The 127,500-nt window shown below is 44.8% G+C and overlaps 1 protein-coding gene and 1 long non-coding RNA gene across 2 annotated transcripts in view; one reads left to right on the forward strand and one right to left on the reverse strand.

The window, feature by feature from the left end:
- The window catches only part of LOC139764390 (uncharacterized), a 32,136-nt gene extending 12,610 nt beyond the window's left edge, over positions 1 to 19,526 (forward strand). The window contains exons 2-6 of the mRNA XM_071690951.1: positions 3,394 to 5,585; positions 10,621 to 10,778; positions 11,098 to 11,277; positions 15,213 to 15,441; positions 16,480 to 19,526. Coding sequence (XP_071547052.1) covers positions 3,409 to 5,585; positions 10,621 to 10,778; positions 11,098 to 11,277; positions 15,213 to 15,441; positions 16,480 to 17,479 — 3,744 coding nt within the window. The 5' untranslated portion in view covers positions 3,394 to 3,408 and the 3' untranslated portion in view covers positions 17,480 to 19,526. The remainder of the gene's footprint in view (positions 1 to 3,393; positions 5,586 to 10,620; positions 10,779 to 11,097; positions 11,278 to 15,212; positions 15,442 to 16,479) is intronic.
- A 6,420-nt stretch (positions 19,527 to 25,946) lies between these two features.
- Positions 25,947 to 112,451, reverse strand: LOC139764270 (uncharacterized). Its single transcript, XR_011716338.1, has 5 exons — positions 112,379 to 112,451; positions 111,999 to 112,197; positions 55,893 to 56,152; positions 36,746 to 36,890; positions 25,947 to 26,447 (listed from the first exon to the last, which is right to left on the reverse strand). It is a non-coding gene; the product is annotated as an uncharacterized lncRNA (long non-coding RNA).
- Between the last annotated feature and the right edge of the window lie 15,049 nt (positions 112,452 to 127,500).

Consider the following 127,500-nt stretch of genomic DNA (forward strand, 5'->3'; position numbering starts at 1 on the left):
TGGTTGGTTGCAAAAACAGCAACACATGAGTCTCCTTAGCGTCAGCATCATAGCAAGTTGTTAAGCCAGCAATACACAGGCCTCGCTAACGTCAGCGTTATTCACTGACACATTAAACTGTTTAAGTCAGCATACACATGGGTGTCACCCGTGTCAGCATCGCAGATTGGCTCACACTCTCTGCCAATCAGGAGAATAAATGACGTCCAGGCAATAGTGCTGACTACGAGCTGTGCCTTCAACTACAAGATCAGCTGACGAGGACGCTGGAGGCAGCCCTCCACACCAGTTCTTTTGAAGGCGTCTAAATAGTAATTTGCGTCGAGTGCCGAGCGTACTGAGAGGCCAGAATGTCCCATGATATTACATGTTTCCGGATATAATGCCATGCTATTTTCCCCCTATAGTTGATTGTTCGAGAATTTCTATAAGATGAAATTACTCTGGGTTCAGATAAGAATAGTGTGTTCCACGAGGAAATAATTTCTTGAAGATTTTTTCTTACTAGTTTACATACGCGTCATGACTTTTCCTTTATTTCTTGCTTGTTCGCCTTTTCCCGCGTTAGCGCGGTGGCGCCAGGAACAGACGTGAAAAAAGGTCTCATTCCCAGACATCCAGTCCCTACCTGTCATGTGTAAGGCACTGAAACCACAGCCTCCCTGTATACAGCCAGGTCCCACAGAGCTTTGTTTCCCTCGGCTGCTTCATACACCCTAGTTCAGTCCACTGACAGTCCGTCGCCCCTTGTATACCACATACACCAACTCATTCTATCCCGTTCATGTTTTATATGAAATGCATAGCTTATAACACTAAAAACAGGGCTTATTGCTCTCGCGTCTATTAATAAGCACAGGAGGTCTGTCTGCGTATGCATGCTGATGCATTCTCATCCCACCAGCACCTCGATCCCAGAAACACCAGCAATTCGAACTCTAAGAGCAAAGTCATAAGGTCGCTCAGGAGGATCTGCGAACCAGAGTTGTGGCATGTTCTTGACAGAGGTGATGTCTGACCAATCATATGGCCTCATTAGCTATTCCTTTTCGAGATTAAGCGACCACAGTCCTCCGTGGATGTGGCGGTTAGCGTTGCTGAACTCGACGATTTCACAGACCGCCTGGGGTCAAGCGTATAGGTTCGAATCCTGGTTGCGGCACTCGGTCCATAGTCAACCCAGTTTCTTATTGTTCCTTATAGAGTTGGTCGATACAGTGGGTAGCCGGCTTAGACTAAGATGCATTACACGCACACACACACACACAAACACACCTAAAAAGAATATATATATATATATATATATATATATATATATATCACTGGTAACACAAAGGAACTTGGTGTTCCAAGCACTCCGAAATTGTGGTAATACACGCATACGCTCAAGATTCCCGTGTTTCCTTTCCCTAGTGGTGTTTCCACACACACACACACACACACACACACACACACGCATATGGCGCCCTAGCTAAGTCTCTTCGTTGTATATCAACTGACCATTATATTTCTTTCTTGTATCTCCTGTGATGGTGTGATTATTACACGAAAGTGCACTTGGGAACTTATTGTGTTACATTTCCCCATGGACTCATAGGAGTATATATATATATATATATATATATATATATATATATATATATATATATATATATATAGATAGATATATAGATAGATAGATAGATAGATAGATAGATAGATTAAGATCTCTGGTGTTTGTTGAGGCTGCTGTGTGTCAAGTGAACCAAACAATCATTTCTGGTGTTGAATGACCATCTCTCCTCTCCTCGCGAAAAATATCAATCCCAACCCCATTCATTACTTGAATTGCCCACACGACCAATCACCCAACAACCAATCAACTTCCCATTTACCACCAATCAGTGCGACGCACGAGATGGGGGACTTAACCACCCGGGTCAGCCCAAAGTTCACAACTAACTCCGTCCTTGTCACGTCTTCTGGTCATGGACCTCAGTGGGAAGCTTATCATGGTGCAAACTTTCTCCACCTCTGTGACACGACCATGTAACATCGGTCTACATATATATATATATATATATATATATATATATATATATATATATATATATATATATATATATATATGTTGAAATGTTTCGGTATGTGTACGTGCGTGTGTGGACGTGTGTGTATATACATGTGTATGTGGGTGGGTTGGGCTATTCTTTCGTCTGTTTCCTTGAGCTACCTCGCTAACGCGGGAGACAGCGACAAAGTATAATAAATCAATAAAATGATATATATATATATATATATATATATATATATATATATATATATATATATATATATATATATATATATATTTCTTTCTTTTCTTTCAAACTATTCGCCATTTCCCGCATTAGCGAGGTAGCGTTAAGAACAGAGGACTGGGCCTTTGAGGGAATACCCTCACCTGGCCCTCTTCTCTGTTCCTTCTTTTGAAAAAAAAAAAAAAAAAAAAAAAAAAAAAAAACGAGAGGGGAGGATTTCCAGCCCCCCGCTCCCTCCCCTTTTAGTCGCCTTCTACGACACGCAGGGAATACATGGGAAGTATTCTTAATCCCCTATCCCCAGGGGATATATATATATTTATTCTTTTATTTTGCTTTGTCGCTGTCTCCTGCGTTTGAGAGGTCACAAATATTCAGGTTTGTACGTTGATAACATTGTCTTGTTATCTTATGAGTTTGTGGTCAGTATTCTCAATATGCTTTATCTCAGATGCAACATTCGTGACATCACTTTGTCACTATGTTACTGTGGCATACACAGATTAGCCTGGTCCTCATCCACTAACTTTCCCACCGTATGGTCTTTGACTGTCATTAACTATTACGGGTCTTATCATCCTTATTTCAAAACCCAGTTTTGAAACCAATTTATTTTGTAACTCACAGGCATCCTCAGGCACACACACACACACACACACATGCTACTGAAGGTGAATCGGCTAGGGCCCGCCTGGGGTCGGACCCACACGGGTTCCAATCGTGAGCACGGTGGTCGGTCCGTAGCCAAACCCAGGTGTTCATCCTTCCCTTCGAAGCTGGTCGATAAATGGTTCCCTGGCTTAGGATGGTGTGTGGTTATGTTAGATGTGTGTGTGTGTGTGTGTGTGTGTATGTGTGTGTGTGTGTGTGTGTGTGTGTGTGTGTGTGTGTGTGTGTGTACACAAAAGAGGAAGAAGACATGGCACACAAATATACAATGTTATAAGATGGGGCAACACGAGTGTACAACTCTCTCATCGTAACACACAGATATCAGTCACACGTGTCACACATTCTGCAATGTACAGGTGGATCAGCGTAACGCTGTTTCTCTACGGAACCTGGAGAACTCCGAGGTCACTGACATCCTGTGCGTCTCCTCTGTCATAAACAGGAGTTCCTGAGACGGATGGAGAAGGAGCAGTGCAGCGAGGTGACGTCCGCCCCGTCTCTCATCAGCGCCTCACAAGTGGGGGTGGGTAGGAGGCGGAGGAGTGTGGCTCTTGAGCCACACCTCGCTGGGCCACAACCGTCACCTCGACCCCCAGTGCCACAACCATCACCTCTACCATCAGCTGTCTTAGTGCAACATCCACTTGGGTCACAGTCTTCACGTCAACCACCTGTGGCCCTAGAGTCAGATTCAGTTAGGTCATATTCCTCACCTCAACCACCTGTGGCCTTAGAGTCACATCCACTTGGGTCATATTCCTCACCTCAACCACCTGTGGCCTTAGAGTCACATCCAGTTGTGTCATATTCCTCACCTCAACCACCTGTGGCCTTAGAGTCACATCCAGTTGTGTCATATTCCTCACCTCAACCACCTGTGGCCCTCGAGTCACATCCACTTGGGTCATATTCCTCACCTCAACCACCTGTGGCCCTCGAGTCACATCCACTTGGGTCATATTCCTCACCTCAACCACCTGTGGCCCTCGAGTCACATCCACTTGGGTCATATTCCTCACCTCAACCACCTGTGGCCCTCGAGTCACATCCACTTGGGTCATATTACTCACCTCAACCACCTGTGCCCCTTGAGTCACATCCAGTTGTGTCATATTCCTCACTTCAACCACCTGTGGCCCTCGAGTCACATCCAGCTGTGTCATATTCCTCACCTCAACCACCTGTGGCCCTCGAGTCACATCCAGCTGGGTCACAGTCCTCACTTCAACCATCTGTGGACCTGGAGCCACACCTCTTTGGGCCATACCCTTCACCGCAGCTGACGGCCACAAGAGGAGGTACATCACCGGATAATACGAAGACTGTTGCAGGGTCCTCCATCTCCTTCCTTCCCTCTGACATCCAAGTTGATTCCATACCATCCCGTCCTCCATCATCTCTCCGTCGGCGTCCCCTCCCCACATTCTCGACACCTCCCACACCCTCGTCGTCTCCTTCGACCCCCTCATCTCCACCATTACGTCCCACGACTTCCAAGCAGCCAGGAGATGTGTCTAGTCAGGGTCTCCTTGTGTCAAGTCAGACTAACGAGGCGCAAAAGTTCTCAGGAGAGAAAAGACTGGCCACTCTAGGGGTCTGGGGAGCATCGCCAGGGGTTAAGGAACAGCCTAGGCTATATGATTTCCAGGCACCACAAGGCCATCAAGATGATAGCACTATACTTCACACTGACGATAGCGCCGTGAGGCGCGGAGATTCTCGTGCTCTGGAAACTGGAACACAGGAGCCACCTCTCACTGTGTGCCGCAATGGTCGCTGTGCAAAAGGCCGACAACCTGGTCTCCTCCAGCAGCAGAAAGGCGATGGGGCAACAACATTCATTTCAAGGGCGACTAGGACGCCAGAGCGCGGGGCTCTGGAAGGCTTCTCTGGTCACGGCAATGATGATTCCAGGACGGGAAGAGACAGACCAATAGGACCCGTGAAACTCCAGATGGGACTGGATGTCTTCATTGACGTCCACCGTGGAGACTCTGGCGGTAGAGTGACGTCGGGCGTCGACGACCGTGGGGTTGGTAGAGACGGGTGGGTAAAGGCGAGGACCAGAGGCGTTCCTGTACATCACTGGCAATTAGAAGCTAGCGACAAGAAGTATCCACCAGTCAGGGATCGTAAAGAAAGAGTAGCTTCGACAAAGAGTCCTAGTGCCGTCGAGAAGAATCCTAGTGATGCTAAAGACACTATCAGTGGTTTCAGCGAACACGAGGGAAGCTTCTCAAACGCTGGGTTCAGTGAACTCGACAATTTCGGCTTTCAAGAAGAGCATGACTTCGATATCGACGACAGGTTTGGAACTCACCTGCCGTTCTACCCCGGGGGAGATGGCGGCGTAGGAGTCTTCAACCTCGACGCCGATCATGGTTTCCCCGAAGACTACGACCCCGACGAGTGCGTCAACGGCCTCTGTCCCAAGACCGCCAGACTCCCCCACAATGGTCCAGGTTTCCCCTTCGATCCCAATAAACAGTTTGAGGCCAAGTTTCCCTTCGAACAAGTCGAGGTATACAACGCCAACGACGGTTTCCGGCCGGTGCTGGAAACTTCAGTGGAGGGCACTGCTGATGGTCATTCTGGAAGTCCTCATGGGCAATTCCACAACAAAGTCTCCCTAAAGTAAGTGCACTTGGTATCATGTATTGATAGACTACTGAGTAGTAATAGATGATGAAGAGATAACTTCCCCCTATATCATCTCTCTTACTCTTTCTTCTTCTCTTCTTCCTCTCATCATCTAGAGATTCTTCGAAGAAACGGCGTTATTTCCAGCAGAGAGCTGTAGCTAGATGTCTCAACGTGAGCCTGTGTTACGAAGTAATGTTGCAATATATATATGACCGAGAGGAGTTAATTTGCTGTGGTTTAATGTGTTTCTCTCCTATCTAGGGACACATCCTGGATGTTGTCGCCGGGGTCACCCAACTCGCTAAATTGGTTCTAAATCGATACAGACGAGATACGAGTCATGAGTGACGCGTTAGCGGCTTAGTGGCCACTCGTTACCTATGTAGAGCCGCAAGTGGTCGAAACCCGTGACAGTTGCAAAATTAATGGCCTCGCCTCTGCCCTGCTGGAGACCACTAGCCATTGTTAGCTGAACTCTCCTTGACGTTTCAAGTCAGGATTCGACTCAGCTTTAAGCGTAGATCTCTAAAGCTTCGAATCCGGATCTGAAAGAATGAGAACCCAGGTCTTAGAGGCATCGAATCCAGATCTTAAAGAATGAGAACCCAGGTTTTAGAGGTATCGATCCCGGATCTTAAAGAATGAGAACCCAGGCTTTAGAGGTATCGATCCCGGATCTTTCACTCTTCAAACTTAGACTTCTGACGCTTCAAACCTAGATTTTTGACGGTTCGAACCTAGATCTTTGACGGTTCGAACCTAGATCTTTGACGGTTCGAATCTAGATTTTTGACGGTTCAAACCTAGATTTTTGACGGTTCAAACCTAGATTTTTGACGGTTCAAACCTAGATTTTTGACGGTTCGAGCCTAGATCTTTGACGGTTCGAACCTAGATCTTTGACGGTTCCAACCTAGATTTTTGACGGTTCGAACCTAGATCTTTGACTTGAATGTTACGTTTGAATCTTTTGATGTCTCACACCCGGATCTCCGAAGCTTCGCTGAGCCCTACCTTTGGCGAATAGAGAACTATTTACTTCACACAGTTTATGACGCCTCAGGACCAACCCTGACCTGAGGCTTCCGCTCACACTAAGTGTGAGAGTATCCTTGAATGGACACAAGCATCCCAACTTTAACGTGGAATTTAATTTCACTGTACTGAAGAAGGTGGCGTGACCTCGCATAATTAAAACACGGTCAACTTTTTAATTTGTCTTTAGCTACAAATTCCCTGTTTTAAATTTCACGTAACATTCAAGTTGTAAATTTGTAATTTTAAAACCAAACGAATTACATTTCTATCAACACAATCTCTATCTTACGTCTGACAAACTTTCAGAATTTACGAAAGAAAATATAACGAAAAGTATTTAAAGCAATGTAAATCATCTCACGAGTTCTGTTAACTTTTTCCGAAAAAAAATCTGAATATTTTATAATTCTTTGAGCGAAGGTTTAAGAATTAATTAACACGCACGAAGCGAAGGTCTGAAATTCCAACCATGTAACCAAAGTAATAATCCAGTCCAGGGCCCGAAACTGTGGCCAGGGCCCGAAACTGTGGCCAGGGCCCGAAACTGGCCGGGGGATTTTCTTACGAAAATCCGGAGATTACAGGAAGAGGATTTATCCCTTAGTGTTAGGTGAAAATAATTGTCAAAACACTGGTTGACAACTATGATAACTTGAATTACTTTTAGCATTTAGTGAAGATTTAGTTAAAATAATTTACTGGATGACCACAATGATAGCTCACTGAATGATGAGCAAGATAACGTAATCATAAATTGCCTTTTGATTATCAAAATAACGTAATTATAACTTGGCATTTTATTAGCAAGATAACCATTACCGGATGATTATCAACATAACTGAGAATGATTACCGAGAGGAATTAGATAGTAACCTCGTCCACCCTAGCCGTTTCCACACCTCATCTTACGCAAGGCATTTACCACCTCCTCTCTTTTCACCAAACAACTTGCCATGAATTTTCTCGCTTCGCACACATCCAAGTCCCTGACACCGTACATCCACCAACCTATTATATAACACATTCAACAGTCTTTCGGAATATTCACTCCTTATCATCCTCACATCTTATTTTGCCTATTACCACATATGCTTCTGCTTCTTTCAAAAATGAATCCATTTGTCTCCTGCTTTCCTCACGCTTTCCTTATTTTTCTTAAAGGTTACCAATATATTTTTTTTCAGCCTAACTCTCATGTGCCATCTTTCCCAGCCCCTGCGCCTTGTTCTTGACCTCTTACCTCTCCCTCTTATGCGTCTTCCAATCACCCGCACTCCCTCCGTGCAGGAAAGCCCATACAACTTCCTTTTCTCATTCATTTAACTTCCTTATTCCACCTTTCATTACCCTTTCCCATATGCCTACATCTTCCACACTCATCGCAACGCTTCCCGAAAAACTTCCCATTCCTCACCCACTCTCCTAGTGTCGCTCACTCGCAGATTTTTGTCATTCTTCATGCAACATCTCCTCGTATCTCCTCGCATCAGCTTCTTTTCTAAACTCGCCCACTTCAACAAACTTCCTCCTATCCATGTAATTTCCTCCCTTCCTAAAGCCTGTACAAAACTTACACCCTTGCCTCCAAACACACACACACACACACACACACACACACAAACACATATACATATATATAAAGCTGTCTCCCGCGTTAGCGAGGTAGCGCAAGGAAACAGTCGAAAGAATGGCCTAACCCACCCACATACACATGTATACACATGAATGCCCACACACGCACATATACATACTTATACATTTCAGCATATACATATATATATGTATATACACAGGCATGTACATATATACACGTGTACTTATTCATACATGTTACTTTCATCCATTCCGCCACCGCCCCGCCACACATGAAATGGCACTCCCTCCCCCCGCATGCGCGCGAGTTAGAGCTAGAAAAAGACAACAAAGGACACATTCGTTCACACTCACTCTCCAGCTGTCATGTGTGATATATATATATACATATATATATATATATATATATATATATATATATATATATATATATATATATATGCATAAATGCCCATATACTCACATATACATACACAGACAGGATTCAAATAAACATATATACATTTTCTTGGCATCTTCCGTTTGTTTATACCAGCCTAAGTACAAATCATCCCTCTGATTTGAGAGGTCTGGCAAATTTACCTTATATCTCGATTTCCTGCGCGATATTACCTAATCTGGAGCCCATTACGGTAATTAACGGGGAATTTGCATCTAGTGATGGGGAGGGCAGGAGGGTAGGGTATTATGACGATGGTAGATGGTGGCTGAGTCTCCAGCCATAACTCGCTCACTGGGTCCACTGATAGACCACCCCACGGGAACCTCTAACGTCAAGGACAGATCACTGATCCTTAGAGGGGATATCCTCACTTGGCTCCTCTCTCTGTTCCTTCTTTTAGAAAAGTGAAACGGGAGGGGAGGATTTTCAGCCTCACGCTCCCTCCCCTTTTAGTCGCTTTCTACGACACGTGGGAAGCTGAGAGTAAATGTGAATAAGAGCAAGGTTATTAGGTACAGTAAGGTTGAGGGACAAGTCAGTTGGGAGGTAAGTTTGAATGGAGGAAGTGAAGTGTTTTGGATATCTGGGAGTGGATTTTGGCAGCAGGAGGAACCATGGAAGCGGAAGTGAAGCATAGGGTGGGGGAGGGGGCGAAAATTCTGTGAGTGTTGAAGAATGTGTGGAAGGCGAGAACATTGTCTCGGAAAGCAAAAAGGGTATGTTTGAAGGGATTGTGGTTCCAACAATGTTATATGGTTGCGAGGCGTGAGCTATGGATAGAGTTGTGCGGAGGAGGGTGGATGTGCTGGAAATGAGATGTTTGAGGACAATATGTGGTATGAGGTGGTTTGATCGAGTAAGTAATGAAAGGGTAAGAGAGATGTGTGGTAATAAAAAGAGTGTGGTTGAGAGAGCTGAAGAGGGTGTTTTGAAATGGTTTGGTCACATAGAGAGAATGAGTGAGGAAAGATTGACCAAGAGGATATATGTGTCAGAGGTGGAGGGAACGAGAAGCGGGAGACCAAATTGGAGGTGGGAGAATGGAGTGAAAAAAATGTATATATCTAAACCTGAGCAAGGTATCCATTTCATCGACAAGTCCTTATAAGAAGATGAACAGCTGGGTTGACAGTGGGCCGGGTTCTGCAACAAAGAATCGAACGAATGCAGACTTGAATCAGGGCTGTGCGTGAATGCGTCCATCACATGTCGGCAGCGTCAACGCTTATACCACAAAAGGTCCATATAATATTTTCCAACCCCATTCAATTTTCCGACCACCTATCTACCATATCTACTGTCTACCTCTGTCTACCACCCCTTACACGGCTTTCAATTTAGTCAGCATCATAAAATGAACGTTTGGGAAATGATTCTTTAGTGGTGTGGCCTGTTGTACGTTCTCTCTATATCTGGCTACAAACCGCCACAAACTGTGTGGAAACTGTTGACCATCAACTCTTGTAAACTCTAATGAACTTAGATAAAAAAAAGAATATTGCCATCACAATTGATGGAAACTATTGTAAACTGTTAACAGCTCGGGGGAGAACTGCCTCCCCCCCCCCCCCCGGGTAAACTAGGAAAGCCTTGCCCCCCTACCAACCTAACCTAACCAGATCCATCAATCACTGGTCTCTCTCTCTCTCTCTCTCTCTCTCTCTCTCTCTCTCTCTCTCTCTCTCTCTGTTCACTGACATCCTTCTTATCAAAATATCTCTCATCTTTTCCCCTGAAGTTCATAGAAATGAGGATGTACCTCTCACACACACACACACACACACACACACATACACACACACACACACACACACACCAATACACCTACGCACACTCACACACACATACACACACAAGCACAAACACAACGCCCACCCACCCACCCACCCACACACACAAACACACACGCACACACACACACCCATCTGATCCACCCCCCTGTTCGTGCCACAGTCAGGGGATACGAACGGTGTGCCGGGGGAACCTGTCCAAGAACTACCGGGATGTGCAGTGTATGCCTGAGCCTGACGCCTTCAACCCGTGTGAGGACATCATGGGAAACCTGGGCCTCCGTGTGGCCGTGTGGGTAGTCGTGGTCACCGCTGTCTTTGGTAAGTTGGAGAGAGAGAGAGAGAGAGGAGTGTGGGGGATGGGATGTGAGAGGGGAGGAGAGAGTGAGGGAGAAGTGTGTGTAGACGAAGGTGGATGAGAGACAGAGAGAGATCCCATCCTCACACTGTGACGCTCCTCGCTGCTCCTATGTAACAGGAGAGAGAGAGAGAGAGAGAGAGAGAGAGAGAGAGAGAGAGAGAGAGAGAGAGAGAGAGAGAGAGAGAGAGAGATGATCCCCCTCCTCCTCCTCCTCCCTCAAGTTCCTCCCGTTAGCTGACCAGGTTCTTCCTCCACCTCTTCCTTGTGGTGCGTGGCCAGGTAACCTGGCTGTGATGGTGGTGTTGATGAGCACCAGGTTCAAGATGACGGTGTCCAAGTTCCTCATGTGCAACCTGGCCGGGGCTGATCTGTGCATGGGTCTGTACCTGCTCATCATCGCGGCCATGGACCTCCGCACCATCGGGGTCTACTTCAACTACGCTATCGACTGGCAGAACGGTGAGGGTCGCCTCCACCAGCTGTGGTGATGGTGGTGGTGCATGTAGGTGTGGTAGTGGTGGTGCATGCAGATGTGGTGGTGGTGCATGTAGCTGTGGTGGTGGTGGTGCATGTAGGTTTGGTGGTGGTGCATGTAGGTGTGGTAGTGGTGGTGCATGTAGCTGTGGTGGTGGTGGTGCATGTAGCTGTGGTGGTGGTGCATGTAGGTGTGGTAGTGGTGGTGCATGTAGTTGTGGTGGTGGTGGTGCATGCAGATGTGGTGGTGGTGGTGCATGCAGGTGTGGGGGTGTTGCTGCATGCAGATGTGGTGGTGATGGTCCATGTAGGTGTGGGGGTGTTGGTGCATGCAGGTGTTGTAGTAGTGCATGCAGGTGTGGTGGTGGTCACATGCAGGTGTATTAACCATATGGTGCAGGAATGGTGCAGGTGTAATAGATATATTCTTAACATTTTGTGTAGTCTTAATGAAATGTTTTAAAAGTGTATTTAAAGTGTTGTAGAATTATGGACTAATCGTGCAGATTAAGTGTAGCATAAACACATATGTACAATTGAAAACTATGATGCCAGAATACACACACACACACACATATATATAATATATATATATATATATATATATATATATATATATATATATATATATATATATATATATAAGAGAAGTAGTGAAAACTTTGCGGAAGATGAAAGCCGGCAAGGCGGCGGGATTAGATGGTATTGCAGTGGAATTTATTAAAAAAGGGGGTAACTATGTTGTTGACTGGTTGGTAAGGTTATCTAATGTATGTATGACTCATGGTGAGGTGCCTGAGGATTGGCGGAATGCTTGCATAGTGCCATTGTACAAAGGCAAAGGGGATAAAAGTGAGTGCTCAAATTACAGAGGTAAAAGTTTGTTGAGTATTCCTGGGAAATTATATGGGAGGGTATTGATTGAGAGGGTAAAGGCATGTACAGAGCATCAGATTGGGGAAGAGCAGTGTGGTTTCAGAAGTGGTAGAGGATGTGTGGATCAGGTGTCTGCTGTGAAGAATATATGTGAGAAATACTTAGAAAAAAATATATTTGTATGTAGCATTTATGGATCTGGGGAAGGTATATGATAGAGTTGATAGAGATGCTGTATGGAAGGTATTAAGTGTATATGGAGTGGGAGGCAAGTTGTTAGAAGCAGTGAAAAGTTTATATCAAGGATGTGAGGCTTGTGTACAAGTAGGAAGACAGAAAAGTGATTGGTTTCCATTGAATGTCGGTTTGCGGCAGGGGTGCGTGATGTCACCATGGTTGTTTAATTTGTCTATGGATTGGGTTGTTAGGGAGGTGAATTCAAGAGTTTTGAAGAGAGGGGCACGTATTCAGTCTGTTGTGGATGAGAGAGCTTGGGAAGTGAGTCAGTTGCTGTTCGCTGATGATACAGCGCTGGTGGCTGATTCGGGTGAGAAACTGCAGAAGCTGGTGACTGAGTTTGGTAAAGTGTGTGAAAGAAGAAAGCTGAGAGTAAATGTGAATAAGAGCAAGGTTATTAGGTACAGTGGGGTTGAGGGACAAATCAATTGGGAGGTAAGTTTGAATGGAGAAAAACTGGAGGAAGTGAAGTGTTTTGGATATCTGGGAGTGGATTTGGCAGCTGATGGAACCATGGAAGCGGAAGTGAATCACAGGGTGCGGGAGGGGGCGAAGGTTCTGGGAACGTTGAAGAATGTTTGGAAGGCGAGAACATTATCTCGGAAAGCAAAAATGAGTATGTTTGAAGGAATAGTGGTTCCAACAATGTTATATGGTTGTGAGGCGTGGGTTATAGATAGGGTTGGTCGGAGGAGGGTGGATGTGTTGGAAATGAGATGTTTAAGGGCATTATGTGGTGTGAGGTGGTTTGATCGAGTAAGTAATGAAAGGGTAAGAGAGATGTGGTAATAAAAAGTTTGGTTGAGAGAGTAGAAGAGGGTGTATTGAAATGGCTTGGTCACATGGAGAGAATGAGTGAGGAAAGATTGACAAAGAGGATATATGTGTCAGAGGTGGAGGGAACAAGGAGAAGTGGGAGACCAAATTGGAGGTGGAAGGATAGAGTGAGAAAGATTTTGAGCGATCGGGGCCTGAACATACAGGAGGGTGAATGGCGTGCAAGGAATAGAGTGAATTGGAACGATGTGGTATACAGGAGTCGACGTGCTTGTCAATGGATTAAACCAGGGCATGTGAAGCGTCTGGGGTAAACCATGGAAAGTTTTATGGGGCCTGGATGTGGAAAGGGAGCTGTGGTTTCAGTGCATTATACATGACAGATAGAGACTGAGTGTGAACGAATGTGACCTTTGTTGTCTTTTCCTAGCGCTACCTCGCGCGCGTGCGGGGGGAAGGGGGGGTGTCATATCATGTGTGGCGGGGTGGCGACGGGAATGAATAAAGGCAGCAAGTAAGAATTATGTACATGTGTATATATGTATATGTCTGTGTATGTATATATATGTATACGTTGAAATGTATAGGTATGTATATGTGCATGTGTGGACGTGTATGTATATACATGTGCATGTTGGTGGTTTGGGCCATTCTTTCGTCTGCTTACTTGCGCCACCTCGCTAACGCGGGAGACAGGGACAAAGTATAATGAAATAATATATATATATATATATATATATATATATATATATATATATATATATACATATATATATATATATATATATATATATATATATATATATATATATATACATATATATATATATATATATATATATATATATATATATTTATATATATATATATATATATATATATATATATATATATATATATATATACACACATATATAATCTTCCATCAGTGGAAGCTTTAGAGCATGGAAATATAGGAGATTTGATTCCTCAGCTGATTAAATCGGCCAGCCGTGACGAACATTAAGATCCCATTTCGTATCAGCAAAAGGGTTCGAATTAAGATTTTTCCCCCGAGTTTCGCCGATGCCATTAGGCTGGTCCCCCTCCATCGAGGGAACACGGTCCAAGATTAGGCCATCTTGGCCCTTTGGCTGTCTCTCTTATTACGCTAATTGTGCCTCATCAAGTTGTGAAATTACAGTCAGCTTAGTCAGCAGAGTAATTATGAGGATTTCTCCTTTGTTTTCTTTTTACTGTGAGAAGGATTGTTGTTTGTTAGTCCAGTCACTGTCAGCAGTGACGGTTAGATCACTGTCGACGGGATCATCGTTTGTCGAGATACGGTCAGAGTCATCACCCAGTGTGCGATCCAGGTACAGGTGGCGAGTCTTGCCTGCTGAGGGAAGGTGGGGAAGATGATTTGCTCCAATCGTAGGCAAGTCTACGGCAGGTTACATCCATGCGTAGGTACACACACACCACAAAGACCCAAGGTCCAAGTGAGGAGGTCTGTTCTATACGTTGTGTGTGTGTGATGTCATCATGGCTTCTTAATGTCTTCATGGACGAAGTAGTGAGACAGAAACTCGAGGGTCTTGGAGAGTCTCACCGTTGTGTATGTGATGTCATCATGGCTGTTTGATGTGTTCATGGACGAAGTGGTGAGGCAGAGAAACGCGAGGGTCTTGGAGAGTCTCACCATTGTGTATGTGATGTCACCGTGGCTGTTTGATGTGTTCATGGACGAAGTGGTAAGGCGAGGCAGAGAAACGCGAGGGTCTTGGAGGGTGAGAGGGTGGCTGGTTTGTGGTCTGTTGGGAGTGAGTGGGTCCTTCTTTCGGTATATTAAACCGGTATTAGCTATCACATCTAGAGATTTTGACCTTCCTCATAAGCAGATGCTGACCGTCTCTCAGCATAAGTATTGACTCTCCATCAACAGCTGTTGACTCTCGCAATTTACGTGCGCTAACCTCCTCCTCCCACAGGTGTTCCCTTCCCATGCTCACACCATCTCTATGTGCTGATATATTGTCTCCCTCTCCCAGGTCCCGGCTGCAAGGTGGCCGGGTTCCTGACGGTGTTTGCCTCTGAGCTGTCGATCCTAACGCTGACGGTGATCACGCTGGAGCGATGGTACGCCATCACCTACGCCATCCACCTCAACAAGCGTCTGCGGTTGTCTGTGGCTATGAGGGTGATGATGCTGGCCTGGCTCTACGCAGTCACCATGGCCACCCTTCCCCTTCTGGGTGTTTCCGGCTATTCTAAGACCAGGTAAGGAGCCTTCCAGCTATCCCAGGTGAAGATTTCTCTTGCTCTGTATCAGTCGAGTGTCCTGCAGCTGGTACAGGTTAAGGGTTCTTTTACTGACTCAAGCAACGAGACCATTAGGTTCAGGGTTCTTTAACTGACTCAAGCAACGAGACCATTAGGTTCAGGGTTCTTTAGCTGACTCAGGCAATGAGACCATTAGGTTCAGGGTTCTTTAACTGACTTAAGCAACAAGACCATTAGGTTCAGGGTTCTTTAACTGACTTAAGCAACGAGACCATTACGTTCAGGGTCCTTTAACTGATTAAGCAACGAGACCATTACGTTCAGGGTTCTTTAACTGACTCAAGCAACGAGACCATTAGGTTCAGGGTTCTTTAGCTAACTCAAGCAACGAGACTTAGCTGTTTTAGTCGAAGGTCCGCAGTTGTTCCAGATCAAGGTCTTTACAGCCGTCCTAAATAGTAGTAAACTTCAGCTGTTTTAGGTGAAGGGGTTTCCAGCAGTTGCAGGAGGCATGCGGGGAGTTTACTCTAAATATTCCAGCAACTAATTTTGGTGGGGATCCTGTGGCTGTGTCACATGTTGACTGAGAGGTTCTTTTGATTTCTGTGAGAGTCCATCCAAGTATTTCCATGTAGGCCTTGCGAGAAGCTTCCTGACTGCTTTAATGACACCAGCCTTTCAAGGTGTATTCTTTTTTTGTGGACTTCCATGACTCAGTTTCAGGGCACATCCTCTCTTTTCTCTAGGTATTCCAGGGGTCTTTTGCAAAGCCTTTCCATCCAAAGTGGTTTAGGTGCAGATGGTCACTCAGGTTTTCCAGGAGTTACATGGTGATCCTTCCAGATTCTTTGGGATTGGAGTCGAGGCAGACATCAAGAACAGAGATGAGATGATAAAAAGCTTTCAGTGACCATTTGATGCTGTTTAGTTTTGTAGTGATAGCATTATCCTCCGATAGATGACAGTTTAGAACCTTCCAGTCCATGATCTGGATGGTATTTTCCGGAGATTTTATAATGACCTGTTTCGTTGCAGTATATGTCTACCTATGGAGACTGTGGACGGAGCCGACCAGGCCTATCTGCTCATCTTACTCATCACGAATGGCCTCGCCTTCATCCTCATCTGTGTCTGCTACGCCAAGATGTATTGTTCCATCGCTGGAAACAACCTGGCAGCCAACACCTCCGACACCACGGTGGCTAAGCGCATGGCTCTTCTGGTCTTCACGGACTTCGCCTGCTGGGCGCCCATTGCCTTCTTTGGGCTGACGGCGGTCTCCGGTTACCCTCTGATCAGTGTAACTCACGCTAAGTTCTTGCTGGTCTTCTTCTACCCTCTCAACTCCTGCGCCAACCCCTACCTGTATGCCATCCTCACCAAACAGTACCGCCGCGACCTCTTCATCTTGCTAGCCCGCCACGGCTTCTGCACCAAGCGTGCGATGAAGTACAAGGGCGGCTACTCCACCAACACCTGGCTCAACCACCACAACGTCTGCGTCAGCGGTGGCACGGGTGGTGGCAGCGGGGGGCCTAGCCGACGAATCTCCACGCTGACGCAGATCACCACCTGTGGAGACTGGCGAAGCCGCGTCAGGGACGGTTCTGAGGAATCTCTCGGTCGCCAGTGTTCGCCCAGCCGAGCCAGAAGCATCTCAGCTGAGCTGACAGTCCCAAGTCCCATGACGATGGGTCTGGCTGACCGTCGCCTGTCAGACGTGGGCCGTCGGCTCCAGCCTGTGGCCGAGGTGAGGGACGGAAGGGCTTCCCCAAAGCCTGGCTTGCTAGCGCCAACCTCTGGTTCCCCACACCCCATCAAGAACTGCTATGCCCGCATGAGCTTCACGCCCGAACAAGAGGCGCTGCTCCTACGCTACGCGTCGGACCGACAGCCCAGCGTGACCCCTTCCAACGCCCGACGGCGAATGTCTCCATCCGAGAGAGACGAGACAGTACCCTTGTCCATCTACACGCCCACCACACCCGACACCATCACCACGCCCATTTCGCCCCAGCTCGATCACTCGGTATAGAGATCCTCAGGTCTGTCTGCCTCTCATCTCGCCCGCCGCCCTGCAATATTGTGAACTCGAACCGACTCCTGATTGAACGTGTTATACATATATATATATACATTATGTCACTGGCTAGCCCGAGAGCTGGACTATACCGTGCCAATTTGCAGCCGTGTGTTGTGTAGGTGTGTGATCAAGACTACCCAGTGTGATGAAGCAGGAACATTGGTGCTTTATATTATTCAGCCGTACTAGGAATCTACGTCACATGTGGTTGTCAGTATTTAACCCATAGCTGATGGTGTCTAGTAGGTCGTCATTCAAACTCACGAACCACTTGTATAGTAATGTCTCAGAGTCGAAGCAGTTGTGTATATGAGACTTTCTTTTTACTGTGTGTGCCAAAATGTAAAAGTTGTAGACGTCGTGTGATATAATAGTGGTCGAGGTCTCCCCCTTTTTATATATATATATATATATATATATATATATATATATATATATATATATATATATTCAGTAGCGAACGAGTTAGTTTCAAAACTGGTTACTCTCAAACGGGACTAATGTGTGCATTTGTGAGCTCAATTGTCATGACACTGAGAGATCACGGTCATACTGAGCAATACCAGTCTTGGCCAGTATTTGCCGTGCACTTCATCTAGTACTGTGCCTAGTACTATGAGTAGAGAGAGAGAGAGAGAGAGAGAGAGAGAGAGAGAGAGAGAGAGAGAGAGAGATACTGCAGTTATACTATGCTCAGTGCCATCAGGAAATAGTATACCGTAGCTGGTATTATACCTAGTACTGACAAGGAATGGTATACTGTACTAGTACTGTACCTAGTCATATCTGGAGATACTACAATGAAGTAAATGGTGATGGTATACTGCAGCTAGAACTGTACCTGGTATTATGTGGTGATGGTTTACTGCAGTTAGAACTGTACCTGGTATTATATGGTGATGGTTTACTGCAGTTAGAACTGTACCTGGTATTATATGGTGATGGTATACTGCAGTTAGAACTGTACCTAGTATTATATGGTGATGGTATACTGCAGCTAGAACTGTACCTGGTATTATATGGTGATGGTATACTGCAGCTAGAACTGTACCTTGTATTATGTGGTGATGGTTTACTGCAGTTAGAACTGTACCTAGTATAATATGGTGATGGTATACTGCAGCTAGAACTGTACCTAGTATTATCTAGTGATGGTTTACTGCAGTTAGAACTGTACCTAGTATTACCAAGGGTATGCTGTAACTAGTATTGTACATAGTAACAAACCACAATATACTACTGCTAGCACTGTGACTATCAGGTCACAGTGTACTAGAACTAGTCATTGCCTAGTACTGTCAGTGTACGGTGAACTACAGCTAGTACCTACCTAGTACTGTCAGTTTCCACTGAATTACAGCAAGTACTGAGCCTAGTACTATCAGCTTACAGTGTACTGCTGCTAGTATTGTGCCTTGCAGTGCCAAGTTACAGTGAACTGCTCCTAACACTGTACTTAGTACTGTCGGGTTACAGTGAACTGCTCCTAACACTGTACTTAGTACTGTCGGGTTACAGTGAACTGCTCCTAACACTGTACTTAGTACTGTCGGGTTACAGTGAACTGCTCCTAACACTGTGTCCAGTACTGTCAGGTTACAGTGTATTACATCCTGTACAGTGCCTAGTACCGTCATCTTACAGTGAATTAAAGCTAGCACTGTGCCTAGTACTGTACCTAGTACTGTCAACGTACAGTGACCTACAGCAGGCACTGCACCAACTCCTATAAAGATATCATACAAGAAAGACATCTTTAAGGGCCAGTGTACGATGTAGCGCCAGTGCTAACTGAGGGCTTGGTCCGTCTCCATCCTTGCTATCCTTCCCACTATCCTCTATCCCTAACCTGGCATCTGTCCATCCCTGTGGTGCACAGTGGTATGGACCCATCCTCATTCCAGCCTTCTGCTATGCAAGCGGGGCTCCATCCCGTGAGTCGCTCTCTCTCTCTCTCTCTCTCTCTCTGATAAGAGTAAAAGTGGTTATCATAACATGTTATATATATATATATATATATATATATATATATATATATATATATATATATATATATATATTCCTATGAGTCCACGAATAAAGTGCATATGAACGCGCACCTTCATTGTACATACAAACCTCTAACAGCCAGGATCGAACCAGGGACCCCTATGGTCCCATAGCCTAGCGGTAGCATTCCTGCCTGTGGCACAGGGGTCCCGGGTTCGATCCCCTCTGTTGGAGGTTTGTATGATATATATATATATATATATATATATATTATATATATATATATATATATAATATATATATATATATTATATATATATATATATATATATATATATATATATATATATATATATATATATATATATATATATATATATATATATGTTTATATATATATATATGGAAAAGATGGAGTATTCGCTCGTTCCAGCCACCTCTCCTACTTCGATTTTTCGTCCTGGATCTCTGAGTTCCCTGATCATAGCCAGACATCCGTCCCCACCTCACATCTTGCAACTTCCTTGCGCCACTAACCATACGTCTCCAGCACAGCCCAGACCCAGTCCTACCCATCTTCACCACAGCCCAAATGAGGTCTCCCCGCCTCTCCAACATCCCAGATGTACTCCCATCTACTACCATCACCCCAGAACCTGCCCCACCACCTCCAACACACACCTAGAACCAGTCCCACCCACCTCTAACACACACCCAGAACCTGCCCCACTACCTCCAACACACACCCAGAACCCGCCCCACTACCTCCAACACACACCCAGAACCAGTCCTACCTACCTCTAACACACCAGATCCCGTCCCTACCTATATCCCTAACCTCTACATCCAACCTTCACATGCCCGGCCACACCGACCCCTTCCCTACACCACAGACTACCACAAACTAGCTACCACCCACTCCCTCCGTCGTCCAATTGTTCCACAGCTACCTCCCCGTACCATTGCAACCATGTATAGTCTGTCTGTCTGACCTAAGGGTTGGTATGTACTTAGATTTTATGATTCGTATTAATGTGTTAAGACATGTGTTTGTACATATTATGTATCTTTGGGTGTATAACGTGTGTACTGCCACTGTACACTTTGTACTAATCTCCTGTACATGTACAGGGGTGCCAGATTGTACCGACTGTGTGCATGTGTGTGAACAGTCGCCTCAGTTAAGTGGTAGAATAAAGGAACGCGAAGTTCGCGTTGATGTACATTTTATTTTGCTTTTTGTGTCCCTTCTGATGGTGGGTCTTGTGTGGTGTTGATGATGTGGGTCTTGTGTAGTGATGATGATGTGGGTCTTGTGTTGTGTTGATGATGTGGGTCTTGTGTGGTGTTGATGAAGTGGGTCTTGTGTAGTGATGATGATGTGGGTCTTGTGTGGTGTTGATGATGTGGGTCTTGTGTTGTGTTGATGATGTGGGTCTTGTGTGGTGTTGATGATGTGGGCCTTGTGTGGTGTTGATGATGTGGGTCTTGTGTAGTGATGATGATGTGGGTCTTGTGTGGTGTTGATGATGTGGGTCTTGTGTGGTGTTGATGATGTGGGTCTTGTGTGGTGTTGATGATGTGGGTCTTGTGTAGTGATGATGATGTGGGTCTTGTGTGGTGTTGATGATGTGGGTCTTGTGTGGTGTTGATGATGTGGGTCTTGTGTGGTGTTGATGATGTGGGTCTTGTGTGGTGATGATGATGTGGGTCTTGTGTGGTGTTGATGATGTGGGTCTTGTGTGGTGTTGATGATGTGGGTCTTGTGTGGTGTTGATGATGTGGGTCTTGTGTGGTGATGATGATGTGGGTCTTGTGTGGTGTTGATGATGTGGGTCTTGTGTGGTGTTGATGATGTGGGTCTTGTGTGGTGTTGATGATGTGGGTCTTGTGTGGTGATGATGATGTGGGTCTTGTGTGGTGTTGATGATGTGGGTCTTGTGTGGTGTTGATGATGTGGGTCTTGTGTGGTGTTGATGATGTGGGTCTTGTGTAGTGATGATGATGTGGGTCTTGTGTGGTGATGATGATGTGGGTCTTGTGTGGTGTTGATGATGTGGGTCTTGTGTAGTGATGATGACGTGGGTCTTGTGTGGTGTTGATGATGTGGGTCTTGTGTAGTGATGATGATGTGGGTCTTGTGTGGTGTTGATGATGTGGGTCTTGTGTAGTGATGATGATGTGGGTCTTGTGTGGTGTTGATGATGTGGGTCTTGTGTGGTGCTGATGATATGGGTCTTGTGTGGTGCTGATGATATGGGTCTCCTATGTTGCTGTTGACGTGGGTTTTGTGTGGTGCTGTTGACGTGGGCCTCTCTGTCGTACCGATCAATATTCCTATATATATATAAATACATGTCTCAGAGGCTTGGTTAAGTGTCATTAGTGCTTTAAGATAATAATGTTGGCTTGCAAATGGTGCCAACACCTAACTACACTGGCTGGTGCCAACATCTAACCACACAGGCTGGTGCCAACACCTAACTACACTGGCTGGTGCCAACATCTAACTACACTGGCTGGTGCTATCACTGACTGGTGCCAACATCTAACTACACTTCCTGGTGCCAACACCTAATTACATTGGACACTATAGTTCCTTGTCGTTAGGTCCTTAAAAAGAAAATCCAAATTATCACTTAAACTCGAAGATCACATTGATATCATATACACATCCACAGCTATAAAATCTGAATAGTCTTGTGACAAACCTGGGCCACACGTGGCCACATCTGCGTGCTGGAGAAACGAATGAGGAACCTCAAACATCTATCTGGTGTGAGTAAGGCTCTTTTGATTCGTTACTCTATCCATATATATATATATATATATATATATATATATATATATATATATATATATATATATATATATATCGTGAGTGTATGCTAGATATGGATATCAAAGTCATTTTGAACCAGTGAAGACGTCCTGGAGTAGCTAATTGACCTTCAAAGATTCGATCACCGATCTCACACCCCCCTGCGTCTGGCCTCCTTATGCATAAGCTCTCGTAAATGTTGTCCTCCTACAGTAATTAACTGGGAAAAACAAGTCTGGTTGACTGAGCTGGACATGGTGGCCATGTCATGCCCTCCCTCCACACCCCCTGCAGGAAGGGGGCGGGGAACCCAAGGCGTTGTCGTGGCAGTTGTAATTAGTTGTAAGAGGTAGTTCTCAAAGGTTATAGAGGCGAGGAGTCGAGAGCTGTGCTGTGGGGGGGAAGTTATTAATGGCTTTGGCGTTTCCTTCTGAACAGCACCAGGGATATGGGTTTCCCAAGCCTCGTGTGTGTCTCTTCCTGGAGTGAAAGACACGTCAAGAATCGGAGCGAAAAAGAAAAAAGAAAAAGATGGCTGATTCTCTCTCTCTCTCTCTCTCTCTCTCTCTCTCTCTCTCTCTCTCTCTCTCTCTCTCGACCACAGCCCCCTGCCACTGTCCATTACGGCGTCTCTGTCTCTCCCTCGTATATTATGTGTCCTAACCCCAGACCATTGCAGTATGTGATCTCTCTTACTTATGTAGTGTAACACACACATGGCCAGGATGAACACCTAGGTCATGCAAGTGTGTTGGAGTGGCATCACCAACACACTGACCAGCAAATCGTCCCCAAACCCGCCCGGAACAATCGCTCTCAAAATGGAAACAAGCTGTTGACAATATCCACAATGCCCACACACACACACTCTCTTCTGTTAACAACCTTCAACAAATTATGACATGGCCAGAGATACTCCCTCTGCAGGAGGAAGTGCTACTCTCTCCTGCAGGAGGAAATGCTACTCTCTCCTGCAGGAGGAAATGCTACTCTCCCCTGCGGGAGGAAATGCTACTCTCCCCTGCGGGAGGAAGTGCTACTCTCTCCTGCAGGAGGAAATGCTACTCTCTCCTGCAGGAGGAAATGCCACTCTCTCCTGCAGGAGGAAATGCTACTCTCCCCTGCGGGAGGAAATGCTACTCTCTCCTGCAGGAGGAAATGCTACTCTCCCCTGCGGGAGGAAATGCTACTCTCTCCTGCAGGAGGAAATGCTACTCTCTCCTGCAGGAGGAAGTGCTACTCTCTCCTGCAGGAGGAAGTGCTACTCTCTCCTGCAGGAGGAAGTGCTACTCTCTCCTGCAGGAGGAAGTGCTACTCTCTCCTGCAGGAAGAAATGCTACTCTCTCCTGCAGGAGGAAGTGCTACTCTCTCCTGCAGGAGGAAATGCTACTCTCTCCTGCAGGAGGAAGTGCTACTCTCTCCTGCAGGAGGAAATGCTACTCTCTCCTGCAGGAGGAAGTGCTACTCTCCCCTGCGGGAAGAAATGCTACTCTCTCCTGCAGGAGGAAATGCTACTCTCCCCTACGGGAGGAAATGCTACTCTCCCCTGCAGGACGAAATGCTACTCTCTCCTGCCGGAGGAAATGCTTCTCTCTCATGCCACAGAAATGCAATTTATGAAATTCCTGGCGGCTTCCTCCGCCAATAACGAGACAAGACACTGCGCCACATCGTTTAAATAACGGGGACGGCTCGAGCGTTAACCATCTCCCCAATATTACCCACAGTAAATAGGCTCGACACTTAAATAAAGGATTGAAATGCTATCATTACTTTAATTCCAATTCAAGCTAAAAAGATTTTGAGTGATCGGGGCCTGAACATAAGGGAGGATGAGAGGCGTGCAAGGAAAAGAGTGAATTGGAACGATGCGGTATACTGGGGTCGACGTGCTGTCATTGATCTGAACCAGGGCATGTGAAACGCCTGGGGTAAACCATGGAAAGGTCTATGAGGACTGGATGTGGATAAGAAGTTGTGGTTTCGGTGCATTACACATGACAGCTAGAGACTGAGTGTGAACAAATGTGGCCTTATTTTGTCTGTTATCCTAGCGCTACCTCGCTGAAGCAGGGGGTAGCAATGTTGTTTCCTATGCGGCGGGGTAGTGCCAGGAACGGATGAAGGCAAGCAAGTATGAACATGTACATGTGTATTTATGCATGTCTGTATATGTGTGTTTATATGTATGCATATGTGTATATGTTGACATGTATATTTACATATATGTATGTGCGTATATGTGCGTTTATGTATATATACGTGTATATGAGTGGATAGGTCATTCTTTGTTCTGCTTCCTGGCGCTACATCGCTGAAGTGGGAAACTGTGATCAAGTATAATAAATGATTAAGATACACACACACACACACACATATATATATATATATATATATATATATATATATATATATATATATATATATATATATATATATATATATATTATTTTTTTTATTTTGCTTTGTCGCTGTCTCCCGCGTTTGCGAGGTAGGTCAAGGAAACAGACGAAAGAATGGCCTAACCCACCCACATACACATATATATACATACACGTCCACACACGCAAATATACATACCTATACATCTCAATGTATGCATATATATACACACACAGACATATACATATATACACATGTACATAATTCATACTGTCTGCCTTTATTCATCCCCATCGCCACCCCGCCACACATGGAATAACAACCCCCTCCCCCCTCATGTGTGCGAGGTAGCGCCAGGAAAAGACAACAAAGGCCCCATTCGTTCACACTCAGTCTCTAGCTGTCATGTAATAATGCACCGAAACCACAGCTCCCTTTCCTCATCCAGGCCACACAGAACTTTCCATGATTTACCCCAGACGCTTCACATGCCCTGGTTCAATCCATTGACAGCACGTCGACCCCGGTATACCACATCGTTCCAATTCACTCTATTCCTTGCACACCTTTCACCCTCCTGCATGTTCAGGCCCCGATCACTCAGTATCTGTTTCACTCCATCTTTCCACCTCCAATTTGGTCTCCCACTTCTCCTCGTTCCTTCCACTTCTGACACATATATCCTCTTGGTCAGTCTTTCCTTACTCATTCTCTCCATGTGGCCAAACCATTTCAAAACACCCTCTTCTGCTCTCTCAGCCACGCTCTTTTTATTACCACACATCTCTCTTACCCTATCATTACTTACTCGATCAAACCACCTCACACCCCATATAGTCCTCAAATATATATATATATATATATATATATATATATATATATATATATATATATATGTATATATATATATATATATATATATATATATATATATATATATATCGAAAGATCATAAGATGTAGACTGTTTATAGATAACTTGCTTTGATTTAGAGAAGAACAGATTCATCTGAGACACAACATTCATCTGTTACACCTTCTTCGCCAGACTCTGAAGGCCTCTGGCCAGTACCCATCAGCTAGGCTAAGGGGGCCAGCTCCTCCGAGGATTCTCGTTCGATCTCATGCAACATTTAATCGTTAGACAAACAGCGACTTCTCAATAGCTGACGACTTGCACAGGAGGGGAAAAAAAAGTTGATAGATTTGCTCTGTTTCAATGGAAGAAGGTCTGAGATAAGAATTGCTGGAGTCGGTAAAATGAACTATGTTTGGCTTGTGTATAAAGGTCACGTTCATTACCAGTGACCATATTGACTGGCGACCATGTTGACTGACGAACGCGTCACCGAAGACCATCTCGTCTGGGAGACCCCGTTGACTTCAAGATTGCCTTCGGCCGATGAGAAATCTCACCCAAGTGAACAAGTTTCTTACAGAAACCATTTTGAAACAGACGCTTCAATCTCCACGCTCGTCTCGCTCCCGCTCGTAACGTGGAGGCAAAGAAATATATCAAATTTCCGTCTCGAATCTATTCTCCCTCGACAGCCATCAAGATAGATAGATGGGTCTTCAAACCTCGATGGCAATAGTTCGATTACTATCGGGTAGGAGGACGTAGAACACTGGGCTGTGGAGGACTAGATGTGTAAGACTGGTGAAGACTTGGCTGAATATTCTTGACCTCAGACGCAGTTAGATGTATGGGTGGCGAACTAGAGTGAACCTACGGGCAAGACGTGGCTTTAAAGAACCGTTCTCCAGGAAGAGGACTTCTTTTGCTCTCTCTCTCTCTCTCTCTCTCTCTCTCTCTCCTGAAGGCCAAGACCATCACCTCGCTCGGCCATTGGGTCCTCTCTCTCTCTCTCTCTCTCTCTCTCTCTCTCTCTCTCTCTCTCTCCTCGAGCTTCCCACAGTTGGCAGGCAAGAACAGCCTCGTCCAACTCGGTGTGACCATTGACCAATCGGCGAGGCGAGAGGTCATTAGAAAAAAGAAAATAAGATACGAATTGAAAATATATTTTTCGTGTACATTGTGAGTAATCGAGTGACAGGTGATTAATGTCGACGATTATAACAGTTGTTACATACATTATACGTAAATAGTGACTAATTGAGTATATTATACATGAGTGATTTCGCTAATCATAGAAACTGTTAGATAGATATATGTAAATAGTGAGTAGTAGATACACTGATTACAATAATCGGTCAATCGATTATGTGACCAAGAAAAACAGTAACATGATTAATTACACTGATTATCACAACTATTAAATCGATTATATAAGCGAGTGTCAGTGATAAATGAGTAACTTCACTGATCATAGACAGTCTTAGATTGATCATAAGAGTAATTTCGCTGAACATAGGTACTGTCAAGTCGATGAGTCAATGACAGAGTAATACATGAGTAAGTTCGCTATAAACGCAACTTGAAATCGAGTATATGAGCGAGTGAAAGACTAACAGATGAGTCATCTCGCTGATTATCGAAACTGGTAAACATGAATGACATATAACTACTATAAGTCAATTGGGATTAATGGTTGCCATAAATACCGGGATGCGAACCCTGGCAAGGTCGTGGTTCGCCTCCATCGCCTTTAAGAGCCATTGAGCTATAAAAACTTACCTCATCTTTACATGGGTCGTCTTATCTTTACTCCCTCTGCTTTAAGTCTCGGCCATATCTACAGATACGTTAGCTTTAGTCTCTATCTACAGATACATTAGCTTTAATCTGGGCAACCTTTAACTTGCAGTCTTAGCTTTAATAAGCTTTGCCTCTGTTCGCTCGGCTTTAGCTTTCCAAGTCACCTCTTTGGTACTTGTTCGTTTATGTATTTGTGTAACTGATAGCTTTGCTCTATAGCTGTTAGCTGAGGTTAGGTTAGGGTTAGTCCCTCTGATAGCTGAGGCTCTGTTAGCTTTCTCGACGTTAGCTTTGGCTCTTGTACAATTACCTTGCGTATTACTGGTATGGCGTAATTATTTTTACGCCGTTGCCTTTAGGGAGCCCCCCCTCTCTCTCTCTCTCTCTCTCTCTCTCTCTCTCTCTCTCTCTCTCTCGAACACAGACGCACACACACGCACACAAATAGGTAGAGGGCGCCCCACGAGTGTAAAACTCCATCCCCGGACAGAACAAATAGTCATTTGTTGGCACATTATGTCATCAACTTTTAGGTACTTGTGTACTTGTAGAGATGGAAGGATGGAGCGAAAAAGATTTTGAACGATCGGGGTCTGAACATACAGGAGGGTGGAAGGGGTGCAAGAGATGGAGTAAACTGGAACGATGTGGTATACCGGGGTCGACGTGCTGTCACTGGATTGAAACAGGGCATTTGAAGCGTCTGGGTTAACCGTGGAAAGTTTTGTAGGGCCTGGATGTGGAAAGGGAGCTGTGGTTTCGGTGCATTATACATGACAGATAGAGACTGAATGTGAACGAATGTGGCATTTGTTGTCTTTTCCTAGCGCTACCTAGGAATGGCTGACGGCAGCAAGTATGAATATGTATATGTGTAAAAGTGTATTTCTCTGTGTATATATATGCATGTATATGTTGAAATGTAGAGGTATGTATATGTGCGAGTATGTATGTACATGTGTATGTGAGTGGGTTGGGCCATTCTTTCTTGTTCCTTTGCGCTACCTCGCTAATAATGATATATATATATATATATATATATATATATATATATATATATATATATATATATATATATATATATATATATATATGTGTGTGTGTGTGCATTATTCTTATTTGTTATACATAATCGTTGTTTTCGGCGTGAGCTAGGTAGCGCCAAGAAACAGATGAAAAATGGCCCATCCACTCATATACATATTACGCCCATATACGCACATATACATACATGTACATACATATACAGACATATACACAGACCTATACATATGCACACATGTACATATTCATACTTGCTTGCCTTCATCCATTTCTGTCGCTACCCCGCCCAACAGAGTGCCCCCGAAAAAATTATATAGACATCCAATATTCATCAACTGCGACGAAAAATGAATCTATAGTCAATCAGACGTTACATAATCAATTCTATTTCGTCGCTCCATTTTCCTTTGAATACACTAGTCATACGCCTGGCAGTACTTCTGTAATCAAGGGCTATTCTTCCTCTTCGGGGAAAAAACCTTCCCAGGTCCAATCTATGTCAATACACTGCAGCAGTTCCTGGTAACCCAGCGTGAATAGAGCAACGACCTAACTTTCTCCTCCTCCCCCTCAACGGAGTGAGGGACACCCCACCTTCAGGAGGCTAGAAGCAAGGCGTCTTTTTCTAGTCGAGTGACGGAATGTGATCGATGTGTGCGCAGACGAGGTCCAATCAAGCGAGCCCCCTTCGGTTCACGAGACTCACCTAACCCACGACTTAATCTTCTTTTTTTTCTTTCCTTTCTTATTTAAGGTTTGCCTTAGCCATAGTGTTTAGTAGGCATGTAAGGTGGAAGATCTCGATGATATACGACCCCGCCTTCGACCTGTTGTGGGGATATTATTTTCCCCATCACGAATGCTAGAGGGGGAGCGGTTGAAGCTGATGTTACCTCATACCAGCTACGCCTGGATCATATATATATATATATATATATATATATATATATATATATATATATATACATAATTCATACTGTCTGCCTTTATTTATTCCCATCACCACCTCGCCACACATGGAATAACAACCCCCTCCCCCCTCATGTGTGCGAGGTAGCGCTAGGAAAAGACAACAAAGGCCCCATTCGTTCACACTCAGTCTCTAGCTGTCATGTAATAATGCACCGAAACCACTGCTCCCTTTCCACATCCAGGCCCCACAGAACTTTCCATGATTTACCCCAGACGCTTCACATGCCCTGGTTCGATCCATTAACAGCACGTCAATATATGTATATATATATATATATATATATATATATATATATATATATATATATATATATATATATATATATATATATATATATATTCCTTGCTTTCAGAACACGAGGGCTGAATGATGATAAAGTGACGGTGTGGAGTTTTGTCCTTATGAAACGGAAGGGTCCTTATCTCTCCAGTGGCAGGGAAAGCCTCACTCTGTCCAGTGGGAGGGAGAACCTTATTCTCTCCAGTGGTAGGGAGAGCTTTACTCTCTCTAGTAGCAGGGAGTGCCTTACTTTCTCTAGTGGCAGGGAGAGCCTCACTTTCTCTAGTGGCAGGGAGAGCCTCACTTTCTCTAATGGCAGGGAGAGCCTCACTCTCACTAGTGGCAGGGAAAGCTTCACTCTCTCTAGTGGCAGAGAGAGCCTTACTCTCTTCAGTGGCAGGGAAAGCCTCACTCTCTTCAGTGGCAGGGAGAGTCTCACTCTCTCCAGTGGCAAGGAGATCCTCACTCTCTCCAATGGCAGGGAGAGCTGTACTTTCTTCAGTGGCAGGGAGAAAAGAAGGCATCCTAAAACTACAGGAGTGACACTTGACAGCCACTGATGTGCTGACTCACGGCGTGCGCAGCCCTGATACTCATGAGTGAAGAATGGTGAGTAAGTCTTACGTATGTATGAATGAGTAGGATAGGAGATATGAATGATAAGCAAGTCATGAGTTCAGGATAAGAGGATGTGGCATGAGACGAAATACAGGAGGTAGAGAGCAGAGGTGGTGGAGGATATAATCATTCACTTCGTCACACAAACATCGCTCAGGGAATCTAGTGTTCTCGCTTGAGAACGGATGCCAACTGGACCATACACGCCTTGCTGGTGTCCAGAGAGAGAGAGAGAGAGAGAGAGAGAGAGAGAGAGAGAGAGAGAGGCGGTTTCCGGACTGGTCGGAAAAGAGATTACGACATTAGTGAGGGGAGCATCCATGAGGTGAAGGCTGTTGTTAGAGTCAGGTGAGAAACCAGATCCAAAGAGAGTCGCTTTGTCTACGGGAGAGATAGCTATATAGCACCGTCAGGACGGGAAAGTAAGGGAAAGGTAGAGGGACAGAAGCTGTTAAGAGTTGCTCTTCGCTGAAGACTTAGAGTAACTTACCAGTGGATGGCGAGGAGAGGTTATCGCACTTCCATGGAATAAATGAACGCTTTGCCTAACGTATAACGCGCTTGCAGCGATGACAGTGATACATGTTGAATGGGAGTCGGAGGGAGGAGAGTATGTCCAAGCCCGATACGCCTGAATCATTTGCCTGAATGGCGACAGATCTGGAACGGTAACCATGGACTGGATGAAGAGATCGACCGTAAGGAAGAGAAGATAGATACCTCCATTGCCCCAGCGATAACCTGTGCTATGTGTCTGCCCGAGATAGAAATATCACCACATAAGAAACGGGCAATTTTCTCAGCGAGGCAGAAAAGAATTTGAGTAAGTTATTCCAGTAAGCTTTGTTTGAGGTGCCATCTGGAAGGTGCTTCCTGAGGAGGGAAATGCCGTTAACATAGATACAACTGTGAGGGTGTGGTCAGATGAACCAACTGGGAGGGGGTTGATTGTCTAGTTACAGCATTGTGAGGGTGTGGTCAAGTGAACCAACTGGGGGGAAGAGATTGTCTAGTTAGAAGACGAAGGATTAGAGGTGAAAAGCAGAACAACAATATTAGGAAGGTGGTCACAGCGGTCAGCAATATGGATGGGGTGGGTGATGATTCGCTCTTTATTACTGAGAATGAAGATCGCGACGGCTTTGATCGTCCCCACCATCCGTATGGGAGATATTCAACCATTCCCTATGGTGAACGATGAAATACCCGAGGTGGACGACCTCAGTTTTTGGATGAGAGGATGTCATGACCTCACTAGACAGTTTGCTGAGAGATGTAGCGATAGAGCAACCAGAAGATATGACATGAAATCAAGAAACTTGTAAACAAGAGTGTAATAAACACTTTTAAGGCATAAAACGGGTGATCAAATATAACAGATTGACTAAGAACGGGGTTAATGCCGACAACATACATAAATCTAACAGACTATATGATGATAGATAGGGTCTCAAGAGTGTAGAAATCCCTCCCTGTTCAGTACACATACGTAATTACGAATAGGTTTTTACCCGTTTACAAGACAACCTTCTTATATAATTCTGGGTAAACACTTGTCAGCCAGATAGGAGAGTCAAACCCGTGAATTATTAAACGTTAAAACTTGTCGGGTTATACAGTAGATGAATGTGAAGCGGAACTCACACAACGGTGGAGCAGACAAGTTATTCATTGTTAAGAAGAGGAAGTAATTTATTCATGATGCTCGTATGTTCCCTGGAGGCTGGAGGTGAACTGCTCTGCCTCCGCTGGGAGCATCAGCCCCGACAGCTGAACATGTTCACTGCAGGAGTTCGGGCGTCCTCTGGAGGAGTCTCGGGACTTTGACCCGACAGGTGAGTTTAGAACAGTGTTGAGGGCGTCCACAGGGAGTGGCTCCTAGACCATCCCGTAGATCTACAGCAGTGAGAAGCATAAGAGTGGGCCATAGGAGCACCCAGGGCTACAGTGAGGCCTATCCCAGGGCTATAGGAAGGCTAGACCCAAAGCTAAAGGAAGGCTAGACCCAAAGCTAAAGGAAGGCTAGACCCAAAGCTAAAGGAATGCTAAACTCAAAGCTAAAGGAAAGCTAGACTCAAAGCTAAAGGAAAGCTAGACCCAAGGCTACAGTAAAGCTAGACCAAGGGCTACAGAAAGGCTAGACCCAAAGCTAAATGAAGGCTAGACCCAGGGCTACAGGAAAGCTAGACTAACCCACACACACACACACATCATCCTTACCAAAACTTGAGTTGGATCGATGCTCTAGCCACACACCCACGCGGCACCACCCACGCCAACACATACGAGGATCAACGCTCACCATCTCTTGAAATCCATTGTACTTAACCATATAAAAAGAATATATATTCTTACTTTTTTTTTGGGGGGGGGGTGTGCAACATATGAAGAAATACATTGAATTACTATACGTTTATCTTTCTGATCTAGATAAATCAAAAGATACTCGAAATGTTGGTAACAATGATGATTCGTATAAAAATCTCCATTAATACAAATATTTTCATTTTTATTTATTTATTTCATTTTGCTTTGTCGCTGTCTCCCGCGTTTGCGAGGTAGCGCAAGGAAACAGACGAAAGAAATGGCCAAACCCACCCCCATACACATGTATATACGCACACGTCCACATACGCAAATATACATACCTATACATCTCAATGTACCCATATGTATACACACACAGACACATATATACCCATGCACACAATTCACACTGTCTGCCTTTATTCATTCCCATCGCCACCTCGCTACACATTTTCATTTCTATGTACACAAAACGACTTACGTGGACACGGTCACACATATATGGGGAACCTCAAGGCTGGCCTTCGAATCCCGCTCTCAGGTAATCGGGGTCTAGTCAGCTCCTACGTAATAAATGACCTTCCTTTTGGTCTTCTGATAGACCTGTCACCCACCTCTGCTGCCCAGGAACAAGTGATTTGATGTCAAATCCCCTCCAATCCCTGAGGCAAGGTCACATCCACCTTCCTCAATCCATGCGAAAATTAACAACGTTGGATTTTTTTTTTTTCAAGTTCATCCTTACGGGCGTTCTTAAGCGTGGGAGAAAAGCGTCTGTCTTCTACACCGAACCATCTGAAAGGTCTTTGTGTATCAGCTGATCATAATGGGACTGGAATCTGTTCTGTCAAACTTTGAATAACAGTCGAGGTAGAGTGAGTGGCCACTTGGCTCGGGCGGATACGTCTCACCATCATGACTCATGGGGTGATGACGGCGCAGGGGAAAGAGAGAGAGAGAGGGAGAGAGAGAGAGAGAGAGAGAGAGAGAGAGAAATGGGGGAGAAGGATGAAGTGTGTACAGGTGTATGCTTTGTATAAGGTAGGGGTTATTCAATTGGCGGCCCGCGGGCCAAATTTGGCCCCCGAGTGGTTTTTCATTGGCCCTTTGACACACTCAGAAGAATCAAATCAAATTAATGAAATCTAATCTTTTGTTTAGATACTTATGAAATTTTACGTAAATAGATTTTTATCCTATTTCGTTTCTTTTTATGTACAAGAGTTTAGAGAAAAAGGAAAAAAATGGAGGTAGAATAATTGTATGGCCCTTCCATCAATTTGAGTTTCATGATCCAACCCTACTCCAGAAGTAATTGAATAGCCTTTTTGTAAGATTCTGGAGGCATTTGGGGGATTATTTAGGAGCGACGACAGACTCCGGTGTGTGTATGTATCTTTGTTCCATGATTTTAGTCTTCTCGAAGGCGATTCAGTAAGCTGAGCTAAACACTGTTCTTTGTATACACTGATGGACGAATGCAGTCTCCTTTTGGGCTTTGAGACTCTCTCTCTCTCTCTCTCTCTCTCTCTCTCTCTCTCTCTCTCTATCTATCTATCTATCTATCTCCATCTATCTCTGTCTGGCATCTCACATGAAGACAGGTTTGGCTGGAGTGGCATCCAACCAACCACTTTCTATGACCTTCCTCTTTTCGGGAGGTTGGGGGGGGGGTCATGCTTGTCAGCCCCCGACACCGAGGTAATGAGGGCTCCGTTAGATCCTACGATAAAAAAAAAAAAGAAGAAAGAAAAAGAAATTCATTTACTTGACTAATTGCCCAATTAGACCTCAATTAAGAAAAGACCGGAAGGAACTTCCCAAAGGGCACGTTAATCCGTTTACCGTGGTTTATTGGCTATAGTGGATCATTAGCATTGTCAGAAGATACGACAACTATCCCTCTCTCCTGCTGGAGGAGTACTGTGTTCCGCTATCCCTCTCTCCTGCTGGAGGAGTACTGTGTTCCGCTATCCCTCTCTCCTGCTGGAGGAGTACTGTGTTCCGCTATCACTCTCTCCTGCTGGAGGAGTACTGTGTTCCGCTATCCCTCTCTCCTGCTGGAGGAGTACTGTGTTCCGCTATCCCTCTCTCCTGCTGGAGGAGTACTGTCTTCCGCTATCCCTCTCTCCTGCTGGAGGAGTACTGTGTTCCGCTATCACTCTCTCCTGCTGGAGGAGTACTGTGTTCCGCTATCCCTCTCTCCTGCTGGAGGAGTACTGTGTTCCGCTATCCCTCTCTCCTGCTGGAGGAGTACTGTCTTCCGCTATCCCTCTCTCCTGCTGGAGGAGTACTGTCTTCCGCTATCCCTCTCTCCTGCTGGAGGAGTACTGTGTTTCAGGGGAATGTAAAGCAGTATCCTTAGAGGGGTGTGTCCGCGCTGAGGATACGACTGCCACGTATTTTGAAAAGCTTAAGCTGGTAATTGAGAGCTTGAATTCAGCAGCTTATCTAAAGATTAAAGCTCACAAAATGTTAACTCATGATGTAGCTCGAAGTATTGTGGGACAAGGCCAGAGAAGGAGAAGTTGAGTAATATTCATTGACGATAAGGTTCAAAGATGATTACAGAATGACTGATTATGGCGTCCATATGTGGCTTAGAATGTAGATCAGCCATTGACGAGTCAGCTGAGGAGGGGTGAACCCCTTTTTCTAAAGGGCAATAGGCGTTCGAAACGTTTCTTTAAATCCCTTAATATTTTAAGGCACCAAATACAACGGGACTATGAAGGGATTAGGTGCTTGTCAAGCGTAAGCAACAACCCCTCCTTGGAATCCCTAAATTTAAGGGATCCAAAGTCGGTAACGACGGAGTCTTAAAGGGAACCAAGTGCTTGTCCTCACCCGGACTGTAAGACGGGACCCATTGTGTACGGGAGTCAAATATCGAAAGAGGAGACGCATCAGCTACTGGAGTTAAGAGATGCCGGCATTTTCCAGACCACGACTTACGGTCACCTGGATCGTGTGTACACAAATCGCTACCCAGTGATCGAGTGGCTCAGAGACTGGCCCCACGAGTGCTAACTTGACTCGCTGGTAATTTTCCTCGCTGGTAATTTTGCAGACCAGAGATTTAACCTCCTCCTGTGAGCGCTTGAAGGAAACAATCTAATCGAGCAGGAGATGTATTCTCTGGGTACGAGGCTATAGCCTGGCCAACCAATGACTCTCTCAATGCAGGTTACACCACAAGTGGAAAAAAAAGTCTCCTTTGCCAAGGCTGTACCAATGGAAGTACAGTCTCGCCATAGAACATCTCATTCCAAAGGAGTCTGCATTTCCCAGCTACTGGAAGTAGTGCAGCACTGGGTTGCAGGGCCCTTTACAAAGGTCCTGGAGATCCACCAGGAATCCTTCACGGTAATTGGTCCTTGGGTGGGTTATGAAGGAGGACCAAGCAGCTCATTCACAGCTGCGGGATCCTCATTACGGGATCAATGCGAGCTTGTCGAATCGTGAATCGTAGGAATTGACTCAGAGTACGATCATCCCGTCGAAAAACATGCGATTTTGGGCTTAAGAGGACGCTGTCCAAGGGATTTCTTGCAGTTAAACAGTCCCCTCGAAGACATGGTAGGCATAGGCAGCAACCACTGAGGGAAAATGTACGTCCTTAAGTGTGTTTAAGTGAGGTCAATAAGACTAAAACACCACGAGAGACCACTCAGTCTCTAGCTGTCATGTGTAACGCACCGATACCACAGCTCCCTATCCACATCCAGACCCTACGGAGCTTTCCTTAGTTTCTCTTGGCTGCTTCCTATTTCCTGATTTAGCCCACTGATATTACGTCCCTCCCTATATACCACATAGCTCTAGTTCACTCTATCCCGTGAACGCCTTCCACCCTCCAGCATATATATATATATATATATATATATATGTATATATATATATATATATATATATATTCCTATGAGTCCGTGGACTTATAGGAATATCTTGATCACGCGCAAAATTGTGATCCTTTCCAATATATATATATATATATATATATATATATATATATATATATATATATTCTGTTGACTTTCCTTCCTTTTCCTCGTCTTTCATTCAAGACTCTGACCTTGAGAAGAGACAACTTGAGACTTCGACTTTAAAAATGGACAACTGTGTAACGCCTCAGTGATCCACTTACCCATGCAGGAGATGCCTCTAACCGCACCCGCTCCCTGAGGGTCCACACAAGCTTCCAGCAGATACAAGACGAGGTGAAGAAATCACACGGATGTCCAGGGTAGGGCAAGGGTCTGTTGTCTGGGGCAGGCTCACCCCACACGTTCCTGGAAGCCAGACATAACTATGATGCAGAAGGCTGAGTGATCGTTCTTTTAAGATTACGTACAACAACTTTGCTTTATGTATGACAACTCTGCTTGGTTGTAAAAGAGTCTCATTTATCCTTAACGAGTGATTATAATTGCTTAGTTGTAAAAAAGAATTTATTTTACCATTAATAGTGATTATTTACAGTTCTGTTCTTAGGGAAAAATCTGAATAAACACCATTCCATGCTAAACAGAAAATGTTATAATTATCTCTGAGTAGCTAGATAGCTATGTTAAGTTGTATTTATATATATATTTCATATTTGTAAGAGTCCACGGGGAAATGGAACACATCATCAGAGATTATTACACGAAAGTGCACTTGGGAACTTAACGTGTTTCATTTCCCCGTGGACTCATAGGAATATACTTGATCACAGGTTCAACTGTGATATTTTTTAACATACAGATACACATGTATACACCCACACACAGAGACAGCGCTGGTGGCTGACTCGGGTAAGAAACCACAGAAACTGGTGACTGAGTTTGGTAAAGTGTGTGAAAGAAGAAAGCTGAGAGTAAATGTGAATAAGAGCAAGGTTATTAGGTACAGCAGGGTTGAGGAACAAGTCAACTGGGAGGTAAGTTTGAATGGAGAGAAACTGGAGGAAGTGAAGTGTTTTAGATATCTGGGAGTGGATTTGGCAGCGGATGGAACCATGGAAGCGGAAGTGATTCACAGGATGGGGAAGGGGCAAAGGTTCTGGGAGCGTTGAAAAATGTGTGGAGGGCGAGAACATTATGTTGGAAAGCAAAAATGGGTATGTTTGAAGGAATATCGGTTCCAACAATAGTATATTGTTGCGAGGCTTAGGCTATAGAGAGGGTTGTGTGGAGGAGGGTGTATGTATTGGAAATGATATGTTTGAGGACAATATGTGGTGTGAGGTGGTTTGATCGAGTAAGTAATGAAAGGATAAGAGAGATGTGTGGTAATAAAAAGAGTGTGGTTGAGAGAGCGGAAGAGGGTGTTTTGAAATGGTTTGGTCACATGGAGAGAATGAGTGAGGAAAGATTGACAAAGAGGATATATGTGTCAGAGGTGGAAGGAACGAGGAAAAGTGGAAGACCAAATCGGAAGTGGAAGGACGGAGAGAAAAAGATTTTGAGCGATTGGGGCCTGAATATGCAGGAGGGTGAAAGGTGTGCAAGGAACAGAGTGAATTGGAACGATGTGGTATACCGGGGTCGACGTACTGTCAATGGATTGAACCAGGGCATGTGAAGCGTCTGGAGTAAACCATGGAAAGTTTTGTAGGGCCTGGATGTGGAAAGGGAGCTGTGGCTTCAGTGCATTATATATGACAGCTAGAGACTGAGTGTGAACGAATGTAGCCTTTGTTGTCTTTTCTCAGCGCTACCTCGCGCGCGTGCGGGGGTGAGGGGTTTGTCATTTCATGTGTGGCGGGTTGGCGACGGGAATGAATAAAGTCAGACAGTATGAATTATGTACATGTGCATATATGTATATGTCTGTGTGTATATATATGTCATGTCTGTGTATGTATGTATATGTATACGTTAGAATGTATAGGTATGTATATGTGCGTGTGTGGACGTGTATGTATATACATGTGTATGGGGGTGAGTTGGGCCATTCTTTCGTCTGTTTCCTTGCGCTACCTCGCTAACGCGGGAGACAGCGACAAAGTATGATAAAAGTAAAAAAAAAGATTTATATATATATATATATATATATATATATATATATATATATATATATATATATATATATATATAACTAGGACAATTTAGCCCTGGGGATAGGGGACAAAGAATACTTCCAACGTATTCCCTGCGTGTCGTAAAAGGCGACTAAAAGGGGAGGGAGCGGGGGGCTGGAAATCCTCCCCTCTCGTTTTTTTTTTTTTTTTTCCAAAAGAAGGAACAGAGAATTGGGCCAGGTGAGGGTATTCCCTCAAAGGCCCAGTCCTCTGTTCTTAACGCTACCTCGCTAATGCGGGAAATGGCGAACAGTTTGAAAAAAAAAAAAAAATAACTAGGACAAATATGAAAAAGGACAAAACAAAATCAAGCCGCTGGAAAAGTCAGATACCTGGATGCGTCAGTAACCCCGAGAGAAAAATATGTGGACGATTAGCGATATCTCCAGCGCAGGGCTGGAAATATCCGAAGGCAAGAATGCTGACGCCGCTGAGGGGAAAAAACATATGTGTCCTTATTCACTTGGCCCGAAAGTAATGGTTTCAAATTCCCTTCCACCCCAGAAAAAAAACAAGTCTAAATGCTGACAATGAGAAACCGAATGATATGTGACGTCTGACCTTGTGAGACAGAAGGGGGAGAGCAGGAGGCCAAGACTTAAGAGACTGACGTAGTGAGCTCCGTCTCTCTTTGGGTACATTCGTAGTGAACGATTGGGAGAGGAAAATGTATCGTGAACTCTGAGAATAATGTGGCGATTTGCGTTCCTTACTGTGACCCATTCATCGGCCGCCCAGGGTCAAGGGCATAGGTTCGAATCTTGGTTACGGCAGTCGGTGCACAGTTAATCTACCAACAAGGCTGAAGGAGAGACGAAAGGTCTTTTATCTCTTAAAGCTGAAGTGGGGAGCACGAGATGTCTCTCGAACCGAGACTGGGTGATGTCTCTTGGGGCAGGGATTGGGAGATGTCTATGGGGAAGAGACTGGGGGGATATATCCCTTGGAGGAGAGACTGGGAGATATCCCCCGGGGGAGAGACTGGGATATATCCCTTGGAGGAGAGACTGGGAGATATCCCCCGGGGGAGAGACTGGGGGAAATATCCCTTGGAGAAGAAACTGGGAGATATCCCCCGGGGAAGAGACTGGGATATGTCTATTGGGGGGAAACTAGATGTCTCTAGGGGGAAACTAGATGATGTCCCCGTGAAAAGGGGGCTGGTACATGTCCCTAAAGTGGGGACTGGGATATGTCCTAGGGGGGAAGGGGCTGATAAATGCCCCTGAGGTAGGGAATGAGAGAGGTTCCTTTGACAGGAACTGAGAGACAGATCCCTGAGGCATGACACTGAGGCCCTATATCTCTCAAGAGAGTTAAGGCAAGAGACAATGGATTATTTATCTCCACACTTTATCTCTCATTCTCTTAACACGTCTGAGAGAGAGAGAGAGAGAGAGAGAGAGAGAGAGAGAGAGAGAGAGAGAGAGAGAGACTTGAGTCTTCATCTCTCACCATGGCTGAGGCACAGAGACAGCTGAGAGGGGGGCGAGGGGGTTCCTTATCTTATCACTACAGCTGAGGAAAAAGACAGAAAGAGAGAGAGAGAGAGAGAGAGAGAGAGAGAGAGAGAGAGAGAGAGAGAGAGAGAGAGAGAGAGAGAGAGAGAGGGTTTCTTATCTCTTCACAGGCGAGAAGTGAACATAGGGGTCCTTATCTCCCTCACCCGTGGCTGACTCAGGAGGCACTGGGAAAGAGACTGTCTCTCACTCTGGCTGAGGCTAGAGACAAAGAGACGTCTCTTAGTGTCCCGCGACTCGTCCCTAAACCATGAAGACACGGATCCCAGGTCGGTCTTGTGAGCCACCAGCGACCTGACAATACAAGGAAGTCTGGGATGGTTTACCAAAGGAACACACAGTAATGGAACTGGTCCAGCTGCCATATATGATATTGAAGAAGATAAGTTCGGTGATTGATATTAATCATTTGTATAATCTAGAGAAGCCTACCATTCTATTCAGCTTGATAGAGTTCTCTAATGAGTGATTAATATTAATCGTTCATGTAATCCAGAGAAGGCTACATAGAATTCTCTATTGGGATATGAAGAGGATAAGTTAGGTGATTAGTATTAATCATTCATATAATCTAGAGAAGATTACCATTTTCTTCGGCTAGACAGAGTTCTCTAATGTGTGATCAATATTAATCATTACTCTGATCCTGAGAAACTCACTATTCTCTTCATCTAGATAGAGTTCTCTAATGAGTGATTAATATTAATCTTTCATGTAATCCAGAGAAGGCTACATAGAATTCTCTATTGGGATATGAAGAGGATAAGTTAGGTGATTAGTATTAATCATTCATATAATCTAGAGAAGATTACCATTTTCTTCGGCTAGACAGAGTTCTCTAATGTGTGATCAATATTAATCATTACTCTGATCCTGAGAAACTCACTATTCTCTTCATCTAGATAGAGTTCTCTAATGTGTGATTAATATTAATCATTCTTTATAATCTTGAGAAGATTACCATTCTATTTAGCTAGACAGAGTTCTCTATAATGGGTGATTAATATTAATCTCTCGTCCCTCGCGCTGTGTCATCTCGCAAACGTCTCGCTCGACAGTGGTGGTACAAGGAGGCCCAAGACACACATGGGCTGATGATCCTACACACACAACAACACATCAGAGTCAATAATAGTGGCTAACACACTCATTCTTTACCTCCTGACTCTCTGCTTTCTCACTCCCTTGACAACCCATCTCTTCATAACCTACCCCTTCACAACCCTCCCCTTCGTAACCTACCCCCTCACAACCCGTTCCTTCATAACCTACCCCTTCATAACCCATCTCTTTACAACCTGTTCCATCATAGCTTACCCCTCCATTGCCTGTCACCTTCACAACCCTCTCCTTCATAGCCTACCCTCCACAGCCTGTCCCTTCACAACCCGTCCATCCATAACCTACCCCTCCACAGCCTGTACCTTTACAACCCTTCTTCCCACAACCTGTCCCTTCACAACTTGTCTCTCGGAAACCTGTCCCTTCACAACTTGTCTCTCGGAAACCTGACCCTCCGCAATCTTTCTTTCTACAACATCTCCATCAAAAACCTCCCTTTACATGACCTGTCCCTCCACAACCCGATTCTCCACAACCTCTTCCCTCAACTTTTCCCTCCAAAGCCTGACCCTCCATGATGTAACCCTCCACATTTTCTTCCTCCACAGCCTATCCTCCCATAGACTCTCTCTCCAAAGTCTGTCCCTCCAAAGCCTATCCCTCCACAGTCTGTCCCTTCACAACCTATCCCTCCATATTTTATCCCTTCACAACCCATCCTTCTATAACTACCCATCCACAACCTGTCCCTCCACACCTATCCTTTCATACCTATCCCTCCACAGCCTATTCCTCCACAGTCGGTTCCTACACAACCCATCCTTCTATAACTACCCATCCGCTGCTTGTCCCTTCACAACCTATCCCTCCACAACTTGCCCCTTCACACACATCTCCCCCCCCCCTCACGTTTTCATTTCCTGTGGCGAGTCTACGGTCACCCGGAAGCCAATAATAAAACCTAATTAACCACTGGAACATGAGTCAGGTGGTGCACCCACTGACGTACCATCTACAGGGACAACGAGTCAGGTGGTGATGCCAGATGGTGCACCCACTGACATACCATCTACAGGGACCACGAGTCAGGTGGTGATGCCAGATGGTGCACCCACTGACATACCATCTACAGGGACCACGAGTCAGGTGATGATGCCAGATGGTGCACCCACTGACATACCATCTACAGGGACCACGAGTCAGGTGGTGATGCCAGATGGTGCACCCACTGACATACCATCTACAGGGACCACGAGTCAGGTGGTGATGCCAGGTGGTGCACCCACTGACATACCATCTACAGGGACCACGATTCAGGTGGTGATGCCAGATGGTGCACCTACTGACATACCATCTACAGGGACCACGAGTCAGGTGGTGATGCCAGGTGGTGCACCCACTGACATACCATCTACAGGGACCACGAGTCAGGTGGTGATGCCAGGTGGTGCACCCACTGACATACCATCTACAGGGACCACGAGTCAGGTGGTGATGCCAGGTGGTGCACCCACTGACATACCATCTACAGGGACCACGAGTCAGGTGGTGATGCCAGATGGTGCACCCACTGACGTACCATCTACAGGGACCACGATTCAGGTGGTGATGCCAGATGGTGCACCCACTGACATACCATCTACAGGGACCACGAGTCAGGTGGTGATGCCAGATGGTGCACCCACTGACATACCATCTACAGGGACCACGATTCAGGTGGTGATGCCAGATGGTGCACCCACTGACATACCATCTACAGGGACCACGATTCAGGTGGTGATGCCAGATGGTGCACCCACTGACATACCATCTACAGGGACCACGATTCAGGTGGTGATGCCAGATGGTGCACCCACTGACATACCATCTACAGGGACCACGATTCAGGTGGTGATGCCAGATGGTGCACCCACTGACATACCATCTACAGGGACCACGAGTCAGGTGGTGATGCCAGATGGTGCACCCACTGACGTACCATCTACAGGGACCACGATTCAGGTGGTGATGCCAGATGGTGCACCCACTGACATACCATCTACAGGGACCACGAGTCAGGTGGTGATGCCAGATGGTGCACCCACTGACGTACCATCTATTGGGACCACGAGTCAGGTGGTGATGCCAGATGGTGCACCCACTGACGTACCATCTACAGGGACCACGAGTCAGGTGGTGATGCCAGGTGGTGCACCCACTGACATACCATCTACAGGGACCACGATTCAGGTGGTGATGCCAGATGGTGCACCCACTGACATACCATCTACAGGGACCACGAGTCAGGTGGTGATGCCAGGTGGTGCACCCACTGACATACCATCTACAGGGACCACGAGTCAGGTGGTGATGCCAGGTGGTGCACCCACTGACATACCATCTGCAGGGACCACGAGTCAGGTGGTGATGCCAGATGGTGCACCCACTGACATACCATCTACAGGGACCACGAGTCAGGTGATGATGCCAGATGGTGCACCCACTGACATACCATCTACAGGGACCACGAGTCAGGTGATGATGCCAGATGGTGCACCCACTGACATACCATCTACAGGGACCACGATTCAGGTGGTGATGCCAGATGGTGCACCCACTGACATACCATCTACAGGGACCACGATTCAGGTGGTGATGCCAGATGGTGCACCCACTGACATACCATCTACAGGGACCACGAGTCAGGTGATGATGCCAGATGGTGCACCCACTGACATACCATCTACAGGGACCACGAGTCAGGTGGTGATGCCAGATGGTGCACCCACTGACATACCATTTACAGTGACCACGATTCAGGTGGTGATGCTAGGTGGTGCATCCACTGACACACCACCTGTAGGGACCATGATTCAGGTGGTGTACCCACTGACACACCACCTGCAGGGACCACGAACCAGGTGGTGATATCAGTCAGATAGAACACCCACTGAACACACCACTTAGAAAGACAAAGACTCACTAACCCACTGATAACCTATTTCGATGAACCAAGGTTCCATTGGTGACTGTAGGTGGTAAACCCACTGACAAAACCACCTACATGAAATCAAAGCAAAGAAAATTATCATAAATACGACAATTTATGGAAGTCTTTGGTGTAGCTGTTAGCTTTCCCGACCACGACGCATTCACAGGCCACCTAGGGTCGAGGGCATAGGTTCGAATCCTAGATACGACAGTCGACCCACAGTCAACCCAGCTGCTCATCTACCTTTAGGTGTTGGTCGATAAAATGGATACCTGGCTCAGGCTAGGGTATATAGGCCTTTGACTAAGGCCTCAGATACCCGTGGCATCTCAGCTAACATAAAAAAGAAAATGAATGTATTAGTCTTATTAGAGTAGTGGATCAATGGAACGTACTTACACACACGAAAATATATGAAGGACAAAAATTTCAGTAGATGGTGTGCCCCATACTGCACGAAACAGGTAATTTCAAATAGGTAGTCACACAGAATACGAGTTAGACACACACACACACACACACACACACACACACACACACCATCTCATCTTCGAAAGAGTTCGACTCGCTTAATTTGCCACTTCTTACCCATCTTCGTGCGCTGGGCGATTCCCCTGTTCTCCCTTTGCTATTTTCATCACTATCTCTCCTTTCTCCCTCCCTCCCTGGCCTTACGAGACTCCCTTGGCCCAGCGAGACTCTCCCTAGATGATAACGCCTCTTGGCTGGGGCCAACAGACCTTCCCCAGCCTCTCATCACGGGCGGATAGCCACCCAGCTGATGGCACAAGAGTTGGGGTGATCATCGAGGGAGGATGGAAGATAAAATCTGGAGGATGGGAGAAGTGGGTGACCAGGGGAGCAGTGGGTGACCAGGGGAGCAGTGGGTGACCAGGGGAGCAGTGGGTGGCCAGGGGAGCAAGGGGCTACCAGGGGAGCAGTGGGTGACCAGGGGAGCAGTGGGTGACCAAGGGAGCAGCGGGTGACCAAGGGAGCAGCGGGTGACCAGGGGAGCAGTGGGTGACCAGGGGAGCAGTGGGTGACCAGGGGAGCAGTGGGTGAGCAGGGGAGCAGTGGGCGACCAGGGGAGCAAGGGAGGTCAGAGAGACGCAGGAGAGGTGAGGCTCTGGCAGGCAGGAACCAAACCTTATTTTTCTTACGTCAGCCGAGACGCCGTGAGCGGCTGAATGCCCGCGTCAAAGCCATCACGTTAACGCCATTTTTCCATATATATATTCGCCGTTCCCCGCGATAGAGAGGGAGCGTCAAGAACAGATGACTGAGCCTTTGAGGGGGAAATCCCCATTTGACCCCCTTCTTTGCCCCTTCTTTTGGAAACTTAAATAGAAGGGGGAGAGGGGGGGGGGGATTTCCAGCCCCTCCCCACACTCCCAACCATTTTAGTCACCTTCTACGACACGCAGGGAATATGTGGGACGTATTCTTTCTCCCTTATCCCCAGGGGAGATGTCCTTACCCGTCTGTTCCATTTCTTTTATAAAACCAAAACTTTTCCTTCTCCTTGGAAGGACACATTGACACATCCCAACCCTAAGAAAGGGTGACGGTTCTGCCACCTCTAACTGTCTTCCTAATACCTTGACATCTACTATTTCCAAAGTCTCTGAGTCCCTCCTCAACTCCCATATCCTTCAACACCTCGAAAATCACAGTCCTCTCTCTGATCACCGGTATGGTTTCTGTAAAGCGAGATCCACTGGTGATATTATTTCCTATCTTACTAATGTCTGGGAAAGACATGAGAAGGTAGAGATTTCCAAAAGCTACAACGTGTAAGGAAAGAACTAGGTGTCAAAACGGCCCACCCTTAAGTTGCTGATGGCCACGCAATAATCATGTAACGCCGCAGCTTGCCGACTATTGCGTGGTCTAGCAAGTGGCATGGGGACACAAGCAGCCAGCTCTCGGGAGCAAAAACCAAAGTAATACCTATAGAAGAGGGAAAGTGAACAACATTGCAGCGTAGTTCAAGCGGGTCAAGTTTGGAAGTTAGCCTGGGGCAGTTTATATGTCTGACCGCTCTCGACTAAACTCTATCAAGTAAGTATACAGAGCTAGAACCCCCCCCCAGATGTGAGAGTAGTACTCCATACAAGGACAAATCAATTCCTTATACAGACGGAGCAACTGTTCATAGGAAGAGAAGTTTCGACATCTAAACAGAACACCCAGCTTCATAGAGGCAGACTTAGCTATTCCTGTTATTTTGGAGTGCCCAAGAAAGAGCAAATGTTACAGTAATATCAAGTATGTTTATTGAGTCACGAGGTGGAATTACAGAATCGTCAAAGGAGACACGAGAGTTGTAAGAAGTTTTCGATACAGAGATGCGTAGAAACTGGGTCTTGGAACATTAAATTTAACGTACCCCACTGAGATATCTTGTCCAAGTCTGAATTTATTTTTGAGGAAGCTGTGTCAAGACGAAATGTAAATCGAGTGAGAGAAGAGGAAGCAGAGTTGAAGGATGAGGATGAATGCAGTGTTGAGTCGTCAGCGTATGAGTGCAACGGATTATTTGTGGAGGAGAGGAAACTGTTGAAAAAATAAGAAAAAGTGTAGGGGACAGGACAGAACCTCAAGGGACACCGCTGTTGATGGAGACTAGGGGGAGGCTTGATCCGTCAACAACCACAAAGATAGATCAGCCGGAGAGAAAGCTAGATATGAAGGACCAACGTAAGGGACGGCAGCCAAAAGAGGGGATCTAAGAGATGAGACCCCTATGCCACACCCTGTTAAAAGTCTTAGATATATCAAGGGCAATTACATATGACACCGCAAAACCTTTCAGGGATGATGACCAGACATTCAAAAGATAGGAAAGTGATTCTCGCTTTACAGAAGCCATACTGATCAGGAAGAAGTCTGATATTCGAAGTGCTTAAGGATATTGGAGTTGAGGAGGGAATCAAACCCAAGCTACGTACCCAGCTTATTAGCAAACCCTTGAGGAAGGATGAACAACTAGGTTGACTGTGAACATGCTGCTGTGATTAGGATTCGAATCTACGCGGATTCGAACCCAGCCGGCCCGTGAATGCGTCACAGGATTCTCGCTAACCGCTACACCATGGAGGTCCGGGCTTCGACAGATCTGCTCAGCGGTATAGAAAATGTGTCGCTGGTCAGACGGCCTTGTGATAACTGTGACTAGAAGACGAAGAGGATGTAAGGGATCAGCTTTGATCATAGGCACCTCTCACGGCCTATGGGGACAACAGGCATATGAAGAAACTATGAGATAAAAGAGAGATACAAGGCAATGCGAAGGTCTCCATAGAAAGGGCTTTTGGAGAAAGTCGTGAGTGTCTTTTGCTCGCAGCCAGCCATCATTCTGTTAGTTTTACATGCGAGAGGAGCGAGACTGATGGAGAGACTTTTAGGGTGAGGGGGCCTGGGGCGAATTAATTGAATGGAATGGAGAGCGCATTGACGAGGTCAGTCGGGCTGGTCTGAGTGTGAACCAGAGATAGTCTACTGGAGGGAGAGAGGTCAGGGTGATGGGACAGTGGCTACTCTTGGGACATTCACTGTCTAGTGGACCGAGGGAGAGTTACAGAGGTGGGACAGTGGACCACTAATCAGCGACAGTCTACTGGACAGAGAGAGAGAGAGAGAAGGTTGGTGAGGCCGGTGTAGGTAATACGTTAGCAGACAGCGGATCAGCGATAGTCCAGTGAAGTGGAAGTGGAGTCAGGCAGGGTTGTGGTACGGCGAGGAGTGAGTTAGCGATTAGACAGCGGACTGAAGAAATGTTGGGCAGGTTGATAAAGAACATGAGACATTGAACAACGGACCAGCGAAAGTTTAGTATTACAAATAACAGTTTGTTAAACGTGACAAACTAATCTCCATTTCCTCACGCCCCACAACTAAACGTTTAACCAAACTCTGGTCACTGTTTCTTTCCTTACACTTCTTAGCTTTAGAACTCTCTACCCTCTTATGTCTTCCCCCAAACAACTATGAACTGTCACATCGTAAAAGACAGGTTTCTTTTACGCTTCCTACAAAATTTGCAAATGCTTTTCCTTGTCTTAGCTTCTTCCTCTTTCATAATCCTCTTTATACTTTAATTAAGGCCCGGCACTGATGTAGACTTTTGTCCCCGACTGAAGCCTTGAACATAAAGGAAAAACACTAAAAGCATCATTTCTCACCCTACCACTGACTCAAACTCCCCACACCTCTTAAAAGGGTATTGCATCATTCTAATGAATTACCATCCAAACCCATTACACAGAAATGCCTTTTTCCTCTATCACTTTTTAACACTTTTAAACACCGGCAAGATAAGAGTGCTCAAATTATCCTGCTTTATCTTATGGATATATCGACTCGCAAATCCATCTCCGACCTGGCTAACATATCAGTCTTGTTGCACTTGGGGGACGCAATCACCCACGACACATCTTGACAAGGACCTACCGAGAGAGGATCTGATTGAGACAAGCGACTCCACCACCTGGCAACGTTGTCCAGTGGACCTGGGAACACTGTCAGCGCGGGGACTAAGTCGCCGTGGCTCGGGGACCTAGGAACGTTGTCCAGTGGACCTGGGAACACTATCAGCGCGGGGACTAAGTCGCCGTGGCTCGGGGACCTGGGAACGTTGACCAGTGGACCTGGGAACACTATCAGCATGGGGACTAAGTCGCCGTGGCTCGGGGACCTAGGAACGTTGACCAGTGGACCTGGGAACCTGGTGACATCGATTATGAACACAGGAACACTGGATCAGGGATCTGGGGAGCCACGTTAACACGGGGATGCTGGAATGCTGTCTCGTGGACCTAGAAACGTTGATCTGGGGGAATTTTTGAACACCGTTAGCATCAGGACGTGAAAACGTTGTTAGGGGACTTGGAACGTTGGAAACGTTTGTGGTGGGGGAGGGGCACGAACGTCAACGTAAGGACCTGGGAACGTTGGCTTGGTGTCCTGGATACGCTGGAACACAGACCTGATAATATTCGGTCCTCAGAGACCTTGATATATTGACGAAGTGCTCTTGGAACCTATGAACAGAGACCTGGAAGATGGCGGCTTAGGGAAATATGAACTTTAAATCAGGGGCCTAGAAACGTTGTTTTAGGGACCTGGAAACGTTAGGAACGTTATAATCCTCCGAAGTCAGTAGAGTCACAGTGCTGGAACTGCCTTTCGGAGCCCAAGACTATGTAGGTGCTCGACTCCAGTATGTGGTGCTGGAATATGAAGATGGGCATAATATATATATATATATATATATATATATATATATATATATATATATATATATATATATATATATATTTATATACATATATATCAAAACCTTCTAAGCAGTACGATCCATCCTTCTCTGTCATTTGCTAAAGCTAGGTAGCGAGCCTTGTCGTCAGTGGAGTGCGTGTGTGGAATTCATCCCTTGGTCAGCACGTAATTTAATCTCCCTCGTGTGTGTGTGTGTGTGGCACAGCGTAGCACAGCCAAGGGGCCGGTGAGGGCGCACGTTTTGGCTTCCTGACACTTGTTTACAGAGAGAGAGAGAGAGAGAGAGAGAGAGAGAGAGAGAGAGAGAGAGAGAGAGAACAAAAACGAGAGTGGAAATCTTCAAGGGAAAATGTCTCTCACACTGGCCCACCCACCCACCCTCCCACACACCCAGCGTCCAGAAGGGACGTGTTTGGCATACGGGAAATGCCTTAATGTTGTCCCACATCTTCCCTTGCGCTCCTGCCTTTCTCCTCCTGTGGCATGTGTGTGTGGGCGGGAATCAGTTTAGTCTGTGGGTGGAGAAAGGTGTATCGTGTGGGTGGAGGTCAGTATATTGTGTGGGTGGAGAACGGCGTATCATATGGGTGGAGATCAGTTTATTGTACGGGTGGAGAACGGTTGTATCGTGTGGGTGGAGGCGAGTTTATTGTGTGGGTGGAGAACGGTATATCATGTGGGTGGAGGTCAATTAATCTTGTGGGTGGAGAACGATGTATCGTGTGGGTGGAGGTCAGTTTAGTCTTCAGGTGGAGAACAGTGCATAATGTAGGTGGAGGTGAGGTCAGTTTTCTTTGTGGGTGGAGGTCAAGTAATTTTGCGGGTGGAGAACGGTATAGCGTGTAGGTGGAGGACAGCATATTGTGTGGGTAGGAAATAATGTGTTGTGTGGGTGGAGGACAGTGTATTATGTGAAGAGATGACAAGGCAATTTATGGGCGGAGATGTGTGAGTGGAGGTCAGAGAACTGTGTGGGTGGAAGACAGTACAATTTGTGGGTAGACAGTACACTATGTGGGTGGATACACTATGTGGGTGTAGGAGAGTATCTTGTCTGAGTGGACGGAAGCACACTGGGTGGAAGACAGTGTGCTTCATGAGTGGAGGACAGTACACTGTCTAGTGGAGGACATTACCCTGGGTACAGAGAGGACAGTACCCTGTGTGGGTGGAGGACAGCACCCTGTGTGGTTGAGGGACAGTACCCTGTGCGGGTGAGGGACAGTACCCTACTTCGGTGGAAGACAGTACCCTGTGCTGGTGAGGGACAGTACCCTGTGTGGGTGGAAGACAGTACCCTGTACGGGTGGAGGACAGTACCCGGTCTGGGTGGAAGAGAATGCACTGCCTGGATGGAGGACAGATGTAGGTTTAGAGTCCATTATCTGAGCGGAGAAGAGTGTGTACCTCCTCGTGAGTCAGGACTGATAACATAACATTCAGCCACTGATATCTTCACAATTGCTGATATCTGGAAGCAACATTGCACCCACTCCGTGGTGCTCAAGTTGCTATTACTTCTCATTCCTTCAAGTTGTTCACTGTGGTGCTCGTCACTGATTCTCTATATTGAAAAAGGAAATAAAATCGTATATCTTGTCAAGCTGTACACTGTGGTGCTCGTCAATGATTCTCTATATTGAAAAAGGAAATAAAATCATATATCTTGTCAAGTTGTACACTGTGGTGCTCGTCAATGATTCTCTATATTGAATAAAGAAATAGAATCATATATCTTGTCAAGTTCTCATTCTATTCATTAAATTTTTTATAGGGAAGTAAAGCAATCGTTGGTAGGGGTCACAGGATGATTTAGTGAGGGCCATTTGCCCCTGATATGGACGCCTCCTGGGTTAACTCGAACCCAGGTACAAGCTGTCGCCTGTCGTGGCTGTGTTGTGTTCTAACCCCCGTCTATCTACGAACCAGAGGAAGGTGGATGAACAGCTCTGGGTGTGTGTGTTGCCTGCATGCGATGGAGGTCGAACCCGCGCTAACAGATTAGCAGTCACTATTGCTAACCACTTCACCACACAGACGCGTAAAGGCTTCGTATATTCAGGTCTAGATATACGACATGGATCATTTCTCCTTTATTCTCTTTCATGTCTGTGCTTGATTGATCTCCACTCGCTCGCCTTTCTGGGCTGAGTATGCTGTATCTCTAGATCTGTTGTTGGGCGTCTTACAAGTTCCGTCAGGATCGCTGATGCACAAGATGGGTTTCTTACGTCTCCCTTTCACTCCGTACTTGACTCGACACTTTCCGTTCCCTCACTTACTGCCGTTCTCGTCTTGCTATTTCTGTGGTCGCTCTGGCTTCCCAGACCTGATGGTTCTATTGTCTAGGTCCTCTTCAATCTCTCGTTTTCGAATCTTATGCATTTTTCCTTTGCGTCTCTGCTGTAATCCCCCCCCCCCAACCCGGTGGCTCTTTCCTTGTATATCTGGGAGGGAGAGAGAGAGAGAGAGAGAGAGAGAGAGAGAGAGAGAGAGAGAGAGAGAGAGAGAGAGATGGGAGGGAGGGAGGAAACACATTTTAGCCTTGTAACCAAAGAATCTGGTCAGGGGAGAAAAGATTTTGCAAAGGGGGGGATGACCCCTCCACCTTCCACTAAGGGGCATCCTCCCCGGGGGGGGGGGGGGGCAGCAGCGAGGCACTGATGGCGGAGGAAATCCTGGAAGCATTCCAGAACGTGGGTCGCGGGAATCGACCACGAGAAACCAGTTCCGGGAACAAAGCGAATGGCCTGGAACAAAAGTAAAGGAGAGAGAGAGAGAGAGAGAGAGAGAGAGAGAGAGAGAGAGCCAGGACCCGAAGGGAAACAAAATCCAGTGGCTAGAACAAGACCCATGTAGATACAAGAGTCTCAGAACGGAACAAAAGGTACGCGGGTGGAGCTGGAATGGAGGGTCATGGGATGGAGGAGGAAGGATCATATTCTGGAACAGAGATGATCAGAGGATGTGGACCTCACCCTCCACGAAGTGGAGCGGGAGGTTATCATGGGATGGAGGGAAGGGGAGGGGGTATAGGAGACGTGTGTGTCCCTCCCTCCCGTCTCATCACGCTTAATCAGCGTCATAACTTCAGCAGGTCACGTCTCCCCTTGGCGTCTGCTTGCCTTACATAACTTCTGCTTTAAGCAGGACCCGCAAGCAGACGATTATTAAGACAAGGGAGAGAAAATATGAAAAGAGGTTGAGAGAGAGAGAAAAAAAAAAAGATCGACTCCATCATTTTCTGAGGGACATCCACCTTAGGCAAAGAGACGAAACCCACCCTCAGGCCTCAGGCCAACTTGAGCACCTCAGATCCAACCTCTCTGACCTCCTGAGCAGCCCCACCACCGTACCCTCCAAGTCTCATCAGCACCTGGAAGAGGTGCCATCCTGTTCCCCCTGACCTCTGGGGAGGGGATTAAATCCTCTCGTCAAACTAGCTCCTCGGTAAAGAGATCCGATCCTTTGCTGAAGAAAACCGAAATACTTCAGATCTCTATTAGTAACCCGTGCGGAAACGCAGAACCTCCTGATAAAAAGGATTTGATTCTTTTATAGGACGACAGTTATAAGGGAAGTAATCCGATCCTTACGTGAGACTACAGTACCTCAAAGGGGATTCGATCATTCTAAGGAACCACAGCCCTTCAGAGAAAGAGTAATCCGATCCTTACGTGAGACTACAGTACCTCAAAAGGGGACTCGATCATTCTATGGAACCACAGCCCTTCAGAGAAGGAGTCAGACCCAGTGGGGGAAAAATGACATCCCCTCACACGAAAGGATCGAATATCAACGTAAGAAAAACTATTGTCATAAGGCACAATGTTGAGGTGAAGCCATCTTCCACTGAGGAGGGAGGGAAGTTGGCCCTCACTCCCTCTGGGAAAATCCTGATCGGGCATCTCGCCACTGACTGACACTGAATTATCATCCGGGTGTTTTGGGCTTCGTTGAGAACGGCGTTGACGATGATCGGGCAAACCAAGACCCCGAGATGACAGCGACTGTCAGGATCATTTCAACGACATTCCGCTCCGCCATTCCCCGTGGAGAACGATGCACGGAGGCCGGAGGTGTGGCAATTAATAGAGTTAGTGAGATCATCCCAGGAGTCCTCAGGACACGGGGTTGAAAGTCCAGGACTGCGAAGCGAGAGAGTCCACGCATTTTCATCCGTGGAATCTGATCAGTAAGCTTTAGTGACCCTGTGTTAGTGGCTGGTATTTCTTCTGTCTTGAAGCTGTGTCTGTGGATGTGGCTCTGGCTGTGTCTGTGTCTGTGACTGTGGCTGTGTCTGTGGATCTGTCTGTGGCTGTGGCTGTCTGTAGCTGTTGCTGTGCCTGTGGCTGTGTCTGTGGCTGACCCATACTGCTTTCAGGGACGTTGTCAATGTAATGCTTGTAGGAAGTTCCAGTACCTGTGACCTGGATGGTGTCCAGTGACCTGTCCCTAGAACCTGTGACCAGGATGGTGTCCAGTGACCTGTTCCTGGTTATGGAGAGAGAATAGCTTCTTTTTGCCTAGGAATAATAGCCATCTGAACCTCAATTCTCGCCTCAAAGTTCCTAGCTACTGTAGAGGGTCATGACCCACCCATAGCTATCGAATTAACCTCCTTAGTGAGCTAAGTCTTTCACAAAACAGACTGAAATGGTGAGAGCCTACAACGCCCTGTTGCTGCCGTTTGCTCCCCGTTATCTGTTGTATAATGATAGTAGTAGTTGTATGACAGTCGAAGTAGTTGTAATGAAAATGATGAATACCATAATGATTAATGAATTTAAAATGCCGAAGCTTAAAGCAAACTTTCACCTCAGTTTTCAGCGATCAGTCCAGGTCCCCGGAAGGACAGGTCCTGGAATTCTGGAAGAATTCACCGTTCAATACACACCAGACGAGTTTCTTAACAATGCCTCACAGAAGTTCAGATGGAGATGGACCCGCGTCCTGGACGTATGAGGTCATTTCATGTTACCCCACTTCGGTCCTCTATCACTCTCCCCCTCATTGTCCCTCTGGGTAGTTTATCTTTTTTTAGTCTCTCTCTCTCTCTCTCTCTCTCTCTCTCTCTCTCTCTGACCCCATTTTAACTCCGTCCTCGTACTTCACTCTCCGTCTGCTCCCGCTTCTTACCCCCACCCTCCTCCTACATCAACTCCAAGCGTCGCTTTTGTTTCATGCGTCGAATCAACCACTCTCTCATCTGTCCCTTCATTTTTTTCCTCCCTTTCTCTTCTTCCCCCTAAGCCCAACGCATCATTCCTGCCACCCCCAAGACCTCAGCTTTATGAATTCCCTCCTTTCTCACCACCTCGCATCGCGCCTCTGTTTGTCTTTTTACTTATTCCGTATCTCCCGCTTGGTGTCGCCTGTGTGTTTCCACAGCCACCACGATAAAGTATCTCGCTCCAAAACCCCTTGTTAATGATTCGCTCGAGAGCTCCGTGAGGAGAAGGGAATAAGACACATAAAGAGATGGAAGACCTCTGGCAGGAGCTCCTCTTACCATACCGCTGAGGTGGAAAAAAAACACACAACAAAAACAAGACGGATAAAGACGTCGAAGTAAGTCGACGTCTTTTAGTCGTTCGTATCGATTTGCTTGGCTTCGCCAGAGGGAGCGCGAGAGAGAACTCGAGGCATTACGATTGGTTAATCGTTTTAAGTCGCCTCCCGAGTAGCTCTGGGGACACAAAGGCAGCAGCAGACCCCGATGGAGAGAGAGAGAGAGAGAGAGACTTCATTGTCCCACAGAAGTAGAACGAGCGAGCGAGCGGGCGGGCGGGCAGAGGAAGGGGGCGAAAACAAGACGAAAAAAAAGAAAAAGAAAGTAACTGTGATCATCAGTCGCCACAAACAGAGGAGAAGCGAAAGCAATAACACATCCGGGCAAAACACCGAAGGCAATCAACATCAAAGAACGACCCACACTTGGGATACATAAAATCCCGGAAGTTTTGGATGAAAGCAACAGATGGAAGTCTTACAACATCGGACCTCACGGATGGAAAATGGGGGACATCGTAACACAATTGGTTCCTCTGTTCTGGAGCCAAGGCATCATTGTTCCAGTGTTCAGAAAACCTCCTCCCACGATGCAAATGACGCCTTCCACTGCCATAGAGAACCTTGATGTTAATGGCAGGACGCAGGAGAGAGAGAGAGAGAGAGAGAGAGAGAGAGAGAGAGAGAGAGAGTCCGAACTGACTAGTACAAAATCCTGGGAGAGGCGTTGGACAGATCCACGCCAGCGCCTCGGGAAACGTGTTAAGCCAAGGGCGTCTAGTTCATCGCAGAGAACCGCTCCAGTCACTCATGACCTTCGCTAGGGGCTCGGGTAAATCGGTTCCCCGTCACCCAGCCACCACGACAGTTTTAAACATTTACGTACCTGACGATATGCCACAGCCTCCTCCCTCAGACGGGTGCAACTCGAAGTCGAGAAGACTCGCCACTACTGAAGGTCAGAGATCCGTTGAGACGATTGCATAAGTTATACTTCGAAAATTTCGCCCCTCTGACTGATGGATCTACTACCCCACGCGTGACTCCTGTGAGGGTTCCTGCCGTCGTCTGGAGCTTCGCTTAGTGACAACTGGTGATCTGATTTGTGCCCGTAACTAAGACTTAGTGTATACCCCAAAGCTCCTCCTGTGAACGGTAGAGCAAAAGAATTACAGAAGTTACTAATTGTCTAAGTCAAACTCCAGTGAGTCAGTATTACATAGGTTGTTACAAAGCTCAATTCACTGTAGATGTTGTATTACATACATCATACATGACACAATCGCAAAGAGTGGATGTCAACTTGAAATTTCAGGTATTGTGTTATTAACAGCAAGGAGTTGTGACATTTCTTGCAGGGTTTGATTTGACCTTGCCTCCTTGTGACCCATTGGCCCATCGTCTCATAAATGAGCTCACCTATAAACTTTATTTATGTCGGCTGAAACGGCACCGAGAAGCCCTATTTTCATTAACATATCTTCGTTGTATATCAACTGACTGTTATATTTCTTTCTTGTATCTCCCCTGATGATGTAATTAATACACGAAAGTGCACTTGGGAACTTATCGTGTTTCATTTCTCCGTGGACTCAAAGGAGTATATATATATATATATATATATATATATATATATATATATATATAATTGGAGGTGGAAAGATGGAGTGAAAAAGATTTTGAGTGATCGGGGCTTGAACATGCAGGAGGGTGAAAGGTGTGCAAGGAATAGAGTGAATTGGAACGAAGTGGTATGCCTGGGTCAACGTGCTGTCAATGGATTGAATCAGGGCATGTGAAGCGTCTGGGGTAAACCATGGAAAGTTCTGTGGGGCCTGGATGTAAAGGGAACTGTGGTTTCGGTGCATTATTACATGACAGCTAGAGACTAAGTGTGAACGAATGGGGCCTTTGTTGTCTTTTCCTAGCGCTACCGCGCACACATGAGGGGGGAGGGTGTTGTTATTTCATGTGTGGCGGGGTGGCGATGGAAATGAATAAAGGCAGACAGTATGAATTATGTGCATGTGTATATATGTATATGTCTGTGTGTGTATATATATGTATACGTTGAGATGTATAGGTATGTATATTAGCGTGTGTGGACGTGTATGTATATACATGTGTATGAGGGCGAGTTAGGCCATTCTTTAGTCTGTTTCCTTGCGCTACCTCACTAACGCGGGAGACAGCAACAAAGCAAAATAAATGAAATAAATATATATATATATATATATATATATATATATATATATATATATATATCGTAGCCTGAGCCAGGTACCCATATTATCAACCAACCCATAGGAGTAGATGAACAGCTGAATCAACTGTGAACCGAATGCCGCAACCAGGATTCGAGCCTATATGCTCGAGCCTGGCCATATCCTTTGAACATTCAATTCAATGACAAGTCACAACCAGATGGGTCACTGCTATTCTTCCAGTCTCATACATCCACATTTATATCATAAGATAAACAGCGAGGGTAAATAAAGTAAATGGCAAATACATAATTTACAGACATTCATTCCATGCGTCGGGAAAGCAATCCAGTTAGGAAATATTCTATATTTTCTTCGTGTAAAATATTTGAACATCTGAGTGAAATGTTTACGTTATGACAAGAGATATTGAGGCCTCCGTGGTGTAGTGGTCAGCGTCGCTCGCTGCGATCGTGTTCAAGTCCTTATTCGTGCAACTGGTAGGTTGATATTCACTTAAGCTTTGCATGCTCCCAGCAGAAGTGGGCCGATGAAATAGAACTTGCTGTAGGCTTGGGAAAGTCAATGGCTGACCTAACACTCGACAGCATCTATAAACAAAGCGGGGACGTCCGTAGTGTATCGGTTAGCGTTCCTGACCATGACGCATTCACGGGCCGCCCAGGGTAGACCGCATAGGTTCGATCCCTGGTTGCCACAGTCAAACCAGCTGTTAATCTACCCCTAAGGGTTGGTCAATAAAATGGGTACCGGGTTCAGGCTAAGGTTTGTGTGTATATATATATATATATATATATATATATATATATATATATTCCTGAGTCCACGGGGAAAATGAAACACGAGAAGTTCCCAAGTGCACTTTCGTGTAATAATCACATCATCAGGGGAGACACAAGAGAGAAATATAACATTCAATTGATATACAACGAAGAAACGTAGCTACGACCCCATTTGGTAAACATGCGATTGTCCAAGACAGACAACGAGCGTATCATAATCTATTATATGAACAAGAAGGTGAACTTTTACAAATTTTATCGATCAAAAAGCTATCCAATTTATATAGACCATCACTAACAGTAAGATTATAATTCTTTGTGCATTTAATGATAGAAGATTCAATGATGTTTCTCATGGTACTGGAGTTAAAGTTAATAACAAAGGTGGCATTACTCGAGTCATTACAATGATCATGGTTTTTAACATGATCAAACAAGGCATTTGATTCTTGTCCCGTTCTTATATGATATTTAGGTTGCTTAAGTCTAACAGAAAGATCCTTACCAGTCTGACCAACATAAAATTTATCACAATTTCTACATGGCACTTTATAGATGCGCCCGGGAGAATTTTCTGGCGAGTTCCTGATTATGATCCTAAAGTTTTATGTTGGTCAGACTGGTAAGGATCTTTCTGTTATATATATATATATATATATATATATATATATATATATATATATATATGCATATACATTTATATATATATATATATATATATATATATATATATATATATATATATGCATATACATTTATATATATTTTTTTTTTTTCAAACTATTCGCCATTTCCCGCGTTAGCGAGGTAGCGTTAAGAACAGAGGACTGGGCCATTGAGGGAATATCCTCACCTGGCCCCCTTCTCTGTTCCTTCTTTTGGAAAATTAAAAAAAATTGAGAGGGGAGGATTTCCAGCCCCCCGCTCCCTCCCCTTTTAGTCGCCTTCTACGACACGCAAGGAATACGTGGGAAGTATTCTTTCTCCCCTATCCCCAGGGATGATTTATATATATATATATATATATATATATATATATATATATATATATATATATATATTATCCCTGGGGATAGGGGAGAAAGAATACTTCCCACGTATTCCCTGCGTGTCGTAGAAGGCGACTAAAAGGGGAGGGAGCGGGGGCTGGAAATCCTCCCCTCTCTCTTTTTTTTTTTTTTAAATTTTCCAAAAGAATTAACAGAGAAGGGGGCCAGGTGAGGGTATTCCCTCAAAGGCCCAGTCCTCTGTTCTTAACGCTACCTCGCTAATGCGGGAAATGGCGAATCGTTTGAAAGAAAGATATATATATAATGAAATGGTCTTGATCAGAGCCTCGGTTGCCCGTGCCGTCTCAGCTAAAAAAGGAATTCAAAAATGGAGTTTTCTGTTTCTTGCTCGATGCATCTGGGAGAGAGGTGTCCCTCGCCACCTTTGATCACACTCAAGGTAATCCATTCTACATATTGCAGTCGCATCAAATGTATTGCATGTGATATCAGCTGTGAGGTGTTTTCTCCACACCTCTACAACGTAGAAGGTGTATGGGGAACTCTATGTTACAAAGACAAAATAGAACTTCATTTTCTTACCAGTTGATAAAAGCAACATGGATCCGTTCTCCATCAACTGCCTCATCATCTTAATCTTTTCCCCGATATGAAAAAAAAGACGAAAAAAAGAGAAAGAGAAACAAACTCTTGAAAAAAAAAAAAAAGAACCACTATTGTTGTGGGAGCGCGCTGGGTCATCCCTGCCAGACGTCGAAGGGAGCTGTCGAGGTGGGGGAAAAACTTGTTGTCTCCCCGCTTGACCCGCCCTCTTGTCACCCCAGTGGCCTGCCTTCTGACATTCCAGGAAGAAAAAGAGAGTTGCTGTCACGGAAAACGTATCGCACAGCTGCTAATGTGCTGGTGCTGGCCCTCGTCTTCTCTGGCATTGTTTACTAGTGATATTTTGATTTTGTTTTTGTTGTTCTGTCGCCCGTATATTGATGACCTACACATAAAACCTATTGAAGGAGGAGAGACATAAGTGACGTCCCAAAAGGACGGGTCTAGGTGGATGTATGTGGCGATGATGCCAAGGTCGTGAGAAAGATAGAAGACGGGAATTGCATCCATTTACAAGGGGACCTCAACAAGATAAGAATTAACCTGAAACTTGTTTGATGAAATTCCACCTGAATAAGTTGAAAGTAATGAAAGTGGAATACCTATGAAAGGACACCTCAATGTGATTCTCACCCAGCAGCATATAAGCAGCAGGAATCTGTGCTTGAAGAAAGGCTTTGGAGAAGAGCAAAGAAAACGTACAAGAAGAGCAAGGCTTTGAAGACTGGACAAAGCAGTTCGAAGAATACCAAGAAACAATAGAGGAGATCCAGAGGAGCGCGACAGAGACGGTGCCAGAATCATGTGAGCTGACTCACACGAATATGTTAACAGGCGTTAATCTTGCCCCACATGGAAGAGAGAAAAGTAAGGAAGTGATCTGAGCACAGGTTCTTATAAGAGATGGAAGAAACTTGTTAAAAGAAATATAAGGAAATACTTCCGCTTTACATAAGAATGGTGGACGCATGGAATATACTGAACAACATGCGTAAGTTCAGATATATGACAGTGAAATTTCAAGAGACGGGACCCCACGGGTGTAAAACTCCCTCCCATACAGTCAAATGGGTCAATACAACTACACCTACGGAGTGTACTAGTTAGCGTTCCTGACCTTGGATCAGCATGGGCCAGCTTGGGGTCGAACCTGTATGGGTTCGAATCCTAGACGTGGCACAGAGCAAACAATCTACTTAGATTTGCATCCTACCCTCGGGATTGGTCGATAAATGGGTTCTTGGCTTAGGCAGAGGTGTGTGCGTATGTATACATACATACATACGTAGGGGTGAAGATATATGATACATATATATATATATATATATACAAGGTTAAGAGACAGGGCAATACGAGCGTAAAACTCCCCTCGTAACACACAATAAATGATTGCAAGAAAAACTGGGCATTTCCAGATAAGCAATTACACACACGAAAAAAAAAAGGTTATTACTCACAAAAAGGTAATTTTAGTTAGATACTTAATCCAGACACACACACACACACACACACACACACACACACACACACACACACACCGTGGGTCAGCCAGCTATGTGTGGTGCAGGATATGTACCAGGTTATGACAGGTATATACGGCCCGAGTGTTGGCTGCACCATCCACTTCACCTTTGATGTTGGTCACACCACAAAACTTATCCTTTCATCGTCACTCGTCGCGAAACAACCAAACCTAGCGTAGCAAAATGAAATTAAAAAGCAAATGCAATTATATATATATATATATATATATATATATATATATATATATCATCCCTGGGGATAGGGGAGAAAGAACGCTTCCTACGTATTCCCTGCGTGTCGTAGAAGGCGACTAAAAGGGGAGGGAGCAGGGGGCTGGAAATCCTCCCCGATCACTCAAAATCCTTTTCACTCCATCTTTCCACCTCCAATTTAGTTTCCCACTTCTCCTCATTCCCTCCACCTCTGACACATATATCCACTTGGTCAATCTTTCCTCACTCATTCTCTCCATGTGACCAAACCATTTCAGAACACCCTCTTCTGCTCTCTCAACCACACTCTTCTTATTACCACACATCTCTCTTACCCTATTATTACTTACACGATCAAATCACCTCACACCACATATTGTCCTTAAACATCTCATTTCCAGCACATCCACCCTCCTCCGCACAACTCTATCCATTGCCCACGCCTCGCAACCATATAACATTGTTGGAACCACTATTCCTTCAAACATACCCATTTTTGCTTTCCGAGATAATGTTCTCGACTTCCACACATTCTTCAAGGCTCCCAGAATTCTCGCCCCCTTCCCCACCCTATGATTCACTTCCGCTTCCATGGTTCCATCCGCTGCCAGATCCACTCCCAGATATCTAAAACACTTTACTTCCTCCAGTTTTTCTCCATTCAAACTTACCTCCCAATTGACTTGACCCTCAACCCTACTGTACCTAATAAACTTGCTCTTATTCACATTCACTCTCAGCATTCTTTTTTCACACTTTACCAAACTCAGTCACCAGCTTCTGCAGTTTCTCACATGAATCAGCCACCAGGGCTGTATCATCAGCGAACAACAACTGACTCACTTCTCAAGCTCTCTCATCCACAACAGATTGCATACTTGCCCCTCTTTCCAAAACTCTTGCATTCACCTCCCTAACAACCCCATCCATAAACAAATTAAACAACCATGGAGACATCACACACCCCTGCCGCAAACCTACCTTCACTGAGAACCAATCACTTTCCTCTCTTCCTACACGTACACATACCTTACATCCTCGATAAAAACTTTTCACTGCTTCTAACAACTTGCCTCCCACACCATATATTCTCAATACCTTCCACAGAGCATCTCTATCAACTCTATCATACGCCTTCTCCAGATCCATAAATGCTACATACAAATCTATATATATATATATATATATATATATATATATATATAATCCCTGGGGATAGGGGAGAAAGTATACTTCCCACGTATTCCCTGCGTGTCGTAGAAGGCGACTAATATATATATATATATATATATATATATCTACGACACGCGAGGAATACGTGGGAAGTATTCTTTCACCCCTATCCCCAGGGATAATATACATATATATATACATATACACACACACACACATACACACACATACGCACATACACACACACACACACACATACATATATATACATATGAAAAATGTAAGAAACAATTTAGAAAACAAACTTTTAGCTTGAAATGAATGAAAAAAAATGAATGTCACATAATGGTTCAACCTCTGGCTATGGAAAAGGAAATGTACAATTTATTCACACAAACGTCAATAGCAGTTCTCATCAATTTCACCACTGTATCAATAAGCTTCAATGTCTAAGCTACATTTTTCTCCAACTTCACTATTTTCTTGTCAAAAACACCATGCATGAAAACTATCACTCCATTAACACAACTATAAACATTTACTTCCCCTTTAAAAGCTCTGGGGAAGTCTGTCTCGATACACTGCGGCGAGGCGACGCGACGCTGACACAATCACTGTCACAATATCACTTCTGCCTCCTCAAGTCAATCTCTCAGCCACAGTGCAGGCCTTCATCGTCGAAATCGGTCTTCTGGAGGTTACCGTTGTCGATGGGTGTGACCATGTCCTTGCTGGAGCTGTAGCCCATCCTCACCTTGGAGCCTGGCGTCCAGGTCCACTTGGATGCTGACGAATATCCCGATACCTGGGAGTTCACGATGGCTGTGGTAGATACGGCAGACTCAGTGGCCGTAGAGGTAGAACTTTTTTACGTGCATGAAGCCATCGCGCAGCGACGATACACAATGAATATCCAGACCAGGGAGACGATGTGTGACGTCTGCTTAACTTAGCTCTGAAAGACGATAGCTGCTCCGTACACGTCGGTAGCTGGTGCGCGGGGACGGGAGCGGGGGGCCGGAAATCCTCCCCTCCTTGTATTAACTTTCTAAAATGGGAAACAGAAGAAGGAGTCACGCGGGGAGTGATCATCCTCCTCGAAGGCTCAGAGTGGGGTGCCTAAATGTGTGTGGATGTAACCAAGATGTGAAAAAAGGAGAGATAGGTAGTATGTTTGAGGAAAGGAACCTGGATGTTTTGGCTCTGAGCGAAACGAAGCTCAAGGGTAAAGGGGAAGAGTGGTTTGGAAATGTCTGGGGAGTGAAGTCAGGGGTTAGTGAGAGGACAAGAGCAAGGGAAGGAGTAGCAATACTCCTGAAACAGGAGTTGTGGGAGCATGTGATAGAATGTAAGAAAGTAAATTCTCGATTAATATGGGTAAAATTGAAAGTTGATGGAGAGAGGTGGGTGATTATTGGTGCATATGCACCTGGGCATGAGAAGAAAGATCATGAGAGGCAAGTGTTTTGGGAGCAGCTGAATGAGTGTGTTAGCGGTTTTGATGCACGAGACCGGGTTATAGTGATGGGTGATTTGAATGCAAAGGTGAGTAATGTGGCAGTTGAGGGAATAATTGGTATGCATGGGGTGTTCAGTGTTGTAAATGGAAATGGTGAAGAGCTTGTAGATTTATGTGCTGAAAAAGGACTGATGATTGGGAATACCTGGTTTAAAAAGCGAGATATACATAAGTATACTTATGTAAGTAGGAGAGATGGCCAGAGAGCGTTATTGGATTACGTGTTAATGGACAGGCGTGCGAAAGAGAGACTTTTGGATGTTAATGTGCTGAGAGGTGCAACTGGAGGGATGTCTGATCATTATCTTGTGGAGGCTAAGGTGAAGATTAGTATGGGTTTTCAGAAAAGAGGAGTGAATGTTGGGGTGAAGAAGGTGGTGAGAGTAAGTGAGCTTGGGAAGGAGACCTGTGTGGGGAAGTACCAGGAGAGACTGTGTACAGAATGGAAAAAGGTGAGAACAATGGAAGTAAGGGGAGTGGGGGAGGAATGGGATGTATTTAGGGAATCAGTGATGGATTGCGCAAAAGATGCTTGTGGCATGAGAAGAGTGGGAGGTGGGCTGTTTAGAAAGGGTAGTGAGTGGTGGGATGAAGAAGTAAGAGTATTGGTGAAAGAGAAGAGAGAGGCATTTGGACGATTTTTGCAGGGAAAAAATGCAATTGAGTGGGAGAAGTATAAAAGAAAGAGACAGGAGGTCAAGAGAAAGGTGCAAGAGGTGAAAGAAAGGGCAAATGAGAGTTGGGGTGAGAGACTATCAGTAAATTTTAGGGAGAATAAAAAGATGTTCTGGAAGGAGGTAAATAGGGTGCGTAAGACAAGGGAGCAAATGGGAACTTCAGTGAAGGGCGTAAATGGGGAGGTGATAACAAGTAGCGGTGATGTGAGAAGGAGATGGAATGAGTATTTTGAAGGTTTGTTGAATGTGTCTGATGACAGAGTGGCAGATATAGGGTGTTTTGGTCGAGGTGGTGTGCAAAGTGAGAGGGTTAGGGAAAATGATTTGGTAAAAAGAGAAGAGGTAGTAAAAGCTTTGCGGAAGATGAAAGCCGGCAAGGCAGCAGGTTTGGATGGTATTGCAGTGGAATTTATTAAAAAAGGGGGTGACTGTATTGTTGACTGGTTGGTAAGGTTATTTAATGTATGTATGACTCATGGTGAGGTGCCTGAGGATTGGCGGAATGCGTGCATAGTGCCATTGTACAAAGGCAAAGGGGATAAGAGTGAGTGCTCAAATTACAGAGGTATAAGTTTGTTGAGTATTCCTGGTAAATTATATGGGAGGGTATTGATTGAGAGGGTGAAGGCATGTACAGAGCATCAGATTGGGGAAGAGCAGTGCGGTTTCAGAAGTGGTAGAGGATGTGTGGATCAGGTGTTTGCTTTGAAGAATGTATGTGAGAAATACTTAGAAAAGCAAATGGATTTGTATGTAGCATTTATGGATCTGGAGAAGGCATATGATAGAGTTGATAGAGATGCTCTGTGGAAGGTATTAAGAATATATGGTGTGGGAGGCAAGTTGTTAGAAGCAGTGAAAAGTTTTTATCGAGGATGTAAGGCATGTGTACGTGTAGGAAGAGAGGAAAGTGATTGGTTCTCAGTGAATGTAGGTTTGCGGCAGGGGTGTGTGATGTCTCCATGGTTGTTTAATTTGTTTATGGATGGGGTTGTTAGGGAGGTAAATGCAAGAGTCCTGGAAAGAGGGGCAAGTATGAAGTCTGTTGGGGATGAGAGAGCTTGGGAAGTGAGTCAGTTGTTGTTCGCTGATGATACAGCGCTGGTGGCTGATTCATGTGAGAAACTGCAGAAGCTGGTGACTGAGTTTGGTAAAGTGTGTGGAAGAAGAAAGTTAAGAGTAAATGTGAATAAGATCAAGGTTATTAGGTACAGTAGGGGTGAGGGTCAAGTCAATTGGGAGGTGAGTTTGAATGGAGAAAAACTGGAGGAAGTGAAGTGTTTTAGATATCTGGGAGTGGATCTGTCAGCGGATGGAACCATGGAAGCGGAAGTGGATCATAGGGTGGGGGAGGGGGCGAAAATTTTGGGAGCCTTGAAAAATGTGTGGAAGTCGAGAACATTATCTCGGAAAGCAAAAATGGGTATGTTTGAAGGAATAGTGGTACCAACAATGTTGTATGGTTGCGAGGCGTGGGCTATGGATAGAGATGTGCGCAGGAGGATGGATGTGCTGGAAATGAGATGCTTGAGGAAAATGTGTGGTGTGAGGTGGTTTGATCGAGTAAGTAACGTAAGGGTAAGAGAGATGTGTGGAAATAAAAAGAGCGTGGTTGAGAGAGCAGAAGAGGGTGTTTTGAAATGGTTTGGGCACATGGAGAGAATGAGTGAGGAAAGATTGACCAAGAGGATATATGTGTCGGAGGTGGAGGGAACGAGGAGAAGAGGGAGACCAAATTGGAGGTGGAAAGATGGAGTGAAAAAGATTTTGTGTGATCGGGGCCTGAACATGCAGGAGGGTGAAAGGAGGGCAAGGAATAGAGTGAATTGGAGCGATGTGGTATACAGGGGTTGACGTGCTGTCAGTGGATTGAATCAAGGCATGTGAAGCGTCTGGGGTAAACCATGGAAAGCTGTGTAGGTATGTATATTTGCGTGTGTGGACGTGTGTATGTACATGTGTATGGGGGGGGGGTTGGGCCATTTCTTTCGTCTGTTTCCTTGCGCTACCTCGCAAACGCGGGAGACAGCGACAAAGTATAAAAAAAAAAAAAAAAAAAAAAATATATATATATATATATATATATATATATATATATATATATATATATTTAATGAGATGGCCTTGGTTGGGGCATCAATTGCTCGTGGCGTCTCAGCTGACATAAACAGATATCTGATTCACATCCACACAAATAGACGAGGATATATATTCAGTAAACTGCTCATACCATACACGGGAGCAAGACTAGAATATGTTCCTCAAATATGATCACCGCAACTTTACGATGCTCAAAGAACTCATAAAGATATGAGTCACGGGGTTTATTCTCGAGGAATTAGATTGAATTTGCCCACTGTGGGAAGAGAGAGAAAAGTGAGGATTGACGTGATCACAATCGATGAAGTAAACACAATACAGCTCTTCCACAGATGCAAGGACCGAACGACCAGAGAATGTAATCGTGAATTAAACATGTAACTTATCAGGAAAGATGTGAGGCTGTGCTGTTTATGGCATAAGAATGGTGGATGGATGGGAATAGAATGAATGACGACATAGTTGATGTAGACAGCACTGAGAAGTTCAAGTATCGTCCTCCTGGTACGAAGGCCTTCACGTACATCAGGAACCGTCCCCTTCTCCTCCACCTCCGCCTCCTCCTCTTCCTCCTCCTCCTCCTCCTCCTCCTCCACCCCCTCCTCCTCCTCCTCCTCCTCATCCTCCTCTCTGTACCCGTCATGGATGCCACAGCAGTCAGGCCAGCGTCTTTATAATCCCCAGTATCAAAACTTATTGTCGGGATTTTGAGAAAACTTTCCCCCGATGATTATAATTAATCCCTCAACTTCTGCTTGGAAATCCTTTTAGCTTACAAGTTCCAGCGGGGCGCCCCGTTTGGCCCTAATGGAGACATCGTCGTCCAAGCTGGGGAGTCGAACTCAGGATTTACTTCCATTTTAAGAGACTTTCAGCTTCGCCAAGACAAAATTAAGCTTTCACACACACACACACCTAAGACCAATTTCTATGAGAGAGTTTTGGTGTTACCCAGGACCTTTCTGAAGGCTCCATCGACATCGGGCTTGAGCTACTTACAGTAGCAGGGATATGTAGACTCCTTCGGAGTGAGAAGTTTTTTGACGAGACTTGTATCCCCAGTGATACAGCTGCGTCAAAGATAACTTTCCACTCGAGCAGGTGGCGCTCGGGAATATCATATATATATATATATATATATATATATATATATATATATATATATATATATATATATACATATGTGTGTGTTTGTGTGTGTGTTAATGAAATGTCCTAGATTAGGGCCCGAGGTGTCCATGTCGTTCCAATTAACATAAAAAGTTATGTAATTCGTATATATCAAGAACTCCTTTGGTACAGTTTACAGCTTCTTTTAGCATGAGAGCAAAGCGGTGATTTCTTCTCCTTGACGTTAATGTAATTTAGACATTTAGGCAACTGCAAGTAATCACAATAAGTCTTACAGCATTAGAATTCCTTAGCTTTCAAGATGCTTGTTAGATTTTTATATGATGTCGAAATTCGTGAGTCCATGAAGCATTTTGGATGTGACAGACGTTCCTGCTGCTGCTGGAGAGCCGTGTTTCATCCTGTTGTTGGTTTCCTCTGGCTTATTGACTTTGTTTTGTTTGCTCTTCTCCTGTGTTTAGGGCAGCGGCTTCTGGCGTGTATCCCGTTCCTCCTCCAGAGAGAGAGAGAGAGAGAGAGAACACGATAATGAAACAGCTTGGGAAAAGGGAGGGAAAGAGAAAGACGCAGATGATGGGAAGGACTTACGTGTTCGGATACAAATGATAGGGAGGTCAGTCAACATTCTGGAAATGATATTTCAACGGACGTTCCAGTATTTCCATGCTGGCGGTCTTCAGCCTTATCCCTGGAGTTCCAGGCAGGGGTGACTTCAGTATCAGACCCAAGTGCCGAGAGTACATAAACTTGGAATTAACATCGTGGAAACAATGTTTCAATAGTCTTTCCAGTACTTCAGTGAAAGGAGGTTTTATCCTCGTCTCTGGAGTGTCAAGTACAAGGTTGAGAGCTAACGCAAGCGCTAAGAATACATAAACCTGGAATAACCATTCTGGAAATACTTCAAAAGTCTTTCCAGTACTTCAATGAAAGGTTTTACCCTCGTCTCTAGAATTCAAGTTACGACTCGGAGAGCTAACCCAATCGCCAAGAATACATAAGCCTGGAATAACCATCCTGGAAATACATAAACCTGTAATAACCATCCTGGAAATGATACTTCAAAAGTCTTTCCGGTACGTCCATGAAAAGAGGATATTAGCCTTGCCTATGGCGTTCCAAAGATGGAACTCCAAGAACGAACCCAAGTGCCGAGAATATATCAACCTGCAGTCAACGCCCTGGAAGTGATTTTTCGACAGTCTTTCCAGTACTTCCATGTCAGATTGCTTTTTAACTGTGCTTCTCGATTTCCAGGTTCGATGCCAAAAGCAATCCGTGGGCTGAGAATACACAGATCTGGAATTCATCTTTTAACGTTAGAAGAAGTAGAGGTGACATATTGGCCAATCAAAAGGCCCAGGCGACATCTTTGTCAATAAAGTTTGCATCAATGACCAAAAGTTATGTCAAAAAAAGAGAGAAAGTGTCAAACTTGGGGTAAGCCTTCTATTCTGAGACTCGTCGTTACTGTCTGACGGCAAAAGACGAAGGCAAGCAATGAAGTTTTGGGGACATTTCTTGGGTAATTACGTCTCAGTTGACGTTGAAGATGGTAAGGATTTGTCTGACAAGTGAGGCGTAGCACTGGATACCTGGCAGTCCTCGGGGAGGAGTGGACTATGTCTGGAGCATTTACAACGCCGTCGTGTGGACGGAGATGATCCGAACCATATCATTTAGGCGTTTATATATCTGCTAAAATATCATATATATATATATATATCATGCAAACATCCAACAGCCAGGATCGAACCCGGGACCCCTGTGCAACAGGCGGGAGCGCTACCGCTAGGCTATGATCGCCCCTAATAGGGAAATGACTGCTCGACTACTATGTACTCGAGTACCCTTCTTCTCACGTTGGTGAACAACGGGGTCTGCACCGGTCATTTCCCAACCGGCTCACACAGCCAGCAGATACCATGTTGTATGTTCTATGAAGGTGCGCGTTCATATATATATATATATATATATATATATATATATATATATATATATATATATATATATATATATATATATATTGTTGTATGAATGAGAGGCATGAGCTATAGACGAGGATGTGCGAAGGGTGGATGTACTGGACATGAAATCTAGTGGGACAATATGTAGTGTGAGGGGGTTTGTTCGAGTAAGAAAGTGGGTAAGAAAGAAGTGTGGTGATAATAAGCGTAGTTGAGGGAATTGAAGAGGGTATGTTGAAATGGTTTGGACATACGGAGAGAAATGAGTGAGGAGAGATCGATAAAGAGGTTGCATGTGTCAGAGATGTAATGGCAAAGAGAAGAGGAAGATCAAATTGGAGATAGAAGGATAGGATGAATAAGATTTTGAGCGACATAGTCTTAAAGATGCAGAGGGTAAAAAGAGTGTATCTGATCGAGTGAACTGGAACAATGTGGTATACAGTGGGAGACGTGCTGACAATCGTCTGTACCAGGGTTTATGGAGCGGCCTGGAAAAACCACGGGAAGGTCTTTTGGGCCTGGTTGTGCACAGAGGGGATGTGATCCCAGTGCATTACACATGACAGTAAGAGAATGGGTGAGGTTGAATGAGACCTTTCTTGTCTGTTCCTAACGCTATCTTACGAAGAGAGAGAGAGAGAGAGAGAGAGAGAGAGAGAGAGAGAGAGAGAGAGAGAGAGAGAGAGACTGACTTTTAGAAAAAAGAAAAAATAATTGAAAATGAAATATTGCACAATATGTATTCTGAACTGGTAGGAATAGGAAGAAACCATATCATTTCGATCTTTACAGTTATCTAACAACACCTGAGCCTTTTATATATTCTCATGAGTCTGATTATACCTGAGCTCTTGCTACTCAATACGAAGCTTCAGTAAAAACAAAAGCAAGTCAAGTTTTATTGCAGGACGTCCTCCAAATGCTGATGTCTTTTAAAAAAAGAAAAGAAATCTGCGAAAATGCGATTTCTTTATTCTCAAATGTCTTTCCAATGTATGTCTTCTGATTACTCACCAGCTGGTGATTTTTAGATGAGCCGTCAGGTGGCGGTGAGCCAGAGATAAAATCTTTTCCTGGATATGGAATGAGGAGAGAATGGAGGACGATTTGTTGGAAAACTGAGATTCCTCTGAACCTAAGGGTCGGCATCGTATGATCATCTAAAAGAAAACTGTATGGAAATATTTACTGTCAGATTGAATGTGAGGAGAGTCATATTAAGGAACAGAGGATAAGAGCAGGTAAAACATGAAGACCGATGAATGAAGTACTTATTGGCTTAGGTGGGTTACTGGAGCATGTAGTTCTCTGACCAGAGGTAAGACGATGACAAGAATGAGTGACCAAAGCTACAAAGAGAAGCAGATGGTTCAGGGCGATGGTCCAAAGGCCGTACCTTTATTGGTCGAAGACAAAAGTGTCGACGGAAGGGGTGGCTGCAGGGCATGGCAGGATATTGCCTGAAGGGACCTGAGGTGGCTGAAAGACAGAATATTGGAGACTTGGAGACGGATATAGGTTTCGGCTGGATCTTGTCCTTTGGAACTTAGAGCATAGTTGTACACAGGATTCTTATATTAGCCGAGACATCATGGACAATCGAATTCCCTAATCAAGGCCATTCCATTAACGTTATATCTAAGCAATTATTTCGCGCACAAGAAGCCAACCCAGGTTACCGAGAAGAACAGCCAGGCCAGCGTACCAGTGAACTGTCAGTGAGATCAAACCTGTTTAGTGGTACTGAAGGCACATCTAATTGACATTTCATCATGCACCATTTCACCAATAATAAATGATGCATCCTCAAGGGTGGGCCGTTTTGATAACTGTTTCTTTCCCCACACGTCGAAGCTTTAGAACTCTCTACCTTCTTCTCATGTCTTTCACAGTAACTATGACCTGGCATATCTTAGAAGAAAGATTTTCTTTTTAGTTCCCGTAAATTTCGCAAATAATTCCCCTTGTCTCTTCTTTTCCTTTTATATCTCAATTAAGGTTTGGTTTGATGTAGGCTTTGGCCCGCATCTAGAGCTTCCAGCACTTGTTATTATTATTATCATCATCATTATTATTATTACTATTATCATTATTATTATCATCATCATCATCATTATTACTACTATTATTATTATTATTATCATTATTATTATGGTCATCATCATTATCATTATTATTACTATTAATATTACTATTACTACTATTATTTTTACCATTATCATTACTATTATCATTATTATTATTATTACTATTATTATTATTATTATCATATCATTATTATCACTATTACTATACTTAGTCGCTGTCTCCCGTGTTAGCGAGGTAGCGCAAGGAAACAGGGGAGAAAGAATACTTTCCAAGTATTCCCCGCGTGTCGTAGAAGGCGACTAAAGGGAGCGGGAGTTGGGGGGCTAGAAACCCTCCCCTCCATGTATTTAACTTTTAAATATCCCATTCAGTTCCCTCACCATCTTGCAATTTGACCTCCATTTCTTCCTCAAACACTAATGTGTTTCTTTGACATCCATTTCCTTTCTGAATTTACCTACACACATTTACGGGCCATCGGGGATCGAACTTGCATAGGTTCGAATCCTCGTCAAGACCTTCGGTCCGCAGTCACCCTAGCTGTTCATCCTCTCACAGGTAGCTGGTTGATAAACTAGGTCCCTGGCATAGACAAGGGCGTATATGTATCTAGCGTTAATGAGATAGTCTCTGATTAGGGCGTACAGTTGTTCGAGCCGTCTTAACGAAAAAAATATAACGATTGTCCTCACTCCCGCGCCATCCACTCTGGCGGGAGCGGATGTGGATCCTAAATGCTTGTTGACTTCCAGCTGTAACACTTGCGCTCATTACCCGGGTTATACGCGTTTCCTCTGTGTACACAAGGGTTGACTACTGCAAATAATGAAATGAATGTTAAGTCGTCTTGGTGATGTGTGCGTAAAAGTTAGCACGAAAGCGAATGAGGGCAAACAGAGTGTGGGAAAAATTGAGAGACATGTTCAAACTGTGCGAGGGAGATGCTGAGCTTCGACTTGCAAAGGTTAAATATATATATATATGGAGGAAAAGGAGGTTGCTAGACTAGGTACAAAATGTACGACTCAAACCTCGCATGATTTACGTACAAACTCGTATCCAGGGCACCAAGGAATTGCATCCTATTGGGAGAAACTGGAAAGTTCCAGTCTCCGATTCCGGAAACGTAACCCATACAAGACAAAGGACTCTCTCCTACCCAGGTACCGAGGAAGAGAGTTCTACACAAGAGTCTTAAGGAAAAGAAGTCATTACTGTTACCCAAGGAACCAAGACCGACGACATTACTGATAACAGTGATAACCTCACACACGACACCTCTACAGAGACAAGAACGCCAGTGATTGTAACATCTGTAGACGATATAGACAAATACAAGAGACTCTAACTAGATTTAAAGACTAATGCAGAAAGCCTCAGTTCTTATCTCCCATCCTCGATAACCATCCTTACCAACATATTCATCCCCTCGAATCCTTCCGTATGTAATTTCAAGTACACAGAATGATAGATTCTTAAGCAATCACAAGCACAAACCCCCGGCAAACATTACTGGTAAGTTGTGTACAATCAAGTCATCTCCCGAGACAACTCCATTCGTCATAGACTTGAAGATTTAAGGACAAGTACAAGTAACTGCAAATAGATATGAAGACGAACGCAAAAGGGGTAGTCAAATCTAGCACCCTTTTGAGGTGAGGCATCCGTGATAGACACGAGCAGAACCACGAGTGTCACTGAACATTTAAAGGAAATTTAAGGGAGTAAGGATAAGATTCATTCCATAAATCTGCGACATGACTTTAACAGCGACTTAAGCACCTGTCTGGTAGAGACATCATGCATCCCAATAGGGTAAGGGCTGCATGCTTGACGACTAAGAACGTTACTAGCAGATATGGAAACTATAATATCCTAAGTTTGAGCAAACTGCTGCTACCTCTGACCTCATCCCATACTCATCTGTGCAGAGTGCTGGGACGAATGATTCCAGTTAAGGTGACGATCAGTCAGTCTTACACTACAGTAACTCTTACCATTATGTGCGGATAGGATGGGCAATCCTCCACTCTTGAAACTTACGTCTATAATTCAGTAAGAGGCGAATTCTCTTCCTCTTTTGTCTTCTCTATCCCCTCCTTGCCATCATGTATCCCTCTGGGCGGAACAGGTAAGCTCTTATCTCTTCAGTAAACTTAGTTTCCACGGCTCCAACGAGATTAGGTACATTTCCTCTTATATAGTTCTTCAATGCCAGCTCTTAACCATTAACTTTCAATCCATCATCACTTCAATATATCATTTTCTGTCTGACATCGCGATTTCTTAACACAGCCGCCCTTCTCATCAGCTCTGGCGAGGCTGCTCGCGTCCTCTTGCCTTGCTTGGAGTCTCCAGTTGTTTGTCATGTAACTGTATTCTTTGTTTCAAGTCTTTTTCTTTGGTTTATCACATCTGATGAATACTTTACCGAATACCACCATATCTTTAGGTTTCGTAGCTTGCTTAAGCACCTGGTTGGATGACTGCAAGACAAACTCAAACATAACTGGTCGCCTGCTGACGTCTTAGATATAACCATTGACTCTCCTTTCTTTTATTACCCAATACACATCTAGTAATTGCATAGCCTCTAGTAGTCTTCTGATAAGCATTTCTTCATCGTTTTCCATTTCTTTTTTCACAAATGCATGATCTCATCAGTGGTTTACGGTTACTCTCAACCTCTTTGTCTCTAACTTTCTCTCAAATCTTTCTCTTAACTACCAAACACTAGGCTTGTCTACTCTTTGCTTTTATAAGCTTTTCATCAAATAGGCCATACATCTTCTCGATGGCTCCATTTCTAACGGCGTATATCATCCTATATACAATTATCAATTTCTAACATATGTTCCAATACATCAACATGCTCTTGAGTCGTTGATCAGCTGCCAAATTCGTTCCCTCTGCACCCCTCCCCTGACCATTGGCAATAGATTCTATAGGCGTTTTTGTCCTTTCCACTAACTGAAGAGCCTCCAGGACACCTAGGAAAGACTCATCAGACCATATAGACATTTCATTGAATTCCTCCAATTACGTTACATTTGAATCCCCTCTACTAAGACGATGTTTTTTTTTATGCTTATATTCAACAATATTACTTAGATTCCCAAGTTCCAGTCTCATCTCAAGACATCCTTCCCATACCATGCATTAATTCCTCAACTCCTCCTCCAGGTAATTTAACCTCTGGTCTTACTCTTTAACCATTACCCTCAACATCTCCAAGCATTTGTTTTCTGTTATTTCCTCTTTCATCTCTCCTTCTACCCTCTCCCTTGTTGATCTCGTTATAAGTGACTAGCATTGGTCCATGTCCTTATTGTTGTCCCATACCAGGCTGTAGTCCAATTGGAAACAAAGATCCCTTGTACATCACTTTCAAGTCTGTCTCAGCTATGTTGTCAAATTTCTTTACGACCTCTGTTTTTTCTCTTACTTGGCTCAAGCGGAGCTAAAGGTTTTAAACTGATCCCCCTAAAAAGCATTAATCTTAACGTAAATGAAGACTCAGTACCAAATAGCCTCCATGCTAGCCACACACTCTAAGAATTGAATGTCGTAATTTGCAATGCGCGAGCGCGCATGTGTGTGTGTGTGTGTTTGTATCTTTTTCTATTGTTATTCGTGTATTACGGGGAGATACTATCTATCTGCCATGTCTTACTTCTATACACACACACACACACACACTACCACCCACCCTAGCCGCTGCTAGGTACCCACATATCGACCAGCCGCAAAGGGGAGAACGAACACCTGGGTTGGGTGTGGGACGAGTGTCACGATGAGGGTTTGAACCTACACGGGTCCGACCCTGGGCTGACCCGTGTGTGTGTGTGTTGACCCTAAGTACACATATGATATCTAACTTTTCATCTTAAGCGTGAGTTCCCTTTTTCACGTCGTTTTAGCAATCCAAGTTATAACATTATGCATAGCAAATACATTATGTATAGCACATACATTACGTATAGCACATACATTAGGTACATATGAATAAGAACTGATGGTAGGATTACATATTTCAGTTTACAAACCTTCTTTCAGAGTATATGAGACTCTGGCTTCGTAGAAAATGGAGTATATTCTGGTTCTGTGTGGAATGAAACGATCCATAATTCACGTGAAGTAAATAGTAGACCAAGACTATCATATTAAGAATGAAGTGAAGGCAACCGCTCTTAACCACGTCTGTCTTCTGTTGTTCTGACTTATGCGTATGTCCTCGAGGTCACATTTACAACAGGGGTCGAGGACACATTCACAACAGTGGTTGAGGTCACATACACAACAGGGGTCGTGGTTACATCCACAACAGGGGTCGAGGTCACATTTACAACAGTGGTCGAGGTTACATCCACAACAGGGATCGAGGTCACATTTACAACAGGGGTCGAGGTCACATCCACAACAGGGATCGAGGTCACATCCACAACAGGGGTCGAGGTCACATCCACAACAGGGGTCGAGGTCACATCCACAACAGGGGTCGAGGTCACATCCACAACAGGGGTCGAGGTCACATCCACAACAGGGGTCGAGGTCACATCCACAACAGGGGTCGAGGTCACATTCACAGTAGGGTTCGAGGTCACATCCACAACAATGGTCGAGGTCACATCCACAACAATGGTCGAGGTCACATCCACAACAGGGGTCGAGGTCACATCCACAACATCCAACTACTTATGATTTAAAAGTCAAAGGCAATTTGCAAGTGAAATCCTCTCAATTCACCAGGTTGAAGTCCTCTTAATTACTCAGACAAAAGCTTTTGTTTTCGTACGACAAACCTCACGAGAGTCATCTGGATCGATAGTGTAGTCTCGTCAGAGACCAACACGTGATCCCAGCCTGCAAACCTTTGTAACAAGACAGACTCAAGATAATTTGTCGACTTGGGCCAAGTCTCACGTAGTTAACAGGTCAATATCTACTTTGCGGGTCAAAATATTATATGTATATATATTTATATATATATATTTTTTTTCATACTATTCGCCATTTCCCGCATTAGCGAAGTAGCGTTAAAAACAGAGGACTGGGCCTTTGAGGGAATATCCTCACATGGCCCCCTTCTCTGTTCCTTCTTTTGGAAAATATATCACACACAAACCTCCAACAGCCAGTATCGAACCAGGGACCCCTGTGCAAGAGGCAGGAATGCTTACCGGTAGGTTATGGGCCTGGCTAATAGGAAATAACTATTCAGATACTATGTACTCGAATACCCTTCGTCTCACGTTGGTGAGCAACGGGGTCTACACCGGTCATTTCCCAACAGGCGCACATAGCCAGCAGATAGCATTTTACCGAACCTAACTGTACAACGCGGAGGTATATGAATACGAACAAAGTGCATAGAAACGCGCACCTTCATAGAACATACAAACTTCCAACAGCCAGAATCCTCCTCTCCCGTTCTTTTTTTTTTTTTTTTTTCAAATTTTCCAAAAGAAAGAACAGAGAATGGGCCAAGTGAGGATATTCCCTCAAAGGCTCAGTCTTTGTTCTCAATGCCACCTCACTAACGCGGGATATGGCGAATATGTATGAAGAAAAAAGATATATATATATATATATTTCTCAGCCCACTCTTACCTTTCCTGTCAGCCCCTGCTCCGCATTTTCCCCACCCGGTACATCCCTTCTCGTGCAAAACCTACCTCCCCTCCGCCAACCCCCCAACCCCCCATGGTTCACTCTCAGTCCGCCCCACTCTGCCAGATGCCTTATCACCCCATCCTTCAAGCTTTCTGCCAGAATCTCCTTTAGTCCAAGCTCTACATCACCGCCTTCGCCAGGCCCAGGTCTCGCCGTGGGAAGGTGAAGACTCGTCTACCCTCACCAGCCACAGCTCCTCACAGCAGCAGATGGTCTGGGTTAGTGCCATAAGGGCAAGGAATAACATGTTTGTCTCTAGCCTGAAATCCAGCAGCAGGGCTTCCGTGGTGTAGCGGTTAGCCTTCCTGACAGTGACGTATTTACGGGCCGCCTAGGGTAGAGAGCATGGGTTCGAATCCTGGTTGCCGCATTCGGTCCACAGTCAAACCAGCTGTTCTTCCATCCCTAGGAATTCGTCGATGATATGAGTACCTGGCTCTGGGTAGGAGAGAGAGAGAGAGAGAGAGAGAGAGAGAGAGTTGCCCGTGCCGTCCCAGGTAACATAAGAGAACAAGAAAAACTCCCACAGCCAAGGACATCACGGGCCCAGTGTGGGAACTTGAACCCCACACTACCCACAGTTGAAACTGCACCTCTCCCATACAATGATATAGCCTTCGACCCCCACACAGCCTCACAAGAGCCTGGGTCACACATGATGCATTACCAATAAACTTTACACTTCCGTGACCCGAACCTTACAAACAGGATTTCACAAAGTTCACCGGAAAAAAATCTCCATAACTAAAGAAAGTTTGACGAAAAAGATTTCAGTTTTAGTTTCCAGAGTTGTAAGCAGTTTGAACAGGATCTTTTGTATGATTAAGCGATCCGAATATTTCTCAAGACATCTCGTGAAAGTCTCACTCACCACATCTGCCAAAGTGAACAATCAGAGAAACGTCAAACTCAGCCAAGAATCACCCTCCTGCTCTCGAAGTGCTGATATACGAAAGCGTCACACAAATGTCTTGTTAGCTTCGTAGAGAAACCATATCAAAAACGAAGACTGGTAGGTCGTATGAGACAAAAACCAGGTGCTACACCAGGCAGAAACAACTGCTCCTTCTATTTACTAAGATTTGAGGAAGAGGTGCAGTCAGATATGAAGACAAGAACCCTTTGTAAGAGAGAGGATGAAGCAGAGGATATATGGAGGAGAGGGGCAATAGGTGCTTGGCAACTTGTAACAGTTAGCGTTCCTAACCGTGATGCATTCTCGGGCCATCCAGGGTCGAGAGCATTGGTTCGAATCCTGATTGCGGCGGTCTATCCACAGTCAACCCAGCTCTTCATCCACTCCTAAGAATTGATCAATAAAATGGGTTTCAGGCTCGAGCACACACAATTGCCCGTGCCGTCTCAGCTAACAAAAACAAAACAATATGGAGCTTTTAAACACCACTTTGATCCCTGGAAACGAAGTACAAGTATCCAACCAAGGTGAGGCTCTACTTTTGATACATGCAACTGTTGTCACTGGAGGTCCCTCCTTATATGACCAAAAACCCTCGAGGCAGATGAGGGACCAGAAACCAGTACACGAATCACCAAGAACACACGAGTCTTCCTGGATGAAAGTAGCAGGAGGTACACAGGTGAGGGACGTCTGCGGACCCGTGTTGTGGAGGAGTTATATGGCTGGCAGGAGGAAGAGGTAAAGCCTTTGGCAAAGGGATTAAATGTAGGAGTTTTGTGACTCAAAAGGATTAGGTGTAGGAGTTAATCAGCTGGTGTAAATGATTAGATGCAAGGCTTTTTGGCTCTCATGGGATTAGGTGCAAGACTTTTGGCTGCCATGAAGGATTAGATGCAAGACTTTTGGCTACCGTGAAGGATTAGATGCAAGACTTTTGGCTACCGTGAAGGCCTCAGTGTTATGAAGCGTTCACAGAGGATTAGCTGTGAAGACTTTTGTCCAGATGTATTTGATTACGTAGGGTCAAAAGCCCTTTATGAAGGACTGAGGAGAGAGAGAGAGAGAGAGAGAGAGAGAGAGATCTGGCAGGAACTCTCACGAGCAACAAATACAGGAAATACTATACCTCCACAGGGGAGCAAGTGTAGGGGGAAAGAAAATACCTTGGCGATAGATAAGGTGGCGCGACGTAGAGGTAGATAGGGGCGAAATCCAATTCTGAATAGCCAATTTGAGGGAAGTAAATCTATTCGCCAGTGCTTTTAGGCCATCCAGCCCGGCCTCTCTCTCCCCAATGAAAAAAAGAAATGTGTTTTCGAAAGAGCCAGATTTATGAACTTGGATGTGCACACATTTGAATATATGATGTTAGATGTAGTATATTGTATAAGGGCTGTGTACCACGTGCAGGGGGCTGTGTACCACGTACAGAGGGCTGTGTACCACGTACAAAGGTCTGTGAACTACATACAGAGGGCTGTGTACCACGTACAGATGGCTGCGTACCACGTACATATGGCTGTGTACCACGTACAGAGGTCTGTGTACCACGTACAGAGGTCTGTGTACCACGTACAGAAGTCTGTGTACCACGTACAGAAGTCTGTGTACCACGTACAGAAGTCTGTGTACCACGTACAGATGGCTGCGTACCACGTATACAGATGGCTGTGAACCGCGTACAGATGGCTTTGTATCATGTACAGGGGGCTGTGTACCACGTACAGAGGTCTATGTAACACGTACATTAGTCTGTGTGCCATTCACCTGCTTATGTTATGGGTGACACCAGCTAAAATTGTTCAATGTTCCCACTTAATTGTGTAAAACCTTTATCAAGTTATGTCACACACTAGTCAAAATGCGCAACACACTCGCCATCTTTTGCAACACTTTAGCTATATTGCGCAACACACTTGCCATCTTTTGCAACACTTTTGCTATATTGCCTGAACCATTTTACCGACCAATCCCCTGCGGGTTGGATGAACAGCTGGGCTGACTACGGACAGACTGCCGCAACTAGGATTCGAACCTATGCGCTCGACTCTGGGCTAACGACATCACAGACCACGTTTGTAATGTTCCAGCTTTGCATCGTGCTGTGGTTAGGATCAAACCAGTTGGTTAATCAGGTGTTAAAGACACCCTTCGGATCCCCTGGCCAGAGCAAAGAGGCATGGTAACGCCGTAACGTACCCGTAGTAACAGTAACAACTCGATCTGTAACTCTGTCAACATAACCTACATGTGTCTCTCTTGATACTAGTATCGTAATCATTGTACTAGTAACATCCCCTCCCTGTAACCCCTCGTAACGCTGATCTTATATAGCCCAAGTAACACAAGCAAAACCATTGTAACATTGATTACCTGTGCCCCTCGTAACACGAACCTATAGATCCTATTAAGAAAACTTATATGTAGCCCTTGTAACAATGTTATCCTGTGGTCCCTAGTAACACCTCTTACCTGAATTCTTCGTCACATAACTCACTTGTAGTCCTGGTGGTGCCGGTTACCTGTAACGCTAATAACACCACGTTCCTATAGCCCTAGTAACACCAAGTTCCTATAGCCCTAGAAACACCATGTTCCTATAGCCCTAGTAACACCATGTTCCTATAGCCCTAATAACACCATGTTCCTATAGCCCTAGTAACACCATGTTCCTATAGCCCTAGTAACACCATGTTCCTATAGCCCTAGTAACACCATGTTCCTATAGCCCTAGTAACACCATGTTCCTATAGCCCTAGTAACACCATGTTCCTATAGCCCTAGTAACACCATGTTCCTATAGCCCTAGTAACAACACGTTCCTATAGCCTTAGTTACAACACCACATTCCTATAGCCCTAGTAACGCCACGTTCCTATAGCCCTAGTAACACAACACGTTCCTATAGCCCTAGTAACACAACACGTTCCTATAACCCTAGTAACACCACGTTCCTATAGCCCTAGTAACACCACACGTTCCTATAACCCTAGTAACACCACACGTTCCTATAGCCTTAGTAACACCACGTTCCTATAGCCCTAGTAACACCACACGTTCCTATAACCCTAGTAACACCACACGTTCCTATAGCCTTAGTAACACCACGTTCCTATAGCCCTAGTAACACCACACGTTCCTATAGCCCTAGTAACACCACGTTCCTATAGCCCTAGTAACACCACACGTTCCTATAGCCTTAGTAACACCACGTTCCTATAGCCCTAGTAACACCACACGTTCCTATAGCCTTAGTAACACCACGTTCCTATAGCCCTAGTAACACCACACGTTCCTATAGCCTTAGTTACAACACCACGTTCCTATAGCCCTAGTAACACCACACGTTCCTATAGCCTTAGTAACACCACGTTCCTATAGCCCTAGTAACACCACACGTTCCTATAGCCTTAGTAACACCACGTTCCTATAGCCCTAGTAACACCACACGTTCCTATAGCCTTAGTAACACCACGTTCCTATAGCCCTAATAACGCCATACTTTATTCCCATTGGTATTCATTGGTATTCGTTAACATTCGTTAATATTCGTATCTCCCTCCTTCGTTTACATTAGCATACCCACGTGAGTGGTGAACAGCTCCTGCGCATCATCACATACTACCCAAAACTCCGTCATGTTCACCACAGGGGAAAGTCTTTCCATCTGTAAGCAAGTCAGCAAACAATGGCATTTATCATGTTGTTGTCTGTCCTTTAAAAAGATCTCAGTAAACAACAGGAGAAGAAATAAAGCCGATGTATTTTTTGTTTCATACATACTCGCCATTTCCTGCGTTAGCGAGGTAGCATTAAGAACAGAGGACTTGGCCTTAGAGGGAATATCCTCACTTGGCCACCTTCTCTGTTCTTTTTGGGGGGATGTGAAAACTTCAGGGGGGGATTTCCAGCACCCCGCTCCCTTCCCTTTTAGTCGCCTTTTACGACACGCAGGGAATACGTGGGAAGTATTTTTTCTTCCAATATATATATATATATATATATATATATATATATATATATATATATTTTGGAATGGAAAAATTTATGTATATATATATATATATATATATATATATATATATATAAATTTGTCCATTCCATTCCAAAATAGACGTAAACTTTGAGAGTAGAACAAGTGTTCAGACTCAGGGTTGAATCCGAAGTTAGACTATCATATTGCATTCCTCATTGGCCACGATGTCTCTACCTTCCTTTAGGGTTCACGTGTCTCTCCGTCTATGAATATTGCATGAGGGGAAACTCCATAAACGAGACGAATATGAGGTTTCATAATACAGCAGAAGCTCGCGTGGGTACAGGGGTACAGCAGGGGAAGCTGGTTACGTGATGATGATGATTGCTGGAGAAGAGGCGCCTCAGCCAGAGCTAGCAGAGTTGTGCTCAGGAATACTGTGATGGAGAAACGTTAGCCGTGTTATACGAATGGGGACACCGAGTATGTGGGGACTCCTGTGTTACACACTCACGTACACCTTAAGGATAAATGGGGACACCGAGTATGAGGGGACTCCTGTGTTACACACTCACGTACACTTTAAGGATGAATGGGGACACCGAGTCTGGGGGGACTCCTGTGTTACACACTCGCGTACACCTTAAGGGTAAATGGGGACACCGAGTACGGGGAAACTCCTGTGTTACACACTCGCGTACACCTTAAGGATAAATGGGGACACCGAGTATGGGGGGACTCCTGTGTTACACACTCGCGTACACCTTAAGGATAAAGAATGGCTATGTTATATCCTAACATATTCTGAAGGTAGGTTGCCTCTCTTATATCATGGATATGAATGGGACGAGTTGCTATGATATAGCAAAGGATGTCATGAGATCACAGGTTATCGAGTATACTAATGGCATGATCTTGGTCCACCATGTCCCCATAAGGGATGTGGGAGAGTCACAAACCTGGCAATGTTAGGATCAGGTGATATTAGTCAGTCTATATTGCTTACTCAGTCCTTAAGGTTTCGGATCATCTATACATCCTGTGTTAGTGGGTAGGATCCGATTATAACCCAGGGCCAACGTCTGACATATGACTTCGTTCTGTTGAGGGTTAGAATCAGGTGATCGTAGACAGCAGGTCGGGAGGAGCCGTGTAACGAGTGGGCCCGCCTCGTCAATAGCCCCTTTGCCCTAGACCTCACTGTAGTGGTGGTAGTGACGACCAGAGGCTGGCCCTGATGCAACGCACAAAATTACAGTCTTTTAGACCAAGACGTTGGAGTCTCTCCACACAACGGTAAAGCCTCAGTAAACCTGGATGGTAACACAAGACCCAGGAGTCTTATTAAGCCAGGCAGCAGCACCAGGAGTCTTATTAAGCCAGGCTGCAGCACCAGGAGTCTTATTAAGTCAGGCAGCAGCACCAGGAGTCTTACTAAGCCAGGCAGCAGCACCAGGAGTCTTACTAAGCCAGGCAGCAGCACTAGGAGTCTTACTAAGCCAGGCAGCAGCACCAGGAGTCTTATCAAGCCAGGCAGCAGCACCAGGAGTCTTATTAAGCCAGGGTGCAGCACCAGGAGTCAAATTAAGCCAGGCAGCAGCGCCAGGAGTCTTATGAAGGTAGGCAGTAGCACAGGCAGGTTCATCTGGTGTTGCCCCCGCCCTCGGACACTAACCATCGGAAAACGTGTATGTGTGTCCTCAAGTCACAACCATGGGAGGCGATCGATGCGCCCGTCTTGCCCAGCGGCACAGACCTGACCAAGGCTGAGGGAGGAACAAGGGGAAGGTGTGGGCGGCTGGCAAGGCTAAGGCGAGCTTCTGGGTCTCCGTGAATCAAGGAGGAAGACCACCACATCACTGAAGCAATAATAGCGTGACCGTGAAAGACTTCTGCGTTTGCCAAACACACGTCTTGCGGGCAATACATCCTGCTCCTCTCAGGTTATACTCTGAAGAGACAAGACCCACAACTATACGCACCGCAAGACTTCAGCCGCCTCTACTTTGCGGAAACAAACTGACTTAAATCTTTTCGCCATTCTCCGAAATCATCTTCCAATGAATTTCTTAATGGAGTGAGAGACGCCACTCTAACATGAGGAACATATGAAAACGGACCGTTCGTATTATTCCCTCTGCCCAAAAAAATATAATGTTATCTTTCAATTTCCTCGGGCTATACCAAGGCACTTGTCTTCGCAGTTCTGGATGGCTTTTGTCCTGGTTAACAAGCTCTCAACACAGAGGGGTCTCGACTTTCAGATCTATATTTGTTCTACTCTTCTCCAAACAGACTCCCGACCCACGTAGGTACACGAACCCACTTCTTACCCACGAAAACCATCCCCAATTTTGGCTAAGGAATTATGCAGTAGTTTATAACCAACTTCTGTACTTGTCTGTGCCATTGCGGACATCCCCTGGGTTTCATTGGGTCCGTAACCTTGTACGTAACACCAGACTTATATACCATTGTGAGTCACGTGTGGTCTACCACTGGAGCCTCATCTCGTCTAAGGAATCAATGTTTTGCAGACAAATACCGACCAATTTTTCATAGGTCTGAGGCTGGGAGAGGCTGGAGACTTAGGGATGTTATAAGGGTGAGCAGCGGGCTAAGTGAGGGTAAGGAACTGTAACTCGAGATTACGATTGGAAGATGTGAGAGCCTTAACAAGGCCAGGGAGAAGGGAGTACCTTAACAAGAGCAGGGAGAAGGGAGTACCTTAACAAGGGCAGGGAGAAGGGAGAGCCTTGAACAAGGGCAGGAAATCAGGGTTTATACTGAGGGTGGGGGAAAATGAAGAGCCTTACGAAGGAGAGGAACAGGACGTGTCAGTGAAGGGGAAAAGGGAATCCAAGTGACAGAGAAAAGAGGGAGGACTTTCGTCAGGGTATAGAGCAAGGGACCACGATGGCAGGGTCGAGTAAAGAGTCTTAGGCAAGGGAAGGGGATGAAGGAGTCCTACAACATAGCGAGGAGGAACGTAACAAGTAGAGACGGGTTCCTCTACGGCAGGCGGGGTCCCCGAGCTGGAGGAGGAGTGTCGTGTTTGCTCGGGGGAAAGTCAGCCTGCAGGGAGGCCAGGCAGGGTCGACTGACTCCCTCTCCTCCTCCTCCTCTCCTTCATTCTCCTTCATCCTTCTCCTCCTCCATCCTTCTTCTCCTCTCCTCCATCCTTCTCCTCTCCTCCATCCTTCTCCTCCATCCTTCTCCTCTCCTCCATCCTTCTTCTCCTCCATCCTTCTCCTCCGTCCTTCATCTCCTCCGTCCTTCATCTCCTCCGTCCTTCATCTCCTCCGTCCTTCATCTCCTCCGTCCTTCTCCTACATTCGTCTCCCTCTACGTCAGCATTTCACACCGATCGGCTGCTGAAGGAGGAAAAGAGGAAACGAACTGGCGCCCCCGTGACCAGAGAAATGATCTCCATAAGATCTCAAATATCGTAGATTTGACAGCTTTTGAGGATTCTAGACAAAGCCTGGATGACCCAGTCTTGACTGACGGTATAAGACACATCATGTAAGTTGATACGTCTAGGAGTCAATATTATTCTTTTATAATATTAGTTATATCAATGTTATAGTAATACTGCCTTGTGGATGTGTCAACCTGCATGTTAATGTATTATCCTGTCATTAAGACTTCGTCTAAAATCCTCAAAAGCCGAGAAACTGGTTAATTATCCAACTTATATTTTCAAGATGGCTCACACATTTGTCATATGCGTCCAATTACGCCATAGTGAATGACCACATCAAGAACATGTAGCCAGGAGGAGGGGAGCGTTGACAAGACCATCTGCCCCTCCTCCAGAACCACATAAAAGGTCTTCTACACAAGCCCAGGGGTTCCTCCACGCCCTAGAGCAGCAGCAACGGCAGGAGGAGGAAGAGGAGGATAAAGATAAAATAAGTTGTTTAAAAAAGACGACTTTAACAACTCCAGTGCGACGTTGCGCCCCTTCTTCAGGAGGGTGCGTAAAAGCCTTTTCGTGGACACGACGGTACGTAGCCCCTTGGGCTTAGGAGTTGACCTGGGAGGGCCATCATGCTCGTAGGGCCTCGCACCGTCGAAACCTTGAGGGTTTGCCCCGTCTTGCTCCGCAGAGAGAAGGAGTCGGTACCGTCTCTCTCAAGCAATTAATGTTTTCGTCTCAACCCTCCTCCCATCACACACTCTAACCCAGCGAGTAACAACCCTCCTCCCATCACACACTTTAGCCTAGCAAGTAACAACCCTCCTCCCATCACACACTTTAACCCAGCGAGTAACAACCCTCCTCCCATCACACACTTTAACCTAGCAAGTAACAACCCTCCTCCCATCACACACTTTAGCCTAGCAAGTAACAACCCTCCCCCCATCACACACTTTAACCTAGCGAGTAACAACCCTCCTCCCATCACACACTTTAACCCAGCGAGTAACAACCCTCCTCCCATCACATTTAGCCTAGCGAGTAACAACCCTCCTCCCATCACACACTTTAACCTAGCGAGTAACACAGACACCAAGTCTGCGTTATCCGATCTCTTCTATCACCTACCATTTGCGTCCCCACGAACTCCTACCATCCGATTTAATATTGGGGCAGCCAAGGATGGGCCCGGTAGACCATTCTTCGCCACGATTCATATCGGCCCCAAATCTCCTCCTCGTATTCTTTTTTTAAACCTTTTCGCCGAAAAAAATTTATATTCCCCTATAATCTTCACCTTATATCTCCTGGCCCCCTGTACTTTACTGTTATCCCTGCAACATATCACAACATCCAAGAGTTATAGCTTGGTTGTATATGTTTATAATTCGACTTTCATCTCCAGGATGTATTTCATCATCACGGATGTTTATATGTCTTTCACAAGCAGTGTTGATGTATTTACACCACCAAGGATTTCCGATTTTCATTAACAGTGTATATAATCAAAATATAGACATTAGGCTTGTTGAAAATCAAGTATATAAACACCCATGGTGGCGAATTTAGAAATATATACGTCTCGTGGTTAAACCACACATTAAAACATCACTGGTGGTGATATATATATATATATCCCTGGGGATAGGGGAGAAAGAATACTTCCCACGTATTCCCTGCGTGTCATAGAAGGCGACTAAAAGGGGAGGGAGCGGGGGGCTGGAAATCCTCCCCTCTCAATTTTTTTTTAATTTTCCAAAAAGGAACAGAGAAGGGGGCCAGGTGAGGATATTCCCTCAGTGGCCCAGTTCTCTGTTCTTAACGCTACATCGCTAACGCGGGAAATGGCGAATAGTTTGAAAAAAAAAAATTAGTATATATATATATATATATATATATATATATATATATATATATATATAAGTTTAGCCATGATGTAGTCTCATGTGTGTGCCATATATACAAACCTACGCCACATATTGGGAAATATATGGACCGTCTTCACCACACAGTCATATGTCTGGACGATCCACAGACATACACTCAGAACTGGTTAGCCACGACATGGCTTTGCGCCACTGCAGGAGCAGCAGTGAAGCCTCGGATTTATTCCTCTCTGGAAGGTGAGAATTTATAGACCTTTCTCGAAGAGACTTGAGAGGAGAAATTCCTTCTCTGGGAATAACGTTAATTGACTAAATGAAGATAGATCGAGTCTCCGGGGGTCAGTGAAGGAGAATGAAATATGCTTTAAGACGAGGGCGAGTGAAGACAAATGACATGGCATCATGAACCATTAAACCCTCACGTCTCGCGAGGGAGGGAGTTGAACCTCGCGAGGAATTAGAGAACCAGATCATACGAGGTCTCATAATGAACCAGTGAGCCTTCGTTTGAGTCACTGAAGTTCCGCCGTTACCAACGTAGCGCGCAGGAACATATGTAGACACGAGACTCGTTAGCTCACGTCCAATCTATAGATGTCGTGCATAATGCATAGAAACCAGAGCCCCTTCCTTATCCATAGCGAAGACCTATAGTCCTTTCTGTGACCATTTCATAAGCCCGGTTCGGCCCACTGAATGCAAGTCGATCCCTCGCATACGATGTTGTTGCAAGTAGCTGTATACCATGCACATCTCACACCCTCATGCATGTTCAGCCATCTAATTCTCAAAACCTCTTCCACTCCATTCTTCCATCTCTACCTCTTCCTATTCTCTTCACCTCTCTCAGACGTACCTCACTGAGTACCAGACCTGTCTCTTATCATACTGCAATTCTTCCCTATCAAACCTTCCTCACACACCACATGTCATTTCTGCCACATCCTTCATGTCATCATACACATCTCTAAACTTCTGCATGCTAAGAGCAGTTACAACATTCTAATTAACATTCTCCTCTTCAGCCACAATTCTTCTGTTGTGAAAGTACTTCTTTACATCTTCCCTTAACAAGAATTTTGCTAAGTTTAAATTCATGTCCTCTGGGTGTCATTCTACCCTCAGAGAGTTCAAAGAACCATTCACTGTCTACAGTATCAATGTAACTGAAATACAAAGTCTTTTAACAAGTCACTCCTCGCTCTTCTCTCTTCCTTGGTAGGCAGCTTTAAAGCCTCGATATCCTTCCCTGTAGCTCTTCAGGCTTACTAGTAGCTTTTTCGCTGCTCTCCTCTGCATCTTCTCTATTAACTTTATTTGCTCCTTGAAGTGCAGCGACCATACTTGAATAGTAAATTCTAGTTTTGGCCTATTTCTAGGATATAAGCCGCTTTCTGTATGTTTCCTTATCCACATACTTGAATGTTGTTCCATCATCTGGCTAGCAGACAGTTCGTCTCTAATATTCTTCCTTAACCCATGACTGCCGGCGGGTTACGGGCGACTCCTAGTCCCTCACACACACACACACACAAAGATTCCTGCAGCCTGTTTCCTGGTGGATGATATTCATATTGAGGGCCACTTTCATTGTCTCCGCTCCCCCCCCCAACCCACCCTCGCTTCTTTACACATCCACTCGAGTTAAAACTTCATCAACTAAACATTAGACTAACTTTGGAATGAACACGTTAATACAATCCTCCTTACTCTCTCCCTTCACCATTACCATGACATCTTCCTAAAACACGTTCATGTAGGATTTAAGTTTTCCTGGCAAGTTATTTACATGAATCAAAACGGGTAATGATTGTAGGACCAGACCCTGCAGCAAGCTGCGGGTGACTTCCACCCATTTACATGTGTCGCTTGTTTCCTTCCATTAAGACACTTCTGTCCGTCGCCATCGAGGGAGTTTTCCCCCATTAATCTTGCATGAAGCTCAAGCAACCTAACCAGGCTCTGTTGTGGCACAGTGTCAAATGCTTCTGTCAATCCAGATGCAAAGAATCTATGCGGCCGTATATTTTGTGCAGAAGAAAACAAACCCAGTAAGACAGTCTTCTGTCCATCGAAGGAGTTTCCTCCTTTAGTCCCACCTGAAGCTCGAGCAACTTTACCAGCCTCCATTGTGGCAGTGTCAAATGCTCTCTGTCAGTCTGCATACAAAGAATCCATGTAGCCTTATATTCTGTGCAGAAGAGAGCTCACCCATTAAGACAGTCTTCTGTCCATCGAAGTCTACTGTCCATCGAAGGAGTCTTCCCATTTATTCTTGCCTGAAGATCGAGCAACTTTACCAGCCTTCTATGTGGCACGGTGTCAAATGCTTTCTGTCAATACACGCACCTTTATCTTTCATGCGGAACTCGCTCACTCTCCCGGAGATCTCAGAGGTTTGTTACACGTGTCCTCCTTTCCAGTAAACCATGAGTCTCTGAAGCAGCTTATCCTCTGCACGACTTCATGTATTTGTTTCCCAGGTATCTCTTTCTGTACCCTGCAGACCACACTCGTCAGGGTGGACAGTTTGTTGTTCTATATAGATAAATAAAACCCTTGTCCTCTTCCTCTCATTCGTCACTTTGCTCTTATCCCAGCGACATTTTGTGTGATTAACATTTGCGTGTGTGTGTTACATCGTCCCTTAACCTAGTATATAGATATCGTGTCTCAACTCCTATGTATGTAAACATATACGCGCAAACACCCTAGCTTATGCAAGGAGTGTGTGTAAATCTACCTCATCAAAAGGAAGTAGAAACTATCAACTACCAACCCTCGTATTACCATTGTATTGTACAAACGAAAGTAGGATTATACACAAGTCATTTCATTTTCCATTTAAGGACCTTTCTCCTTTGAATAAAGAGTTGAAGGTTGTCGAACTTCCCACCTTGTGGATGATCATTAAGCCAGTCTTCTCCCGCACTCACAAAAGACCATCATATCTCTCCCATTTCCCAAACTCTTCCATATTAATCCCTTCGTCTAAGTGTCTATTGACACTGGTAAAGGGGTGTTTGACCTCTGACAACGGAGTTTAATCCAATTTCCTTTCAAACCCCATTTCATTTGACAGTCTAACTCTGAGCTGAACCTTAGAGCATGTGGGATAATTCTCATCTCGCTGGATACGATTTACGCGACCGTCCCCTACCCAGATATATGGGGATGAACTCATCCCCAGATTCACTGGTGGGATAAAGAGGAAGATAAATCTAAATGATGTTTAGAGTCAGGAGATTTACATATAATTAGGAGTCTGATGTATGCAAATGACGTCATGAAGTGGATGTTAGGAGCAATGTTGGCAGAGATGATTGTGATGTTCTTTGGAGGGGGGGGGGGGGGTTGGCGAACGTCTTAGTCTGGATGGTGATGAAGTGTATAATGATGGTGATGAAGTGTATAATGATGGTGATGAAGTGTATAATGATGGTGATGAAGTGTATAATGATGGTGATGAGTATAATGATGGTGAAGCGTATAATGGTGATGGAGCGTGTAATGATGGTGATGGAGAGTATAATGATGGAGAGTCTAATGATGGTGATGAAGCGTATAATGATGGTGATGAAGCGTATAATGATGGTGATTATACGAGGGGTGTTGACTGTGCTGATGTGGGATCGTGCTGGGTTGATGAGGATCGCTATACAGATGGTGATAATTATAGTGATGATGAAGGCAATCAGAATATCTATCATGTCTTCGTGATGAAGGCAATCAGAATATCTATCATGTCTTCGTGATGAAGGCAATCACAATATCCATCATGTCTTCGTGATGAAGGCAATCACAATATCCATCATGTCTTCGTGATGAAGGCAATCACAATATCCATCATGTCTTCGTGATGAAGGCAATCACAATATCCATCATGTCTTCGTGATGAAGGCAATCACAATATCCATCATGTCTTCGTGATGAAGGCAATCACAATATCTATCATGTCTTCGTGATGAAGGCAATCACAATATCTATCATGTCTTCGTGATGAAGGCAATCACAATATCTATCATGTCTTCGTGATGAAGGCAATCACAATATCTATCATGTCTTCGTGATGAAGGCAATCACAATATCTATCATGTCTTCGTGATGAAGGCAATCACAATATCTATCATGTCTTCGTGATGAAGGCAATCACAATATCTATCATGTCTTCGTGATGAAGGCAATCACAATATCTATCATGTCTTCGTGATGAAGGCAATCACAATATCTATCATGTCTTCGTGATGAAGGCAATCACAATATCTATCATGTCTTCGTGATGAAGGCAATCACAATATCTATCATGTCTTCGTGATGAAGGCAATCACAATATCTATCATGTCTTCGTGATGAAGGCAATCACAATATCTATCATGTCTTCGTGATGAAGGCAATCAGAATATCTATCATGTCTTCGTGATGAAGGCAATCAGAATATCTATCATGTCTTCGTGATGAAGGCAATCAGAATATCTATCATGTCTTCGTGATGAAGGCAATCAGAATATCTATCATGTCTTCGTGATGAAGGCAATCAGAATATCTATCATGTCTTCGTGATGAAGGCAATCAGAATATCTATCATGTCTTCGTGATGAAGGCAATCAGAATATCTATCATGTCTTCGTGATGAAGGCAATCAGAATATCTATCATGTCTTCGTGATGAAGGCAATCAGAATATCTATCATGTCTTCGTGATGAAGGCAATCAGAATATCTATCATGTCTTCGTGATGAAGGCAATCAGAATATCTATCATGTCTTCGTGATGAAGGCAATCAGAATATCTATCATGTCTTCGTGATGAAGGCAATCAGAATATCTATCATGTCTTCGTGATGAAGGCAATCAGAATATCTATCATGTCTTCGCGATGAAGGCAATCAGAATATCTATCATGTCTTCGCGATGAAGGCAATCAGAATATCTATCATGTCTTCGCGATGAAGGCAATCAGAATATCTATCATGTCTTCGCGATGAAGGCAATCAGAATATCTATCATGTCTTCGCGATGAAGGCAATCAGAATATCTATCATGTCTTCGCGATGAAGGCAATCAGAATATCTATCATGTCTTCGCGATGAAGGCAATCAGAATATCTATCATGTCTTCGCGATGAAGGCAATCAGAATATCTATCATGTCTTCGCGATGAAGGCAATCAGAATATCTATCATGTCTTCGTGATGAAGGCAATCAGAATATCTATCATGTCTTCGTGATGAAGGCAATCAGAATATCTATCATGTCTTCGTGATGAAGGCAATCAGAATATCTATCATGTCTTCGTGATGAAGGCAATCAGAATATCTATCATGTCTTCGTGATGAAGGCAATCAGAATATCTATCATGTCTTCGTGATGAAGGCTCAAAGTACATACGGCAAATATATCATCTTCCCAGATAGATCCGATCAATTTCAGAATGATCAATACGACTCAGCCTCGGAAGTGTTCGCAAGCATGAACGAGAGACAGATTTTCTAATCATTATGGCAGCCACACTTTACGGTAATTTCCATCGAAATATGAAATCATTACTACAAATAACACGGTAAATTATACAAGGTATGTCGCTAGTAAATGACATATTAATATCGTGAAAGCAAGGCAATCCCTGTAAGGCCAGACTAAAGAACATTTTTCATCATCCTTCGTCCGAGGTGTCAAAGTGTTTCATACAGACAGCAGCAAGATACTTTTTTTACCGTGTGTATATGAAATTACCAAATGGTCAGTGAATGGATTGTCTACTGGAGGATGATTATTGTGCTCCAAGAATTCTTTTCTAAATTCTACAGACAGCAAAGCATCATAGCAGTTATAGTAGGCCAAGTAAGATGTCAAATCATATACATATATATATATATATATATATGTGTGTGTGTGTGTGTGTCTGTGTAAAACGTTGAAGACATGGCTCAGTTAGGGGCCTCAGTTGCCCGTGTCGTCTCAGCCAACATGATACATGTACGTCATTTCTCACATAAGCAAGATGCCGTCAAGAACATACGACCGAGCCACACACACAGCAATCCTCTCTCCAGCTGACTGTTCACTTCGTATTCTTTCCTTCCTCGTGATGGAGGCGGGTGCAGCTAGGACCAACATCTCCCCTTGCTGGCGATAGGGGGTCTCCCACCTCCTCGTAGTGCGATAGGGGGTCTCCCACCTCCTCGTAGTGCGATAGGGGGTCTCCCACCTCCTCGTAGTGCGATAGGGGGTCTCCCAGCCTCCTCGTAGTGCGATAGGGGGTCTTACAGCCTCCTCGTAGTGCGATAGGGGGTCTCCCAGCCTCCTCGTAGTGCGATAGGGGGTCTCCCAGCCTCCTCGTAGTGCGATAGGGGGTCTCCCAGCCTCGTGGTGGCAATAGGGGTCTCCGTGCCCCGTGGAGGGGACAGTGTCTCCAGTCATGCTTGAATGTTTCCTACTGCATTGTCTCCTGCTATGCTATGGTCTCCTGTCATGCTGTGCTATAGTCTCCTGTTATGCTATGCTGTAGTCTCCTTGGACAATCGCATGTTCACCAAATGGCGTCCTAGCCACGTCTCTTCGTTGTATATCAACTGACTTATATTTCTCTCTTGTGTCTCCTCTAATGATGTGATTATTACACGAAAGTGCACTTGGTAACTCATCGTGTTTCGTTTCTCCGTGGATATTAGGAATATACTTGATCATGAGCTCAATTTTGATCCTTTCCAACACACACACACATATACATACATACACACATATACAGACTCACATAAACACACACAGGAACAGAAGGGGGCCGGGTGAGGATATTCCCTCAGAGGCCCAGTCCTCTTCTTAACTACCTCGCTGAGGCGGGAAATGGCGAATAGTATGAAAGAAAAAAATATATATAAATATATATATTATATATCCTAAATGAGATGGCGTTCAATAGGACATTCAATTACCCGCATCTTCCCGACTCCCGTAAAAAATGCAAAGCGGAAGGGTTTCCATTCCAGTGTGGGTAAGACGGAGGTGGCTAGAGAGAGACCCGACCCGGGGATAAAGGAGTAGAACATCTTCCAGAGAAAGGGAACGAAGCCTCTGGTACGGGAAAGCTAAGAGCTTGCAACGGGCATTGCTCACTCTACTCTATTTACCACCAAGCCTTTTGGGGTGATAGATTTTGCCAGTTTTCTGAATTGGCTGAAGTCCTGGAGAGTTCAGATGGGGACGTCTGTCCTCATCATAAAAATGATAATGAAGGATTGATTTTTAATGTTTTTTTGGGGGGGGAATAATGTGCAAGAAATTCAGAGTTTGATTCATATGTTTTGGGAGTTTATGTTTTTGTACTGTTCAGTCGAACCAGAACATGGGTTTTCTGTTGTCTACTTTCCCATCCCTCGACCCTCACCATTCCTTCTCTCTCCTCTTCTCTCCCTCTTTCTCCTCTTCTCTCCCATCTTCTATCCACCATCTCTCCTTCTCTCATCCTTTATCCCTCCCTATCTCTGGAATCTCAAAATCTCCTTCCCTAATATCCTTCGTAATCTTTCCTTTATCTTCCTCCTCCTCCGTCTCCCCCTCCTCATATCTCCTTCCTTCTTCCCTTACGTCACGCACCCCCCCCACCCAGTATTCCTCTCCAGACAGCACCTCTCCTTGGAACCTCACTGTCAAGTAGACACTAAAGGAAAGAGTAAAAAAAAGAAAAAAGTGAATAATAGTTTGAAAATGTTTATTTACGCCAATGTTTCAGCATTTACACCAATGTTTTCAGCATTTTTTTCCTTTACGACTTTGCTTTTAAAAACCTTTAGTGTCATTCATGTGTACCTCGAGGAGGGGTGGTGGAGAGTCAGGGAAATATAAGTATATATATTCTTACGAGTCCACGAGGAAATGAAACACGATAAGTTCCGAAGTGCTCATTCGGGTAGTCACTTGTTTACTAAATGGCGTCCTAGCTACGCCTCTTCGTTGAATATCAAGTGACTTTTATATTTCTTTCTTGTGTCTCCCCTGATGATGTGATTATTACACGAAAGTGCACTTGTGAACTTATTATGTTTCATTTTCCCCGTGGACTCATAGGAATATACATATATATATATATATATATATATATATATATTTATCATACAAACCTCCAACAGCCAGGATCGAACCCGGGACCCCTGTGCCATAGGCGGGAATGCTACCGCTAGGCTATGGGCCTGGCTAGTAGGAAATAACTATTCGAATACCAAGTACTCGAATACCCATCGTCTCACATTGGTGAACAACGGGGTCGACACCGGTTATTTCCCAACAGGCGGGGGCTATCTACTGGCTATGTGCGCCTGTTGGGAAATAGCCGCTGTTCGATTCTGGCTGTTGGAGGTTTGTATGTTCTATGAAGGTGCGCGTTCATATGCACTTAGTTCGTGTATGTATATATATATATATATATATATATATATATATTTGTTTCTACAAAAGATGATTGCAATTTTTCCTAAAGTTTGGGTTATAGAAATGTTTCATCTAACTCATCTTCCTTTCCTTCTGTATTCTCTGCCTGACGGTCTATATCTACCTCTGTCTTCTCTGTCTGTCTGTCCTCGACCTGGTCCAGTCCGTGTTTCCAAAGTACTTTCTCTCTCTCTCTCTCGCTTACCACAAGCAGTACGAACCTTCACAAAAGCAAATCTATTTTCTTTTGTTTTCTTTTTTTTTCTCCTGCGTCACGCAGGTCAGCAACCCTCGACTAGTCGTCACAACTTCGTGATATTTTCTCATCGAGAAAAGAAGCAGCAAAGATCCAAGGCTTCAAAAGTCTGCGACTTGAAATTAATATCTTGACATTACGGACAACACTTAATTAAACCTTTGATGTCTTAATTACTTCTGGGCCTTCAGAAATAAAATGATTATAGCGACTTGAAGTCTTATTGAATATATAAGATATCAAAATTAATTCATTTAGAACATATGTCATCTCCTGGAAATGCTACTGATATGGGACTAAAGTTAGTCATATTTTGTATCTTGGTTAACGCAGATGACAGTGACGCATTCAAGGGCCGCCCGGCGTAGAGTCTATAGTTTCGAATCCTGGTCGCTACAGTTGGTCCACAGTTAACTCAGCTGTTCATCCTCTCTTAGGTCCTGGTCGATTAAATGGCATCCTGGTTTAAGCTCGAATACATCAAGTATATTCCTATGCGTCCACTGTGAAATGTTACAAGATAAGTTTCCAAGTGCACTTTCGTGTAATAATCACATCTGGGGAGATATCAACTGACTGATATATTTCTTTCTCATATCTCCCCTGAGGATGTGATTATTACACGAAAGAGCACTTCTGAACTTCTTTTTTCACTTCCTTGTGAACTCAGAAATATACACACACATATATATATATATATATATATATATATAAAGTGTTGAGATGACACCGCTTTTTGGCCCTTCGTCAGTTGACTGTGCCGTCTCAGCTAACATGAAAGCAAAACAAAGAACAATATCATAGAAGGATATGAGACAGGAGAGTCTACACCTTACATATGGCGGACAGGCAAGGCCGTTTGGGGAGGCAGTTAAAGGCATTGACGTAAACCAGAAATGGAAAGGTGCAATATGGAGGAGATAGTCACTATTTATATGTTACAGGGATAGAGTTATACACTCGTATCGCCCAGTCTCCTAACATCATATGTTGGTACTATGTCTTTCCTCCTATGTATATATGATCACACAAGCCCATCTTTTCATATGGTAGGGACTCATTGTATCTGCTAGTCCCATGCGGAGGATGAACAGCTGGGAGGAATATATATATATATATATATATGAAAATCTATGTATGATAAGATGAAGGAATCAGTAACAATATACGAGATTTTAAAAAGCTCCAGACTTTGGAAAAAGTAAACGAATATTGTCTATAAGAATATATTACAATACTTTAGAACATATCTAAGGGGACGGAAGCAAAAATTTACGAGAGCCCAGCGAAAAATATTGGAATGGGTTACATAACGTACCGAGATATGCACAAAAACATTCAAAAGAAACCATGACGAAAGGCCAAAAACAGTCACAGATGAGCCCAGGGCAGACAGTTATGTGATGTGGGCGGCGGCGGAGAGAGAGAGAGAGAGAGAGAGAGAGAGAGAGAGAGAGAGAGAAACATTTTAGCCTCTCCTTCCGGCAAAAAATCTCGTCGGAAATACGGTCAGGAAGGAAGGATGGTTCTCCTCCCCATCTCTCTCTCTCTCTCAGTATGGGCGGTAGGCAGCCATCGACCGAGTGAGTTTAAATCATCGCCCGAGCAACCAGAGGGATAGCGACCTGCCCCACTTCAGTGGCTGTTAAGTGTCACTCCTTTGGCCCAGATAGCTATCTTTTCCCTCCGCCTCATACATACCACTTGACAACCCAATCTCACACGACTCGTTCTACGCAGCCGTATACTGACCTGTGGTTAGCACTATACGCTGGCCGTCCTTGCGGCAAAATATCTTTGTAAGCACTATGTCAATAGGTACCCTCCTTCCCTCACACTGTACACCTCATCATTCCCTCCCTCCCTCGTCTTCTCTAGAACCTCACTGCCACACTACACAAACATTTCAAAGGTTCAAATACTAAATCATATCTTCCAAACCAGTTTTCGACCTCCTCTTCTCCCCTGACCTCAACTCAAGATTCCTTCTCTTCCACCTTAAGATATTCATGGATTAACATAGCCTCACACTCTTTCCTCGAGTCAACAGGATCCTGATCTTACGTAAAAATGATTTAAGACTTCTTTACTCACGTTACCCAATTCTTCTCAGCTCGCGTATGTCGCCCAATCTTCGTTCTTTACAAAGACCATGTCTCTCCACATACGGTACATAGATCCCACATGTGGAAAAATGAGTCCCACTCTTTCTGTTCCTCATGAGAGAGAGAGAGTCCGCCCTACCACCTCATGGCGTTCAACACCCTCAATTCCCTCATTTATCATTCGTGCTCTGGTGGACCAGTCCAGCGGCCCTCATGTTACCTGTTCTTGTGAATTGATCCGTCATTCCTCACGTTCAGTGTACTGATGGACCGATCCTTTCGTCCCTCTTGTTCACCACTCAGCTGAGGAGGTTTACTGTCCCTTACATTCCCATCTAGGATGAACCGGTCCATCGTCCCACATGTTCATCGTTCTGAGGAAGAGTCCATTATCTCTCATGGTCTCTTCTCTCACGAACCGTTCCACTGTCCCTTAGGTCCATCGTCTCACCTTTGCTCACACCCTGGCATTCTGATCTCCTCCAGTCACTGAAGTAGACATGAAGTTCAGTCCTTATACATTTAAGTATCCTCTTCTTCCCCTTATCTTCGAATACTCGTTGCACAAGCTATTTGAACTCTCCATTCACGTGTCACACGCAAACTGTATCTTCTCACATGTAAATGACACGCCCAATTTGCCATAGAGTAACCACTCGTGTACAAAACATATGGTCATGGAATTACCATTTCATTTACGATGTATTACAATCGTTCATTATCTCCACGACAGGCAACTCACTGTGACGTGACCTCATTCAAGACCCATGACATAAAATTGCTCCCTGACATAAGTTTTAATTTTGACCTCATTCCTCCGTGATTCGTTCCCTGGTTTCGAAGTCTCGCTTCATATTCTTCTCCTGACTTCGAAGTCTCGCTTCATATCCTTCGCCCGAGTTTGAATTCTCGCTTCATATCCTTCGCCTGCGTTCGAAGTCTCATTTCATATCCTTCGCCTGAGCTCGAAGTCTCGTTTCATATCCTTCGCCTGAGCTCTAAGTCTCGTTTCATATCCTTCGCCTGAGCTCTAAGTCTCTTTTCATACCCTTCGCTTGAGTTCGAAGTCTCGTTTCATATCCTTCGCTGGTTCTTCCACGCAAGCACGAAGTGTTGCCCCGTGTTCACTCAGTCATTCACCGTTTTATTCACGGTCACCAAGAGACTGGCAGGAGCGGGGGAATATATCTTTGCAGTGCTTACCTCAGTTAAATCCTCTTACAGTCTCGTATATTCTCCTCCCATCTAGTTTACAAGCGTCCCGAGAGTTTATCAATTTACTCTTTCCCCAAACATTTATTTGGTGCAGCCTCGTGGGATTCATTGATGCTGACCAGAAGACAAAATTCTCCCATTACCCAGAGGATTATCAGCAGTGAGCCAGACTCACAAAGGATGAGTGGTCGAGCATGAAGGGGGGCGAAGCTGCCTAGTTGGTTTGGAATTATTTGAGAGTTTCCGTTTTCTTTTCTCTGTTCGTAGCCAACAAGAAGACTAGGCTGGTATCATCTGTTATGGTGCAGGTTACTTGCTCCCCCCTCTCTCTCTCCCTGCCTTGTCCTCACTCATCCACCGACTCGTCTTTTTCAGGACCATTCTAACATCACACGTCGTCACATTATTGCCCGAGCCCGCCGTTTACGCTGATTGGATGGGTTCCTTAGCACCATGATCATGAGGTGCGTGTACAAAATTCCGTCAGCCAAATCTCACATAATCTGACCACATTTTGTCCAGCCCATGTGCTTCACGACAACAGACAGGGAGAGACGACGTGGACCTCCGTGGTGCAGCGGTTAGCGTTGCTGATTATGACGCATTCATGGCCCTGTCTGGGGTTGCATCTGCATAGATTCGAATCATAGAAAGAGATAGCCCATCTGCAGTTTACCCAGCTGTTCATCCTCCCTTAAGGAGCTGGTGGATAAAATGGGTACCTAACCTCATGACCCAGTCTGGGGTTGGATCTGCATAGATTCGAATCATAGAAAGAGATAGCCCAGCTGCAGTTTACCCAGCTGTTCATCCTCCCTTAAGGAGCTAATCGATAAAATGGGTACCTAACCTCAAGCTAGGATATATCGTTATATTCAGCGTTAATGATAGATATTTTATCGAAGTGTTCAGTTGCTCCTGTTCTCTCAAACATATAGAGATGAATACAGACTCAGGATGTAAATCACTGCTAAAGAACGAGCAAAAACTACTGCCCGAAATAACTCATTAGAAAAGGTAGTTTGCACTTCAATGTCCCATTGTATTTCCCTCTTTTTAACTACCAATCAACGAAGGGAGGATTTAGTGTTTAAAGAGTGAATGAAATTGCCATATTTGACCTACATTACAAGGGCGCTTGGGTTCGTGACCTCTAAGTGCATAGTTATCAAACTGATTCAGACGTCTCGACTGGTTAATCTGATTATGATATGGCGAGGTGATTAGTCATCACTACAGACAAAATGATCACTCAGAGGGATTAATGACTGATTACTCAGGGGAGGTGTTGACCGATTAATCAGAGGGAGAGTTCACCGACTGCTTAGAGGAAGTGTTGATTACTCAATGACGCTATTGACTGATTACTCAAGGAAGAACGTTAATTGACTTCTTAGGGAAATTCTATCAATCACTCGGGGAAACGGTTGATCGATTGATTGCTCATGGAAAGCGCTAATCGATTACCCATGGGAAAGCGCTAATAGATTAATCATGGGGTATTAATCGATAAATCATGGAAAGCGTTCGTCGATTACTTTGGGAAAAGCGTTTATTGAAAAATTTAAGAAAAAGAGTTCATCAATTACTTTAAGAAAAAGTGTTCATCGATTACATAAAGAAAATGCGTTCGTCGATTACTTTGGGAGAAAGCGTTCGTCGATTACCCAGAGAAAGTATTATCCAGTTACTCAGGGAGTGTGTTCATCATCAAGTGATGAATTCATACTCTATCTTTTGACATCGATTACATTGCTTGTAAAAATGTCTAGTGGCGAGAAGCGTGGCTGGAAGTGGAGAGTGACGGAACTTTTAAAGTTACAGAAGGTAACAGAAGGGAGCACATCTGGAGTACACACAAGTCATTACGACGAGACTTTGCCAGAAGCAAGCTGGGTTAGCGCGTAACGTTCACCGCGCAAATAAGATTTTGACACAAGGAGAAAAAGGTGAAGCGGGGGGAGCGAACGTGTCGTGTGACTGACGTGGAAAGAGTGTTTGTGGGTGGTTCCGAAGGCGAAAGTCTATGTAAATATGTCTATAGATAGATAGTTTATTCGTACATGTCTCCTTGTCCAGCACTTGTTTATCTAACTACCCATTTTTTTTTTTCTATGCATCAGAATTCAACGAAACCAAGTACCAGCAAACCGAGTGGGTCCTAACGAGGCAGTTTGCGACAGTGGTAGAGGACGTATCTATATCAACCTCTCTCTCTCTCATATATATATATATATATATATATATATCCAATCCAACCTCTGCTCAGGTCGTCTTTGCCATAGCACTATTTGATAATCCAGTCAGGCGCCGGGTCCTGATTGCTTGCGATTGGACAGTGAAGCTTTCTCTCTCGCTTCCCTGACCGCAGGAGGGATTGGGCTGCCCTGCCTAGCGAGCGGGTGTTGGTAGCCACCCTCACCTCTAGCCTTCCAGATGGAACCTATGCCAATTAGTCTACGTCACTGACCATTGGTCGCGTTTCCACCGTCAATGGTCGTATTTTGATTCTGAAGACAAGAGACTTCTGTCTTCGTTTCTATCCCTTTCAGTAACTAGGGAATGCGAAACGCGTCAGCCATCTGTTTAATATAACCGGTTCGAAAGAGATTTGTGTAACAAATGAACATCATTCACACGAGGGATTACACGCTTTATATATATATATATATATATATATACTCTTCTACTTGATCGCCGTTTCCCGTGTTAGCGAGGTAGCTTCAGGAAAGATGAAGAAAGACCACATCTGCTCACACTCATTCTCTGGCTGTTATGTGTAATGCACGGAAACCACAGCTCCCTTTCCACATCCAGGCCCCACAGAACTTTCCATGGTTTACCCCAGATGCTTCACATGCCCTGGTTCAATCCACTGACAGCACGTAGACTCTAGTGTACCACATCGTTCTAATTCACTATACCGAGCACGCCTTTAACCCTCCTGCATGTTCAGGTCCCGATCACTCAAAATCTTTTTCATTCCATCCTTCCACCTCCAATTTGGTCTCCCACTTCTCCTCGTTCTCTCCACCTCTGACGCATATATCCTCTTTATCAACCTTTCCTCACTCATTCTCTCCGTATGTCCAGACCATTTCAACACATTCACTTCTGCTCTCTTAACCACACTTTTTATTACCACACATTTCTCTTACCCTTACATCACTTACTCGATCAAACCTTACACCACATATTGTCCTCAAACATCTCATTTCCAACACATCCACCCTCCTCCGCACAACCTGAGTCTAGGCCAGCTGCTACACAGTTCATCGACCAATCCCCTAGAGGAGGATAAACAGCTGGGCTTACTACGGACAGAATAATGCAACCGAGATTCGAACTAATTTGTTCGACCGGTTCTATATCTCAAACTTCCAGATTAAGAGCGGCCATCACGTACGTCTGGTCTTGACTCAGTCTTCACATAAGGAGCCACACTCCCCATCCACGTAGACAACAGGGGTGAAAGGGATTTGTTGCACAGAGAAGTCCTCCAGCGTTTCCACTCCCTTCGCCGTCATACTGTGGAAAATCAATGTTCCCCTGAAATCATCTGGCACACGACCAAGTTTCTGCCCAGCGTCACACACACACATCACAGTGTTTCACTTATGCTTTCATAGTTAACCATCACATTCATCAACTCATCCACACTCCCGTAGCCACAGTTAACGGAGATAATTGCTACTGTCGCTGCTCCGTCTCTCTCTCTCTCTCTCGCTCACGCTCTGGACACCTTTGCCTCCGGGAGCAGATGGCATCCAAGTCGTACTCCACAAGACCAAAAAAAAAAGAAAAAAAAAAAAAAGATACAGCCATAGCGAAACCAATGACGTTATTCAGTTGTGCAAAATTCTGAATGAAAGCAAAACTTGTCATCTACTGAGGCAATCACTCTCGATCCTAACCATTTTCTACGTTTCCTTTTTTTCCTCTGTTGCACAGATGCTCATCTATCTTACCCCCTCGAAGAATAATTCTCTTACACACCACGAGCGAAATCCTCAGATGCTGTTTTCAATTCACGTCTTTTATCTTATCTCCTCATTCAAGGTCTTATCTGTTCCCAACGTCGTCTTTTAATTCCACACACACATTGTCTCCTTGTCCTCTGGGGCATTCATCCTCTCCTGCCAAAAGAGACATCCTTTCATTGGCCATCAGGCTCTCTCTCTCTCCCTTTTACCAACGATCTCATGGTCCATCAGCTATCATGACATGGCTCTTCTGGTCAAAATATTATATTCTCTGGCTACCAGTCCTCGAGTTAACCAACTCGCTTCATCATCCAGCTCTCTCTACCCAAAATTTCCTCCCCTCGTCATCAGCTTTGCCTTCAGTCCTGTATCTTCTTCCATCGTACACCAGGTACCCGAATCATCATCAACCACTTCCAGAGAGAAGGACGAAATGCTCCCTCTGTGGCCTTAATTAAAGTCGACTACCCGAAACCACACATTATATAGCCATCAAAGACCAAACCACTATATACAGTTCGATGGTTTTCTCACACACGGAAGACAATAGATATAAATCTTCATCTCTTCAGATAGTCATCACTTCGATTAGATTCGACGCAAGGGTTTGCGACGCAAGGGCCTTCGATGCAAGGGTCGTCTTCTTCCTTCATTACGGGATCCCCCCACTCAGGCCAAACGTTCCATTAGTACCTGTCCCTGGCAGCCGTATGCACCCCCAGGCTTCATCACAGAGTCCAAATGTCTTCAGCGATGAGATCGAGGAGCGTTACGGCGATGAATAGGTTCTGCCAGACGACTCTATCCCTCTGGCCACACTTGTTGATGGATCTGCTCAAGAGCCATTTTACGGTTGTCTTTCATTAAGAGGTCACTTTGACGAAGGGTGTTTAAGATGGCGTTCACACGGAAGCAATCATGATCGTACAGACAAGGCAATTGATGAGGGGGTTTAAGACGTTTCCATAGAAGCAATCATGATCGTACAGACAAAACAATTGATGAGGGGGGTTTAGTGGATGAAGATGGAAACCCAACGAAAATGAACTCTCAAGATATTATACTCTGGAGGTATGGGCGAACCCAGGGTACCTTCATCGCCTTTATGTCCTGACGTCATACGATTCAGAATTCTCTTTAATGGTCACAGAACTGATTATTATACCATCCACGTCCTCCTGATAGAGTCGTGAGATTTTTGAAGACTTCAGGATTAGCTGGACCCAGGTTTCCTTCTGATGTGCTCGCCAGTGAACGCAAAAGTAAAGGATCAATGCAGAGTTCAAATGGCGTTCTAGGTCGACCTTATTTATATATATATAATATATATAATCCCTAGGGATAGAGGAGAAAGAATACCGACCTCGTATTCCCTGAGTGTCTCAAAAAGCGACTAAAAGGGGAGGGAGCGGGGAGACTGGAAATCCTCCCCTCTCGTTTATAATTTTCCTAAAGAAGGAACAGAGAAGGGGGCCAAGTGAGGAAATTTCCTCTTAGGTTCAGTCCTCAGTTCTTAACGCTACCTCGCTAACGCGGAATCAGGCGAATATGTATAAAAAAAAAAAATTTTGTAAAGGTTTTTTCCTCACATTTCCCGCCACGTACAATATTCCCACAACTTTTACGTAAGAAATGAAAGAATATAGATTGCCTCTCCCAAGAAAATACCAAATGACATTTCAAAGGTTTAGGATTCTCGGAAATCTAATGTAATCTGCCTCGAAACAGGCAAATTATTACTATTCACATGACAAATATAATCATATGATAACCAAAGGTTGTTGGTAGGTCACACAATCTATGCCACTTCGAGGTCAGGTCAGAGAGGATTGGCTATTCATGTCAGGTGTTCTCATTCCAGGTCACAGGAGGTCAGGTCATGTCAGCGTTCTAGTACAGGAGTTCAGACTACAGTCACAAGCGTTCAGTTCACAAGCGTTCAGTCTCTCAGATGTTCAATTTTGATCGTAGATCTCAAGGAGTTCAATTTGGGTCACCCAGACTACGCTTGGTACAGGTCACAGGAGCGCGACAGAGGCCTAGAGTGACGCGAACTCGCCCATCTTAGTGAAGGCCGACGCGATATTGGATAGGAACAGCGCCGATAGCCTATAACCCACAGTCGAGGGACATCAAGTGCTGATGTGGCTGGATAGTGTTAGGTCTGCTGCCATCCGCTCGAACAGATTGCTTTATCGGGTCTATATAGAACCTTGCCTGCAGTTACGGGCGTGGGGTAGCAGCTACGGGTGTGGGGTATGTTGAAAGGCTCAAGTTGCATGACAGAACTGGCATTGGTTAAGTATCTTCACGCGCGTAGTGGTATAGGGAGAGAGAAGAAATACCTGGCGTTCTTCTGTGCTGTCTACTACTAGATATGGAGACCGTGTTGTTCCTATTCAACTACCAACCCATCTCTCACTTCTGTCATCTTCAAATTCTTTGAAAACTTTCCCCAACTCTCACTTCCTTAGAGTAGCAATCCCTTCTTCCACATCATCACTATGGTATTCAAGATGTAAAGTCTACTGACGATCTCTCCTTTGTCGTTCATTTCTGATCCTCCTCTCAAAGAATTTGACCTTGTCTCTCGACCTTCCCAAATTGTATGGCTGTGTGGCAAAAGAATTTGCATTCTAAGCCTCCTTCCCTTTGGCATCTTTGCCCTTCTCAATCCTTCTAGCATTTCTGCCCGTCTCCCTGTTCGCTTCCCTTCTCGTCGCTCCATAGTTGTATTCGCTGATGGAGACACTTCTTTCTCTCATCCTCTCACTTGTGGTCTCCCACAGGGGTTTATCTTATCGCCTTCCCTCTTTCTTCACTCTACATGATTGGTTTTTCTTCCTCTTGTCTGTATTTACTCTTACATCATAGGTTCTACTTCATTCTCAACTGTATTGACTCACACTCAAAGGTTCCACTCTCTCTCTCTATATATATATATATATGTATATCTTCACTTTCCATTGACCTTTTTGTCTTACACAATGTGGAAATTATATTGCAATCCTAACTCAAACTTCTGCAACATCTCACACGTAATTTGCCGATATCCAGCCAACAGCTTGCACCTCATTCATCTCACACTTGACAACGCACAACTTATGATACATATTCTTTACTCCAGCTTCTCCCATTATGGACTCTTAATCATCAGAGGAATGTTCGATGCCGAACTAGAACTCCAAGTCGCTGGTCGAGAATGGCTGGATACCCACGTCGTGAGGTTCCTTTGACATACAAGAGACAGGACCACCCTCCTGGGCCCTGGCTAGTGTTCTATTAATTCCTGCAGCATTCGGCAGCAGCATTGCTCACCACCGCCATCCATAAACAAGTCAAATGCTCATGGTGACATCACACTCGCACACCCCTACCACAGACTCGTCTTCGCTTGGAACCACTTACCCTCCTCTCTACCTACTTGCACCTTACTCTGTCTCTTATGCCTAACCACTCGCGCACGTGCCTTACTCTCAGCTTTTAAAGCTTCTGTCTATTTCTTCCCATGACTTTAACCTCGCTTAAACCTATCATCCAAGGCTGCAATCTTAAACTTTAACCCCAGAAACATCGCTTCGTGATACAGAAAACTCCAATTGTTTGCCAGGTACATGTCGAGACACCCCAGCACCAGAATCATCCGTCTTAGAATGACTCAACCTGTTTTACCTTAGCTTTTGTGTCAGACATTATCCCTGACCTCAGTTTTGACCGACCATGTACTGTATTTGGATATGGATGTATGCATGTGTATACATTTGAGTATATATATATATATATATATACATATATAATATATATATATCACGTATTGACCTCCAACAGCAAGGATTCGAACCTCGTCCCATTTGCGTAGTAGCTGGGTATGCTAACGACACTGCTACGCTGCCATAATTATTTGTAGGTATATATATATATATATATATATATAACGCTCTCTGGCCATCTCTCCTACTTACATACGTATACTTATGTATATCTCGCTTTTTAAAACAGGCATTCCCAATCACCAGTCCTTTTTCAGCACATAAATCTACAAGCTCTTCATTTCCATTTACAACACTGAACACCCCATGTATACCAATTATTCCCTCAACTGCCACATTACTCACCTTTGCATTCAAATCACCCATCACTATAACCCGCTCTCATGCATCAAAACCACTAACACTCATTCAGCCGTTCCCAAAACACTTGCCTCATGATCTTTCTTCTCATGCTCAGGTGCATATGCACCAATAATCACCCATCTCTCCAACTTTCAGTTTTACCCATATAAATCGAGAATTTACTTTCTTACATTCTATCACATACTCCCACAACTCCTGTTTCAGGAGTACTGCTCCTTCTTCCCTTGCTCTTGTCCTCTCACTAACCTCTGACTTTACTCCCAAGACATTCCCAAACCACTCTTCCCCTTTACCCTTGAGCTTCGTTTCACTCAGAGCCAAAACATCCAGGTTCCTTTCCTCAAACATACTACCTATCTTGGATTACGTGTTAATTGACAGGCGCGCGAAAGAGAGACTTTTGGATGTTAATGTGCTGAGGGGTGCAACTGGAGGGATGTCTGATCATTATCTTGTGGAGGCTAAGGTGAAAATTTGTATGGGTTTTCAGAAAAGAAAAGCGAATGTTGGGGTGAAGAGGGTGGTGAGAGTAAGTGAGCTTGGGAAGGAGACTTGTGTGAGGAAGTACCAGGAGAGACTGAGTACAGAATGGAAAAGGGTGAGAACAATGAAAGTAAGGGGAGGAACGGGATGTATAGGGAATCGGTGATGGACTGCGCAAAAGATGCTTGTGGCACGAGAAGAGTGGGAGGTGGGTTGATTAGAAAGGGTAGTGAGTGGTGGGATGAAGAAGTAAGATTATTAGTGAAAGAGAGGCATTTGGACGATTTTTGCAGGGAGAAAATGCAATTGAGTGGGAGATGTATAAAAGAGACAGGAGGTCAAGAGAAAGGTGCAAGAGGTGAAAAAGAGGGCAAATGAGAGTTGGGGTGAGAGAGTATTATTAAATTTTAGGGAGAATGAAAAGATTTTCTGGAAGGAGGTAAATAAAGTGCGTAAGACAAGGGAGCAAATGGGAACTTCAGTGAAGGGCGCAAATGGGGAGGTGATCAGTAGTGGTGACGTGAGAAGGAGATGGAGTGAGTATTTTGAAGGTTTGTTGAATGAGTTTGATGATAGAGTGGCAGATATAGGGTGTTTTGGTCGAGGTGGTGTGCAAAGTGAGAGGGTTAGGGAAAATGATTTGGTAAACAGAGAAGAGGTAGTAAAAGCTTTGCGGAAGATGAAAGCCGGCAAGGCAGCAGGTTTGGATGGTATTGCAGTGGAATTTATTAAAAAAGGGGGTGACTATTATTGACTGGTTGGTAAGGCTATTTAATGTATGTACGACTCATGGTGAGGTGCCTGAGGATTGGCGGAATGCGTGCATAGTGCCATTGTACAAAGGCAAAGGGGATAAGAGTGAGTGCTCAAATTACAGGGGTACAAGTTTGTCGAGTATTCCTGGTAAATTATATGGGAGGGTATTGATTGAGAGGGTGAAGGCATGTACAGAGCATCAGATTGGGGAAGAGCAGTGTGGTTTCAGAAGTGGTAGAGGATGTGTGGATAAGGTGTTTGCTTTGAAGAATGTATGCGAGAAATACTTAGAAAAGCAAATGGATTTGTATGTAGCATTTATGGATCTGGAGAAGGTATATGATAGAGATGCTCTGTGGAAGGTATTGAGAATATATGGTGTGGGAGGCAAGTTGTTAGAAGCGGTGAAAAGTTTTTATCGAGGATGCAAGGCATGTGTACGTGTAGGAAGAGAGGAAAGTGATTGGTTCTCAGTGAATGTAGGTTTGCGACAGGGGTGTGTGATGTCTTCATGGTTGTTTAATTTGTTTATGGATGCGGTTGTTAGGGAGGTGAATGCAAGAGTTTCGGAAAGAGGGGCAAGTATGAAGTCTGTTGGGGATGAGAGAGCTTGGGAAGCGAGTCAGTTGTTCGCTGATGATACAGCGCTGGTGGCTGATCCATGTGAGAAACTGCAGAAGCTGGTGACTGAGTTTGGTAAAGTGTGTGAAAGAAGAAAGTTAAGAGTAAATGTGAATAAGAGCAAGGTTATTAGGTACAGTAGGGTTGAGGGTCAAGTCAATTGGGAGGCAAGTTTGAATGGAGAAAAACTGGAGGAAGTAAAGAGTTTTAGATATTTGGGAGTGGATTTGGTAGCGGATGGAACCATGGAAGCGGATCATAGGGTGGGGGAGGGGGCGAAAATTCTGGGAGCCTTGAAGAATGTGTGGAAGTCGAGAACACTATCTCGGAAAGCAAAAATGGGTATGTTTGAAGGAATAGTGGTTCCAACAATGTTGTATGGTTGCGAGGCGTGGGCTATGGATAGAGTTGTGCGCAGGAGGATGGATGTGCTGGAAATGAGATGTTTGAGGACAATGTGTGGTGGTTTGATCGAGTAAGTAACGTAAGGGTAAGAGAGATGTGTGGAAATAAAGAGAACGTGGTTGAGAAAGCAGAAGAGGGAGTTTTGAAATGATTTGGGCACATGGAGAGAATGAGTGAGGAAAGATTGACCAAGAGGATATATGTTTCGGAGGTGGAGGGGACGAGGAGAAGTGGGAGACCAAATTGGAGGTTGAAAGATGGAGTGAAAAAGATTTTGAGTGATCGGGGCCTGAACATGCAGGAGGGTGAAAGGAGGGCAAGGAATAGAGTGAATTGGATCGATGTGGTATACCGGGGTTGACGTGCTGTCAGTGGATTGAATCAGGGCATGTGAAGCGTTTGGGGTAAACCATGGAAAGTTGTGTAGGTATATATATTTGCGTGTGTGGACGTATGTGTATGGAGGTGGGTTTGGCCATTTCTTTCGTCTGTTTCTCTGCGCTACCTCGCAAAATCGGGAGACATCAACAGAGCAAAAAAAAAAAAAAATATATATATAATCGCAGATTCCGGCAATCAAGCGCATCCTTTGACGTCACACCGTCCACAGTGCATAGAATCCTCTCATCTTTAATCATACCTTTCAGATTAAACACGATCAATCATACTATTAATCTTGATTAACACAGACCAGAAACGACTCATCTCAAATTAACGTTTGCTACGACTCTTAGGGTAACTTAACCTTCCCCTCGTATGAACAATAAGATAACGCCAATTTCCTTCATATTTTTTTTTTCCACTTTTCACCACAAACTTCGCCTTCTGTCTGGTATAAAAAGTTGGTCTCTGGCATTAATCATTCGGTCACAATCTTTTCTTGATCAGTTAAACCCACGGGGATCTTGGCTAAACTCGCTGGTCTCAATCTAAACCATCTGGTCAGTTTTAGTGACTGAAGTAGATATTAGGAGGCCGCTGCCTTCATCACCATATACAGCCTCCTGTTGGACATCTCTCGGTCACTACACTGACCGTAATATTTTTACAGGGTATACAAGAGTTTGACCACAAAAGATCAAATAACAATGTTAGTTCACTACAGTACCACCCCACCGACGTCCAGGGTGTGGTGGAGAGGGAGGAAGGGATTTTTGGTGGTGAGGGAGGGTTTGGTGGAGACTGAGGAGGGGATTGTTGGTGGTTAAGAAGGGTGTAGTGGTTAAGGGAGGAAGGGTCTGCTAGTGGTGAGGGACGGTGTTGTGGAGAGGGAGGAAAGGATTGTTGGTGAAGGGATCATATGGTGGAGACGGAGGAAGGGACGGTGTTGTGGAGAGGGAGAAGGGGATTGTTGGCGGCTAGGGAGAGTGTGGTGGTCACGGAGGAGGGTTTGTTGGTGGCGAGGAAGGGTGTGGTGGTCAGGGAGAGAAGGAGGGCGTGATGGTGGCGAGGGAGAAGTGTAGTAGCCAAGGAGGGAGGAAGGGCGTGGTGGGAGTGAGGGAGGCTGTGGTGGCCAGGGAAGGAAAAGATCGTTGTGGTGAGGAACTGCGAGGTTGCAGAAGAGCGCCCGAAGCTGCTAGTATACACAAGACATACACTGGACATTTACACAGATCACGGATGATATCCACAACACGATAATGATATCACACCTCGGGAGATAAAGTTGGTCAAACCCTCAAGTCACATGATAGCGTTGTACCCCACTCACACAACACTCACCTGCAGCTTGCAGTGCCGCACGTACCACAGCGACGAACAGGTTAAGTGGGACCACAAACACACTGCTCCTGACCTGCTTTCTGGGACTTCTGGTATTATTGTTGTTTGTTGGGTTTTATGGCCATCGACCTATGATGAAGGCCATTAGGCCTGCAACCCTATTTGATGTACGACTGTAGTCATCATTCCTTATTTATTCCTAAAAGAAAAAAAGTATATATATAAATAGATTAGATAAAATCTATAAATAAGTGTCAATTGAGATTATAATGATAAAGATGATATTAAAGATAAATGAAAAAGCAATTCCCCAGCACACAACATAAAACTATGTTAATACAACCATAAGTACATTTAACCACAAAGGCATCTTAACTTACATAAAAAAAATCGTTACGCTCCCCTACCACACAACCACACCTCGGGGAAGATCCACTACACCTCAGGTTGCCGTCTGGGTTGAGACTGCTGTGGAAGGCGTCGGCACTGGTATATAAGGAGTGGATATGAAGCCCGGCTTGTCTCAGTCAAAGTGAGACGAAGCAACAAGGACTTGAATGAACGCTGAACGATCTGGTTCCAGCGTGGCAGAGAGGCAGTGGTGCGTAGTATGGAGGACAAAATAATATAAGATTTTAGATTTAAACAAGATGTTAGGAGAGTACATGATAATATATACATATATATACATATATGCAAAGATTCGAACCCCGTATCATTTGCGTGGTAGCTGGGAACGCTAACTGCGAGGCTATGATCGCCCCCAACAGGGAAACGACTATTCGATTGTTAGTAATCCAATACCCTTAAACAAGATCTTAGGAGAGTACATGACAATATAAATACATTATATATATATATATATATATATATATATATATATATATATATATATATATATATATATATATATATGTTATCCCTGGGGATAGAGGAGAAAGAATACTTCCTACGGGTTCCCTGCGTGTTGTAGAAGGCGACTTAAAGGGGAGGGAGCGGGGGGGCTGGAAATCCTCCCCTCTCGTTTTTTTATTTTTCCAAAAGAAGGAACAGAGAAATGGTGAATATGTATAAAAGAATATATATATATATATATATATATTAGAGTCGTCGCCTCAGGTCAGGTTAGTTGTTGACTGACGAACTCGAACTCGAACTCCCATCTCACTGGGGGGCGCAGCACCGCCCGATAGAATTCGACTTTAAGCAAAGTTGGAGAAGACTTTACCTCGGGAAAAACTCCCCCGAGACACAGTTAGAGTTGCAAGTTTGTCTCTTGCCAGGAAATTTTTTTAAAAAGGAGTTGATAATGTTCCATCAGTTCAGTATTATATGTCTTCCATTATTTTCCTTTAACTATTTCATGATAAATGAGACTCATTTTTCGATACTTGAGAATGAATAAGATTATTGTCAAAATTCCAGATTGAATGAGACTCATTTTCCCGACTCTGTGTGTGTGTGAGGGTGAAATGACGATCGGTATATTGATTAGCGTCGCAAAAAAATAAGTGAATTTCTTCTTAAGTCGACTTTGATCCAGTATTACGGGATCCTGTGAGATCTAAGTGGGAGACGAAGTTCTTGGGTTCGCGCCTTCAGACAGCCTCTGATAATTGTCAGTGTCGTACTGGTTAGCTGGGTTCACTGGTTCGTTGACTCGCTAGTTCATTGGTTCATTGGCTGGTTACATACAGATTCGACAGATAACTCGTCTATCAACGGGCTCCTTAGACTGAATGTCGCTGTAGGATCGCAAGGCAAAACGGTAGCACAGTACGGATATATATATATATATATATATATATATATATATATATATATATATATATATATATATATATATATATATATTTTCAAACTATTCGCCATTTCCCGCGTTAACGAGCTAGCGTTAAGAACAGAGGACTGGGCCTTTGACGGAATATCCTCACCTGGCCCCCTTCTCTGTTCCTTCTTTTGGAAAATTAAAAAAAACAAAAAAAAAACAGAGGGAAGGATTTCCAGCCCCCCCGCTCCCTCCCCTTTTAGTCGCCTTCTACGACACGCAGGGAATACGTGGGAAGTATTTCTTCTCCCCTATCCCCAGGGATAACCTCCATAAATTTATACACACTACGATATAAGAACATATATATCATTATCAAAACCATGTTTCTCTCTTGAGAATAATTAGTTTAAAGAGGGGCCAAGTTTCAATTGTTCTCAGTTCTGTGGAAACTGACTTGTCAGATATTAATGCAGTGTTTGTCTATGTTGCTGGAACAGAGAAATCCCTAGGAGTATTGGTAGCAGATAATGATGTACAGATGTATAGATCATTATAGATGGTGGAAATTCTGAGACGCACTGACAAGACACAATTGCCATTTAGATACAGGATCTCGCTACCTAGTCTGGCGCCAGTGTTGCCTTTCATATGGACCCTACCCTATGCATGTAAATTCCCTATTAGTAGTGTATGAGGAGGAGGTTTTCCCTCTCCTGGGAACACATCACTTGAACATTTTCTCTCATAAAACACCTCAGATCTGCATATGCTTCTACACTTACCACGTCCTCCGTCATTCTATTCCATTCATCAACCAGTCATGGTATGATTCACGTCATTTCTTTTTTTTTTTCACTTTTTCTTGCTAATTTCATGTTCTGCTCTCCATCTGCCCTATCCATACATCTCTCGGAGAACTGTCCACTATCCGTGTCATCTACCTGCTTTAGTAGCCTAAAAGTGGTGATCAGGTCACCCCTCAGTCTTCTTTCATCTAACTTGGGCATATCAAGAGCCTCTGGACTCTCCCTATAACTCAGCTCTCATAATTCGGGAACTGTCTTTGTGGCCTTCCGTTAGACCTTTTCCAGCAGCTCTTTGTGCTTCTTTAGGTGTTGCGGCCAAACCTGAGAGGCATGTCCTAGTTATAGCCTAATGTAAGATATGAACAGCTTGAAATATAGTTATAGCCTAATGTAAGATATGAACAGCTTGAAATATAGTTATAGCCTAATGTAAGATTTGAACAACTTGAAATATAGTTATAGCCTAATGTAAGATATGAACAGCTTGAAATATAGTTATAGCCTAATGTAAGATATGAACAGCTTGAAATATAGTTATAGCCTAATGTAAGATATGAACAGTTTGAAATATAGTAATAGCCTAATGTAAGATATGCACTACTCAAACGACATTTCCTTTCCATAGTCTTGAGGGCTGATCTAATATTCTACAGATCACAGTTAGTGGGTGGTGTCGACTCCCAAGTCTTCTCACACGCAAAGTCCTGAAACTTATTTCCTGCCAGATTACTCTACATTTTCTCTGGCTGAGTTTCATCAACCATGAATCAGACCAATTTTGTAGCTTGTTCAATGCCCTTTGTAAGATGATGCAATCCTCCTCGCTTTTCCACCTCCGTCATGACCTTTGCATCATCTGCAGACAATTCAGACAAGTCGTTTACACAGGTCACGAAGAGTCACGGTCCCAAAATAGAACCCTATGGTACTCCACTGGTTACCTCAACTTGATTGGAATGGGCACTTCTGACATGTGTCTGACTTTGTTCCCTTCCACTGAGGCAATGTTTTATCTATCGAGGGTGTTTCGTTCGCCCTTACTACTGCCTGGTGATTTAGCTTCTTCCTCATCCACCCATGGCCGTACAGCGTCAAATGCTTTCTGGCAGTCCGTATACAAACAATCCGCCTAGCCATCTCTTTCTTCTCAATCAGAGCTCACTCTCTCGTAGAAATCTAACAGGTTCGTTACATAATGACCTCCTTTCCCCTAAAACTCTGTTGTGTCCCTCACCCCAGATAACTCCATCCATAGAGCACCTTTCTCTCTCCCTCCCTTCCTCTGCCCATCCGTCTGTCTCTTGAGTTGCCTCTCTTTCAATCATCGTCACTTTACTGCCGAGTAGAAGAGAGCGTTCTCGCCCACCAGCTCGTGTTTCCAGCAGGAATTAATTTCTCTTCCACATTCCATCGACGAGTCTCGTACTCACTGTTCGGCCCAGCCGCTCGTTACCTCGCATGGGGAAGCGGAAAATCGCTCGTGAAGGATCAGAGGAGGACGAGAACAAGAAGATAAGGAATGATTAAGACTTTCCTTCGTGTGAGATGACTGTCCGGCGATGGTGGGGAAGTGATTATCTTTCCATCTGAGGGTGTCGGGAGGATTGATCATATCACACGTTGATGGAGACAAGGGATTGATCAGTACCCAACACTGACGATGTAAAGGGATTGATCATATCACACGATGATGGAGACAAGGGATTGATCAGTACCCAACACTGACGATGTAAAGGGATTGATCATATCACACGTTGATGGAGACAAGGGATTGATCAGTACCCAACACTGACAATGTAAAGGGAGTGATCATATCACACGATGATGGAGACAAGGGATTGATCAGTGCCCAACACTGACGATGTAAAGGGAGTGATCATATCACACGTTGATGGAGCTGACGATGTAAAGGGATTGATCATATCACACGTTGATGGAGACAAGGGATTGATCAGTACCCAACACTGACAATGTAAAGGGAGTGATCATATCACACGATGATGGAGACAAGGGATTGATCAGTACCCAACACTGACAGTGTAAAGGGAGTGATCACATCACACGTTGATGGAGCCCGGGGATTGATCAGTACCCAACACTGTTGATGGAAAGGGATTGATCATATCACACGTTGATGGAGCTGACGATGTAAAGGGATTGATCATATCACACGATGATGGAGACAAGGGATTGATCAGTACCCAACACTGACGATGTAAAGGGAGTGATCATATCACACGTTGATGGAGCTGACGATGTAAAGGGATTGATCATATCACACGTTGATGGAGACAAGGGATTGATCAGTACCAAACACTGACGATGTAAAGGGATTGATCATATCACACGTTGATGGAGCCCGGGGATTGATCAGTACCCAACACTGACGATGTAAAGGGATTGATCATATCACACGATGATGGAGCCCAGGGATTGATCAGTACCCAACACTGACGATGTAAAGGGATTGATCATATCACACGATGATGGAGCCCAGGGATTGATCAGTACCCAACACTGACGATGTCTAGGGATTGATCAGAGTCCCACGCAGGTGAAGCGATCAGTAACCAACTCTGAAGATATTGGGGAATGATTAATACCCCACATTGACGTTGTTGGAGGAATGACCATCATCTCACGCTGATGATGTCGGGGGGGGGGGGGGGAGGTGATTGATCAGCACCCAACATTGATGATGTTGGGGGAACGATTAATACCCCACACAAGACGATTTTGAGGGAACGATTATAACTCCATTCTGACGACGTCGGAGGAGTGATTAATATCTCACGCAAGACAATATCGGACGTTGATTAATACCCAACGTCATTGATATGGTGAGGATGATTAATAGCATACTCTGACGTTGTCGGAGGAGCGATCAATACCCTACACTAACGATGTGGGGGGGAAGAGGAGGAAGAGGGGGGGGATGATGATTAATACCTCACTCTAATGATGTCGTGGGAATAATCATCAGTACCTCACGCTAGACATTTCAATGGAATCAGTGGCCGTATGCAGAAAAATTCTTAGATTTCTGCTTATCTTTATGCTTAGCTGAGCGAGTGACTTAAGTGCCATACAGAAAAGGACTAACCACGATGCTTAGCAAAACTCAAGCATAATATTTAAGAAGTATGAAATGCAGTTTGGGTCAAAATATTAGTCGTCTGCTAAGTAAATACTGAAGCGTAGGGCAGTTTTCAGAAACATGCTTAGCAAAATTCTTAAAGTTAAGTAAAATTCTTTGAGGTTAAGCATACTTAAGCATTTTAAGAAGTTTTCTGCATACAGCCCCAGATGATTATCATCCTATGCCGACGGTGTTGGGGGAATGATCACTACTCCCTAGTGTCAGTAAGAATTAATCATCCCATACCAGATCATAAGACCCAACAATGAACCACTGAGTCGGCGCAATAGAAAACGGCACAGACCTTGAACACACCGTGTGGTCCTGGTGGTTTGGCAAGTTCGGTGACCTGTTCGAACCAGTCCATTCCATTCTTGCCCCCCATCCCCCCGGCAAGCCTCTTTAAGCCTACTTAGAGCATTCCAAGACCTTCCCCAGTCTCATAAAGCCCTCCCTGAAGCCTTGCTGATTCATGAGACGTCTCATGAAGCCTTTCGATTGTCTCCTTGAAGTTAACTAAGTCCCTCCCTCTCTCTCTCCTCTCCTCTCGACCAGGTTCGACCTTAGGATTCTCAACAAAGTTTACTACATACTCGACGGCCAAGTGACGCATAGGAGGATGCGCCCAAGGAGAGAGAGAGAGAGAGAGAGAGAGAGAGAGAGAGAGAGAGAGAGAGAGAGAGAGAGAGAGAGAGAGAGAGAGAGAGAGAGCAGAGGACAATGGACAAGGATCGTACTCCCTCACTCGAAGTCAGGTCCATATAGAGAACTGATGTTAGCGTTGACCCTTGGACTAGATATGCCCAATCATCAACAGGTCCACGGCGACCCGTTCGTTTGGAGGGGACGACTAACATTTTCATGTGGTGTACATACACACTTCACGTACACACGTAAACACTCACACACCGTAATACACACACACATATACACCCGCACACAAACACATACACACGCATAAAAGACAAATACAATCACACAGACATAGAACTGAAAATACATGCACCTTCAGACAAATAAACAATGAGATTCACACAAACAGACGCACGTGCAAACGTAAAACAAGGTTCACACAAACAGACGCACGTGCAAACGTAAAACAAGGTTCACACAAACACACGCACGTGCAAACGTAAAACAAGGCTCACACAAACACACGCACGTGCAAACGTAAAACAAGGTTCACACAAACACACGCACGTGCAAACGTAAAACAAGGCTCACACAAACACACGCACGTGCAAACGTAAAACAAGGTTCACACAAACACACGCACGTGCAAACGTAAAACAAGGCTCACACAAACACACGCACGTGCAAACGTAAAACAAGGTTCACACAAACACACGCACGTGCAAACGTAAAACAAGGCTCACACAAACACACGCACGTGCAAACGTAAAACAAGGTTCACACAAACAGACGCACATGCAAACGTAAAACAAGGCTCACACAAACACACGCACGTGTAAACGTAAAACAAGGCTCACACAAACACACGCACGTGCAAACGTAAAACAAGGTTCACACAAACACACGCACGTGCAAACGTAAAACACACACACACATACCAGATGTTACCAGCGCACGCACACGTACCCAACCTCCACTGCTGTCATTGTTGCCTCCACGCAACATTCTTCAGCGCCAATAATCGGGTATTAAAGATAGACTTATTTCCTGTCAGCATCGGCTGCTGATGTATTGAGAGTCGCCGGGTTGGAGGGAAGGAAATCGATAGACGTGGTATGGTAGAAGGCGGGAGAAGGAAATGGAGAGGAGTTGGGAGGTAAAAGGTGGGAGGATAAGAGCGGGGTAGGTTAGGTGAATGAATGGACGAACGATTGTGTCAGGAAAGGTATTCGAGGTGGGTGGGAGTTAGCATTCGATTTGTTTATCTTTTGTATTAGCTGAGACATGATGGGCAACTGAAGGCCGAATCAAAGCCATCTATTTAACGCTATATATGCATATATATATCACATAACCCTTCAACAACCAGGGTTCGAACCCAGGACGTTATGCGTGGTAGACGGGAGCGCTACTGATAGGCTATGATTGCCCCTAATAGGGAAATGACGATTCGAATACTAAGTAATCAAATACCCTTCGTCTCGCATCCATGAGCAACGGGGTCTAGCTAAACCGCTCGAATCCCATCAGGCTCACACAACCAGCAGATAGCATTTTACCGAAGCTGTCTGTACAACACGGAGTTATATGACTACAAACATGTATTTGAACCCGCACTTCCACAGAAAACATGCAAACTACCAACAGCCTTATTAGAGGCGATCATAGCCTAGCAGTAGCGTTCCCGTCTATTACGCATAAGGCCCCGGGTTCGAGCCTGGCTGTTGAAGGTTTGTACTGATGCCTTCGTCTTTCCTCGAACAGCTAAACTGTGGAGTGCTGCAACTTCTTCCCTAACTCTTCTCTCTCCATATTATTTCTGTCCCTTTGAGAGTCAGGTCTAGAAAAAACACACGGAGTCCTGATGGATTGACAGTTTCTTTCTTTCCAATATATTTCTGTCGCCCACGATGGCCTTGACTGGGGCATATTTGTCGGTGTCACGTCGGTCAATCAAGGAGGAAGGGTGGGTAACCCAGCGAACAAGAGAGATACAGCCAACTGAAAGAGACTTTGGCTGTGGGTTTTAATGGGTTTAAGGGTCAAGATGGTATTTCATCTTTATATACTTCAATTCCTTCAGTGATGTGTTGGTGCAGGGTATTTTGATGTGGGGGTTAGTTAATCGTGCAGGTGATAAGGGGTGGAGGTCATCTGATTAAGTTGTGTAAGATGTTTGTTTTTTTTGGTTTACTTTCGCAATGTCAGTGACATCAGACCCCACCTAGGTTGTGTATCCACAGTTATGCCTTATTGACAATCATGTTGTAAGATCTGGATCATGAGTTTTGGCCATGAGTTCAGAAGTAAGCTTGCCCAAGAGGAATTCTTTTTGAATATATTCGTCCCAGTAGAGGGGGACCAGCTGCCTAGATCCACCACATCGCAAGATAATGGTATGAATAATGATAAGTGGGACCCACCAGTGAACCATCATATAAATATTGAAACGATATTCTAAAGGTTGTATCTTTATCTGAATATTGTATAGGGTTGTACTTTTATCTGAAGATTGTATAGGATTGTACCTTTACCTGAAGATTATATAGGGTTGTACCTTTATCTGAAGATTGTATAGGGTTGTACCTTTATCTGAAGATTGCATAGGGTTGTACCTTTATCTGAATATTATGTAGGGTTATACCCTTATCTGAAGATTATGTAGGGTTGTTTATCTGAATATTGTATAGGGTTATACCTTTATCTGAAGATTATATAGGGTTATACCTTTATCTGAAGATTATATAGGGTTGTACCTTTATCTGAAGATTATTCAAGGTTGTACCTTTATCTGATGGTTATATGTGGTTATACCTTTACCTGAGAGACAATGATGGAACATTAACACCAAAAAAAATAGTGAAAATGATGATAGCAAGTCTGCGACGTAAGACCGTACGATTCACCACGAGCGTGGACGCGGGTGGCGAACGTACTGGCCAAGCCTGCTCTTCGATAAGTACATATGTGATAATTAGACTCGTTAAAGCTATATAAGAGTTGCATTTCGCCAGCCCGCAACTCTGGATTCGCACGTTTCAAACAAGGTCCCCAAACTACTTCCAACGCCCGTCTTATCCCGGCTGTCTTTTCAACGTAAGTTTGCTGTCGTATCTTAAGCCTCAAACGGATGTTCGTGGTTGCGATGGACACAGAGGAGAGAGGCGGAATGCAATTTAGTCTCTGATGTGTCTAGAGCGTGTAAGAGATGTGGCATATTTTCATCTAAGGGGTTCGATTCTATTATCAACTTCAAGCCTTACGGCGAAACGTGATCAACCTTTTGAAATATTGTGGTGAGGTGGGTAGGGGAGGCTCTCGCACGTTGAAGAAGATGGTGATGGGTATTGTAGTACCACGGATCACCGTGTAGAGGGCCGGGATAATCATGCAAAGGAGGATAAATGAAATATGGAAAGATGGAGTGAAAAAGATTTTGTGTGATCGGGGCCTGAACATGCAGGAGGGTGAAAGGAGGGCAAGGAATAGAGTGAATTGGAGCGATGTGGTATACCGGGGTTGACGTGCTGTCAGTGGATTGAATCAAGGCATGTGAAGCGTCTGGGGTAAACCATGGAAAGCTGTGTAGGTATGTATATTTGCGTGTGTGGACGTATGTATATACATGTGTATGGGGGTGGGTTGGGCCATTTCTTTCGTCTGTTTCCTTGCGCTACCTCGCAAACGCGGGAGACAGCGGCAAAAAAAAAAAAAAAAAAAATATATATATATATATATATATATATATATATATATATATATATATATATATATATATATATATATATATATGTATATTGGTTCGACCTCGTGCTGCCCTTGAATACGTCGCGATCAAGGGTTTTGATGTATATTGTTGTTTTGGATAAGGTTGTTAATATCCAGGTCTGTCTGTTTACATCAGTCACAATGGACTGTATTTAGCTTTCCTAAGCAGTGGTGATTCGGATCTGCCAATGTCTGTTGTGATCTTTGGTAAGGCTGTGGAGGATGTGGTCGCGTAGGATCGTGAGGTCCGACAGTCCTCTTGCCCATCCTGTGTTTGTTTTGGCCAACTCGACGTCGGTAGCATGAAGGGATTCGCCTGGTTCTCCCAGAGGGAGGACGTATGTACTTTATACGTCCTTCACTTTTTGGATGGCTCTGTCTTATACATGTATGATTCTCTGTCGAGAAGCGTCTCTCTCTCTGTGTCTATTGTTGTGGAAAATTGGTTCTCGATGTTGATGGCGGTGTGTGTGTGTGTGTGTGTGTGTGTGTGTGTGTGTGTGTGTGTGTGTGTGTGTGTCTGTATGTGTGTGGAGTGTACAAAGGGAACTGGTAAAGATGTTCCGGTCTCTGTGAGAACCTGGGGATGAAGGAACAAGTGTAGGGGTTCAATAAGAGATGTGAAGGAGGAGGAATGAGTGTGATCAGACCTTCAACATGGACCAGGAGATGAAGAGTCATAGCTCTTTTCGAAAAGACAAACTCATGTCTGCGTTATTTTACCCCTTTTGCAGAGGAAACAGATATGAAGATCAGGTTCTGGAAAGCTAAGACGCTTGAGGGAATGAATATAGACGAGGTCGTGCCTATGACTGACGGCTGGTGGAATACTTCGCAGAGTTAGACGCGAATATTGGTGTGATTGACATACGTTTGTAGGTCGAAATGAGGATTGCCAGGCGTTGAGTCTGGCATAGCACTAAGGATGATACAACCCTGTCTGTGTAATGTGGTCTGGCATAGCACTGAGGATGATACAACCCTGTCTATGTAATGTGGTCTGGCATAGCACTGAGGATAATACAACCCTGTCTATGTAATGTGGTCTGGCATAGCGCTAAGGATGATACAACCCTGTCTGTGTAATGTGGTCTGGCATAGCGCTAAGGATGATACAACCCTGTCTGTGTAATGTGGTCTGGCATAGCGCTAAGGATGATACAACCCTGTCTATGTAATGTGATGTGGCATAGCGCTAAGGATGATACAACCCTGTCTGTGTAATGTGGTCTGGCATAGCACTGAGGATGATACAACCCTGTCTATGTAATGTGACCATCTTGATAGCAAAATAGTGATGAAGGGTGGAAGACTGGGGAGATATACGTGTTCTAATACAGATCCCACAAGAATGGCAACTCCCCTTAGTACTATACATCGTGTCACTGACGAGATGTGTACTCAAGATGTCGCATCTTTTGACCATCAATGATACAATTCCTCCTCCAGGAAGGTAGTATGTTGAGCATGTTGTTCACGTAGAGACTGTTGAGTTACAAGGGTTTTAATCACTTTGTAATCTGGTATTACTGTGGTCCTTATTGATGTTGTCTTCTTTCATGGTAGGATTTGATTTCTTAATTTGTGTCTTGGAGATGTGTTGTCCGGTCGAGTGCATTTCGAAGGGGAGGGAAGGTCAGGTGGTTTGAGTTTGGGCGAGTGGGTGGGTGGAGGGTCTTTGTCTACACACTTGATTTTCAATGTTGCCTGAGTCTGGCCTCTTGCGGGGGAGCCACTGGAATGGTCATCAGACTCAAGGTCTCCACCAGGAGGGTGGATGAGGGTGAGGGGGAGGTGGAAGGTGGTGACATGGAGGGAGCGTGAATGATGGAGAGAGAGAGAGAGAGAGAGAGAGAGAGAGAGAGAGAGAGAGAGAGAGAGAGAGAGAGAGAGAGAGAGAGAGAGAGAGAGAGAGAGAGAGAGAGAGAGAGAGAGATGAGGTGGTGATGGCGGAGGGAGTGTTGGTGATAGGATGAAAGGTCAAGGAGAAGGAGGTGATATTGGTGGAGGTGGAGGCTAAAGGTTTGAGGAATCAAGATGGAGGACGGTGGAGTGATGGAAGTCTGAGGGGCAAAGACACCTGTGATTGGGACGCGGTGAAGGTAGTGTGGGAGGAAAGACGCGACGATTGTTGCCGAGAGAAATGCAGAAGGTCAGAGGGAAGTCTCGTCTTGTGTCGACACAGTGTTATGTTTCCGTAATGCACTGGAATTTTCATCAGACTCAAGGGGACTGCCATGATGGAGGACGGTGACCTTTGGTTAGCAACGGTGTTTATTTTTGCCCGGACGGTCAGGAGGTCTTGGGTGTGTAGCACAGAGGCAGACCGGGAGGGACCAGGTTCGTCGGTGGTAATTGCCGTGCTTGGCTTTCGCTTGGCGTGAGGTGAGAGGGGAGCCTATGGCACTAGGTGCATACAGGGATACGCACAGACGTCAAGACACAGCAATTTCCAACACCTCCACACTCCACACTTCTCAGTGCCTTGAGACTTTGCACTGGCGATATAGACGCAGAACTGCAACACAGTGGCTGCAGATCTGGCGCTCTGCTTTGCCAGCTCTTGATGTTGTCGTGGCCACTTAAGGCACCGAGATCCTACAAGAAGCTGGTCAAGCTGTACGTTGCACGCTGGTGCTGTGGTCGTCAGGAAAAGCATTAGTCAAGAGACACTGATCGGAATCGCTGGGGTTAAGTCGTCTATGAGCCACGATTCAAATACTGGTTCTGGCATGGAAGAGACGGTCATAGATAAGTTTTTTGTGGTTTTGAATTTTCAAAAAGGTTTCTAAAAGGAATAATCTAATTGTATTTCAATTCTCAGAAAGAACTGTTGTCTACATACGCGCATTTCTGTGATAGTGTGGGTGAAGGGTACATGACTAGGGGTAAGTGGAGGGCAAGCATACAGCGTAGGTGGAGCATGTGTCTGCAGCTTCCCCTACCACGGTCAGCAAGCCTCCCCTACCACGGTCAGCAAGCCTCCCCTACCACGGTCAGCAAGCCTCCCCTACCACCGTCAGCAAGCCTCCCCTACCACGTTCAGCAAGCCTCACCTACCACGGTCAGCAAGCCTCCCCTACCACCGTCAGCAAGCCTCCCCTACCACCGTCAGCAAGCCTCCCCTACCACGGTCAGCAAGCCTCACCTACCACGGTCAGCAAGCCTCCCCTACCACGGTCAGCAAGCCTCCCCTACCACGTTCAGCAAGCCTCCCCTACCACGGTCAGCAAGCCTCACCTACCACGGTCAGCAAGCCTCACCTACCACGGTCAGCAAGCCTCCCCTACCACCGTCAGCAAGCCTCCCCTACCACGGTCAGCAAGCCTCCCCTACCACCGTCAGCAAGCCTCACCTACCACCGCCATGATGGCCTTGGATCGGACACATTACCATCAACTTTCCTTCGAATGCCATGGAAGAAGGAGGAAACACGTTCACCTTCCTCCCTCCTCGGTCGTCTTGCCAGTGACAAAGCTGAGGGTCTAGAGGACCAGGCACGTCGTGAGGTCACCATTTTCCTCACCAAAACAGCTGGGGGCCCGATGGATGTCCGGTGAGCCCGGGTTGTTGCTACTGGTGATCTCAGGGAGGAAAAATACGTGGATACCGCTACTTGATGGTTGTTGCTACTGGTGATCTCAAGTCCTTCAACAGGGAGGAAAAATACGTGGATATCGCTACTTGATGGTTGTTGCTACTGGTGATCTCAAGTCCTTCAACAGGGAGGAAAGATACGTGGATATCGCTACTTGATGGTTGTTGCTACTGGTGATCTCGAGTCCTTCAACAGGGAGGAAAGATACGTGGATATCGCTACTTGATGGTTGTTGCTACTGGTGATCTCAAGTCCTTCCACAAGGAGGAAAGATACGTGGATACCGCTACTTGATGGTTGTTGCTACTGGTGATCTCAAGTCCTTCCACAGGGAGGAAAGATACGTGGATATCGCTACTTGATGGTTGCATAGTGACTGGGTGGTATGATGAGGATGGTACACAACGGGAGCGGTAGATGATAATGGCAGAGTGGGTGGGGTGAGTTGGGCAGCTGTTGTGGTGGAGGGTTTTTTTCAGCCGATGAAGACTTGTCTGTGGTGTGTGTGTGTGTGTGTGTGTGTGTGTGTGTGTGTGTGTGTGTGTGTGTGCCACTTGCGACAGCCACGCCACTTCATAGTAACGAGCTGCCGGCAGTGGGTACGGGCGACGGTAAGGCTTCCACTGCAGTAAAAAAAGGTTTAGGTAAAGTGAGCACTGGGGATATGAGGAGATACAGAGAGGGTACGGTGAACTGGGGGTCGTACATCAGGGTCTGGGAAATGGGGAGATGGTGAGGGGTTGGGGGAAATGGAGATAAGGAAGAGAGTTGAGGAGGATTAGGAAATAGAAGGGTGAGGGGTAGATATAGAGGGAATGGTAGGGGAAAGAGGGAAAACAACGGGGAGATAAGGGAGAGACAGAAGAGGGAGAGGTTCTCCTTAGAAATCTTCCATCAAGTTTGTCTTCCTCCATCACTGTAGGTGGTGTTGTTGGCGAGGGACTACAGTTCACATTGTTGGTGGTGAGGGAGACACCAGCTGATCTTGTTGGTGGGGGGGGATACAAGTTATTCCTGCCTGTTAGGGACTACAGCTGATACAGGTACCCCAACCTGATGTCCCTGTGTTGTATGTGTCGTATTGGGAGGTGGTCGGTCGCATTTCCATCGCTAGATCATGGCGGATCTTGAGTGGTCTCTGTATCAAGTATTCCTGGCGGCTCCTGAAGGAGAAGACCTTCCCAGAGCCAAGATGTTGCTGGGAATGACGGCGGGGTACTGCAATCGCCTGGATCAGTCGACCAGAAAATGGTCCAATCATTTGAATTTTGGGCTCAACCTTGAGGCCCTCCTGGTGGAGAGGAAGGAAGGAAGGGGATCTGCTGACGGTGGTGATGATAGTAGGGGATCTGCTGACGATGGTGATGATGGTAGGGGATCTGCTGACGGTGCTGATGATGGTAGGGGATCTGCTGACGGTGGTGGTGATGGTAGGGGATCTGCTGACGGTGGTGATGATAGTAGGGGATCTGCTGACGGTGCTGATGATGGTTGGGGATCTGCTGACGGTGGTGATGATGGTAGGGGATCTGCTGACGGTGGCGATGATGGTAGGGGATCTGCTGACGGTGGCGATGATGGTAGGGGATCTGCTGACGGTGGTGATGATGGTAGGGGATCTGCTGACGGTGGTGATGATGGTAGGGGATCTGCTGACGGTGGTGATGATGGTAGGGGATCTGCTGACGGTGGTGATGATGGTAGGGGATCTGCTGACGGTGGTGATGATGGTAGGGGATCTGCTGACGGTGCTGATGATGGTTGGGGATCTGCTGACGGTGCTGATG

This window comes from Panulirus ornatus, chromosome 49 (assembly GCF_036320965.1).
Source record: "Panulirus ornatus isolate Po-2019 chromosome 49, ASM3632096v1, whole genome shotgun sequence".
Classification (NCBI taxonomy): Eukaryota; Metazoa; Arthropoda; class Malacostraca; order Decapoda; family Palinuridae; genus Panulirus; species Panulirus ornatus.